Source organism: Wyeomyia smithii, chromosome 1, assembly GCF_029784165.1.
Source record: "Wyeomyia smithii strain HCP4-BCI-WySm-NY-G18 chromosome 1, ASM2978416v1, whole genome shotgun sequence".
Lineage (NCBI taxonomy): Eukaryota > Metazoa > Arthropoda > Insecta > Diptera > Culicidae > Wyeomyia > Wyeomyia smithii.
The window spans coordinates 57,078,585-57,222,763 of NC_073694.1; the positions used below are offsets into that span (position 1 = coordinate 57,078,585).

The 144,179-nt window shown below is 38.9% G+C and overlaps 3 protein-coding genes and 1 long non-coding RNA gene across 8 annotated transcripts in view; 3 read left to right on the forward strand and 1 right to left on the reverse strand.

The window, feature by feature from the left end:
* Positions 1–8,803: 8,803 nt before the first annotated feature.
* On the forward strand, positions 8,804–76,721 carry LOC129730177 (protein kibra). Of its 3 annotated transcripts, none has more exons than XM_055689303.1 (9): positions 8,804–9,388; positions 18,804–19,828; positions 70,999–71,300; positions 71,357–71,516; positions 71,576–73,446; positions 73,506–73,752; positions 73,815–73,975; positions 74,046–74,373; positions 74,437–76,721. In XM_055689303.1, the coding sequence occupies exons 2-9, from the start codon at positions 19,704–19,706 to the stop codon at positions 74,678–74,680; spliced, it is 3,438 nt and encodes a 1,145-aa protein (XP_055545278.1). In that variant the 5' UTR covers positions 8,804–9,388; positions 18,804–19,703; the 3' UTR covers positions 74,681–76,721. The 3 variants fall into 3 exon arrangements, with proteins under 3 accessions (XP_055545278.1, XP_055545296.1, XP_055545288.1); XM_055689321.1 differs by having other exon boundaries at positions 8,825–8,901; XM_055689313.1 differs by lacking the exon at positions 8,804–9,388 and adding an exon at positions 18,576–18,741.
* A 7,623-nt stretch (positions 76,722–84,344) lies between these two features.
* LOC129722091 (uncharacterized) lies at positions 84,345–125,238 on the forward strand. Of its 3 annotated transcripts, none has more exons than XM_055675335.1 (8): positions 84,345–84,486; positions 86,507–86,802; positions 89,353–89,444; positions 97,270–97,379; positions 123,160–123,751; positions 123,813–124,148; positions 124,212–124,526; positions 124,587–125,238. In XM_055675335.1, exons 2-8 carry the CDS (start codon positions 86,718–86,720, stop codon positions 124,701–124,703), a joined length of 1,647 nt encoding a protein of 548 aa, XP_055531310.1. In that variant the 5' UTR covers positions 84,345–84,486; positions 86,507–86,717; the 3' UTR covers positions 124,704–125,238. The 3 variants fall into 3 exon arrangements, with proteins under 3 accessions (XP_055531310.1, XP_055531316.1, XP_055531305.1); XM_055675341.1 differs by having other exon boundaries at positions 84,353–84,481; XM_055675330.1 differs by lacking the exon at positions 84,345–84,486 and having other exon boundaries at positions 85,575–86,802.
* LOC129722122 (uncharacterized) lies at positions 87,018–137,871 on the reverse strand. The gene is made up of 3 exons (XR_008727558.1): positions 137,716–137,871; positions 87,217–87,325; positions 87,018–87,161 (listed from the first exon to the last, which is right to left on the reverse strand). It is a non-coding gene; the product is annotated as an uncharacterized LOC129722122 (long non-coding RNA).
* The window catches only part of LOC129722083 (sodium-independent sulfate anion transporter), a 16,153-nt gene continuing 8,368 nt past the window's right edge, over positions 136,395–144,179 (forward strand). The window contains exons 1-2 of the mRNA XM_055675317.1: positions 136,395–138,022; positions 138,097–138,655. Of these exons, the coding sequence (XP_055531292.1) occupies positions 138,376–138,655 (280 nt within the window). The 5' untranslated portion in view covers positions 136,395–138,022; positions 138,097–138,375. The remainder of the gene's footprint in view (positions 138,023–138,096; positions 138,656–144,179) is intronic.

Sequence of the window (144,179 nt, forward strand, 5' to 3'; positions counted from 1 at the left end):
TGCACGCACGCTAAACGTGATCAAATAAGTCGGCGAAAAGGTTCATCACAGCGAAAACATGCCAAGGAAGCCAACATTTCTGTAACATCGATTTGAGATCATAGAAGACTTCACGCGAAGAAGCAAAAAAAGACTATCCTGTTCTCCGATGAACTGTTCAGCAACGGTGTTGTGTTCTACGGCCATAGCTATAACGTGAACACGAGGCGGCAAGCAACGGGTAGGGTCAATAATCCAAACTAGTGCTGAGGAAATCCAAGCCAAGCAAACCTTGGCGTCGAATACCTTTTCTATACACAAACATAAATTGTAGCTAGACAACGGTTGCTAGACAGATCGAAATATTGAATTTCGATGAACACATTTGTTGGTATTCATTCCTTAGTCAAAGTTCATGTTCGTTAATAGGTATCTTATCAAAGTTAATAATCATTTTTATCTTTACAGAAACGAATATGAATATCGGTGTCAGTAACTTGTACAGAATATTTGTATTATGCCGAGCTCATTCGCAATATTCAATAATGCTTATTACGTAAGTCACTTCACGGTTAAACATATTTCACTCTCACGCTCACTTCACTTTTTGAGACCTATTCCCGATTCCACCTCAAGTGAGGTGACAAAAATTACCTCCGTGAAGTGAGATTTCCAGTAAAGTGAAATTGAGAATAGGACAAGCGAGATGAGAATGTTTCCCAGCTCAAAAATTTCTAAGTCCCAGAAAGTCGATTTTTCCGTTTTTAGATAACATCAGATCTTGAAGTTTTCTGCATTTCTGTGACATTTGGCATGAAAATAATTTTTTTTGGGTAGGGTAGAGCGGGGCTATTTGGTTACGGGGTAAGTTGGTCAATGAGAATATCTTCGAATCTACGTATCACAAAAAATCGTGTGATATGGGTGATATGTAGCGGATAACCAAAGAAACTAAATGACAGAATAAAGTACAATTTTAATTAGGACGTATATTAAATTCAGGTTGGTGCCAAATTGGCCATCAATTCTACTCGGCAGTCTTGGCATACTCATCGTGTGTAACAAAGAGGCTCATATAATTTGCACAGAACACAGAAGCATGTTGAAAAAAAAAAACGGATGAGTTGATTATTTTTTTCGCACGCCGGAAGCAAATGCACACTGTGTAAAAAAGCCGAATACGCAACATCAGAAAGCTTGTATTGTGAACAGTAAGCGCATAAAGCTCTCGCAGAGAGACTTTCTCGATTGCAACTGATAAAATATAGATAGCGCACATTGTTTGCTCATTGATAAGGGCACTGTGATGAAAATTCTAGCTGGTTGAAAACTTTTCTGGCTGTTTCTACGTAGGGCTCTGCGCTATCCTCATTGTGTCATGCTCACTGAGTTTTTTCACTATCACGGTGCAGGTCTATGATAAATTCAGCCCAGACACAGTTAATTCATTCAACAGCACGCAGTTTTGGCTCGCCTACTCATATGTGTAGTTATATTCCACACTCCCTAGGCGCTAAGGTACCGGTCAAAATGGTTGTGAAATAATTCCACGCGAAACGTCGCCTATTCCGTTTTCACTTCAGTGATATGACACTCAAAATAACCCAGATTTCACGGCAGATGTCACTTTGCAACGTTTTTCTCACTTACTTGAGTCTCGTAGTAGGACTTTAATCACTTCACTCTGATTTCACTGTGAACTCTGATTTCACTGTGACTCCCGTAACAAGTACCAATATTAAATTTCTGGGATTCGATAAGCAACCGACTGACCATAGTATTTTATTCATATAATTTATTTAAATTTTATCAATTTGAGTAATAGCGTTTATTACGTTTATTCTAATAAATGATATTTCTCGTAAATAAGTTTAATCATAATCACAAACTTAATAATTGAATTCATGAACAGTTGATCATCTGCAGCGACCAGTCTATTGGTGATGACTCTTGGTTTCTTCTGTGTAATTTCATCATCTTCGAATAAGCCGTACTCATACGCTCCAAAAGAATGATTAGTACGAAAATGCTGGATGATATTCCCGACGTCTGAAACGACCTGGGAATGTTTGTATCCGCTCTCAACATCAATTTGACATCGCCATACGCTTTCCTAAAAGAAGGTTTTTAATGTTGAACATATAATAACAATAAACATACCTGCACAAAGCTTTCTAGTTTTGATAACATCGTTATCAAAAAAAATCGGTACCTCGAATTGAAATTGATTTTTTTAACTATCGGGTTTCATTTTCACGGTTGCTATTCTTGAATTGATAGGTGAACCGATCCGAATATCTTCCGTTTCGTTCTTGTTCTAGAAAAAAGCTACGTCATTTATGGATGTTCCCTAAGGTAACTCTCAAGACGCACAATAAACGCACAATGAAGGACAGTAAACGAGCATGTTTCGATAGACTATGCGACAGTGCCAATACGAGCCCATGGGGTGACGCCTACAAGATTGTAACGGCCAAGACCAGAGGTGCGTCAGCCCATGTAGAGCAATCATCAGCGATGTTTGAGTGGATCATTGAGGAACTTTTCTCACGCCACGAGCCAAATCCTTGGCCTCCGGCTGTTGTGTCGCTACAGGCAGTGAGTGACGGCAACTGCGCATAGGTCGAGGAGATGGTAAGGGTAACGGACGATGGGCTCATTGAGGTTTGTTCAGGGCGGTCATGCAGAAATGCTTAGACGATTGCCTCTTCTACAGAAACTCGTATTACTGCCGAAGGCTGGGAAACCACCAGGTGACCCATAGGCATAATAAAACCAGTCTGTCTGCTAGACACAGCAGGCAAGGTGCTTGAGAAGGTAACCTTCAACAGACTTATAAGATTCACCGAGAGTGAAACCGGTGTGTCAAGCAGCCAATTCGGCTTCCGTAAAGGTAGGTGCAAGCAATTCTCTCCGCCGTTAAGACGGCCGAGGTAGTACTCCAGCGTGAGAGAAAGTGCATTCGCTATTGCGCAATTGTCATGCTAGATCTGAAAAACGCTTTCAATAGCGTATTGTGGAATGCTATGTATGATGGTGTGTTGAAGCTAAAGCGGTGATTGTGGGCTTTGCAGACGACATAAGTCTGTAAGTCTACAGCAAGTCAATCAGCGATGTCGAGTTGATAGCCGCCATATCCATACACGTAGTTAAGAATTGGATGCACTCCAGGAAACTGGAGTTAGCGCACCCTAAGACGGAGGTCATTGTAGGCAATAACCGTAAATCGGAACAAAAGGCGTCGATTAGTACTGGCCAAGCGATCCTTTAAGCTCTTATGGTTGACGACAAGCTTACATTCAAAAGGTACGTCAATTATGCTTGTAGGAAAGCTTCTACGACTATTATCACGTATGATGTCAAATAGCTCGGCGGTATATAAAATGTTGGGTACTCCCACTTACCGTCGTAGAATGGAAAGTACCTGTGCCTGAGGGACCAACGTAACACAGGAAGTATACGTAACACCAGAAGGTCAACTTCGATGGTCAGGTGGCAGCGGAAATGGTACAACTCTACCAAAAGCAGATGGACACATCGACTCATAACGGAGATAGCTGGATGGAACGAGAGGCGTCATGGGGAAGTTAATTTCCATTCTGGCAGGCCATGGCTGTTTCAGACAGTACCTACACAGGTTTGGACACGCGGAGTCAGTCTTGTTTCTAGCAAACTCGGAAATGCTTCCAAAGGCCACAGAGTAAATAGTCGCCGGGTTCGTAGCTTCTACATTTGCTTACGGGATAACTTCATTCATGTCTTTGAAAACTTGACACACTTCCGACTTGGCTAGGAGCACTAAAATTCCCAGGAATGGTTGAAAAGCTATACCCTAAGGCGCCCTAATTCTGCGCGGCTTTTAATTCTGCGCACTTCGTATTAAACTGTTGAAAAATATCAATTAAAAGCAGATTTTAAATGAAATTTGGAAGTGATTTCCTATATATTAACTGTTAACTTCCTGCTTATGTTTACTTTCTAACTAAACGGCATCCAAATTTTGATACGAAGTGCGCAGAGTTAAGAGCCGCGCAGAATTAGGACGCCTCACGGTAATCTTTTTTTTCAGTTCAAGCTTTAGGTCAAAACCTGTGTTGACAAGTGGTCGACGAAGCATTTTCGGGTGATTTGGCTTTTCTTGCATGTTTTGCTACCCTTTTTATTGTTAATGACATACCATTCCAAAGTCAAAATAATTTCAAGAACAACAACAACAATAATATCGCACGCTTAGCCTGAGGGCTAATAGCGGTCTCGATCAACTAGATTAGTTGAGAGAATTTGTTATCGATATTGTTTTTTTGGCATATTTTGCATATGTAGGATAAGTACAACGATACACCGTGCCCCAGTGCTTAGTCGAGAAAATTTCTAGCTCGAAAAGATCCTCGACTCGATCGGAAATCGAACCCGATATCACAATCGTGTGGGAGAGCTAGCCGACTGACAGCGCTAACCACAGAGCCACGGGGACCACATTCAAGAACAAGTAATAGGAAAATGGTCAACATTAAATTATGAACCAAACGAATGACAAAATTCATTTTTCGATCAAGAAACAAGGAACAAGAAACCACAACAGCTTCTTGGTCTAAATTCTATGGTTTTAAATTGAATGATCATTTCATCCTCTTGAAGAAAAGGTTCCATGAATTTGAAACTGATCCCAACCCAAAGTCGCCGTTCTCAAAACTACATAATTCCACGAAACAGTACGGCTGGCTACGCTAACACGATGTTCGTCAGAAGTGTGGTAAATTGGAATTTGATGCCTTCTACGATTAAGCGTTCGACTTCGGAAGCAAATTTCAAGAGGGGCTGCCTCGAATTTTGGAACTCTAGACAAACATAATTATATACTATTGTTGTAAAGTTAAAGTAGTAAATAGGATTATAAATTATAAATTAGATAGTTATGTATATGTATTTAACGTTATGCAACTCGGAGGTAGTAATTTAAAAGGTTTAACCTTATACTACCAGGTGATAAATAAATTGAATTGAATTGAATTGAATTGAATTTGATATATAACTACAACTTCATACTAACAATCTGTTGATTATCTGTATTTTCGAAACCTTACGAGGTAATAAATTTGTGTTACCGTTTCTCGGCTTTCTTCAGGAATCTTTTTTTTTAAAGAAAACAGAAAGATCTCTAGGAATTTGTTTGAGATCTGGAATTCCGAATTGACAGATCAGATTAATGTTTCTTCAAAATTTTGGCATTCGTATGGGTCTAAAGAGAAACGCTTAAGTGCGAGCATTTCGAATGAATGAAAGCATTCATAAACGTTATTTTTTTACAATCCTTTCAGAGTTCTCCCTTCCCGCTTTTTGCATGGAAGTGAACTTTCAAAACACCTTATTATATTTCACGCGATGGAAGCAAGACAACAAAATCAGTTTATCAGTTAACGAAGATTGTCAAGGCATCGGTCAGTGTCAGTGAAAAAGTGTTTCGGTGTGGTTCATTTTGGTTGAGTGGACTGTTTGTTTTTCTTTTTCGCTTTGAAGTGAAGATCATTTGGTTGGATTTGTCGTCAAATTTTATTCTGTAACCGTGAACGATGCGCGCGATCTGTTTCATCTGAGTATAACAGCACGTTACTAGGACGAAAATCTAGTGTATCTGAAAGAGTGCTGCGATCATTGGAAGTGAAAAAGTAGTATTTTGCTGGGGAAAATGACTTTTATCAGCACTGCACTCTATGGAACTTCAAAATAAATAACATCACAATTGCTTCAAATTAGACGAGACATGAACAATGTCTTGTTAAGTCTGGAGAATATCTTTGTTTAAGGTCATACCAATGTAAACGTTGATACTAATCGCACCCAATTAAGTAACCGGAAAATAGTTATTTACAAAAATGCGCAAAGCTGCGAACGATACCGAAAAACATAGTACTCATTAAAGTGGAATGTGAATACTAGGGTGCCAGCCAAAATGGTCATCTCGAATTTAAAAAAAAAACCCTATACAAAATGTTCACCCGCTCGAAAAAACACCCTGTGCAAAATTTCAGCTCAATCGGACTTAAAATGGCGTGGCGCAAAGCGATTGAAGTTTGCCTTTTTTGAAAACTGGAAACTCAACCAAGGAGGGGTACGTGAAATTTCGGTTTTCCAAATTTTTTTTTGATGCCAAATTACTTAAAAATGCATGAACCGTCGAGAATTGGTGTCATCTGAAAAAAAAAAAACTCTCTGGGACTTAGTCGTTTTTTCAATTATGGATGGCGGAGTTCAAAATGATTAGAATTTATCTTTTGAAATTGATCACTAGTCTCTCGAAATAGCTTGTATAATGATATACACTGTAACTAGCATCGAATACATTATGTTTCATGAGGGTGGTTCATTTTTTCGGCATAGGGTGGTTCATAATATTGTGAAAAATGAGTATAAAATAAAAAAAAGCACTTCGGTTCGTTTGATTGGTGTGACATCTTTGACAAAGTTGTAGATAATAATTCTGTCTTTCCGAAAAAATTACAAATTACACTTAAAAATTATTTGATTATTCAATTTAAGAAGATTAAAAATTAATTTTAAAATTTTTATTTTTTTAATAAAACACAAACAAAAGATTACGAAAACAATGAAACCAGTCCGATCATTTAGAAATCAAGAAAAATAAGTTATCATTTTTTGAAAAAAAAAATTTTTTTTGAAAAAAAGAAAGATATTTTCAATTTTTTTAAAGGCTTTTTTTCGAAAGGACAAAATATTATTTACAACTTTGCCGAAGACACTATGCCGTTACGACTGTAGACATATTTTTAATTTCCAATTAAGCACTCTACGAGGAATTAAGAATATTTCTACAGTCAAAACGGTTTATTTGATTGGCAAAGCGTATCTGGCAAAGTTGTAAATAATAACTTTGTTCTTCCAAGAAAAATGTACCCTGTGAAAAAAAAATTAAATTAAAAAAAAATTATAACTTTTTTTTCTGATTTCTTCATGGCCGGTTTCGTTGTTTAGGTAAACTTTCGTAGTTTTTATACAAAAATCGGTTTTTTTAAATGGGCTGTTTTGGATAATTAACTTGTAACTTTCTCTTTTTTTTCAAAAAATTAATAATTTGTTTTTAGAGTGTATATTTTTTTTTGAAAAATAAAACTATTAACTACAACTTTGCCGAATACGTCACACAGCGCAAACGAACCGTGTTGGCTCTAAAAATATTTGTAATCATCAATACCTATCCGAAATAGCATTTTCAATAGCTTTTCAAAAATGAGTTTCAAAATATGCAACCAATAGCACAACATGGCATCTTTTGCCTATAAAAACGTTTATGCAAAGATTCAGCTAATGAGCACGTTCACGTTCTGATGATGTAAACTTGACAGAAAATATATGGTCGAACTGTCAAAACGACGCAAACCCAGAAACAACGAGTCAATTGTGTTGCGTATCTGATTGAGATCCCTGTACTCTCATTATCACTGAATAACATTGATACAGTCTTTTGTCCGATTAAATAAGCCAAAGAATTGTGTGTTCAATCAAGTGTTGGCAAAGGACATTATTGTGGTAAATAAAACGAATAAATTGTCTGGTACAACATTCGAAAGAACAAGTACAAGTGTCTTTGAGAGTAGATTTTTCAAACAAAATAAAATAAAACATATTCCATCAGTTTCCACCGTTTCATGTACTTTTAAGACACTTGCAAATATTTTTCAAATATTCGAATTCCATGTTCCTCCCGTGTGTGATTTTGCAAATGACATGAAAGCATTCAACATTTTCCGCGAGACACAATCTTAATTTTGGTTGAGATAATTTATTTTTGCACAGAGTTGTTTTTTGATATACTTTGTAAATTTGTTTTGTAATATATTGCTATTTTACATATAATTTTTCCAATTAAACATTGCCACCCTAACGACAATGATATAACAAATATTATATTTTCAGGAATTTTTCTATTGGTATTCAGTGAAAAGTGATTTTTTTTTCATTTTATACTCATTTTTACACAATATTATGAACCACCCTATGTCGAATAAATGAACCACCCTAATGAAACATAATGTATTCGATGCTAGTTATAGTGTATATCATTATACAAGCTGTTTCAAGAGACTAGTGATCAATTTTAAAAGATAATAAAATCTAAAAATTTTGAATTTTGAAAAAACGACTAAGTCCCAGAGAGCAGATTTTTGCAAAATTTTTTTCAGATGACATCAATTCTCGACGTTTCATGCAATTTTAAGTCATTTGGCATCGAAAAAAAAAATTCGAAAACCGAAATTTCACGTACCCCCCTCCCCTCCTTTGGGTGATTTTTCGGTTTTCAAAAAGGCCAAACTTCAATCGCTTTGCGCCACCCCATTTTATGTCCGATTGAGCTGAAATTTTGCGCAGGGTGTTTTTTCTAGCAGGTGAACATTTTGTATAGGGTTTTTTTTTTGAAATTTTCTGGTCACTTTTTTTCCATACGATAATTGGCGCCCTAGTGAATACCACATTCTGACCACCGAAGCCCCACTGTACCGTGCATAGTGGAAACCTCCAGCCATTCAGTGCAAACCATGGATACTATGCGAGGTGCCCTCTCACATTTCTACATCGTTGCTGGTTTACTTCATATGGCGGTGTGTCCCGCGTGGTGGTCTTGGTGACCGCGTTGTTCTTGCCTGTTTGGATGATGACTGTTTATGCGCTACCACAACCACGTCCGCCTCCTTCTCCTCCTACCTAGGCCTCCCATCACCCACTGCCAGAGTGGATCGTTCGCAGTGTCCACGGCCAGAGCAAGCAGCAGGGTTTGCGCTGGTGTGCGCCATTTCGCAGTGTCAGTTGCTCTCGGATCGCCTCTTGGGAAAGAATGTGGTGTCACTTGGTATCGCACCTCCACGGACACTTTTTTCTACAGTTTTAATCAGCTAGACAGTGCGAGTGGTAAGCAATCAGTGCGGAGTTCGAAACCATTTGCAGTCGCCAATTGCTGCTACAGTTAGTGCAATCACCATTCGATGCGCGAGAAGAAAAAAAGGTTGATTGTGGCGTGTTGGGGCTCAGTATCTCTCGGATAGGCTGTTTTTTTCGCTGTACCAAACCCCAAGGGAGGTGTAATTCGTGTGGCGCGGTTGGCGGTGACGCTGAGCGACCGCATATTTAGGTGGAAACTAGTTTTCTTTCAGTAGTAACTTTGCGAGTGAGCGAGGGCTGCCCCGTTTGCATACTTTCGAGCATCAGCCTCAGACTCCTTGTTGGGTGGAGAGTGCGAGAGGTGGACAAAGTGTTTCAGTGTTGATCCCCTTGGCGCCTTCATCGTCGTCGTCGTCGTCGTCGACAGTTGCGCTAAATACCGCAAATCAACAATCTTCAGCGTGGGGCTCCGCTTGGACCGTCGTCACGAAGGCTTCACAGTTTTCCAGTGCCATCGGTAAGTTGAGTAACCTTCGTGGGTAACATTTAACACATCGCGATATGATAGTAAAACTAGGGCATACAGAAAATTTCAAGGTGTTTTCCTGGCGCGGCATTCGACTAGCTTGAAAGTAGGAGTGAAACTGCATCAACATTTTAAACAGTCTAACTTTGGCGAACCGCAAAACGAATCGTGTGATTAGATGATTGTTTTTTTGCTTATTTCCTCGTAAAATGAGCTCCTGTTTGGTAGAGTTGCAAGCCAAACGGGAGAGAAAACCATCACCACCATCCAACAGCAATATCAGCAGCAACAGCAAAAAAAGTGGAATGTTCAACATTCTTTCGTCGCCTATATGTCAATCGAGAGAGGGGTGGGGTTCAGCATACCGCCAACGTCTCCTGCTTGCATTAACCAACCACGCTGCGAAGTGAAATACCGATAGTCGATACGGCTTGCGACGATGACGATGACGACCGCTTTGGGCTTGTACGGGCCTCAACACTGGCTGGTTATACGAACGAGCCTCTGCCCGCTGATGGAGTTGTCCTCCATCTGCAGGCACCGCAAGGCGGGCAAGAATCGGAGCCATGATGGAACGAACGAACGGTGGTCTAGTAGAGTGGCGTCGGCGGCAGACAGGGGACAAAATCTGGTCTGGTTGGAAACTTGATCGGAGCTGGTGTGCTGGCTGTGGATGGTCAGTTCGTTCGTTCGTTCGTTCGTTCGTCCGCAGTTTGCTTGTTGCGATCTGTGTAGGCACTACGGATTGGGTCCAATTGATCGTTCGCTGTTGGCGCAAAAACAAAAAAAATAAACCAACGACTCAGCGTTGAAACAAAATATAAATGCCATGAAACGTTGATTATAAAATAGCTGTAAATAATTTAAATATTTCTACATTTTTACAGTTTCTCTGCGGGACAGCAAGGTAGAGAACGGCGTGTGATAGGGTGAGTGGTTATGTTGTGTTACCGAGAATTAGAGCTTTGGGTTGCTGCGAAGCTGATCGGGGTGATATCAATATGGCTGCTCTGTAGCATTTCGCTCTGCGGTTATGAATTCAGTGCCGGGAAAATGGAATTTATCCTTTTAATATGTTACTCTTTTGCATGTAACGGTTGAAATGTCGATTGGTTTGGTTGGAAGCCGAATGATAATTTTGAGCATTTTCATGCCAAACAGTAAATCAGTTGGACATATTTATTATGAATACTTCCTTTTGAGAAAGACATTTCCAAGAATTGAAAAATCTATTTTTGAAAAAAATATGATTTAAAAAGAACACAATTTTTTCCAAAAATGCACCTTTTTGAAACAAGATTTGTTTTAAGTTTTAATTTTGAAATATTTTTATCATGGACGTTTGAGAAGAACAATATTTTGAAAAAAATTACCGTAATTTTCAAACATGGTCAAAGCATGTTTTGGATTAATAACTCAATGATTCTCGTACCTTCCTCTTGTTTCTATGAATCATCCTTATAATCTGAAAGTGTCAAAGGTTGTCGGAAGCTTCCTATGATAAAAAGAAAAGACTATTTTTTTATGTTAGAGAGATAGACAGATGATTTACTCGACAATGTTTCATAACATATAAAAATATGAAACTTATTTAAATAAACAAAATTCCTGTCTTCATTGGTTACAGAGTTATATTGTATTATATATAGATGTTGCTTCAAATTTAGTTTTTCGTACTTAACTTTTGTTAACCGCATTTTGTATGAAAACTTTTTTTTCAAGGAACCATTGAAGTACACATAAGACACGTTTTTGCCAAAGACCACACGTCTTCAGGACTTTTTTCTACAAAGTTATAGTATATTTGAGCATTTTTCATAATTTTGAGAACATATAATATAAAAGGGGTTAAGTGAACGCATGATGGTAATACTTTCTGTTAAAGCTTAACTTAAGTACTATAAACTGTTATAGATTCCATTTGTCCCGATCCACCTATATTAGATGTTACAATAGGTTTTCATATGTTGAAAAAACTTACTTTTTTATGCCAGGACTCACGAGATAGAAGGTTGATTTATTTGGAAAAAAAGTAGAACATGTGGAAATATGAAACTTTGCAAAAAAAAAAAAACAAAATTTCCAAGTTTGTTGGGTACAGTGTTATTTTATATGGAAATACTTGAAATTATTTTTTTTTTACTTAACCTTTTTAATTGCATTTTACGAAAAAACTTTTTTTAAGGAATCGTTGGGGCATACAACACACGATTTTACTATTACTTCAAGAACAGATAGGGTAAAAGGGGAAAGTTTAGACAAAACATTTTTGTAAAGCTTAGCGCAAGTACTACGAACCGTTATAGGTTTCATAAATTTATGGAAAGCATAAAATCTCATATTTTTCTAGAGTATTTTATGCTTTAAAACAAAAGCAAAACAAAAAAAACTATGAAAGTCATCACAAAACCGTAAATTAATATATGATAAACTACTATAATATATGCTCGCCGTACTCTAATGTGTAAAGTATTGTCACCGTTTTTACCCCATACGTTTTTGAAGTTATCGAAAAAAACTAAAACATGCTATAACTTCGTAAGGAAAAGCCCTGGAGATAAGTAGTCTTCGGCGAAAACGCGTGTTTTGTATGTCCCAACGGTTCTTTAAAACAAAGTTCTCTTGTCAAATGCAACTAACAAAAGTTAAGTACAGAAAACTAATTTTTAAGTAACCTCTATATAAAGTATACCCCATCAAGATAGGAATTTTGTTTGCGAAGTTTTATATTTTTACATGTTCTAAAACATTGCCAAATAAACCAGTCCTCTATCTCTTATTACAGAAGAATTTTTTTTATTAGTACCTTAGAAAGCTTTAAATAACGTTTGACATGTTGAGATTATGCGAGTCTTTCATTCATTATTCCGAAGACAACATTTAGTAAAATTGAAGCTGCTAAAGAATTGAAAGAAAAAATATGGAGGAATGATCTAGAGGGATGTTGCTTTGAAAACAAAAGCAAAACAAATAATTCATGACTCCTGTAACATATACTCTAATATGGGTGGATTGAGACGAATGGAAACTTTAACCACAGACAAACAGATGTGCCACTCGATGACGATCTAATCGACCAGAAAAATAACGATTATTTTGAAATTTTGCTAAGTGGGCAATAAAGCCGCTAGTGTCGCTATAAGCAAGAGTACAAATTCGTTACCAAAGACAAAACCCGTCAGTAATGCCACTGGTGATGATATAAGCAAGCGTGCACACCCATTATCAAAGACAAAAACCGTTTTACGAAAATATGTTAGTAGGCAATAAGCTCACGTGGTGGCGCATGAGTGTAACGTTTCGGATAAGTACGAAGATTTTCGCGGATTTTTCTCCGAAGTGGCACGTCTGTTTGTTTGTGCTATAACGGTTTTCACGCGATCATTGGTATGCTAACCATATTCCGGTGGTAGAGAAAATGTTTCGCCAACCAGAGCGTCTGTTCACCAAGATGGTGCGGCTCAAAACAGCGTCTGTTCTCCATGTTAGGCGGCTGATCGACATCCTGGTGTCAACGTGGGACTCTAAACAGTGCTGACACGATGGTCCTCCGGCGAGACAGGGGTTGGTGTAGGTCTTACAAGCCAGCCGTAAAAATCATCAGTACAGGAAGCAAACAATGTAAATGCGGACCGGAACAATCGGCATAGACCCAGACAACGAAAACGGACTAACGATTGGTAACTCGGAACTGCAAGTCCCTTGATTTTTTGGGAAGTACCCGCATTCTTTCCGACTTATCGAGGGTCCGCAAGTTTGACATTGTAGCGCTGCAGGAGGTATGTTGGAAGCGAGTATCGGTACATACGTATAAAGATGGTTATACCATCTACCAGAGCTGCGGCAACACACACGAGCTGGGCACAGCTTTTATTGTGCTGAGTGAAATGCAGAAGCGCGTGATTGGGTGGTGGCCAATCGACAACAGAATGTGCAAGTTGAGGATTAGAGGCCGTTTCCTCAATTTGAGCATAATTAACGTGCTCAGCTCTCACCTAGGAAGTAACGACGACGATAAGGATACCTTTTACGCGCAGTTGGAAAGTGCATAAGATAGCTGCCTAAAACATGACGTCAACATCGTTATCGAAGATCTTAAGCTCAGGTAGGCTATGAGGAGGAATTTAGACCGGTTATTGGGAAGTTCAGCACTCACCGGCTAACGAACGAAAACAGCCTTCGACCAATTGACTTCGCCGTCTCCAAAATCATGGCTAAACGTAGTACCTACTTTCAGCATACCCTCCCATATCGGTACACCTGGAGACCACCACAGCAGACCGAATCACAAATCGATCACGTTTTGATTGATGGAAGGCACTTCTCGGATATTTTCGACGTCCGAACCTACCGTGGCGCAAACGTCGATTCTGACCACTATCTTCTGATAATCAAAATGCGCCAAAGACTTTCGATTGTCAACAACATACGCTACAGTCGCCCGCCACGGTATGACCTGGAACGACTCAAATTCTCCGAAGTCGTTACTGATTACATGCAACGCCTTGAGGCGAGGGTGAACTCATCGAAGGTCCTCTAGTGGACTGCTGGAGTAATGCAAAAGCAGCCATTAACGCAGCGGAAGGTGTCATAGAGTTCGTCGAGAGAATCGACGCAACGGCTGGTTCGACGAGGAGTGTCAGACGAGAAGAATGCAGCGCGGGCATTGGTGCTGCAGCAAGGGACCCGTCAAAACGTGATGCGATATAAACTGAAGCGAAGACAGCTGACTCACCTGTTCCGGGACAAGAAGCTCCGCTTGGAAGAGATGGAGTGTGAGAAAATGGAGCAGCTGTGTCGTTCGCAAGAAACACGTAAGTTCTACAAGAAACTGAACGCATCCCGCGCCAGCTTTGTGCCGTGAGCCGAAATATGTCGGGATAAGGATGGAGGAATCTTAACGGATGAACGCGGTGATCAACTGGTAGAAGCAGCACTACAATGAAAACCTCAATGGGGCAGAGGCAGATGACCGAGACGGCAGGAAGAACGACTTCGTCAGCACAGAGGATGAGGCAGACATTCCGACCCCTACGATAGGTGAAGTTAAGGATGCCATCAAGCAGCTTAAGAACAACAAATCAGCTGGAAAAGATGGCATTGCAGCGGAGCTTATCAAACTGGGCTCGGATAGGTTGGCTTCTTGTCTGCACCAGCTGATAGTCAGGAACTGGGATACAGAACAGCTACCGGAGGTGTGGAAGGAGGGAGTAATATGCCCAATATACAAGAAGGGCGACAAGTTGGAATGTGAGAACTTTCGAGCGATCACGATTCTCAACGCAGTCTACAAAGTGCTCTCTCAAATCTTCTTCCGCCGTCTCTCGCCGTTAGCAGGGAGGTTTGTTGGAAGTTATTAAGCCGGTTTTGTGGGTGGGCGATCGACAACTGACCAAATCTTCACGCTGCGGCAGATCCTTCAAAAGTGTTGAAACGTGTGGTCTTTAATATGCGGGGCACGATCTTCAATAAATCCAGCCTTCATCTGCTTCGTTGACGACGTGGACCTTGTCGGAAGGACGTTTCAGGCGGTTGCTGAACAGTACACCAAACTGAAACGTGAAGCAGAAAAGGTTGGATTGAAAGTGAATACGTCAGATACAAAGTATCTGCTAGCAGGAGGAATCGAGCGCGATAGGGCTTGCATAGGCAGTAGCGTAATAATTGACGGAGACGAGTTCGAGGTGGCTGAAGAATTTGTATACCTCGGATCTTTGCTAACGTCAGACAACAACTGCAGCAGAGAAACCAGTAGACGCCTTGTAGCTGGAAGTCGTGCCTTCTATACGTTTTTAAAGTTATCGAAAAAAAAAACTAAAAAATTCTATAACTTTGTAAGGAAACTCCTGGATATGTGGGGCCTCCGCAAAAACGTGTGTTTTGTGTCCCCAAACGGTTCGTTAGAACAAAGTTTTCTTATAAAATGCTATTAGTAAAAGTTAAGTGCAACAAACTCAATTTTGAGTAACCTTTATATAAAATAATCTATGGGTCGTTCCATACGAAGTGACCATACCACTTGGACATGACCATCATGGGTTTGACTGAAAGTTGGGGTAATTATTCATCCAGGCCCTGTGGAATTCCTATTTTGTTGCAAAATAACGCATCTTTCGTTAGAAATCTCTTTTTTCTTTTTCTCACAATTCATAGAAGTAAGATAAAATATTGATAGATGATTGTAAAGAAAGTATTCCAAGGAATCCAAAAAAAATATAATTTTTGACCGGAAGTGATATCATATAAACTATTTTTGTATTTTAGAAGTAAATGTACACGTTACGGCAACTGCAGCCTCGTTCCATTTTAAAGTTGATAATTTCATCGTGTTCCTTGGAAAATTTAACGTGAAACATAATTATCACCCCGTGTCAAGTTAAGCACGAAAAAAACAAAATGAGTCAATCTCGAGCTATATAATACCTGCATTTTATATCAAACAATCATATGTATTGGAAAATGTCTGAGCAACAAAACAAATGATTTTCAAGATTTTCCTGATTGTTGATGAATCCAAAAATATTTTCCCTACTGCAAGGTGGGGGAGGTGGTTATTCCAATCGACAACAAAATTGGGTTTTTTAAGTGAACCTAGATGAATAATTCTCTCAACTTCGTATGGAACACGACAACTGGCTTGTTAGGCCAGCATCGTACTTCGAGACCAGCTGAGAGGTGCTGTGAATATGACCTTTGTTTATCACTTACTCTATTCCCTAGGAAATTTATGTATTATAAAGTTTGCTGTTTCTCGAAATAATGGAATAAGTAAATTCTCAATTTTTTCACATTTGACACCTGGATCCTTTTGCAAGTGCTGCTTGTTCGAATATTAGGAGAATGCTTCAGCTATTCCTGGCAAAAAAAGATCAACTTATTATCATATGTATGAATTTGTTAGTGTTTGAATGGTAATTGAATCTTTTTTCAGCTGAATTGCGGAAAAATACATAGAGTCCCATGGATACAACATGGTAATCTCAATAATTGTTTTGAATTTTGCACGCGTATGCGGTTGTCGTCGAAAACACGCAACAACGCAAACCTTTCAAAGGCTTTTAGCAAAAAAATTGACAAATGATAACTGTAAAAAAGATAGTTGAAAGGTGTTGACAAATGTTTGAAGTTACTCAAATTGAACTCGTAGGTTTTCAATTATTACACGCTTTTTAAGAATTATTGTTGAAAAAAAAATATACAATAATTAAAAAATTGCAACTATATGTGCAGACCAAGTTTCGTTCGGATCACAGAAGACAAGCACCTTATCTCTTGCACTATTGGAGACATTTGGACAAACAAATTGGTTAGTGCAATGTTTCAGCAAGCACATAAAATTTGCTAATTTTTGAGGTTCACAATCATTCATCAAGAACAAGTTTTTTTACCATTCAGGTACAATATTCGAGGTTTTGTCAATTTTTTCATTGATATAAAAATAGGAACAGTGGGCGGTTGGTAATTGGTTAATTATCCACGAAAAATAGACCTGGAAATTTTTCATTCTTTTTCACTGATAAGCAGAAAGTAATTATCATAACTAACATATCATGAAATTGTTCAACCTGTTATCTACCAAAGGGCATTAAAAACATTGCAATTTATCAAGTGGTTGAATATGATGACCTTTTAAAATCTGATGCAACTTCCGTTGCGGTTTCATTATAATTTTTCAAAAATTTTGAAATATCGCAAAAACCGTTCTGCTCCTACTGCTTAAAGTTTTATATTCGAATCATATAGATTGTTCTACATAGGAAATAAATTTGTTTGAATCACTGTGACGGAATAATATGGGCGGCATCAAATTCCAGTTTCTTCTCGTCATTCGAAATAGCTTCCTTATGTCCCATTTTAATCGTTTTTGCACAGTAATAACACTCTGATAGCTGTACAGCGTCTGAGTTCGTATGCGCGTGGGATTTTAAAACAGGGTTATCGCAGCTAACCTTTTTCTTACCCGCTCTCTACCTTGGCATTGATCAAATATTGCTTCTAAGCTCTGAATTTCGGTTATTATTCATATAATTTTTTTTCGCAAAAATCCTCCGCAAATCTGAAACCGTCGTATTACTATGTATGCACATAGTTATCGTCCATCGGCCACGAAGCACGCCGAAGAATTGCTTTATGGTGCACTGCAACGCTTCGCCCGCTCTGACCGCTTGACGACGACGTGCGCTACATTCCAACGTGATTTTGACATTTTTGCTGACTTGTTGGCTTTAATTTTGCACAGCATGGGTATAGGCAGAGCTCTATCGTTACGTCTCCGGGTAGTATCCCTCGCACCTCCCCCCTGTCCGGTAAAACTGCGCGAAACGGTCTGACCCACGTCGTTGACTTTTTCCTCCTGTCCTGTCCTGTCCTGCTTGCGGTTGTCGTGTCTTCATTCGCCAATACCTTCATGCTGTTACTGCTGCTGCTGCTGCTGGTCGCAAAATTCCATCAAATGAGAACTTTCCGTATAGCATTTTATTTAAATTCCAATCGTGCAACGCAACCACCCATCTGTTTGCATACAGCGGGGTGGTACACCACCGGCCAAAAGATATAAACCTTGTATGGCAAGGTGAAGCATCTTTTGGCTCCAAGTTGGCAAGCCAGTCTCCCAGGTCACACACAAAATATATTTGAGAATATGTTTGGAAAAAGTTGTATTACAGTATTACAATTCTACTTTGTAAACATCTATTGTTGTAAGCTAGTTTCTGAGATGTATCATAATCAAATCAAAGGATTTAAAAGTTTGATGAATATGAAGAGTATAGCATTTTGAAAAGAATTTCAGGATTAATTAGTAAAATATTACAGAGATTGTTGGAACCTTGGTTATTCCAGTATTTGCGTATTTTTCCTCTTAGTCGAATAAATGAACTTATTTTAACTGCGAATGCCGAACCCATCCAGAACCATCGCGCTGGCAGTGTGGCATGACTTAAGTCGCACACAGCTATCTCGGTGCACACGCTTACGGCATAGAGACAGAATGTGGCTTAGCGTAAACGCAAACAGCTAAGCGTGCTGCTGCGCGTCTTACCACCACACATAACCGGGCTGGTTGCTTGATCAGCGCATACGGGGCGAACTTTGCCTGTAAGCACACACACACACCCGAAACTCACACCATGTCGACGTTCCGTTCAAGTAGACGGAGTGAAGGAAAAAACATTGGAATTTCAATTTAATTCAATATGGCTGGCACAACGCTCGGAAATAGTTGAGCAAATGTGATAGTTTCGAAGTGTACGGTTTTCTTCGGCGTTTACGCTTTTCCAGGCCACAAACTGGAGCTCAGAATTGATCGTGAAATTGTGTTGTAGTTAGTGATAAGTCTTATTTTGGTAAATAGGAGAATTATTCATGAAAATTAATCGCCTAAAATGACTTTTTTTCTCTCCCACAGAATTGAAATACGGTAGGCACTCCAGTAGCACTGTTTACGCAAGCAGCAGTAAGGGCCTTCGTACGAGGTGTTGACTTGAAAGGGGAGAATGAGTTAAAGTGCCTGCTAGTAGTGCAGAAGAAAAAGTTACAAAGGAAGCAAGCGTGTTGTTGGAAAGAAGAAAAACCAAAGTTATTCCGCGAAATAAGAGCAACTTGAGATTGCGCACTGATCGGTGAAGAGCTGCCGAAAGAAAAGAGGATTTGCGGTTCTCGGCTTAAGCAGAGTGCGCTTGGTGTGCGGCGGGGAATATTGGAATTTCTCACATCCTGCGGGAAATGTAAACCTAGTGAAGAGATATGGAGCGCGTGTGATTCCGCCGTGGACAAAAGGAACGTCGTTTGGAGAGTGTGTGAGCGAGTAATTGGCTGAAACCAGACCGACAGATAGAAAGAGAGAAAGAGCATTCGAATCGCAGAGGAAAACCTGCAATGGGGAAGAATACCGCGGTCTACTATTTTCAACTGCAGCAGTAACTAATCGAGGTTTGGTGTTGGCATTGCCAATATTACTAGTGGAAAAATTTCGCCAAAAATCAGTGCAGATGAAAAGTTTACCTAAACCGTATAGAAAGCGCGAAGCTAAGTGTGTCCGATTGTCGCATCCAGTTTAGTGAAGGCAAAATCTTTCAAAGTGGCTTCAATCGAAGCGCCAGGGTAATGTGAAGAAAGTGGCTAATCGCAGCCTACGAAAAGAAGAAGAAGAAGAAAAATAAGAAAAGGAAGCGCGAAATAGCAAATCAAGGGAAGTGTTTGAGGGGGGACAAGGCGCCTGCAGTGGAAGTAAGAAAATAGGTTTCAGTCACTAGATTTTGTTCAACTGCGTTCGAGGGGCAACCGCACTGGAGGAGAAAGATAAATTATGCCAAAAAGCTCCAGCAATGCAGATTTACCACTCGGCTGGGAGATTAATACCGACTATGATGGAAAGGTTTATTTTATTGATCATATTAATAAGAAAACCACTTGGATCGACCCTCGTGACAAGTAAGTATGACTTGATGATCCGCAGGAACGTAGATTAGTGACGCATAGAAAAATGTGTCTTCAACATGCGTGCAAAATATTGATAAGATAGGAATTCGATAAGAGACCACCGTTTGTACCGAATTAGTGAGACTGTGGCTGCAAAAAATTATTGACCGCAGTCATCACGGCTTTACCTGAACACGAGCACGCTTTGGTTTTAACTATATTAGGAGATAACGTTGACCAAATATGCTGTTTGTTGCGCACTCGTGACGCATTGCAATCAGGTTGATGTGTTTATTTTGATGTACCGGAAAGAAAACAACATGAATTCCGATGGATAACAGTGTTGTTTTTGTTAACAAAAATCCACGGATTCACACAAATCTATAAATAATTTTTGGATTAAAATTGTTTTTTATACTGAATTTGAATTTTTTTTTCAGCTGCAGCAGTTGAACAATATATTTACATAAACCAAATACTCATGGAAATAAATTATTTTTTTGCTCTAACAAATCCTAGAAAGGATGCCAATTTCATTCATTCGTTACAACAAACCATAGCTTTTCAAACTTAAAAGTTGGTTTTAGTCTTAAGCAGGATTAATAATATTTTTGGATACCTTTTTTGACATAGGATTACGTCTTTGTTTTCTATATGATGGGATACATTCTGTAAACGTGAAAAAAACCGGCCGATTTGATTTCAAACGGCAATAACTTTTAAACCACAAGATTAATTACAGTAATCACTATGTTGTTGGATAGATAAAATGTTTGACAGTTTTGTGATACGTTAATTGTCATTATTTCTCGATGAAAATTAATGAATAGTTTCAAAGTCGAATTTCCACGATCAATTGATCAATCACATGCGAACACGCGTTGCACAGATTTTGATTAATCCTATCGAGCAGCGCTTGAGCTGGAATTGTTGATCATTCAACATTTGGTGTGGATGAGAATGTTTTCCACCTTGTATTTTGATGAAAACGAAATGCACTCATAGCAGAAACATTAACTCTGTTTGATCTACAATATCTAAAAATAATTTTTTTAATACGATATTAAGTTGATTGAATATAAAACTACACATCTTATTATGATCGAGAAATTCTACAGTTCGCTTGGTTGGCAAAGTTTTAACTTAATCCGGATTGCAACAGCAATCCACCATGCAGCAGCATTTGCATTTGCGAAATCACGCTTGGAATCACGAAATAGTGAAGCGGAATGGTACATTTCCACCTCTCACGTATGTGTGCCCGCTGCATACCGTCTTAACACTCTGACAGTAGTAAACATCGGGTTTATCTCCCGCCAGTTCGCGATTCATGCCGCTGCTGCAATGCAATCGTTTCGCTATTTTCTCCGAGCATCGAACGAAAGGCACCGTTACAATGCTGCTGCTGCCGCGGCTATACAACATTACAGTGTAGTTGCATGAAGACATTGCAGTAAACGGTTTACCAGATGATTTAAGTGTGCAAAGCATATGGTATAGCACTATACTTACTCACGACTTCAGCCTTGCAGGCATACATATATGTATATGCAGATGCGAAATAGCAAGAAAGAGCCCTTGGTCTTCAACTGTTGAAACGCTGCAGGAATATGGTCATATACGCTGCAGGTGGGTTGAGAACGCTGCTAAGCGGGGGAAGGGAGGTTGTTGAAGCTTGAATTAAAATATTTATGCACTCGCATCATTATCCGGTGCTCGTTACATCGCATGCATGCATAGTGGTGGAAGTAATATGCAAACAAATTTGAATCGATGCCAATACGGACACTCGCTTCGCTTGTCCTAACCGGTTGAATACTAGTCAACTTCAGTATAGGGTGATGTATCGTATGTGGACCAGTCTGATAATGAGAACCAATTTTCGACATGTGAGATAATTCCGTTATTTCTTGAAAAATATATTCCAGTATTAACTAATACCCGCACACAACTTCTAGTGGTGATCACAAAGTTTTAATTGCGATTCAAATAAATTTGAAAATGACTCATGTTCGAACAAAATTCTCTAGCTATATTGGTATGGTTCTTAAACAGAAAGTAGAATTATTTGCTTTCAATCATTATCATTAGTGAATCAGCGTCTTTCTTTCAAGACTTCACTGCTCAATTTTTCCTGTGTTGCTGTCATGGTAAGTTTCACACACTTTTCATGGGTTTTGAAAAAGAAGGTTGTACTTTGTTGATTATAAAACTAGATGAATATTTCCGGCGTTGTTCGGGATCACTGTTTAAAATTAGGAATCATTTCTTATATTTCACTGCCTAATCAGTTGACATAACTCACTTCAGAAATATTATGCCAACTTCCACATCTTATATTTTTATCATCCCTTTTAATACAACATCAATGTTCTTAAGAGCGGAAATATACCCACATTGGATTGTATTTGGTAATTTAAGACCGTTCTACGGAAACTGGAAATCGTTATTTCACCGACTTTCGGCTTTCGGGTACCACCCCGACTCCAGAGATACCCGTATTGGATAGTATTTAACCCTTTTAGGCTGTTTTCCATCTTGGATTTCAAAATGTCGTCCGTGGTTGAATCCCGTCTTCAGGGTATCATCCTGGTTATGGAAGCATCCATATTGGATGGAATTTGAGCAACTTATGTTGTATTTCAGAAATCGAAAGTCGCCATCTAGGATTTTATTCTGACACTGGAAATATTCCTACTGGGTGGTATTTGGATTTAAGCTGTTAAACAGGCACCCAAAGTGGATTTCAATATATTTGAAGTTAATTTTCGACCTCTGAGAATCATCCCGATCCAGATCTATTTGAGGCTGTTTTTCAGAAACCGCAGACCATCATCTTAGAATTCAAGATCATGGCTTCCGGTCCAAAAAATACCTATATTTATCTAGATTTCCAATATTTATCGAGTGTCTCTTCTGAACATCGACGAACATATAATTGTAAAAAAAATACTAAGGTTAACGTAGAATTACAACAGTCTGTCTTATGTTGAAGTGCTACTTGCAACATGTTAGAGAATACGGCCTGTTTTTGTAGGTTTTTTATTTCGAATTGTTTATTTAAATAGCATGCATAAGTGACGTAGCTTTTTTAGGTTTAGGTTAGGTAATAACGTAGCTTTATAACTGCATTGATTGCTTGTAAATAATTTTTTGACAGTTCCTTTTGGGATTTTCTTTGAGACTCGATGAAACCGAAAAAAAGAAAACTCATTATTTGTCCAGCAGTTGGAGAGGACGGGACAACAGGTACTGTGAGGCAAACGTATGTCTTAATTTTGGGGCTCTACTTTTTCCAAAAATTACATTACATTGAAAAATTTCGAAACTACGAAATGAAAATGACAACGCAATTTCATTCTCTCAAGTTGAAACTGATATTGGGGCTTATCATGGGAGTCACTCCACGGTGAAGTGACAACCGTAATAGGCACGGTGAAAGTGATTCCCATTTGATTTGCACGCGTCTTTTTTCACCGTGAGATTTTTTCACTTCGTTCTCACCGTGAAGTGACTCCCGTAATAAGCCCCATTGAGTGTCACCCGTGTCAGTTCTCAATGATAATCATGTCAGTGAAAAAAAAGATTTCAAATTATTATTTGTTCTAAGTCGATGAGAAAGATTAGCTTCAACATTCTCAAACACATAAACATCGCTAAAACAACACAGCGCGTACGAAATCGCAGTAATCAGTATAATCACTGTCAACTGATTGAAGCTGGAGGTAATTTCATTTTCAACTCGGTCGTGCTGAAATTGATATTCACAGCTTTCAATCAAATTGTATAGCTGATAGCGAAAATTCGCAGTCCTGATCACGATTTTCCGTTTTTTTTTTTGTGGGCACAGAGCTGATTTTCCAATTGCTGATTGCTGCAAGAATTAAGGAAAACCGTTGGAAACTTTTCTTGACGCTCTTGATGTTTTCCGGTTTTTGAATTTGTACCTCTATATATGTTGCCGTAAGACGTGTACTACGTCGAAAGTCTTAATTTTGCATGTTTTACGCGAATATATTTCTTCGACATCTACGAACATTTTCATTTAAAAAAACCTCCATGTCACCGCTTATATTTTTGATTTAGAACGATTCAAAATGATAACGATTACTGCCTACAACGCAGACAAGAGAAGATGTAACGGAGCAATTCCAAAAATGTCCCCCTTTATATATATTTTTTTATTGTCATTTTTTATTAGTTCGTTCTACTATGGAGAAGTAAGCAAAACAATTCTAGAAAAATTAAATTTTAAGGCCGCAACGGTTTACATATTTGGTTGGTATGATGTCTTGGGCAAGTTGTGGACAGTAATTCTGTCCATTCAGAGAAAAGCAAAACCGCAAGACAAATAAATTAAGAAAAAACATAAAATAGTTGAAGAGGGTGTTCATAAGACACAACCGCAAGGTTCACGTAGAACTACGACAGCCTGTCTATTGTCAATATATAATCAGTTTATTGGTGTTATGCGGTTAACTTCAGTGATAATTCTCTTTCAACTCTTTTTATTAATTGATTGGTAACGTTTGATTTTGGATTACCATTTACCAATGACACGGGATGATTCAGTTTTAAATTTGGAGGAATTGTTTTTCGTTAACAATCCAAATTTCAAAGGGTTTCTTCATCAGTTGTTATTATTTTTAATATTTATTTATTATGTTTTGCGATCGGAAAAGGCCAAGGTGGAAGCATGTGATAAAATTTATCACGCTTACATATCGGGCATAAAAATCTCTATTCGAAAAATCCGTACATTGTTTACTTAAGTGGTAGGTTGCAATTGTTTTATATTTTCCCGTTAATTCATAACTGTGAAATTGAATGCATAACTTCTACATTGGACCGCAGGCAGTTTGGAAACTGATTTGGTTCTTCGGCGTTTTTTGTGTGTGTGTTAAGAAAGTTAGGTAGATAATTTAATTTAAACTTTCAAAATATGTTTGCAGTGACGCACCTTTTCATTGCTTTTTAGAATTTATGTATGTAAGTGATATTTTTAATATTCATAGGTAAATTGTTGTAATTTACTATACCAAAATCAGGGCTGCTGAATATCACTTCGTTGCATTCGTATTCATTCATTATTGCCGAAGCACAACAACACGTGGCAACAGTGTATTCACTCAGCAATGGAAACAACGCCTATAGTGAACTGAACTGTTATGAGTGGCTTGTGGGCGATGAATAGTTATTAAAACGTAATATGATTACCTTCGTGTTTGATTCGTATTGGCTACGATTTACTCAAGTCATCCGAAGCGATATTGAGCGAGAATATTTACCGATGAATGTTCACCGTGAATGGTATTAACAATCGCAATGATGCTTCGGGGCGAATCCAAACGAAAAATGAAAATTGCCGAGGAAGAAGCTTATACTGCCGTGGGCTAGGATTTTAACGTAAGCGCCAAAAGCACAAAATCGCTACAGATCTAAATCGTTTGCAAATTAACAGAAGTGCTTTATTACGCAAACTGATCTGATAGAATCTGAGTAAATATGATGAAAAACATACCCCATTGCTTTAACACGTTTATTTATGTAAACGCATTGAGTTTTAATGCCAACGTCACTTCTCTTGCAAAACAACAAAACCATTTCAAAGTTTTGCACTAAAAGTGACGTTGGTACGCCTGAATAGTCCAGTTTGCCATGCGTACTGGTCGGTAGTCAGCAGCAAGGATATAAATAAAATATATATATATATATATATATATATATATATATATATATATATATATATATATATATATATATATATATATATATATATATATATATATATATATATATATATATATATATATATATATATATATATATATATATATATATATATATATATATATATATATATATATATATATATATATATATATATATATATATATATATATATATATATATATATATATATATATATATATATATATGACTATGTCCGGCGGTTTGCTTCTGATTGAATAAGTAGTATGTTCACGGCCTTAGTCATTTGCTTTGATCCGTAGCTTATCTAGTTGGCTCTTGCTAGGCCAGGACACGGAAACAGTCTCCAAGAAGATACAGGTAGAGGGTATCAAATTGTTCCGTTTAAATAAATAGAAAAGATTTTTACTTTTGAGAAAGGGTTTCTTCTTTTGATTTTTTTTTTTTTTGAGATGTTTTCAAGCGACACAGAGAAACAATCATTTGTATTTATTTAAACGTAACTTAAGAGTTAGGAAAAAATATCGACAAAAAAAACATACAAAATGGCGGACATATTAACAATTTCGTAATCATGCAATTCATAATCATTGTGAAAATCTGTTTGTCTACTATGCTATTGCTACTATGTAGCAATAGAAGTATTGAACGTTGAAATATTTTTTTCTCAACTGTGGTAAAATTAATTGTCTTCCCGGTCAGAAGAGCACAACTAAAACATTACAAAATTCTATCAACGTGAGATACAAATAACATATTTTGATACAATTTTGTATTTTTCCATATAATTTTGATTACAAAATTGAATCTGAATATATATATATATATATATATATATATATATATATATATATATATATATATATATATATATATATATATATATATATATATATATATATATATATATATATATATATATATATATATATATATATATATATATATATATATATATATATATATATATATATATATATATATATATATATATATAATAACAAAACGTGTAATGAAGTAGTTCTGAAACAAGTCTAACTAACTTTTCGTTTTTATTAAAACCTGTTGTTTCTAACAATGTTTGTTATCACACTGGGGTCTTTTTTTTGCGCGGTTGATCGTACCGCTTTTTAAAGGTTAGATTAGATGTACTTAAAGTAAACTTATTTGATACCGCGTACAAATAGTCTTCTAAATCACATAAAAATAATCCGCGTTATTGTAAAAAAATCGCGTTTAGTAAAACGCATAAAAATGAACCGCGTAAAAAAAGACCCCAGTGTATATTGAATTATATACTATCTTATTTTGTTAGAAAGCTAGTATGTTAGTAACAAATTTTAATATGTGTTTGATACTAGTAGAATCATTTCTGTTATAATTTCTGTTATTTTGACACCTAACGGGACCAAATTGAAAACACAGCCTGGAAGGTTTTTTCCGTAACAAACTAACAACTTCTGTTACATTTTTGTTTTTTCTTTCTGATCGGGTTTGCAACAAATGTAAATTTGTATAAATAACACTAAGTTGGACATCGGGCCTCGTCCTGAATGATGAGCAGAATTTTGCTCAAAACCAGTCGACGGTATAGGTAAATCTTAATTCGTTTACTTGTTAGATTTAGTAAGAGTAATAAGTGTTGGTGTCTGGTCCTTGATATCGTTCGTTGTATAAATAACTTAAGTGATTTTTCTATACACTAAAGTCGCTTTTCACGCGAGGGATACGTGTCGCGTAAAAAAACCGCGTTAAAAAAACGCCTATGAAGCAACCTTAGTTTATTTATGCACGCCAATGCAGCACACAAGATTGTTAAAATATGCCATTTTGCGTTTTTCTTAATCAACATTTATTTTCCTATGCCCAAACCTATCTTTAAGCGTATGCAAAAGATTATTTCGCTGTATCGCATTTTTCACCCCGAAAATAAAACTAAGAAAAACCACCTCCGAGCAATGAGAACACTGTGAAGAAAGCGCTATACCTTTTAAATAAAATCTGTTGGTTGCAAATTCGTTTTTTTCATCTCCAAGATAAATAAATTAACCCTCTAGTACCCAGTGCCGCCTTTATACGGTCTTCAGTTGAACCTCTAAAAAGCTTCAATCAATACTTAAAAAATGTTTATAAAGTTTCAAAGTGATTTTTTCGAAGTCCGTCTGAAAATTAATTTGGGCACTAGAGGGTTAAAGCTACAATTTAATTATTTACCGTATATTGCAAACATCGATTAAAAAATAATTTTTAAATATTTATGTAACCATATTTACCGAGTACAAGAATTATTAGTAAGCACACTAACCGTTCGGTTATTTCAAAAATTTGGTTATTCGGATTGGAATATTTTTAAAAATTCTAGATGAATGAAACAGACCTCGCAAATTAAGCAAATGATTAGTTGTATTAATTTACAACACAACTAACACGGCGCTGCCATGCATCTTCAAAAACCGAGAAAAATATGAACAATATGTTCCCCGTCGTCAATCATAATAAATTCAACTAAATTTTGTATGATTTCCAACATTAATTGTTTTCTTAAAAAACTATGCTCGCTGTTTTATTGAATCTTCACGACATAGATACAAAAATAAAAGCTTTTTTGATCCCGGCCGTATAAACAAAAAAGTTTGTCCTGTTTGTCTCGTAGTATTTGCAGCGGCGAATAAAGCCAACGCTTTAAGGGCTATTCCCACTGCTTCCGTTCCGGGACCGGGCCGTGGCTGTTCCGTGTGTCGTCCGGGCTCGTTTGAGATTGATTGCATGCGTTCTTATGAACGCATTCACACCGACGCGCCGTGCCCAGACCGGGGCAGCGTTGAGCTGCCGTCGTGCTGCCGCAGTGCGAGAGAAAAATTATCGTTGCCGACGATACTTTGTGTTGGCCGGAGAGTGCACGGAAGGCACTCGGGTGGATGCGTGTATGTTGTAGTGACATATTTCGCGCGGAGTGAGCTGCGGTATGAAAAAAAGAGAAAGACGTTCTTTCACATACACACATCAACATTTCTCAGCCAGAGCGCAGCGCAGGCACGGTTCAAGCACGGCGCAGTGTGAATGCATGAAAAGTCCCGGACGAGCCCGGTTCCGGAACGGAAGCAGTGGGAATAGCCCTTTAAGGCCGTGAACATACTAGCGCCGTAGGCTAATGTACAGCTCTAAGTAAAGCCCTACCGCAGGTTAATGTACAGCTAACCCACGGCAAGGCGAACCGTCTCCGCAGTGCAAGACGCGCCAGTATATTCTCGGCCTAACTCATACGGCCTATTGTCTCATAGCACCAGCAAATGTATGAACAAGCTCAGAAATTCTGGTAAGCTTCAGTGAACGATTCGATGCGAATGCTATTTTGTCTTCGTCCCGATTTCATTTGCCATGATGAATCTATCAATGCCACGGTGAACCGATACAAATATTTACTGAGTTGCATCGATGTGATTTTGAATCGTATCCAATCGGCAAATAATGAGAAACAGCAGGAAAAAAGAAAGACACGAATCGATCGTTTCAGTTCATCCGAACACATGTACGCGCCCGATGAAGTATGCGTTTGTGTTATATTGACATTAGTCCACAGCGAACGGTTCACGAAGTGAATGAAGATTAAACTCGGGTTATTCGCGTTGAAAGAGATTTTGAAGGCTGTTCGCACCTATGTGAACACTCATATGTAATTGTCAAAATGTGCGTGATGATAAAAGCAAAAATATTTCCTTCCTTCTTTTTCGCATGCAAAAACCATACAAATATCAGCAACACCGTCAACGCGAATGCAGGGATCAGGAGCCCTGCAAAATAAAGAAAACCGCGCCGAATGTAGTTAGTTCTAGTGATGGGAAATATCGCCCAAAACGGACATCGATAACAATCGATAATTCCGAGGCTTTTATCGATATTATCGATAAGTATCGATAATTTGAAAGCTAACGTTTGCGGTAAAAAAAAATTTTCAGATGGTGATGAAACGTTATTCGACAAATGCAATTTTACTATATAAATTTGTTAAAAACAGAGACAGAGATGGCCCAAACAGAATGGATACGTTTGCGTTGCGTTGATGTCAATGTGACAGTATATGTATGGGCTAACTGTCAAATTGCCGCAAACGCAGCCGCAACGTATCCATTGTGTTAAGGCCTTGAATGACAAATCTTACGATACTGCGAATGAAAATTCAAACAACCGGACGAGTTAAACAGTTTGTTTTGAAAAGTCATCGGGTTTTACGCCGGGAGTGCTTTCTACGGAGTATTTTCAAGCCGAAGTTCATTTTGAAGGTTGTATAATAAGGGAATTAATTGAAGCAGGCAAAATTCTGTCAATTTTTAAATGGCCAAAACTTCACGAAAAATGAATCAATTCTGACAAAACAGGTTTGATTTTACTGGAAAACTGTCCTAGTTTCCTAGTATTACTTAAGAACTGGACGTGACCAAGGGTCACTGGAAATGTTTCAGATTTCCGGAGTGTGTGCCAAAGTGCACATTTTTACAACGCTTAGAACTTTTTCTGACATTCTGTTTCACTTAGGTTTATATGTTGTCAATAAATCAGAATTTATTTCGGGTTCATTGGTAGCCAAAGATTGAAAATTCGCCAAGGAATCGTCGAGGTATGAATTTATTAAGTAAGGGTGTTGATTTTGGCGGTTTTTTCCCTGTTGGGTACTAATTTTCTTTGAGCTTGCAGCACTCTAGCAGAATTCAATCGAACATTGTGGGTGTGTAGGTCTTATTAAACCAAGCAACTTTGCAATCTTGCGTTTGGAAAGTTATCTGGATTAACATTTAAAAAGGTCAGATTATTTTCACGCGGATTTTCTCTAAAAGGTTATTTATGCAGATTTTCAAATTAACGTGATTTTTTACGCGAATTTTTGAATTAAAGCGGTTTAACAAGCGGATTTCTGAATTAACATAGTTTTTTCACGAGGCATGTATCCCCCGCGTAAGAAAACCTAACTGTATTTATACCTTTTTCTTATGAATCAATATATCTTAGTAAAAATTATCTGAACTTTCCTCCAAAAATATAAAAATATGAGTTTAAGATCCTACTCTGAAAAAAAATATAATTTTAAAAGCAAAAAAATGATTTTAGAAAATATCGGTGATCTCAGATTTTTTAAATGAAATATTTTAGATAGACAACTTAGTTGCCTAAAACGTTCTATGCGTTGCAAAAATGTACACTTTGACACACACTCTTGAAATTCGAAACATTTTCGTCGTAGGTTGGTCACACCAAGTTCCCAAGTAATACTAATATAATATTGTTTTCCAGTGAAATGAAACCGGTCATCAAAATTGATTCATTTTTCGTAAAGTTCTGGCCATTTAAAATTCGAGAGAATTTTACTTATCTCAATTATGTTGTCTACCCCCTGTATGAACCAGGATACTTTTTTGGCGCAACAATTTCGTTGATTTGGATTTTTAGTGGAACTAAAAATTGTTTGTTGGGTAACAGATACTTTAAACTTAAACAGTTCCAAGTTAAACTAAACAATTACCAGAGAATTACCAATAGACTGTCGCTATACATGTCCATCATATTATAAGACTTGGCAAGCCAAAGAAAATGCATTTTATTACAATTTCGTATCATTGCTTTTTATGAGATGGTGCAAAAAGTTTGGATATTTTTTTAAAGTTCTCCAGTACTAAGTTGTCGAATTCATCTGTTCTTAGGAAACTTAAAACTATAAATACCTTTTTAGTTACCATTATTTCTCAGAAACATAGTGACACCCGGGGCGAACCTTTACACCACCCCACAACAATGCTAAATCTTGTCGAATAACAGCAGGGTAGGTGAGGTCTCCTTCTTTTGGGTCTCCTCCAGTAACCAGCCGCACTGACTTGTGCTCACCCTTATAATATCGATAATTATCGCTAACGTCAAAAAATTAACGATAATATCGATGACCATCATTTATCGATATTATCGATAAGTATCGATAAGTTTCCCATCACTAGTTAGTTCTAGGCGTTGCTAATCTAATGTTATTAACATTTCGTGTGCTATAATTATGTGTTTCGTTTAGTAACTGAATGTTTGAATTGTGTTTGATCAAATTGTTTTTCACTTTGGATTCAGATTCATTGAATATAATTTGGTTGAAATTCATTATTTGGTTGGTGGTGAATAGGTCCGCAGTTCTTATATTTGGATCTAAGTACTGCTCCCAGTAAATGGTTCTCATATACTTGTTCAATGTTGTAGAAAATTTTACCAGTCATATAGTTCGGTGCATTTTGTCATATTATATTTGAGAAGCATATTTGTGATTGCACGTGAGCGTATAGTATGAAAAATATTGTCTAAAATTACAACACCTGATTCAAAGTTTTTTTTATCTAGGGGGTTTGTTGATAGTTGAAGTATTTATAATAATGATACCAAGTGGTTTCCTAATTTGCCTGTTGGACTACAATAAAAAACTGCTTTTGACAAAATCGTAACAAAGATAATTGAAATAGGGTATCGGATGTCTTCGGCAGTGGTCTTCTTCGGTAAATTTTCGCATAAGACTGCCGCAGAAAACCACTGCCGAAGACGTTCGACGGCGTAGGGTTTTTTTGAATGAATTTATATAAATGCTAAAGATTCTCGGTCTGTGTCGCTTTTTTATCTGAAAAGAATAAGAAAACCCATATTTTTTAAATCCACTGATTAGGAAAAAGAGAATAGAAGACTTGTGTGAAGCGATTATGATTGAAACAAGTGTTCAATATTTCCAAATATCTGCAATTTTTTGCACCTGTTCCCATTCGCTTTCAACAAGAGTATTTAATATTTTCGTTTGAGTTTAACGGAAATTCCTGAAAATGTATTTGGTTAAACTCGTCATCACAATTGTCCTCCATATTAGCAGCCGATTGTAAATTGTTAAGGTGACTTATATTTTGATGATTAATTTTGATGAAAGTGTGTACACACTTTTTCATATAATAAAGGTCTGTGGGAGCACCGTGGGCTAATATAATTCTATTCAAATACCTAACTATAACTAACTTGTTGAGAGATTTTTTGATGCAATTTGCTTGAATACAACTTAATCCTGAGAACAAAATGAAAAAAATAAATAAATTAAAATAAGTTGTTTATTTTTTTTGGTAATCTACAGAGGGAAACTGTTACGATAGACGAACTTTCTATGACTTTTATGACTAGAAATTGGTCCACTCATGATACATCACCCTATATGTAATGTTGGTATCATCACCTATGTTTATAAAAAATGCCTACCAGAGAGACAGAGAAAGGCATAGATATCGTCGTGACGATTAGCGGTGTGGCTTTGGTCGAGACAATCGCGAATAGTAAATAAAATGCCTACCAGCGGTAAACGGCGTTGGCTAGCGCTTCTCATCCGGTAGCCGATATAAAGCAGCACAACAGCGTACAATTTGTTTGCTTGATTTATTCTCTTAGTATGTGTAAGGATAATGAACATTTCTCAGGCGATTAGCGAACGATAAAAAATGGGCAGGTGATAATTCTTTCTGTCGCCGAGCGGGCAAGTGAATTGACAGGTGGCCACCTGAATGCGTCATTTAATGATTTTCCCCGCTAGTGTTGAATGTGCCTATGGGTTGATGTTATTTTTAGAAGCTTTGTCAACATGATAACATTGCGACGAGTTCAAACTCGGTTTGAGTAACTATTGCAAAATTAATCAACTCTTCAACTAGTACACTCCACCAAGGCTACCATGTATCAAATTACCTTTTCCCCCTGGGCACTCGTTTGCTGAATGTGATTCCCCGTCACTATCTCCCGCCACGCCGCCTGCTTGACACCGCCGCACTAGCTGACTGTGTCATTGATATCCGATTCGCTCGGAAACTATTCCAAACAAACGGGTCAATAACTTGAAAAGAATTTATATTTCCTTTTCTTGCATTTGCTCGTCCCGTGTGTATATTGCCAGCCACGGTACCGAAGACGGCGGCAGCCGGTATTGCTTCGGTTGACTGCGGGAAAAAAGCGAGAAGAAGCGACAAGACAGACCGACGACCGATCGAATGGTGTGTGCTCTGCGGCGGGCAAGCCGTACAAGCGAAGAACAAGCGGACGAAGAAAGCTTAAAAAAGCAAGCCGCTTTAATAAGGAGTCGTTCTGAATTTGTTGTTGCTGTGGGAAAATGTCTATTGTTTCCGAGTTTGACGTTGAGAGTTTCATGTAGATAGATTCCGTTCAAAATACGGCTGGGAATGGCGCGTTAGGGTTCTGATAGCAAGGAACGGACAGCTACGTACTACGTTTGAGTTATGTGTCAGGTTTGGCTTATGATTTATTTTACATCTTCGGTGCTAAGGTGATACCAATCAGGATTGTAATCGACATATCTAATGACTACCAGTTGAATTGAGTTTCTCTCATTTCTCGCAAATAATTTCAAAAAAATGTAGTATCGCTGCACAGAGTTTTTATCACTTTATTTTCATTGTCTTCTGGTGAGTTATAAAGTTCAAGTGTGTGAAATATTTATTTTTATGTTTAAACTAAAAGGACAAAGTCAGCAGAACCGACAGTTTATGGTATTAAGAGTTATTGTTCATTTATTGCTCATCAGACGCCATAACACCGAATTTGATGCTGATGCTTTCATATAAAGTTTGTTTTAGTAAAGTATTTTCAAATGAATATATATATTTTTTAAAATACTGTTCTGCTAGCTTTAGAAAAAGTGGTCGAAAACACGCTTTTGAACCAGCGAGCTGCTGTACAATGGCAAAATAATTCAATGCTTATTATATGCTCTTGAAAGAATACGGTTGCGATAATTATATATATTTTTTTTAATGTCCCGTAAATATAGCTTTGAATTTTGCAGAATTGCTACAAAAACAGTTCTTCATAAAGTTGCCACATTCACTCGTTTAAGTGCTGCTGTATATTAAATGATAACAGATAATTTCAAAATGGCGGCCATAAATGAAAAGTCTAACTATGGGGAATTCCTCGTAACTTCGCTTCACCCTTCACTCCAGATATATACTTAAAAAGTATTTTTATAGAACATGCAAAAACCAAAAATATATTAATCGTATAACTTTCTGGTGATTCATGTTTTTACCAAATTTCGACAGATGATAGCGAAAGTTTTTTTGCTCTATTGTGTGAAAATAAGGAAATTTCATACACTTTGCAGATAACATTTTTTTATATTTTAACTATTTTTAATTGAAAAAAAGTTTTTGAAAAGTATATTTTCTACTAGAACTTATTGGCATTCCATGCGATGAGGTAACGTTCAACTCAGGATCGCTTTTTCAAAATATCGACAGATTTGATAACTAATCTAAAGTCCGTTTTCCCGTTAACAAAAAAGAAAACTTGGGCTGACACAAATGAAACTTACTAAGGGAGTATGCATAAATGCCGTGGCTTTTTTAGGTTTTTTTACCCCCTCCCCCATCGTAGCATTGACTAGAAAATGATGTAGCTTTATAACAACCTCCTCTGTGACATTTCTTTTGCAAATTTTATTATCAAGAACATTCAGTCTATCATTTGTGTAAGTAAAGACAAGAAAGCATTAAAATGACCCTGAACAGACAAAACACTAAGAAAAATTAACAATAAGGACAAATCCAAACATTTTTCATAGTTTCATATTTGCTACGTAGCTTGACATAACCCCCCATCCTTCCCCCGGTCTCATTTCGTCACAAAACTGCAAATTCCCTTCTCCACCCTCAAATGCTACGTCATTTATGAATGTTCCCTAAGTGACTATTAATGATTAAAATATTTCTAGACACAAAACGGTTTATTTGATTGGTATAATATTCTCGGCAAAGTTGTAAATAATAATTTTGTCCTTCCAAAAAAATATACTGTTAAAAACTTCGTTAAAAAATAAAAACTTTTCAAAATAGTTTTATTACTTTTTTAATTTTTTTTCCTAAATAAAATTTTTATTTTTTACGGTGTATATTTTTTTTTAAAAAAGCGCAAATTATGACCTGCAACTTTGACACACCGATCAAATACACAGTTCTGGCGCTAAAAGTATTTGTAATCTTCAATACCATTTTAACATACAACTTTTTCAAAAATTGGTTGTGATTCAAAAAAAAATGGCGCAAAATGACAAGTTTAGCCCAAAGATACACAGTTTTAGCCAGATCAAAAATGGCAGATTTTTTTTTTTAAATTGCTCAAGAGAAGAACAACGTCGGGAATGATTATATCGAAGTACAAAAATATCAATAAATTACTTTTGTCAAATTCTAGCTCAAACGGCTGCAGTTTATGAGACCCATACAGCGAGAGATTAGAACCAAATTGAGGTGAAACATGATTGTGGATTTTTCCTCACAATTCTGAGTGTGAAAACCTGAGAAAATTAGTTTGCAAAATTCGAGGATATCGCGATCATATCCCGTTTCACCTTGAAATAGTATAAAGTAATAGTAAAGTGTAGGGCGGATGGAGCGGATGGTCGTTGGTTCGAATCTTAGTAGAATCAGGACATTAGATGTCAAAAAGGACTTTTAGTATGAGTTTATTCTCAGGCTCCCCACCACTTGCTGCTTACTTTTGCGATGAATTCTATAATACCTTTGCGTGACTTCCTCTTAACAAAAAATAAGTCCCTCTTATCAATAAAACTGGCCAGAAGGACGCACGACGAAACTTCTCCAAGGAATTATAATTGGCGATATTTGGCAGGAGGAAGGAGGTTCGGTATAGTAGATTCGATAACGTGTGAAAAGTGAGGGTAAAATCACATTATACACACAAGCACTGATAAAATAATAATAAGCATGCCACTTCTCAATAGCGGTATTGCTAAAAATAGAAGTGCGAGACACAGCAGATCTCACAATATACAGGCATATCTCACAATAGATCAACGATTCTGGTCGCAGTGAGGAAGTCCATACAGGAAAAAAAGTATAGGGTATGAAAATCAATTTAAAATTTTGACTTTTTGTGAATAGTTTAGCGATGATCATTCCGAAAATGCAAACCCCCTGGGACAGATTTTGAGTAGTTTTTTCTTCTATTTTTTTTTTGGAAATTAAAAAGTATGAAACACATGGTGATTTTTTTTTTTTATAAAAACAGGTCTGCTTTGTAATTTCAATTTAGTAAGAGTGCTGTTCATTCACGAATGCATAGCTCATATCTGATGGTCTTTTTTAAATAAGGATCTGTTAACGTTTGTCATTTGGACTCCTTCTTCTGGTGTATCAGAGAAAAGCATGTACTAGAAAAAAATAAAAAATATAATTTTTTTTTGTAAAACCTGAAAATCAGGGAATTTTATTTTTCAAGCTAACCATGCTATTGAATCTTTTTTTTTCTTACAAAGGTTTAGAAAAAAAATATATTAAAAACTCTATTTCAAGTTGTTTTTCATTTTTTTTTTTGTTTTGGCGTTAGACTACGTCTTGTCGCATCTATCGGGGTACATTTTACGGAGTAAGCTCCGGGTCCGTCTAAAAATTATTTTGGGTATAGAGGGTTTATTGTTCAGCAGTGAAAATTGGTTAAAAATTTCGAGGTCAAATTTTCATGAATAATGAACCAATCACGTGCGAGCATTGACTTCACGAGTAGACGCCAAATGCCTGCTATCACAGCAGATTGACAAACGAATTAACTGAGTTTCCCCGTCCTAATAGGTCAACTAATGTATGTTTTCATGAGCCTATTTTGATGTCTCGAAGGTAAAGCTGTTTTGTGAAGTTCTTCACAACCTCCTGTATAAGACGGTCTTCTGTTAGAATGTTATCAAAATTGATGTCTTGAAGGAAAACATGCTAGTACTACAGGCAACAGTACCGCACCGAGTCATGTTGAGTAGAGCGCTGGTCACTCGTCATTCAAAAGGCCGTTACAAATTTTATTTTCATTTTATGTCACGAAAAAAAAGCTCAAACCGTTATGTTCATTTCATTGGTTTTCTGACAGCATAAATGCTTAATTTAGCAACAAACAAGTCAGGTGACAGCGAGAGTGTCGTCTAAAGGCAAGCAAAGTAAATAATAATAATAATAAAGTGTTATTTTTCAACATTTATTTGAGTGCAAGTTACAAACGTCATAACTTGCACACAAACTTTGATCAAAGATATTTCTTTTTTTTTCGTCTCGGTGTTATTTATTTTTTGACCCCTCCCCCCTCTGCTAACTTTGATAACCTTGGACATAAAAAGTATTCGAAATTTGTATCAGCCTTATTGCAGTAAAACTCGATTTTCAGTTGTGTGAAGCCTGTGGAAACTACGACTCCTTGGAAAAGTCAAGCAAAAAATGTCTGTAGGGGGATTAGGGGCATAATGAGCACACGGGGCAAAACGGGCACCCCTCTGTTATGCGAAACTGCGCATTTTCTAATACAACATGGTATGTCGAACTCTTCCGTAGTTACTACAGTATCTCTCTATGTAGAACAAAAGTGGTTTGTCTGTTTAAAATATGGAAATATATTGAAAAAATCAACTTGGTTCCCGGATGTTGGAAAAATTATCATTATAGCGCATTACAAAATAAGCTTCTACGGTCGTTTAAAAAGCTCAATCAAGTATGTAGACACATCAATATGACGTACGAGTCGTACCCCAAATTTCACCATCATTGAAGTTTTGATTCTAAGCTATAATTAGTATTAAAATCTCATGTTAACTTTAACTAATTCGATAGGGGCCAAATGGTCACCTTTAGGTGGGGTGAAATGAGCACACCTTGTCACATAAACTTACCTAAAATTCATCTTAGTAGACTTGTGAGTTTGTCTGTTTCCATAGTCAGTGTTTGTTTACAGTGATGATGCGAACATATATTAGAAAACCTTCGAGACCGAATCGGTCAGAAAAAGGGACTGCAGGCAGAATTGGCCACCATAAGACGCGAAGGGACATTCACGAAACAAGCCGCCAAGTATCACGGCATCCCGCGACAAACGTTGGGCCATTAGTTGTACTTCTACACAGTTTCAAGATATGTTCTATAAGAGTGCTCATTATACCCCGTGGGTGCTCATTCTGCCCCAGTGGGGTGCTAATTGTGCCCCACACATCGACTGATTGCTAGTTTTTGATGCAAGAATCTAATTTGTGTTTTTCACCGTTATACGATAAACTTTTCAATTTGTTAATAGTGTACCTTTAATTATAGATAGTTAATGCAAGTTTTGCACTGCAGACAGCTTAAAATTTTTGTCGTTTTCCATGCTTAAATCAGCTACCAAGTTAGGATGCTCATTATGCCCCTATTCCCCCTAATTGAGGAAAATGCATGGGTTTTACACAATCCCTGACACTGAGCCGAACAAATTCTTTTACTTTTCGAAAAAAAATTTTTTTTGCACGAGGGATTTCTTGTACTTGCTTGTGTATTATACGACTAAAATGTTACGACGGTTTTAAAGTTTGAGAAAATAAAATGTATCATGCCTGTAAGATTTGAAAATGTATAGAAACATTGTTTACTTATAAGAAATATAAATTAAATATTCATGTATAATATCAGTTAGAAAATATATTTCTTGTTGAAAATTAATAGAAATGATTTGTTTTCTGCTCATTTATTGTTTTTTCTTCTTTGTTGTTTTTTTTTGTTACATTTCGAAATTAAAAGATTTTTTTTTAACTTGTCCATATGGAGCGTTCGAAACCTTTTCAGAGTAAAATTCCTATAATAGATCAGTCTTTAGTGATGGACAATATAAAACCTCATCGTTCAACTTGGCTTTTGTGGAAATAGAATTGATTCTCTGTTTTGGTGCACTGGGTGAAATTCTTGGTGCTCATTTAAAAACTACCGCAAGCACAATATCGAAAAGTAAGAATGGAATTCATTCAAGTGCTGTAGAAAATATGATAAAGGAAGAATTTACGGGAAACACGAGAGCAAACGTGCGTAAGTATTGGACAAATGGCCTTATTCTGTCAAGATTCGAACCTACGACTATGGGCTTTAAAGTGCACGTATAGTAGTAAGCAGTTTCTATAATATAGTCTTTTTTCGAGTTCTTCGGACAGTAGGGAAAAGTCTCGAGCCTACTTTGTTTGTTTAATTCATTTTAATAGTAAAACATGAATGCCTTCTAACAAAACTTGTCATTTCATGACAAACAAATAATTCAATGTTTACAGGGGATACTCCGGTGCGCTTTGCTTTACTCTGACTGCCATGATAAATGTGAAATTGGTTTGTGAAATCAAACACGCACACACGTAAAAACTCTTGCACACATGATCTTACAATTAGCGAACGTGTAAATACTTACAAATTCGCAGAATAGCTTGTGTACGATTCGTATACGGCCCGGCACATATTTCACCGTTTGTCCGATCGTCCGATGCTGATCTATACAAGCGGAGTGAGCTCGGGGTACACCGGCACTGTTGTCTGTGCTCATATACATTATTTATTACTTATTCACATGGAGATACATTTCCCGGTATTAACGTACACAAACCATAGGTGTGCATTCCATTCGCGCTAGTGGAGCGAGGGTAAAGGTTCGTTGGTTATTTTTTTTACATATTGCATTTTTTTGCCGCATGAACGTGCGAAGGCATGTAAAGTGCAATTTAGTTACGTAACAGTTGAACGTTCCATTCGTTTTGGCGTTCGTTTTATTTGACTGCAAATATTTCCACATAAGCAGAGTAATTTCTAATAATTCCGTCATTAAATAGTTAATTTCACTGCCTATGCAGACTTGATTGGAGATTTTTGCTTCGAGCTGGGCTGTTGTTACACATTGCAAAGAATCACAGTGAGTCACGGCTACCTCGAGAGCCCAAAAATGTCAATGAAAAACCGGAAGGATTTCGTCCCACCTTATTTTACAACCGAGAGACAATCGTGCAGTGTAATCGCATCAAACTTGTTCAGTAATATTCCAATGCGTGTGCGAAACCACACGAGTGTCGACCAAATGGATCCACTATGAGGCAACTATCCACAAATGGATATGAAAGTACAATCAACTTTGTTCTTTGTCAATTGTAGCAGAACCAGAATGTGAAGAGATATTACAGTCCGGATTGGCTGGTTGCCTTGGATGGGTCGCAAAATTTTCGAATCAACATCTTTTAGCAATATTTCTCACCAGTCTTTGATTGTGGAATACGTAAATATTCCGTGTTGCTAATCGGTCCAACGAACAGCGACAGAGAACTTAATTAAGTCTTCCAACAAAAATGGACGATTCCAATGGGACTTTTAATCAGCACACCTCCACCTTAACGGCAGGCTCCCGCTGGCCGGTCGTAAATGCGAACAAATTTTTAAAACCCACTACCTACTCTTGGTTGTGTTCCCTTTTGCATTTTCTTTGCTATTGGAAATGCGCGCGGGTCACTGACAGTTTAATGAAAGCAAGAATTGATACAAAGTGAATCATTTCCTCTTTCCTCACTTCGTCGTGTGCAGCGTAGAGGTTCGCCGTTGTCGTATATATTCAGTTCAATGGAAATGATAAAAACATTCCAACTGTGCTTTTTCTTCGTAGAAGAGAAAGGAAGAGAGAGAGGGGAGAGAAAAATAAGAATGGTGTGAATTTTCTGTTTTCTTGTACTTATGTCTTTGTCTACGGAAGGCATCCATCAGCTTACTCCGCCGCTGAATTGCATGGGAAGCTGATTTAATGCTGAAGGAAATTGAATTTTAAGCATAAATATAAAAAGAGGAGCGGCGCTCGGTTGACACCTGCTCTGAACAGGCGAAACCGTTAGCTTTTTTCAATGGTTCTTTGAACCGTGCAATATATTAAACATTTATTCGACACAAATAGGTTCATTTTGTTGGCTAAATCGCTAAATTTATCAAGCAATGCTGAACACCCATTGTAAGCCCAATTTAAACGAAGATTAATGATGAGGCGAGTCCAAATTTATCTGCGATAATGAAGAGACGGCTCTATTGTGGACTTCAGAACCTAAACCTTCGCAAAATTAGGATAATCTCAAAACAGCTCTTTCAGCCATATATTCTGTTTGACAGATTTCTATGTTAAATTAAAGTTAAAAGCAAAAATCAAAACTGTTAGTAAATTTGACGAGACTTCCTAGTAGTGAATAATGACAAACAGAAGTAAAAATTATACGTTCTATTTAATATTTCAAGCGACTTAAACATTTTCAAACCCTGATACAAACGAATTCAGGCTGCTATACATGAAATACAACTCAATGAGATCAAATAAATTAATCAAACATAAATTAGACATCAAGTGCAAAAAGTTGAAAAATGTTTCCAAAATTCTTGAGCCTTCCTGTGATTGTTATGCACTGCTGGTGATTAGTTATAGTTAGTGGAAACTGGTATTAATCATTATTCGTAAAATTAAAATTACTTTTCCACAAAAATATATGGCATTGATTTATAGATTTTCCCAAGCAGAAAATTTGGTAATTTTATTTTTTACTCCAAATGGCATGTTAATTCAATTTTTATAAGGGGACTGTTGTTTTCGACATGAATTAATTTGAATGGTGTAAGATTTGTCAGTTTGGTATCGTGAATATTATACTGTTCACATATTCACTGTCGCTGAAAGCATCCGATTGAATTCATATACAGTGTTGGGAATAAAAAAAGTGAACAGTATTGTGCACCATAAAGTTCTATTTGTTAAATAAAAAACTCTGGGATTTCAACACTTTTTTAATTAAACTTATGTTATGTAATGTAAAACCCATCTGGAAGTTTTTTTTGAAATTAAATTTTCAATGTATGTCATTGCAATTCATCTCTGTTTCAAGCTTTAGGGATTTAACCAAAGAAAAAAAAAAAAGAAACAGTCCTGAAAACATATTATTCCATATGAATCGAAGCTCGTGGAGGAGATATTTCAATATTTAGCAGATTCTCCATGATCCTCAATTACTGCCATGAATCGTTTGGGCATACTTTCAACTAGGTTGTGCAACATTTGAATGAGAAATCGTATCCCACGCCTTGGATACCCTGCCAATAACTATTCAAATTAGTCCGTGAATCGAGAGGATTTTTATCATCCAGTATTGTCCAACGATACACAATATGGTTAAGATCTGGAAACTGGGATGGCCACTCGAGTATTTTAATCTTCTTGGACTGGAAACAGCGCTAAAAAACTGTCCACGTGGCATGTGGATGGCCCCCAACTCCGTTGCAAGACAAACAGCCCCACACAAACGTTGCCCCTCCCCCGTGTTCGACTGTCGCTTGAGTAAATCTAGATTGCGGACCCTCTGACTTCAATGATGGGCGTGGCCAGCAGTGATGACTATCAGGCCTACTTCATCTTTAGATTAGAACAAATGTTACTCCCAAACATTGTTCTTCGTACAATCTGAGTTGAGGTGGTAGGCATCAGTCTGCAATCTACGAAATATACCGTGCTTACGCTACGCTTGCAGACCCTCTGACTTCATTCAATGCGTTCGATGACGTCTCTTGGTATTTCTCCGCTCAAACCTACGTTCATCAGTTCAAACATTTTTTTGCCAAAGGTAACTAGGACGAGTACCATACTTCTTCGCGAACTCCAGGCGCTTTTTGATGTTGACTTTTCTTAGTAGAGGTTTTTCTTCCTGAAGTAGCTGTAGTCTAGCTTCACGAAGGCGGTTGCTAACAGTTCTGCTGGAAATGTCAAGTTTCAACTCTTCTTTGATTGTTCGGCAAGACTTATCGAAGCAATCGGCGTATAATTCGATCTGTGTGAATTGTTGTTTTACGAGGCCTTCGACTTCCAGTTTTCCGTTCTACAGTTTCCGCCATATTAAACTTATTCATGATTTTTGAAATCGCTCCAATAGATATATCATATCTTTCAGCTATATTACGGTAGTGACATTTCTTTTCACGTCCGAAACAGTCAGTTTTCGAATTTCCGCAGATTTTTTATCCATGTCCTAGACATTAAATATATATTCTTATTTAGATGTTTGATATGTTTACCTCTTCTAAGATTTTACACGATATCAAATACAATAAACGACAAAAAAAATGACAAATTCGGTGGAAAAATACAAAGATATTCACTTCACGCTACTTTTTATTTTCGAGTTGTAAATCTACAGAGCTTCACACAAGCTTCACCATTACTTAGGTATGTGTGATAACGTTGCATATTTCTAGATAAACATTTCATGAGGTTCTATCTGCTGTCATCGTTGGTAATGGTTCAGCTTTAGTAACTCTTCCAAGCGTAGCAATCAACTTGTGCAAATAACGTGTCATAAAATATGTTTAATAAGTTGTGGTAATTGAATGAAAGTGATCGATCAAAAAATCGATCAAAGCAGATAGGACCTTTTTGAAATATTACTCTAGATTTGTGTTTGTTCCGACAAGGTAATCTGAATAATTACGTAGGTTGATCAAATTAGATTTATTGTTGTATAGATTCGATTTATTATCACTGTTATTAAGAAAAAAGCAGTTAAAAGAATATCTCCTCAGGTAGTTAAAATTGCCGATACTTTTCAGGGTAACTAGCGAGGCATGGTAAAGAAGAGTAGTAGAGTCCAAAAATGGCCGTGTAGAGGGGAAAGTGAAAGTATAAAAATCCGTCAATTCCCGATCAAACGATTATAACAAACGGGTAACACAAATATATCTGCACTTAATAGAATTAACAAAGTCTATAATATTCTTGTTATGCCAGAATGATAAAAAGTACAGAATAATAACAAATTCTGTTCTCATACACTTGAATGTATATATTGTACATTCTAATTAATTCTGATCTTTTTCTGCAAAAAATCTTACAAAACGTGCTATAGTTTGTAATAATCAGTAAGTAATTTTGGCAGGAATTTTGATATTTTAACTTTTAACGAGACCAAGTTTAGAACACAAGTTGATACAAAACGTTCGTAACAAAATATCGAGATTTGTTATAATCCTGATATTTTTGACTGATCGGGTTACCAGGGTGATAAAGTAACCTTTCCGTTGTAGTTGTTAGAGATGCAGAGGTTAACTCAGTCTCTGGTAATAACGATTTTCGGTAACGTTTGTTCTTTTGTGATGAGCAACCACGATTGTAACACTTCTTTGTTTCCTTCCCTAATCGACCGTAAGGACGTAGCCGGCGCCGTTATCAAACTATAGAAAGCGGAAGCTATTGAATTGTTGTACATTGCAGATGGTACGGTGGTTCTTTGCGCAACTCCACCAGCTCAGATCCATCACGGAGGAGCAACGACGTAATGTGCAGTCATACAAGCTCAAGCTCAATATATCACTTTATTCAGTTTGATTTTCTCGGAATTTATCGTTCAATCAATTATCGTTCTTTTTGTTTTCGCCTATTTACGTCGGACTATTGCCAATCACCGGCACCCGGGAAGGTGTTAAATTTTGGATACCATAACATAAAGCACCAAGCGAGCGTGGTAAAATGCCATTTCACTGAATACTCAATAAATGAAAATTGCATTGCATTGCAAAGTTTTACCCAACTACTGAATTTACATTGACTGCTTAGTTTCATTGGAAATTTTTGCGTATTGCTTGTTAAAAGTATTTAATGCAGAAGCTTAATGCTTCAACTGAATAAACTCGTGTTGAACAAAATTGTTTGCTGGAGGTGCCTGAAGTTTAACAAAATCATCATATATTTATCCAATGCTTCTAAAACTCAAATGATAGTTTTTCCCCATAAGACTAGGGCTTCTTTCCTCAAGCCAAACAATAATCACGTTGTCAAGATGAATGGGGTTATTTAAAGGTGGTCTGACAAGGTTAAGTACTTGGGACTAATTTACGATAAAAAACTTATTTTCAAAGAGCACATTGAGAGTTAAGCCAACAGGAATTCTAAACTTAGTAAACAAGTGCATCAAATATACGAGATGTCTATATCCTCTCATTAACAGGTATTCTAAACTTAGTTTAAAGAACAAACTTTTGATTTACAAACAACTTTTTAGACCAGCAATGCTTTATGCTGTACCGATCTGGTCAAGTTGCTGTTCAACAAGGAAGAAAACGCTCCAAAGGATTCAGAATAAAATTCTGAAAATGATTTTGAAGCGTCCTCCTTGGTTTGGTACACTAGAATTACATAGACTTACTGGTGTTGAACCAGTAGAAGCTATGTCAAATCAAATTATTAACAATTTTCGACAAAAATCGTTGCAATCCTCAATTGCTACTATAAGCTCTCTTTTTAGCCAATAAGTTAGCAATTAAGTTAGTTGTAAGTTTACTTCCCCCTTTTTGACAAGTAGGTTTAAATCCCTACGAACGATAAGTCCTAATTGCGAAAGCAAACAAATCCAAACAAATAAAATTACAAATTTCTAACAGTGTTGAGAAGTCACCATTTGTGATTGGACACACATACTCATTACTTACTAATATTTATCATAAATACTTAAGCTACCACCAAATACCCCCCCCCCCTTAAAAAAAATCATATATTTATAATATTAATATTAATATTTTCTAAAAGTAAACCTTCCTGATTTACTACCAGGATGCACAACGTAATTATTCTATGATAACACAAGCATTTCAATAAAAGGAAAAATTCTTCGTATCATATGCAGTCGAAAAGCTTAAATAATTGACTTTCCCGCTTGCAAATGAGATGCTTCTGAATCTCGATTGATAATTTTCCCTCATAAGCCTAAAGCTTCTTTCTTTAAACCAAACAATAATCACGTAATCAGGATGAATTGGGTTTTGTTGTCCGTGAAACTGGAAGTACAAAACCAGCAGAACATATAGTTATTAGCTTAAAAATTTAGTGCTCATTCGATGCTCATTCCTTTGAAAAATGCTCTGTTCTGCTTGTTTATTTCAAGCCAAATAATAGCTCTGAAACGGTCGAAATAATTTAATGCTTACTAAACTGTTGGTCAAAGTAGTTTATTGCTCTTGAAAAAAAACTGTTTTTCGTGATAATTTTGCTGATTTTTTAAAATACTTGATAATAAATATTTTAGACTGGCCCAAAATGGCATTACGTCTGGTTAATGCCGATTCAATGCCGAAATGTTAAAAAAATAGCTTTTTCGTAAATTTGAAAAACATAATTTACACTTGGGACCCTGCACTGTTCTGAAAATATCTGGATTGTAGTTTAAACCCTGGAGAATCCATTGGAAATTTTGAGACATAAAATTGTATTGAAATTCGAAGTGCTAGAATTTTTTTTTAAGAAAAAAAAACCTGTCTTTTTTTCAAAAATTTAACTTGTGCGGCCTCTAAACAGCATTTCCCAGAGTTGCCGCCATAGTAAAGATTGTTTCCGACTCAGCTTTACAGATATCATGCAATTTTGGGCCAACCTAAAAAATATATTATCGATTTTTTTTTAAACAACAAAATTAGCAGAAAAACACTCCATCAAAGAAGCCTTAGATGCAATACTTTACCTTCTTCCAGTTCATCAAGTGGTTCAACTACAAGCGTAAAAAGCGCTCTGAGGCTAAATTGGCAGACTAATCTAAAAGAAGGAGATCTAAGAATACTGAAAGATTTTCAAGTAAATAATCTAATAAAAAGCAACGAGGTTAGGGTGGAGAAGAAATCAAACTTCAAAATTATCCTACAGAATACAATAAACAGAACAGAAAAGTTGGGTACAAGGAGGACCCAGAATTAGTGACAGCCCACTTTGCTTTTGCACAGACGGTTCTAAAATGAACGATTCCGTTGGAGCGGAATCAACAGGGAACTGAATTAATATTTGTTTCCTCATGGGACATTGGCCAACAGTATTCCAGGCGGAAATATACGCGATAATAGAATACGCGAATACGTGTCTGTAAAGAAATTACCGACACGCAAATATCTGCATTCTCTGCGATAGTCGGGCAACTTGAGGCCCAGAATTCTCCTTTTTGCCAGTCTAAACAGCTGGCTAAGAAAAACCAGGTTAATTCATACTGAGTGTTTGGTCATTGTGGAATTGAAGGAAATGAGAAAACTGACTTACTAGCCAGACAAGAGTCATCTACTAACTTTGTTGGTCCAGAATCTTTTTGTGGAGTCTCACCGAGCGCTTTGAAAGCTGAACTCGGTGAGTGGGCGAAAGCAACCATCCAAGAAAACTGGGATATCACAATTGGGTTACGACCAGTGCTTATAAGAGTCCTTTTCCCCAGCAAAATTCTTCGAAAATTACAGCCAATCATTTTCAATTTTCACTCCCAATTATCGCAGCACTCTTTCAGATACACTAGATTTTCGTCCTAGTAACGTGCTGTTATACTCAGATGAAATAGATCGCGCGCATCGTTCACGGTTACGGAATAAAATTTGACGACAAATTTAACCAAATGATCTTCACTTCAAAGCGAAAAAGAAAAACAAACAGTGCACTCAACCAAAATAACCCTTACCGAAACACTTTTTCACTGACACTGACCGATGCCTTGACAATCTTCGGTAACTGATAAACTGATTTTGTTGTCTTGCTTCCATCGCATGAAATATAATGAGGTGTTTTGACAGTTCACTTCCATGCAAAAAGCGGGAAGGGAGAACTCTGAAAGGATTGCAAAAAAATAACGTTATGGATGCTTTTTTTCACTTTCACTCAAGAGTGTCAACAAATATCAATATCGTTCTTCTTAGACAAAATAATGAAGACCTGAGGACATTCACTGGTCTAATCATAGGGCACTGTCCGAGCAAGTATCATCTCAAGAGAAGCTAGGTAAACTTGACAATGATAAATGTCGCCCCTGTGGCGTCGAAAGCGAAACATTCTTCTCTGCGAATGCCGAATATTGATACGACGCAGATTGCGTACACGTAGGAACCTGCCGATATTTGGAGGAAAAGTCCCGGTGAAGTAACAAACTTTATATGGAGTGCGTTGCTTTACTGGAATAAATGTGCAACATAGTAAGGACATCAACTCGCCAAGTAGTGAGGCATACCACAATAGATCAAATAATAGTCGCATTGGTTTGATCTCCTACGAAGAAAAATAAAATTAATAATATTCAATTCTTTTTAATCTATAAAATTATCATAAAAATCAGTTTTTTAAGAACATTTATTGAGTTTGAGCTTGTCGACCGCACATTTCTTAGTTGCTCCTCCGTGATCGATCGATTGATAACGGCGCCGGCCACGTCCTGACGAACGTTAGAATTAGAAAGGATGCAGCAGAGGCGACGCGTGACCAAGTGGGCCACCTGTTCAATCGACATTTGCAACATTAAAACAACAGTATTGCGATAACAGATTTTAAAAGTTTTATTTATCAAAATTTATTTATATAACAAAGGAATCCTTCGGTTTACTTTTAACGCAAACTTGTCGATAATATCGTCGTAAAATAATGGCGTCAGCATCATCTCATGGAGTAAATCTTTCTCCACAGCCATCATCATAATACCAAATAATCGATTCTGGCCCGATTTAGATCGCAAATAATTTTTGATCCGTCGGAGAACCGAAAACGTTCGTTCGACGGACGCCGTTGTATTAGGCAATGTCAGTATCATTCTGGCCAGCCGAAGCGTTTCGGAGAAAGTTTGATGCAGGTTTTGTCCAAGGATAAACGAAATTAAATACAATATATTTTTGCCTCTGAACTCTTCGCGCGAGTAAAGAACGGTCAGCTCATTATACAGCTTCGCTTCATCGAATTTAGAATGGTACGAAATAAGCATTTTCAAATTCTTTGTAGGGAATGTGACATTGAATTCGGCAAATTTTTCGTGATTCAACAAAATGATGAATTTGTATTCATCTAGTTCTTTGAATCGTTTAGACATCTCGTCAATAATTTTGTCAATGATAAAGTCATATATGGGACGATAATTGATACCGTTGCTATCAGTGACCGTTTCGCCAGAAACATCAATTGCATCATTAAGCGTTCTGTAGAAATGATGCTTTGCTTTGAGCTCTTCGATAGAAGCGAGGCAAGCCTTGACGTTACGTAAACACTCTACTACGTCCAATTCTTTTGTTTGCAAAATTTGATACAGAACATCTGTATGTGCAAAAATATTAGCAAAAAGTTTGAGCAAGAATACGGTATTGAATTCAAGCATGAATGCGTGAAGACCTCTGGCTGTAGTACAAGTTTCAGCATCAAAGACACTGTCGCCAAGATAAATCTCACCTAAACATTCATTAATCGCTGCATAATTCGAATCAATTATTTTGATCATACGCGAATTATACGACCATTAGGTCTTGCAAACATTTGGTATGTTGGTCTCCATTAATTGCTTTAATGTCTCGCTGCGTTTAGGTGACTGCGAGAAAAATGCCGCGAGTGATGAGATCGTGTTGAAAAACCTTGCTGATTTCTTGTTATTTGTGCACGAGTGAAGTAGCACCAAATTAAGCACATGTGCGCGGCAGTGGATATATCCAGCTTTTGGAAACCGTTGCTTCACCAATCTTTGCACTCCAGATTTGTCCCCGGACATTACAGCAGCTCCATCATAGCTCTGAGCTACAACTTTGTCACCATCAAGACCAAAATACGCTGCTATTTCATCAACGTGTCCGGCCAACGCAGCGGCGGTTTTGTCACTGCTAACGTCTGCCAATCTAACGAGCCTTTCAACTGGTGTTCCTAAAATTTTAATGAACAAAAAAATGTTTGAGCCTCGTTGAATTAAAAAAAAATCAACTATTTGTTAACATATTTGCACATATATTTTATGAATATTTCTTACCATCGGGCCGTAAGTAGCGCAGAGTACAAGATAGTTGCGATAACCGAGCCGAATCTGTTGATTCATCCATCATAATGGACACGAACTCAGCATCAAGAACTTCTCTTTTAATTGTTTAAAGCATGTAGCTTTCAATGCATTCTATAAGCTCGTTCTGAAAGCCTCCCGACGTTCCGCTGAAAACTTTATTATTTATAAAGTCCTGGAATGCTGGATCCCTGGCGGCGATCAACGTGCAGAGGTCTTTATAATTTCCTCTGTTCGTGGAATCAGAACATTCATAATGTCCGCGAAAGGCGAGACCGTGAGTGCCAAGGAAACAGGTGATCTCAATTAAAGTTCGCATACCCTTCCGGTTTTTCGTTACTTCTTCGTTATGCTTATTGCGGGCGATCTGCCGGCTATGGTCAAGTGCTTCGTCTATCCTCATTTGCCCGAACATCGATAAGGCAAGTGAATTGTTTATGTGATCTTTAGAGCTCGAATGCGTTTTAATTGACGCAGAAAGGTGATTCAGATCACTTTATCCTTCCTTGCTCCAAACATTTTTTTCATTGGCGCTACGGAAAAGCAAACATGGCCAGCAGAAAAGTTTATTTAATTTCGCCGATCCACACAGCCATTGCTGGTCATACGATGACACATTAGAGTTGCGGGACATAATTTTCCCCTTCAACTTATACGTGGATTTTAATTGTTCCATAGGTGGACGAGGAACCGGATGTCCAATAACTTTAATTTTTTCTTCCATGGTTCTGGCGGCAAACGGGCGCTTTAGCATTTGCTCAATAATGCAATGATCCATAACGTTGTCCATCTGGAAATCCACGCAAACAATCTCCAGTAAGTATATGGTAGTTTGTGATGATTAATTGAAATATATCTCGCGTAATTTTTCAAAGCGACCTATCTTACAATGAGAGACTCTCTTTGTTTACTTTCTCTTCAAATCAATAATTATGTTATTTTTTCCATATTTCATAACACTCAATGCATAGTAAGCAAGACAGTATTACTATCTCTCGATTAGGGGAAGAAAGCTTAGAAAATATATATAATGACGACGTAATTAACGAAACAAAGTGAGAGAGGAGATAATCTGTCATTGTTACTTAGGTCCCTTTGAAAAATTACGCGAGATATGATGAAGTAATTAAGCTTTACTCACCACGTATCGTTCCTTAAACGAGATTGAAATTTCACACAAGAAAGCAACAGAAATTTGAAAGATGGAGCAATGGTAGTCTTAGCCGTCACAAACAAATCAAAAGCAACCGTAACGTGAGCAGTCAAACATGTACTATACCATTCTAGTTACCATACTATGGTTCAAGTTATTGAATGAACAACATCGAGAAAAATGGCTTGAATCGAAACCACACATCAAGGAAAAAACACCACTACATCTACAATAACCATGAATGAATTTGTTCGATTTTTCATTTGTATCGCACTCAGCGCTGCGCGACACTTTTTTTCTCACGTGAAGAATAATTTCATCAATGAGGAAATACATGAAAACCCTTCGCTGCACTCTCGGCTTTGCATCGACCTGACGCTCGCTTGAGCGTTGAGAGCTGTGTACTCTCGCGGCCTCTCTCAAATTTCAATGAACGAACATCAAAGAATGGTTGGCGTGGGGGTCGGCGTCGGCGGTATCGTTTCCATCGGCTTGGTTCAACATAATTTTTGAACCGCAAATGTCATTTTTACGCAAGGCTGCGCATTAGTAGTGGTGCATGCTTTATGTACATAACTGGCTGCGTACGCTATAGTACTTGAAAATGCAGAGAAGTGTTTGAATGAATGCTAGTTCAGATAAATGATTTGAACAAACGGTAGTCATTACTGCTTATCTCATTGTGTTGTGTTGTATTACGGGTGAGCTGTGTTGCGGGTGGGTTGAGTAGTGTAGAGTGAGTTTAGCCAGGTTATATTCTTCACGGTGGAGAAATAAAGAGAAATTGAAATTGGTGGAAATAAATTGAAAATTAAAAAAATGTTCGAATGTTCGAAATAACATTAAGGTTACAAGAAAACTTAATGATGTCAGATCCATGCTACAAATGAGAAATAATTCGAGTAATTGTTCTGAAATTGTCTACCTGTCCTATGAACAGGTTGAACAGGTGGACGAGACGCCTCTGGGATGCAGTAAGGAAGAAAGTGTAATAGTCTTTGTTGTCGGAGACCGAGTTTACATCTGCATCTCCACGGCTGCGACGGAAAGAAAGGGTTGTGTCCCTGTGGTAAGTGACGGAATCGAACAATGTTATTTGCGAAGTTAACTCAAACGCACTTTGGCAGACGCGGTTCATTGAAAGGTATCCGATCAGAAAGACAAATAAAAAATGTAACAGAAGTTGTTATGGGAAAAATCTTTCAGGTTGTGTTTTCAATGTGATCCCGTTAGGTGTTAAAATAACAGAAATTATGACAGAAATGATTCTACTAGTATCAAACCCATATAAAAATTTAACTTTATTTCAGGATTTGTTGTTAAAACTCATTCAAATTCAATTTTGCTATCAAAATCATGTGGAAAAATACAAAATTGTAACAGATGTATGTTATTTGTATCTTGTTTTAATAATCGAGTATCCATTGTAATCAGATTATTTGCGGTATCTTTCGACTAAATAAACGAAACCTATTCTGATTTGTGATACATACATAAAACAACACGCGAGCAATTTTCGGGTAAATGTTAGACCGAGAACGAGTTTATCTTTACATTTCCACAACTGCGGCGCAATAGAAGTTTTGTTCTACGTTTACCTACGTAAACGAACATTGAGTATTTTTCTTGTCAAACATCGCGATCCTATGCGATTTAACGGCTCGTTGAACGGTCATGGTGAGACATAAATAAATAGCATTTTTAAAGAAATGACGGAGCATTACATTCGGTGATATGACATTTAATGAGCGTTAAGTGAGCATAAATTTTCATGCTAGTAACTTTTTATTCTGCTGACTTTGTACTTCCCGCTTTAGGGACATGTTATTTTCAATGCTTAATTTATTGCTGAAAAAATGTATTAGAAACCTAGAATCACCGCTAAATTGGGTTTTTCAATCTTTTCTGAGACTGAGACATCGATTTCCCAGTAGTTGTGATGTTTCCGGTATTTAAGAAAGGTGATAAGCGGAACGTTGAGAATTATCGTGGGATCTCATGTTTGTGTGACTGCTCTAAAGTTTTTGAAGCCATTATCCATCATCATCTCATGTTTAACGTGGAAAATTATATTTCTACTGCGCAACACGGGTTTTACCCCGGTAGATCTGTTTCAACCAATTTACTGAAGTTCACCTCTTTCTGCCTTTGCGGTATGAACCGGAGCCTTTAGATCGATGCTGTTTATACGGACATAAAATCTGCTTTTGATCGTGTGGATCATGGGCTACTCGACAAGCTTGGAGTTGCAACTGGATTGGTGGAATGGCTAGATTCCTGCCTACGAAATCGTAAGATCGCTGTGAAGCTGGGAAAGTCGCAGTCGACTTGGTTCAGTAACAGTTCCGGTGTTCCCCAGGGTAGCATACTTGGACCGCTACTCTTTTCGCTGTTCATTAATGATTTTACAAAAGTTTTACCATCTGGCACACGATTTCTGTACGCGGATGATATTAAAAATTTTAAACTCATCGAATCTCTTGAAGATTGACATAGGCTTCAACCGCTGATTGACTTGTTTAGTGACTGGTGCCATCGTAATTACATGTTGCTAAGCATTCCTAAGTGTACTATGATTAGTTTCCAGCGCAAAAAGCAACCTGTGTTGTTCAGCTATCGCATTGCTGGCTCATGTTTACAACGTAGCGACACTGTCTCCGATTTGGGTGTTTTGTTGGATACTCAATTAACATTTAGGCAACATTTCTCGATGATAATCTCCAAAGCTAATCGCCAGCTTGGTCTAATATTTAAAATTGGCCAAGAGTTTACTGACTACGGTAGCTTGCGAACTCTCTACTGTTCCTTGGTGCGCTCAATTTTGGAAACTGCGTGCGTTGTATGGGACCCGCACTATGATTTATGGATCCAAAGAATTGAACGAGTTCAAAAACTTTTCGTTAGAAAGATATGTCGTACATTGCCATGGAGAGATCCTGATCATCTACCACCTGTGTCAGCAAAATGTTGATTTTGCCCCAATTCCCCTACAATACAAAAATTGATTATCTGCTGACATTTTACGTAGATCAGACCTACCATTCGATTTCTGAGACTTTTTTACTCAATATATACATAATTTGACTACCACTTTTAGATAATAGCGCATGACCATTAATGCTTAGACATACTCGATATTATTTTGCTTTGTGAAATATACTGAAACTATGCCAAAACCGGTTTCGTAGTATCACCGTTTTGAGCTCAATTTTTGTCAGATTTAAGATCTGTTTTTTTCAAAAAATGGGTAAAAAGATGCTGATATGTGGACAAACTCTTAGAATTTTGATATTTGGTCTTAAAACAAAATGGCGTTAAATGGCTTAAGTTGAAATATGTTCAAACCCGGGGAAATTTAGTTTTGCGTAAAAATACACAAAAAATTATATATAGAAGCCAAGGCAGAAAAAAGGTCAATTTTCGTTGCACTGTGTTATAATTTAGTCGATTATAAACCAGGGCCATCCGACGAACAGGTTCATGCTGGCCATAGTTCGTGCAGTGTGCGTTTGTCTGCAGTAATCGGTGACGGCGTTGTGGACGAAGAGAGCATTGCAGCTGAAGCATTGTCAAGATAGCAGGGCAGTCATAGCAACCAGTGAGGCCAGTATGTCCTTACGACGCTCTTCAAGGGGTTTTATCCCAACCAGCAGGCAAAGACTTTCGTATGGCGGCAAATTATCAGGGTTCCTTCATGGCAATCTGCGACAAATCCTTCGGATAAAGAGCTTTTGAATGCACTCGATTCGCTGTATCCAAAAATCATAGTACGGGTCCCAAGCAACGCAGGCAGTTTCTAAAATTGAGCGTACCATAGAGCAGTAGAGTGTGCGCAAAGTACAAGGATAGTGGAGCTTCTTTCCAATCCTAAATATTAAACCAAGTTGACGATTGCCTATGTTGATGATTGCAGAATAATGCTGCCTAAATTTTGTGTTGACGAGTATTCACGTGAAGAAAGTCCAAAAACCTTCGAAGACGCTAAATTGGAGAAATTACTGGATGAAAATCCATGCCAAACGCAGGAACAGCTTGCTTCGGTACCCGCCTAGCCATTTCCTCATTTCCTACCATGTTGCAAACAATTATTATTGCAAACTTCTGCTAGTGTTCAGAAGCTACTGTCTGTAATTGGCCGTACAAAATACTTGAGTTACAAACAAAAAAAACTAATTTAGATATTTTTGAAGGTTATAAGTTTCAATATGGCAAAAAAACTTAGAAGAGCATTCGAATGACCAGGAAATATAACTTGGGTAGTTTAATGCATCAATCTCATAGTCTAATTACTGTATCAGGTTCATAATCACGTTAATCTACTTTTGTTCGAACTGTTAGATATTTATTTGATATTGACCAGCTCATCGTCACTGTTGATCTTGAGACCGTCACCTAGACTTTATTATGGAATCTGTGTCACAGTTCGGATTCAAAAGAAAAACAAAACGCAAACAATAGCCAATTACAACGCAAGTAGTTTTTCGAACGCGTTTTGAGCGTTATGACCATCGATCGAGCGAGTGAGAGTCAATTTCAGTATATCGACAGACGGTGAGATATAGAGAAAAAAAAAACGCGAGATAAAGAAAGGCTGAAAACGAAGGATAGTAATCAAGCAACAAGGTACACACAGAGCAAGCAAAAAGATGCTGTGGTATGCCAAGGTCATTAGCAAATATATTTTGACTGACGCGGGTTCTCTTTCGCGTCTGTTGTTTGTATTGCGCGAACGGATCGTCGCCGTTTTTTTTCGAACGCGGCGCGGAAACACGCAGTGTCGAGAGGGCGAGCCGCCATGTACGTATCGTACAGATATGCCTTTATTGTAAACATCGCAACCGGCTTCTCGCACGCGCATTCCAATCCCTCTACTGGTGTGTGTGCGCGAGCTGGAGCTCGAAATGCTGCTGGATCTCTGCCCCGGAAGGAATACGCGGTATCAATTATTATAAATCGGCTTCACGAGAATTCCCAAGCTGCTGCTGCTGAAAGCGTTTGCTCGGGTGTTCCGGTGCTGACTGGCACGTTCCAATTCAGCATTCTAGCATTTTTTTTTTGCGAATATCCGCGAAATAAATAATGCCTCAGCTGGCGCGGAAATGTGTAAACATTGCCGCAAGGGGAAACAATTTCGCGGAAAAGAATCTGCTCTCTGTCGGTCGATAAATTGGAGCGTAATTGGGGTGAAGAAGGTGGCCGGCTAGGGAAGTGACACATATATGGGTTTCAACCAAGGAGATTGTGGTGTGTTATACACTAACGTTACAGTGTTTGGCTAACAGTGCTATTCAGCAACATTTCTAATTCGTATACAGCTTCTTACCAACCTTTACAAGAGGTTCTATCGTAGGAATGAAAACCTCAAAGAAGTGTAGGGACAAGCATGATCAATTTCTGAGACATGAACATTACACTGGTCGACAAAAGCAAAAAAAAAGAAGTCCCCTCAACTTGGAAAAATAGAAAGATTATAATTTTTTAATCATTCCAGTGAATCCAGGTACCCATAGCAAATATAAAATTGCGTCAAAAGGTCGCATTGTAATTTCTCCCCAAGTTCGTCGCTTCTACGTTTGCTTACGATAAGAGTCATTTAAGCCTCTGAAGAAGTTATCTTTGCTGGGGCACCAAAATTCACGAGAATGGTTCAAAAGCTACATTCTTTAATTTTTTCAAGTTTGGCCTCTAAAGCAAAACCTGTGATTCTGTGTTGATTCTATGTTATAGCAAATTTCAGTCACTTGTCATATGCTATATAAAAAGCCTACCCTCAGATCAGATTACCAAGGTTGCGAAGGTGTTCTAAAATTAAAATTAATTTTAAAATTAAATTCCTTGACTTTCCATGAGTTATAACATTAACTTCCATGATATTTTCTAGCATTGAGAGCAAAAAAGCGTAAGGTATATAAACGCTACTCTGAAATTCCGCTCAAATAAGTATTGAATCGGATATGAAACCAAAAAGTAGAGGCCAGTTTATCATACACCAACTGTGATTACCATGGTCGCAGTTAAAAAAACCCTACCTAATGAGTAAAATTAAAATAAAAAAACTAATTCGAATAGTTTCGCTGTAAATATTGCCAGTGTCATACTTTCTGCCTACATAAATTTGAACAAATTTTCTTCATAAATATGATGGCACTGACCCGAATGTTACCGAAGTGCACCAAAGTTGAGTATCTGTTCCCTAAAGTAATATCACATGAGGTTCAGTACCTCGAGTGTAGGGTCAACTAAATGGCAAATGAAGTGGTTTTAATATTGGACCGTTGAATCACTACTCAAGCTCTGATTCACGGGCCAGGGCAGCCCAAGACTGGAAACCTGGTACAATTTTATCGAACAAACGAGACATTATGGTTCTTACCGTTTCATCGCTCCTCTCTGCACCGTAACAAGATTTTACAGTGAAGACAGTACGTGTCTCTTCTGTTGCTTTTCAACATCGGAGCAAATTAGATCGCAACCGCTACATAACTAATCGCTACTAATTTATTGCATCCTGCGCAATGGCAAACATTTATTGTCCGTTGATGACCATTTATTAGCGTGGACTATCTCTCGGTTCAAGGAGTACGGAACCTAGTCTATTGTTACGATAGAGTGATGGAGCAACGTTCGAAGTAAAAAAAAACGGACAATTTACTTTCTAGTACCTACTATCAATTGTTTTGCACATTTCATTACCCAGTTTGGTAACATATGATACTCTTCTTTTTGTCACGAAAGTCAACCAAGGAAGTAGTTGCTCCGGTACTCGCTGTTATCAGCGATGTTGATGATTCGATTTGACGTCACTGTCAATAGCGTAGAAAAAAATACAACTTATCTTTCGTTATATGCACTTGAGCCAGTCGAGCTGGCGCACGATTATATGCATTGTCTCACGTAGGACCCGCATTTCTCGTTCCGCTCAAGTTGGTGGAATTGACGCCTCGAGTGCGCAAATCACTTCTCGTTCGGTAAGAGATTGTGGGATTTATTAGTAATCCTCGCTTACTCTACTACTAACTGCACCGGTACTTAGCGGTTTGATAATGGGTAGGTTTTTTGTCCGATACTTGAAGATTATTACTGCCATTACTGTCTTTATTTCGCAACAATCAATCAAGTTACGCTGATTGACAGCGTATTTGGTATTTTTAACTTTTTATTACATGTTTGGACAGAATGCGGAAAATTGTGGGTTTTTTTTGCTATGAATCGCCTAGCGTGAACTGCGTGGTGCGAGTGACAGCAAGCGGTGGTGGCGGCTGCGGAGGCGTTGCATGGGCCGTGCAAACTCTATCTTTATCGCGCACGGAGATAACGGCGTGTTTATAGAGTGATAAGGTTGGAATGTGAAGATTGTTTATTCAGTTCAGAGTTCCTTTTCTAATTCACAAACACGCGATGTTTGCGATGTCGGGCCGGCTCATGATTTAAGGCAAAGGCAAGACTTGTTTCGTAACCGCGAGCGTAGTTTTACCTATAAGCTTTGGTAAGAAGTTACATTTTTTTGGCCTAGTTTGACTTAATCCATATAAAATAATGCATTTGCATTTGGACATAGTGCGAATGCGGTTGAAAATAAGACCTACAAACTGTTGTCAAAATTTAAGCAACATTTTCTCTTCCCACTGTAGAATTTAAAAGCTGGCCTATTTCTAGGAGGATTGAATTATTGCTCCACAGGGTAAAGCCAAACAAATAGTTCTAACTTTTACTGTGTTGTTTATCACTGAATCCGCTAACCAACAAAAGGCAGTCATGAGGCAAACCGACCGCTGCACTTCCATGTTTTGTATTCGGATTGCCGAAACTGGTGTGTGTGACTGAGCTGTCAGAATGCTCTATGACTTTGGCTGAATAAACTAGCTTATCGCTATGGAAACTTCCATTCCATTCGAAAAATGGTACTCGTAAACGTTAATCATAAACGTAAATCGAATAAAAATCAGATCGATTTTACATTCTTACTTCAATTTTTTATTCGTTTTGCTAGAAAACTATCCAAGAATTCGCATTTTAAGACAGACAGTAATTCATAATCGCAAAAAAAAGTCTCTCTACATAATTGCCCTGTTGACAATATAATGATTAATTTAGTTGATAGAATTGTAGAAGCAAAACAGAAATTAGAGAAAGCTTGGAATCCGCGCTAGAAGTTAAACAGGAAAAAAATTATTACTGTATTTAATTGAAATCGAGGTTAAAAATTGAAATAAAAAATCTAAAGTTGAAGTATACCGAAGATTACATTTTCACTTTTATCCGACTGAGAATATAGTTTAAAAGTTACTCCTTGTTGAAATGTTGTTGAGATTTGCAAGAAAATATTTTCTTTCATAAAGAATATTTGCTAATTAAAATCGGAAATTTCGTTTGGAAGATATGACAATTCTACTAAATATTTCGTGCGAAATCGGTTAAATTAGTTGTTCTGGAGAGCTTACTCACTTTTTACTTTTGCGGCTACAGATTGATTATCGATCCAGTGGCGAATCCAGAATATGTCGCCATGTCACTTAGTCTATCCTCTAGTCGCCTCTAATACCTATTACGCGGGCATCCTCATCGACAGCACATATTCAACGAGGGCGGGCTCTACCCCGGGGTTGTCGGTCTCAATTGGGATTCCTGCTAAATATAGTCTTTACTGGTCATTCCTCCGATATTCTGACTACATGCCCAATCCGCTGAAGCATACAGAAGACTATTTCCACCGATTTCATGGTTCATGCGTTTGTCGCCAAGGATTGAACGGTAAATTCTACGTTCAAAAATACCAAGAGAACTCCGATCAGCCTCTTTCACGCTTTAAGGCCATAGAGGGTTACTGAGAGAATCAGTTTTTATAGTTTAATAGTTTTGTACGGGTTTGCAACCTGCGGGACGTCCGTAGGCCTTATTCGTTGTCGCTTTACGCCTCTTAATCTTACGACTAACCTTGGTGGTTGCGCGTCATTAATATACCCAGGTAGATAATTTCGTCGACTACTTCAAATAATTTCCCATCTATCACCACCGCAGCACCGAAATCTGACGGACTACCACTCTCTCTACCAGCCACGACGCACATCGTTTTGACAGAGTATATGACAAACCCTATTCTCGCAGCTTCACTCTTAAAAGGCCCAAAGGCTTCCTCCACAGCTCTACGGTTAATACCAATGATGTTAATATCATCCGCAAAACCTAGGAGCATGAGAAACTTCGTAATGATAGTGCCACTTTCTTGCACGCCAGCCCCTCAGCTTTCTTCATCTTTTCCATGAATGTTGAATCCACAGTTTGTCTCTATATTCATCCTGCTCCTTTCGACGCTTCTGTCTTCCCCGCCGCTTAAAATGTTGTTTCTAACCCCTGGCCACTTTTGATATATCGGTAATCAGGTTCTTCCCCCCTTCGTTGAGCATGACAGGGCCTGACACGTTTCGGCTGGTTCCTTTAATCTTTTCGTTGAAGCTCGTCGCATCGTGGACGATTCTTCTAGCGATAGAGTTTCTTTCGAGCGGGTCTAGCTGCTCGATATCTCCCTACGCTCTGACGTGTTTTATCCGTAGCCAAAATGTGGCCTCTGGTGCGGTTCAGCATCGAACCACTCATTGCAGTTGGCAGTTGTGGATATATCTCCACTGTTAGTTCAGGTCTCCTTGAGCTCACTTACCAATTTCTGCGAATACTGTGCTGCTACTCTTCTAGGTGATAAACAAGGGATGTTCAATCGTATTTTTCTCGTTCTAAATTTCGATACATTGGAAAACTCAGCGTGAATCTTGCAAAACAAGCGATAGTGATTCGAGTTAACGTTTTGTCCTCTGAACGACCTTACTTCTGTAACGTCTGAAAAGTGCCGACCATCGATCAGAACATGGTAGATCTGAGAGCAGGCCATCCTATTTGGGTGCATCCAGGAAACAATGCAATATCGCACGCTAACCTGGGGGGCTATTGCGGTCTCGATCAACTAGATTATTTGAAAGAATTTGTTATCGATATTGTTTTCGGCACATTTTGGATGTTGTAGGATAAGTATAACGCTACACCGTGTCCCAGTGCTGAGTCGAGAAAATTTCCAGCTTGAAAAGATCCCCGACCTGATCGGGAATCGAACCGACACCACAACCTTAAAAAAGAGGGACCACTGGGTGCATCCAAGAGTGATTTCGAATATTTCGGAGTGCAAAATAAGTTTTACAAGGAGAGACTTTTTCTACAAATTACGGGGCGGAAGAAGTCTTCTAGCTCGAATTACGCATTTGCATCTTCAATAACGATCTTGAAGTCGTGTCTTGGGCATTCCTTGTACGTCCTTTCAAGGAGATAGAACTCCCCCTTCTCGTCATCATACCATTGCACAATGGTCCAGAAGCCAAATTTAGGGGAAAATTTAGGTCTAGAGCTCTATAGCAACATTTTAGAGAAAAACTTTCTTCTACAAAGTTGTTACATATGATAAAGCGCTTATTAAAAAATTACCAAAAATTAGGGTGACCAACATTTTCGATGCAATCTAACTTTTTTATCTTTGTAGATAGAAGAAAACTTGTTGTACAATGTTATAGCTCCATTAATTTTAAGTAACTTTGTAAAAAAAATTTCTCTATCTTTGAAAACAACCGATTTATATTTAAAAATCACATTTTGCGTTCTAACTTTTTTATTTAAAATTTCATCTCAAAACTGTCTTTGAACGACTTCTAGAGATTTTTGAGAGAAACAATTTGCAATGCTGACATCGTAAATATCTCAATTTTACTCAAAGTTATTAATATTTTTCATCTAAAAATATGCGTTTTTCATTTGTATGTCATTCTTTTTGAGGCAAACATAAAAAATATCTCTTGGTCTCATTTTGAAGGGCATACTTGATTTCATAAATGGAGAAATTTTTTAAAATATATTAATTTTTAAATTAAAGTAAATTCAATTTAAAAACAAGACGAAAATTTCAATAATTTCATACATCATGCATATAAAAGCACCTAGATTTATTCTTTGGCATTTTACTTGGTTGGTCTTCGACGTATTCTCACCTTCAATCCCAACACATACATGCTTTTCAGTTGGGTTTACTGTTGAGCAACCGGCCTGGACACCTGGTCCTTTCAGATGAACTCTGGCTGGATTTATTGATTTATTTATTGTGCCCCGCATGTTCAAGGCCGCACGCGCACGTCAAGATGCAGGAACACAGGAACAGGAGGCCTTGTCTTCGGCCTCCTTGCGTGTTTCAAACGGGCTTGGTATCGGGTGCGGTGATATCTTCGCAAAGCACTACTGTATATCCTCCTAATCAGTCTTGTTAGTTTCGCAGGGAAGTCAGTTCATTAACTTTCTCCATAAGTTCTCTACACGGTCGATAGTCGTATCGTAATATACATCGAACACAGTCGAGTTTTCAGAGTCGTTTTCAAAGATAAAGAAAAACTTTTTTTCACAAAGTTACTTATAATACCAAAGTTTTTTTCTATCTACAAAGATAAAAAAGTTAGATACATCATTGCATCGAAAATGTTGGTCACCCCAATTTTTGATAATGTTTCAATAAGCGCTTTATCATATGTAACCGCTGCATACACATTGATTAGGCTGTAATTGAAGAATTTACCTAGAATTGTCATAACGCTTCATACTTACTTACTTACTTCAGCAACCTAGAGCCGTGGTGGCTCGTGCCGCATCAAAAATATTCCTCCACTCTTCTCGATCCTGGGCTACTCGCCGCTAATTTCCTAGACGTCTCGACATTTTCAGGTCCGCTTCAATCTGGTCAAGCCATCTAGCACGTTGAAGAGAACCTACCATACCGTCGTCCGGCATCCTCGCGACCTACGTCCATTGCAGCCTTCCGACCTTTGTCAGATGCACTATGGAGATCTCTCCAAGTAGTGCCTGCAGCTCGCTTTCGGTTTGTACTTCGCCAAAATTGTTCACAACACTTTCGTTCAAATACGGCCAGTGCGCGTATGTTCTTCGTGTCTATAGAATACTACAGATCTAATAAGGGTTTTGTACATCGTCAGTTTCGTGCGGCGCCGTATGCTCCTGGAGCGAAGCGTACGGCGAAAGCCAAGAGAAGCCCGATTTCCAGCTACAACATTTCGTTGGACTGACTTGTTTTATTGTATGCAAACTCATCTACCACTTCTAGTTCATCGTCGTCCATGATCACCGTCGAAAAATACGAAACCCTTTGAAAGCGGAGCCCACGGAGAAGACTTTGTAGGCGGCGTTGATCAATTTTATGCCACGGTAGATGCTGCATTGTAGCCGATCACCCTTTTTGAAGATGGGGCAACTCCTGCCATCTATTCCTCGGTTAGTTTCTCTTCCTCCCAAATTCTGGATATTACGCAGTAAAGTGCCGGTAGTCTGTTCTTATCTGCAGCTCGATTGTTTTTTAGTGACTCAATTTCCCGTTTGATCTTCAGGATATCAGGAACTGGGAAACTGTTATCGCTTATAGGCACTACTAGGTTAACGTCCCTTCTGCCTTCTTGTGTTGCTCTGTTATGGAGGTGCTCTTCGAGAAACTGTTTCCACCTATCGACCACCTCGCGCTTGCTTGTAATCACACATATCTGGACTCGGTGTGTCACCCTTACGGAATTGGTTTACATTGTTGTAAAACTTGCGCGAAAAAGTCACTCTAGCTCTCCACGATCTCTGTTCTTTGGCTGGAGTTTCTTTCTCCTCAGAACCGGGTCAACTCATTTCAAGCTCGTCAAAATTTGGCTGCGTTCTCTCGTTGCGATGCTTAGATAGCTTTTACAAGCTAGTTTTTTTCCTCTGCATCGCTTGCTGGTTTTCCCCCAGTCCTCCAGTCGTTATATCGGCTCTACGGTACCTTAGTGCCGCTCCGATGGTCTCCGTGGAAGGTAGTGGTAGTTTGTGGCAGCCTGCGGGTTGTGCAACTGCCGGATGTTTGGCCGAGGAGGCCGGTTTTGTCGTGTGTGAAATGCCGTAGACAGTTTTGAGCACATGTACATGTACATGCACATGTACTGCTACTAGGTGGTGGTCTGAATCTATATCTGCACCCCGAAGGTAGCGTATGTTCTTATGTTCGAGAAAAACCGGCCATCAATGAGAACGTGGTCAATATGAGTTGTTGTTCTGTTGTCAGGTGATCTACCGATGGCTTTGTGGATATCTTTGTGTGGAAAAAAGTGCTCAGGCCTCAGGAAGCTGCGAAGTTGTTGCATCGTAGACCCTTGTTGTTCGTGTCGGTGTGTAGGCTGTGAGGCCCTATCGCCGGTCTGCTACCAACCTAGGCGTTCATATCCTCGGTAACTAACGCAAGCAGCTGTCGTAAGTTGGCTCCAGTTGCACGTAGAACGATTCCTTCTCTTCGCCAGGTCTACCTTCGTGCGGGCAGTGCACGTTGATGATGCTGTAAATGAAGAAACGAATTTCAATCCTCAACAAACACATCCTCTCGTTGATCGACTTCCAGTTGATCACGCGATCGTGCATTCTGCCCAGCACACAAAAACCCGTTTCCAGCTCGTTGGTTGCTCCACCGCTATGGTACCACGAACTCTCCACACCTTCACGTCTCCTGCAGAGCCAGGATGCCGAACTTGCGGGGTTCTGACTGCTCAAGCAGCACTTTGTCTACACCGACAAAATTTAGCGACTGGCAGTTCCAGGTACCGAGTATTCGTAGTCCGTTTTTCGTTGCCTAAGTTTGTTCCGAATGTTTCGAGTTATATTTTCCTAATTGTTTGTAGTGTAATTGTTTAGGCAGGTTGCCTTACTAGGGTCACGCTACCGAGTCTCGCTATTGGGCCATCTTGGGTATAGCGTTCGAGACAACACGTTTCCTAATTCAGTTGCCCGGGCAGACGCTGTTGTGAGCTGCTCCTGACCTGAGAAACACACGCTCAGAAGGGTTGGGATTTCCTCCAAGAAGGGAAGCGGGCCTAATTTATGCAGGCCCGAATTTAAGGGGGGGGGGGGGGCAAATGCCCCGGGACACCCGATTCGAGCCCCCCCCCAGTCCTGGGCAGACGTGAAGCCAGAGTGAAGACTTTTTTTTGCTCGTCACCTTCCAGCACGTTACCTATAAATGCTTTAAGAAAAGAGGGCCTCACAAAAAAAATCTGCCCCGGCCACCCCGGAACCCAAATTCGGCCCTGCCTGCATGTACACAAGGTACTGACAGTGCATGTACACAAGGCGGACAGTGCACGCAGCCCATTGTGACGTTTTCTGTAGGTCGGGTAATTTTCAATCCCAGTAACGGAGTGAAAAACATAAAATTTTTGCAACATAGCATAGCGACTTTAACAAACAGTTTTGTTTATTATGATCCGCGCATGCGCATGACGAAATTAAAATAACAAAACGCCCATTGTTTGTTGAAGTTGCTACGCTATTTATATTTATATTTATTGAATTAATTTCAACCAACTCAAGGTCTTAATGAAATAAGTTGCTACGCTACGTTATGAAGTTGTGATATTTTCTACTCCGTTACTGCGATTGAAAATTCCCTGACTCACAGAAAACGTCAATGGGGGCTGCGTGCACTGTCCGCCATTACCGCTCGTAGAAAGCTGGACAGGTTTTTGGATTACTTAGTATTTTCTCCCGTCGTGTTTTTATGTAAACTAAGTTAAAATTTCGAAGCTATCAGATCAGGAGTCAATTTTTTTTTTTATCGAACATTCTCACCCAAATAATCAGTTCAGGTTCTATTTTCAAAGTTTTACTGCTAGAAGCTGAACTTTTTTTTTTTTTTATTTTTTTTTTTTAAGCGAGGATTTGTTAGTAGCTTAAGTATTTATGATAAATATTAGTAAATAATGAGTATGTGTGTCCAATCACAAATGGTGACTTCTCAACACTGTTAGAAATTTGTAATTTTAATTGTTAGGATTTGTTTGCTTTCGCAATTAGGACTTATCATTCGTAGGGATTTAAACCTACTTGTCAGAAAAGGGGAAGTAAACTTACAACTAACTTAATTGCTAACTTATTGGCTATAAAGAGAGCTTATCGTAGCAATTGAGGATTGCAACGATTTTTGTCGAAAATTGTTAATAATTTTATTTGACATAGCTTCTAATGGTTCAACACCAGTAAGTCTATGTAATTCGAGTGTACCAAACCAAGGAGGACGCTTCAAAATCATTTTCAGAATTCTATTCTGAATCCTTTGGAGCGTTTTCTTCCTTGTTGAACAGCAACTTGACCAGATCGGTACAGCATAAAGCATTGCTGGTCTAAAAATTTGTTTGTAAATCAAAAGTTTGTTCTTTAAACAAAGTTTAGAATTCCTGTTAATAAGAGGATATAAACATCTCGTATATTTGATGCACTTGGCTTGTATACTCTCAATGTGCTCTTTGAAAATAAGTTTTTTATCATAAATTAGTCCCAAGTACTTAACCTTGTCGGACCAACTTAAAATAACCCCATTCATCTTGACAACGTGTTTATTGTTTGGCTTGAGGAAAGAAGCCCTAGGCTTATGCGGAAAAATTATCATTTGAGTTTTAGAAGCATTGGGAGAGATTTTCCACTTTTGCAAGTAGGAAGAAAAAATATCTAAACTTTTCTGCAGTCGACTGCATATGACACGAAGGTTTTTTCCTTTTACGGAAATGCTTGTGTCATCGCAGAACAATGACTTTGTGCATCCTGGAGGCAAATCAGGAAGATCTGAAGTGAATATGTTTAACAGGACTGGACCCAAGACTGAACCTTGAGGTACACCTGCTCTGACAGGAAATCTATCAGATTTTGAATTCTGATAGACAGCCTGCAGAGTTCAATCAGTAAGATAATTTTTTAAAATTTTGATTAGGAAAATTGGAAAATTAAACGTTTGCAATTTCGCAATCAAACCTTTATGCCAAACACTGTCGAATGCTTTTTCTATGTCTAAAAGAGCAGCTCCAGTGGAATAACCTTCAGATTTGTTAGCCCGTATCATATTAGTAACTCTGAGCAATTGATGAGTTGTGGAATGCCCATGGCGAAATCCAAACTGTTCATTTGCAAAAATTGAATTTTCGTTGATGTGTGACATCATTCTGTTAAGAATAATTCTCTCAAACAGTTTACTAATTGAAGAAAGCAAACTGATTGGTCGATAACTTGAAACTTCAGCTGGGTTCTTATCCGGTTTTAAAATGGGAGTAATTTTTGCATTTTTCCATAATTTGGGAAAATATGCAATTTTGAAGCAGCAATCGAAAATTTTCACTAAAAATTCCATTGTGCTCTCAGGGAGATGTTTGATTAGTATATTAAAGATTCCATCGTCACCAGGTGCTTTCATATTTTTGAAATTTTTGATAATTGATTTAATCTCATTCAAGTTAGTTTCAATTATTTCTGCAGGTAAAAAATTCTGGGAAGAAATTAAATCAAATTGACGTGTGACTTCATTTTCAATTGGACTCACAAAGTTCAAATTTGAGTTATGAACACTCTCAAACTGCTGAGCAAGTCTTTGAGCCTTTTGTTCATTGGATACAAGAAAACGTTCACCATCTTTTAAAACTGGAATAGGCTTTGAAGGTTTCTTAAGAATCTTCGACAGCTTCCAAAATGGTTTTGAATATGGTTTCAATTTTTCAACTTTAGTCTCAAAATTTTGATTTCTCAGAAGAGTAAATCTATGTTTAATCTCTTTCTGTAAATCTTTATAAATAGTTTTAAAAACAGGGTCACGAGAACGTTGATATTGACGTCTGCGGACATTTTTCAAACGAATTAGAAGTTGAAGATTTTCGTCAATTATTGATGAATCAAATTTCACTTGAGCCTTTGGAACAGAATAATTCCTGGCATCAACAATTGCACATTTTAATGCTTCCAAAGCGGAATCAATATTCACTTCGTTTTGCAAATCAAGCTCATTATTGAAATTTCTCTCAATATAATTTTTGTATCTTTCCCAATTAGCTTTGTTATAATTAAAAACAGAGCTCATAGGGTTTAAAACTGATTCATGTGATAAAGAAAAAGTTATTGGAAGATGGTCAGAATCAAAGTCAGCATGTGTGATCAAATCACTACATACATGACTTTGATCTGTTAGCACCAAATCAATTGTTGAAGGGTTTCTTACAGAAGAAAAGAATGTAGGACTATTCGGAGACAAAATAGAATAGTATCCTGAAGAACAATCATTGAATAAAATTTTGCCATTGGAATTACTTTGAGAATTATTCCATGAACGATGTTGAGCGTTAAAATCGCCGATTATGAAAAATTTCGAACGATTTCTGGTGAGTTTTTGTAAATCACCTTTAAAATAATTTTTGTGCTCGCGTGTGCATTGAAATGGTAAATATGCTGCGGCAATAAATAAAATCCCAAGTTCAGTTTGAACTTCAATTCCCAAAGTTTCAATAACTTTCGTCTCAAGATGGGGAAGAGCACGATGTTTGATTCGGCGATGAATAACAATTGCAACTCCACCGCAGGAACCCTGAATCCTATCATATCTATGAACCACGTAATTGGGATCATATTTTAATTTAATGTTAGGTTTCAAAAATGTTTCAGTAATAATTGCAATATGCACATTATTTACTGTTAAAAAATTAAAAAGCTCATTCTCATTGGCCTTCAATGAGCGAGCATTCCAATTTAATATTTTAATTGTTTTATTTAAAATCATTGCTAAATTTTAAATTAGAAACAATTTTAATAGTAAAATTTGTGCCTATTTGAATGGCTTCAAACATTGATTTTGCCTGCAACATGGCGTTCATAAGATCGAACATTGCCTGTTGCAAAACAGAAAGTTTACCTGCCGTAATAGGCCCCAGGCAGTTGACATTAGAAAAAATATTTTCGGCAGCAATATTAGCTGGAGTAATAGGTGTACAATTATTTTCTAGCGTGTTTTGCTTACCCATATTAACGGTCATTTTCGAACTACCAATACTAGGCGGTATAATGTTCGAACTACCTGTAACCTGTGCATAAGTTAAACGGGTATGCAAAGGAGTAGGTAAACTATGCGTCACTGGTACGCTTGGAGAATTTTGTTTTGAAGTTGGTTTTAATTGAGAAATTGAATTTTGTTTACCTTGCCTTGCCTTAACAATTGCTAAACGGACTGGGCATTGATAAAAATTTGACATATGGTTGCCGTTACAATTCGCACAGCGAAAATTTTTACTCTCTTTCACAGGACATGTGTCCTTTTTGTGAGAAGAGTCTCCACAATTTAGACATTTTTGGTCCATGTTACAGAATTTGGAACCATGGCCATAACGTTGGCAAGTACGGCATTGGGTGATATGCTTTTCACCTCCGCCATACTTCCTATAAATTTCCCACTTTACACGCACATTATACAATGCATGTGCTTTTTCAAAAAATTTTAAGTTGTTAACCTCATTGCGGTTAAAATGAATTAAATAATTAACAAGGGAAATTCCAGTTCTCTGACTGTTTTCGCCTCGTGATTTTTGTTTCATTAGAATTACTTGGGTAGGGGCTATGCCAAGTAATTCTGTTAAAGTAAGTTTGATCTCATCAACGGTTTGATCGTTGGTGAGACCTTTCAAGACAACCTTGAACGGCTTGGCGTTCTTGGTGTCATATGTAAAAAATTTGTACATCTTGTCAGTTAAATACTGAACAAGACGATCACGACCCTTTACTGAGTCGGCTAATAAGCGGCATTCACCTCTGCGGCCTATTTGATAGGTAACTTTAACGTCAGAAACAAACGTTGAAAGTTCCTTTTTGAATATATTAAATTCAGAAGAAATAGTTACCACAATAGGTGGAACTTTCTCCTTTTTTAAAGATTTTCTAGAAGCTGAACTGCGAAACTTTGACAGTCATGTACGATTTTCATTGCAAGTTTTTGACATATAGTTTATCTTGGTTAAAAATGAACAAAACCTGACTTTTTATTTATATGCGATATAATTTGACAATTTCATGGCCAAGTAATAAAACCCTTTAGACTTTAGTCTTTTGCGTAGCGCCCAAACCACTCGTCGAGACACTTCCCGCCACAGCGCGGTCAAAAAGTAACCCAAGGCAAACGAAAAATTGATCGCTTCCGCTGTCACCCTTAACGGTCACCTAATCTGAGTAACGATCGAGTTTACCGAGCGCGGACTATGCAGAAAATTTCAAGCAAAACGAGGAATTTATATCGTCCTCTAAATAAAACCGAGATTGTTTACCAACCGGCCAAAAGGCGCGCCGTGACTCACACGCGGCGTGTGGTGTAAGTTTCTGCCGGTCCGTGAAAATGGACGTGAATGTTTCTGCTGGCTGCTCTATAGGTGGCATGCCGACCGACCAACCGACGGACCGATGCTGCTAAGTCTGTCGTGTCATTATTTTGCTCTATGCTACCAGCGGATAGAGCGAACGTAAAAAAAAATATTTGCTTTAGGGTTCGGGGAAATATTTTGCATACCATGAATTTCTCGGTGAAAGAGTTGCCGGTTGGAATTTTTTCGTACCACGTCAGCGATTTGATACATTCCTTCGCTTTTAGATTTGATTGCGCAGAACAAAAAAAGGATGTAGGATAGTCATTCATTTACACCACATATTGATTGCTAGTCGTTGATTCCGGTGGGAGATTGATTAGGATTAATCCCGTGGGTCAAGCAAGCAATTATTCTGCGGTAGCCATAAAATCTTATGGTTTTTTCTGTTTGTTTCATCCACCAGACTCACCAAGCCTGAAACGTTCGCCGACTGTATCGGAAATGAGCTGCCTTTCGGTTGGGAGGAGAGCTACGACCCTCAGATCGGAACGTACTATATCAACCATAACTCGCAAACGACCCAGCTCGAGGATCCCCGGTTGGAATGGAAAAGTAAGCAGGAGGAGATGTTACGCGAGTATCTCTGCTCCGCACAGGTCACACTGGAGGCAAAGAAGGAGATCTTCAATGTGAAAACACAACGGCTGCACCTAGCCCAGGAGGAGTACAACCACCTGAACACGCTGGCCGCCAGTAGGACTAGCTGTAAGCAATGAAGTTTTTTTTTTAGAAAGATCAACTAATCAACCAATTTGTTTCAGTATGTTCTTCCACAAGCTCATGTAGTACAAAGTTCGATCCTGAACTACTGCGAGCGGACCTCGCATTAGCCAAGGAGCGCGTGTTCCGGCTTAAGAAGGAACTATCTCGGATACAAAAGGAAATGAATAATACTCAGAAGGGCGTCGATACACTGTCAAGGTAATTTGAAAACCATCCTTAAAAAACCAAAACAGTTAAATAATTTTTTTCCATTCCAGTGTCGAGCAAAAGTTGAATTCTCACATAAACGGCTGCTACAACATAACGGAGGCCCAGGCCATACTGGAAGAGGTGAAGAAGATCCAGAAGTCGCTTATCACCGGCGAAAAGGAGAAGAAGGAACTGATGAAGAGTCTGGCGCAGGTGAAGGACGATCTTACGAGACTCCAGCTGCGGCAGGAGAGTCCGGATGCTTCGACATTCAACCTGGCGCAGGACCGCGTATGTGCGGCATCGCAGACAGACCTATCGTCGGAGAACTTCCCCATGGGAGCACGAGAGATGGCCAAAATGCGCCAAAGGTACGACGAGTGGCGAAAGCGGGTTAAGGAGATCCAGGAAAAGCTTGCGGCACTAGAGGAAAAAATAAGACCCGGAGAGGTTGAATCCGACCAGGACCGGTTGCTGCTGTTCCAGGAGAAGAAACAACTACTGCTAGAGTACCGAAGTATTACGCCCAAATCTCGTTCTGAAACGGAGATGATACGAATACAAACGGTGTGCAAACAGCTGGAGGAAGATTTGAACATGGCCTACGAGGAATCGAATCAGTGCATAGCGAACCGGTTGAAGCTGCACGAAGAGAAGCAGGCGTTGCTGCAGAAATTACTGGAAGCCCTTAAAGAATTCACTCATCTCGAGAATCAGCTGAAATCTCTGTCTGCAAGTACCCTCTCGATTAGTAGCAGTTCCAGCTTAGGATCGCTTTCAACTGCGAGCAGTAAGGGATCGCTAAGTGGACTTAGTTTCACTGATATCTATGGTGACCCACTGTCTACGGAACCTCAAATTGACATGGTAGACATAAATCGGCGGGTACAACGATTGTTCCATCCCAGTTCGGATGTTTTGTTATCACCACGAAGCAGTCTGTCGATGGAAACACCTCCTGCCTCTCCGATGAAGTTGGAATGGAACGGTGGTGAAATGCAGTACAAGAACCCCGGCCTGTATAATGCTCCTGCTCCAAGCTACGGTGGCACCGAATACAACCTAGATAAGCAGAGGTTGGATGAACAGTTACAAGAGCTGAAAATTCGCCAGCTGGGGATAGTTCCACTTTCTCCGATTTATGAGAAGCCATCTTATTTGGATATTCCCCCAGCGGTTATACTCAGTCGATCTTCTTCCACGTCCAATACTCGATCCGTATCCACAACGGTCAGCGATGAATCGGTCGCCGGAGACTCTGGGGTATTTGAAGCATCGCGTGCGTTACTTACTAACAAAGAATGCGCTCAGATCCAAATTGGTATTCGGTACGCCGTGACTGACAGCACCTTGTGTATAACGATAGAAAAGGGTCGCAACTTTACAGCACTGAGTCTACCCGATGGCTGCCAGTTGTTCATCCGTGCAATTCTTCTCCCCGGAACGGCAACTCCGTTTATCCGTACTAACGCTGTCACTGATTTCGTGAAGCCAGTGTTCAAAACAATGCTGGTTTCGCAGCTACCGCTGGAGAAGGTTTACACGAAATCTTTGCACGTGAAGGTGATGATTCTCGTGGGGCAGCGTGAAGATTGGGTCGGAAGTACTCAGATTAGTCTAGCGGAGTTTAATCCGGCGGATTCGATTAGCAAGTGGTATAACATTATTAGCCGAAAATCGATGAACGAATCGGAATCGCTCGAAGGTTGCGCCGGTCCAAGCGGAATCAAGGAGGAATCGTCGGACGAGTCAACCATTATCTCGTCACAAACGTCGACACTGACGCGTAATCAAGGCCAGGAAGAGCTGCAGGCGGTACTGGAGATGGTCTACGATGAACTGGCGAACGAGGAAGATGTCGACGACGAAGACGATGATGATGAGGAGGACGAGGAAGCTGATGACGAAGATGGAATCGACGACAAAGCTGGAAATCAAGGTAGATTAGACTAGGTTTTAAATGTTGAGAGTGTGTCTAACTGATTTCTGTTCTTCTAGATGCGACGCAACTAATGTTAGAGGAATATATGAATAGCGTGAAAGGGACGATCGCTACCGAAGAAGAAGAGGCGGCTGCGATAGCTATTGAAAAGGCAGATAAGGAAACCAACACCGAGTGTGCTTTCCTGCCGGAGAAAGGACGCCGTCGGTTGAACGATGTTGCTCGTAACAGTAACAGCACCATCGAGGAGAATTCCGTGCTGGATGATCGACTTGTGAAACGATCGCAAACATTCTCACCAAGGTAGGTCAACACGGTTTCATAAGCCGAAATAAGAGTGTAAAACATTTCGTTTATTTCAACAGTGCCGTCGCCAGCAAGTCTCGCTACATTTGTCGCTTAAATCGAAGCGATTCCGATTCAGCCATGCACTTCAATAATCCAGTAACGCCGCATCCCTTCAAGCGAGGAGCTGTCGAACGTAGATCATTGCGGTACCACAACCGGGCACCCAAAGTTTATCACAGTAAGTCCCCGAAACCCTGTTCTTTGTCCGTGCAAGCAATTCTGAAACGCCGACAAACTTTTCGTTACAGAAATGCATCCCGCTGTTCCGCGAACTAGTCTGGATCTGGAACTGGACCTGAAGGCTCAGCAAAGCAAGCTGGAAACCCTAACGGATGAGATCAGCCGATTGCGAGATCTTAAGAAACGGTTGGAAGTCGCGAGGGACAACAATGATGTTAAGGTAGCCGCATGGGCACTAGAAAACGAGGACTTCCTGAAGCTAATCAAGAACGCCGGCAGTGCCACGACACCGGAGGAAAAACATATGGCCAAACTGTTGCATAAAACTTCCAAGGAAATTTATAAACTGAGAAAAACGAAGGCAGGCAAAGGAAAACTGGATCAGATTTCTTTCAAGTAAGTTTGATTTTGTTTAGTTGGATGCGGAGATGTTTGAATTTCGTTGTGATCATTTTGCAGGGAAAAGATGGCCTTCTTCACCCGTCGAGGAGTGTCCGTACCGGAGCTACCGGCTGACATTCTACAGCAGGAAGACAGCGAGGAGCTGGGCTCTTCTAGCTCGTGCAATTCTCCGGTTAAGTGTGACGAAAGCAAAGTACGCGACCCGTCAGAGCCATCATGTTCCAAAGCCGGTCCATCGGGCAGTCAGCAGTTGGAGTATTCCTACAACGACGTTGATCGGACGTACGGTGTAGAGGTGTGAGGCACTGCTACCGGCACCCACCGTCGGAAAAACAAACAAACAAACATGACAATCATTTTGTGTACAGGTAACAAACTAGTAGACTACGCTCGGAATCGGAAAAATATGTATGTTGAGAGATAGAGAGGTATTTATTTGTTTAGAATATTCTAGAAGCCAACTCTGCGCTTTGTTCTGCGAACCAAAGCTCTACGTGCATTTACTTTATAAGAATTTAGCGAAGCTGTTTTTAGAAGCAGAAAAGGAGGAATCAGTTTTGTATATAGGTGTTAGGTAGTTTCGGGTTTTCGGCGTCTGGTGTCCGCCTCGTACGCGGCCAAGGTTGCTTGCAATTTGAAGCCAGTGAAAATGTCGGGGTGAATTGTTTTTGAATGACCAATAGGGCGGTGTATTAGTTTGGATTCTTTGCAGGGGACGAATGCGCAAAAACGGGAAAAATTGATTAGCGAATGGTTGAGACGAGAAGCTGTTGCTAGTAGAGTCAAGCTAATGTGCAATAAATATATATGTATATATATTTTTAACAACCGAAAAGCTACTAAAATTCTAATCTTCGATGTCGAGTAAATTGTGCTTCCAGCGGCATGTTTGCTACCTCTGCCAGAGCGTCGCGTGCACTCTGGGAAAGGTGTTTAAAAAGTGTTCACTGACATGCCTGAAAAGAGCTTTTCGTGAACGGTGTTGGTGAACAGTGAATGCCATCCACTGTTGGAAATCGAGTTTATCTACGGTATTTCATGCGCCATTATCGTTCGTGGAATGCTGGATAACCTTACCTTTAGGAATGCCAAAATTGGCTGCAACCAGCTACCTTATTTTTCCGTGGAGAGCTGAATACTTCTATCAAAATTAAGCACGTTGACTGCAATCTCAACGCTGTAATATTGAAAAAAATACTTAATTTAAGTCAAAAAATCAAATCTATAATCATTGACCTCTGACACTTGTAGCATTCACTGGTGACCGCCAGGGAGCCAATTACCACTGCCTTCAGTCGTAATACAGCTATACCAACCTAGCATTTCGCGGGGCAAGCGCATTCTCTTGCTCCGATTGATTGAGATGTTCGATTACAAACAGAATCGAATTTTGTAATGACGCGCGAACCATCTTTGCCATCGAGAAATGATGTATGTTCTCCTATATGGATCTAGGCTTATTCAGCTGCGTTACAGGTTAAGTTTAGATTAACAACGCAGCTGGGAATGATAGTACACTGTTTAGCGAGCTGGAAGTATTTAAATGATTTTAATCGATTTTTATTTATTGTTTAGAAGTAACTGTATAAAATGTGCCTTATGTAACAAACTACAAATCGATTTACTGAAGGTTATTTAAAAGCTAAATCACTATTGAAAATGGGGGAAAAACAGAGTCAAAAAACACGCTAAGTGCCCAATCTAACAATTATAGGTAAGGGAGTTAACTTTTTTAACGATACATGATAGGTCGCTGCAAGTTTCACACTAACAGATAGTAACAACGCAACCGCTTCCGGTAGTGTAGTATCTAGTAGGAATATCTCAATACCATGGACAGAATTTGGGTAATTAGCAGTCCAAGCTTTTTTACGTTATAGTAGGATAGATAGATAGCCTGAACTTGTTCGAACCTCTCTACACAGAGAACTGCATAAAGTTATATAATATGGTATTTTAATGTGAAACACTAGCTTTCAAATGGGGCAAACAATGTCGACTGGCCGTTGGTCGATGAATCGTTCCGAGTGTAATATATAGGGTAACACAGCGTTGGCTCGGGGTCTGAAGCCGGAGGACGACTAGGTAGAAACTATAATGATAGCCACAATGAAGGAAGGTAGAGTGAAACCAAGATAATTGCCAAGATTTGAGAATAATGACGAAAATACGAAACACAAGTCGGATGTGAACAGAGAGAAAGAGAGATATAGAATTTTAGGCTTGGTCAGAATCGTTCTGAATATAAAATTTGTTATTTAATTTTTATACATGTAGCTATCAGGATATATTTACATAGATTTTATAGCGTCTAATAAAAGAGAAAAGATCTGAAATGCGTACGGCGGTGTATGTTGTTGGATCCGAAATTTCATATCTTACAGTAATCGATAGGGAAAATCATCTATGCAACCATCCAAACACAGAAAATTGTAATTCGATTATTCGAACTATTTTACTATTGAAAATTGTCTTGTTAAAACGCAGATTTCGACCTCTGATTGGTCGCTTGATGCTTGCTTTCCCTAACACGGTCGGCTTGCTTTCCCTAACATTTTTTGTGCTTTTCCAGAGACGCGACTCAAACCTACGACAACTGGCTTGTTAGGCCAGCATCGTACTTCGAGACCAGGTGGGAGGCTCTCCATCCAGCTTTCCATCACGATCAAAAAAATTTCGCGTTCTGTATTTGAAACATATTCGTTTCTTGTTTGGAAATTGAAGTGTTCGTGTAAATCTATTTAAACAAATGATAAGTTTGAATGAGAAAGGCTGGGTCTTACCGCTAGGTGGATTAATTTGGTTTTTTTTATCTTGATTTTCAAGTGAAAGACATCTTTCCCGGATTCTATATTTTATACGATTTTTTATGGTGTTTTGTAATGAGATTGTACCAACTTATGGTATAATTTCTAGTTTTATCGTTTTTAGTGTTTGAAGATGATTTTCTTTCGAAATTTACAAGTGCAAGTTATTGTGGCACCGAATCCAGCTTTCCACGAGCGGTAATGGCGGACAGTGCACGCAGCCCATTTTGACGTTTTCTGTAGGTCGGGTGATTTTCAATCAACCTCAACCTGTTTTTCTCAAGCGAGAACTTTAAAAATGAAATATCATTTTAGATTAGATTATTTATAGTAGGATTTTATTTAATATTTCACTTTCTTTTCACAACTTTTCAACCCCGTGTTCAATTATTATAAAGTTCATCAGTTAACCCATAACTAGCCCGTTCGTCTGATATCAGTATTGTTCAAATCAGCTGTGTAGTTTCTGAGATAATGAAGCTTCGTGATTTTCACATTTTGATACATTACAGACGAAATTACAGTCCGATTACAATAAAATTCAAAAAGGTTTTATGGGGCAACTAGATATTTTATTTGAGAAAAATTTTATGAAAATCGGTCCAGCCATCTCTGAGAAAATCGAGTGAGATTAAAAAGTTGCACATACAAACACATACAGAAAATGCTCAGTTCGTCGAACTGAGTCGAGTGATATATGCCATTCGGCCCTTTGGAGTAGCGTTGCACCAAATAATGGGAAATGGGAAAAAGTTTTTTTTGTGTGGAAAGTATCGAATTTTCAGTTTAAAGAATAATGGTTTGAACTTCAGCTTGTCAAGGGCGATCCATTTCATTTCAAGAATAATTTGGTTTTAAATTTTTCTCACCTTATCATCATGTTTCGTTGAGTATGAGCCGAGCAGACGGCCGAATATTGTACAGAACATGATGATTAAATGAGAAAAATTAAAAACCAAATTACTCTTGAATTAAAGTGAATTACCCCTGACAAGCTCGCTTTCAAATCATTGTTCTGTAAACTGAAAATTCGGTACTTTTCACTAAAAAACTTTTTCCCAGCCCTATTATTCGGTGCAACTCTACTTTGGAGCACTTCCATAACTTCGGGTTTGCCAGTGATTGCTATACCTTTCTAGGAGAAAGGCAAAAACAAAACAACCCGATCAGAAAGACAAAACAAAAATGTAACAGAGGCTGTTGATTTGTTATGTGAAAAACCTTTCAGATTGTGTTTTAGTTTTGATCCCGTTAGGTGTTAAAATAACAGAAATCATAACAAAAAATATTCTACTAATATCAAACCCATATCAAACTTTGTTACTAACGTATCAGCTTTCTTAGCAGCGTCAGTTAGATAGCACATTGAACAATATAATAACAACCATTGTTATAAACAACAGGTTTTGATTGAAACGCAAAAATTGTTAGATTTGTTTCAGAACAACTTCATTTAAGGATTTGTTATTATAACTCATTTACATTAAATTTTGTTATCAAAAGCAAATGGGAAAATACAAAATCGTATCAAAATATGTTATTTGTATCTCCCGTTGATAGAATTTTGTAATTTTTAAGTTATGCTCTTCTGATTGGGAATTATCAAGGAAAATCAGTGAATTATCAAGGAAAATCAGTGATTGAATCAACGAATGGAAAAGAATTTAGTTCATAAATCTGTGTTAAAAGTAGAGGTTGTGTATGGGACACGACCGCAAGATTTACGTAGAATAACGACAGCCTGTCTTATGTCAATGTATTTCTTGCAATAGCTAAGGGACTAGACTGGTTCGATGGTTAATCAATTCGATGGAATGTGGGATGTCTTGAAGAAGTATCACGAATGGTCATCATGCTTGTCTTTTCTCCTCAGTAAACCTCTAGAGTGCAGAAGAACATCTTGCACTGCGGAGACAACTACCGTCACACTAAAGAGTAAATCAATACGCTCATGCTAGAAGAGAGCGACAAACGGTTTTTTTCTGTTGAGCTACCTGAACGCACTCTCTCTCTTGCGAGACAATGAACTATGCTGTACTTTCTCACACGTGTGAACTTCACGCACAATAATTACACTGCAGAGCTATCTGCGGTGCGTTTCACAGTTGGTTTCTTGAGCATGGCAGAAGAGGAAAAGAGATTGTGAGAAAAAAAAAATAGACTGCGTTGCTCGTGCCGCTCGTGCCGGTCGAATTTACTCTGGTGGAATTCGTTCGTAGCTTCATGAGAACTACATTTTTCCTGGTAGGTTTTTTTCACCTTCCGGACTACTCGCCAGTGGACACTGTTGTGCACTTCTGCGTTTCCTCTGTAGAGTGATTCACCCCTCTTGTTTCTATCAGATGTGGGGTGAGCTGAAAGTGTGTTTGTCTCTCTGTAAGTTGGTTGAGACACTTTAGAGTGAGAAAGAAGCAGTGTGGTGAAAGCATTTGCTACACGCAGGCACATACTAGAAGGGAAGTGCGCGGTGAATTTTTTCTCCTCTCCTTTCACATACTGAGGAAAATGACAAGCATGATGGTCATCACTGTCCAGCAAAATTCATGATGTACGTTAGCTGGTATCGCAGCTTATGCCGGAAGGTAGAAAAATGGTTACCACCTGAAAACGATGACAGAGCTCCGGTTCCGGATTACAGCGCTAGGCGAAAAGGTGAAAAATTGATGCTTTCTAGTCTACCTTCATCGTACGATGGAACTTGAGAGTCTAACTGTTGATTTTGTGAAAGGGAAGCTGTTGGATGAAGGTCGGCGGCGTGACGGAACGTCTGCTGAGGCGAATAGTGCTTTTGCGACGTCTTATTTTAGTGAAGGGCAGAAGGAAATTTTTAATTAGAAACCAAAAGTATACCATTACTGTAAGGTTAATGTACAAACTTAACTAGAGCTGCACATTGAGGCACGGCAGGGCGAATCGGTTTGCGCCGCTATTCGCGTCCACTATAACCAGAGCACAAGAAGAAAGGGCATTTTCGGCCAAGAGTTGAAAAGTGTTCAAGGGGAACGAAGTGGTCTTAGTCGGTTAACGGGAGGGTGGCCTGTACCATTTAAAGCAGTTTTCAGCTGAGCCCTGCTGGCTATCAAGATGCAAGGTGGCTCGTGTGAGCATCTGTGACATCGTCGCTCGGGTCACCGGGAGTCGAAGGCTGTAATGAAAATAGTGCGTGAGACTCTGGGTCATGACTTGAAGGTTGGTAAGTACAATGTGAAATCATAGTTAGGGCTATGCTGTGAGGGGGAGATTAGCCGAAACTCGTTTCTCAAGGCTTCAAAGAATCGAGGAAGAGAAGTTGGTGACCTTGTGCACAGTGATTTAGGAGGTCCAATGGAAGTGGTGATTCTTGTGGAATTACAGTCGCTATTCGGTTATTTATTCGCTCAAGCATAAGTCGGATGCGGAAGAAAAGATCCGTAAATACTGCAATTTGATGAAGAATCAGTTTGGACGTTGCACTCCAGGACGATAGGGGAGACGGCCGCACAAGCCGCGCTCCAGATGTCCGGGTCGTCACACATCCGTCGGACTAGATTGTCCGGAGTAGTGCAAGGCTTACTCACAGCCATCATGTCGCTCCTCACTCTTACGAAACGGGGGCATGCGAAGAAGACATGGTCAGCAGTCTCCTCTGCCTTCACGCACTCGGGACACATGGAGGACCCCGCGTGTCCGAACCTGTGCAGATATTGCCTGAAGCATCCATGGCCTGACAGAATATGTGTCAGATGGAAGTTCACTTCGCCATGGCGCCTCCCGACCCAACCGGATATCTCCGGAATAAGTCGGTGCGTCCATCTGTTCTTTGTGGAGTTAGACCATTCCCGCTGCCAGTGGAGCATCAAGAATTACTATGTCCTCCTTGATGGCGATGCTGATAGGCATCATGCCGGACAAGACACAAATTGCATCGTATGACACCGTACGATACGCACTCGCAACTCTCAGGCTCATAAGCCTGAAGGTACTTTCCAGTTTACCGCGGTAACTGTTAGTAACTAGCGCTCTGGACCACACTGACTTACCTTACCTGAGTATGGACGAAGTCTTCGCTTGCTGCCATAGACCGCTGAGCTATTGGACATCATACGAGATAGTGCTGCAATAGCCGATGGGCCACAGACATTTTCGACTTGACTCGCGAACGTGAGCTTATCGTCAACCAGAACCCCCAAGAGCTTCAAAGATCGCTTTGAGGTGATGGTGCTGTCTCCGGCTCTGACCACCGCCCGTTGCTCCGATTTACGGTTGTTCACAACCGTGATCTCCGTCTTATGATGCGCTAGCACAAGTTGTCTGGAGCGCTTCCAGTCCTCGACCTTGCGTATACGATGCGCGGCCGTCAACTCAACCTCCTCGATCGACTCACCGTAAACCTCTAGCGTTATGTCGTCTGCAAAGCCGACGATCATAACCCCTACAGGGAACTTGAGTTTAAACACCCCATCATACATGACATTCTACAACGCCGGACCCAGGATAGAACCTTGCGGAACTCCTGTGGTGATTAGGACGCTCTTCTGACCCTACTCCGTGTTCTTCATGTCAAGCGTGACGATTGCGCAATAGCGTATTCCCCTTCTCTTGCGCTGGAGTGCTACCTCCGCCGTCTTGGTGACGCAGGAGATAGCATCCAGCGTGGATCTGCCCATCCGGAAGCCGAACTGGTTACTTGTCAGACCGTGTACACCCTCCGTGTACCTTACCAGTCTGTTGAGGATAATGCTCTCAAGCACCTTGCCCGCAGTGTTCAGCAGGCAGATGGGCCTATAAGCCGATAAGTCAACTGGCGGTTTCCTAGCCTGCGGCAGTAGACCAGCCTATGCCGCTTCCACCTGTCCAGAAAGAGACAGTCATCCAGGCACCTCTGCATGACTGCCCGGAACAGCCCGGGGGCCGTTTTTATCGTCAGCCTGATTGCCAGGTTAGGGATACCATCTGGTCCCGGTGCCTTACTCACCTTTAGGGATTTGGCGATCACGATGAGTTCCTCAATTGTAATCTTTGCTTCCTCCTCAACCTCGACACGGCTGTAGCCGCTCACGATTTGGATATTCGGCAGGTTGGTCGACCATCCCTCATCTATGTCTGAGATACTGGAACGTCGGACGTGAGACTCGACCGCCGGATGCCAAGGGCTTGGCTAAGCTGTTTAGTGTGAAAGAAGTCCCGTAACTGACCCTCACGCGACAGGAGGAGTTTTTGATGCTAGTAAGATTCGGGAGAGTTGGACAATGAATTCCAATGGACATTCCAGAGCAGAGCAATTCCGAGGCAAGCTCCGAAGCGGGTTCCGCGGTGGATAGTGATGAAGAAAATTTGGATTCGATCATATATGGTAGTTTTTCCTGTGATGTGTCTCCGTTTCAAGGTTTTCCGTTGGACGCGACATTCAGCTAGTGAATTTACCGGCAGAAACTGCCTGTCGGTTGCCGCTGGGTTTTCAAGCTGAAACGCAACGCAGCTGGGGGCGCAGGGATTCTCCTAGAAATAAGTCGAAGCCTACGACGAAGTTTTCGCACCGGTTACCACTCATACAACACTTCCATTGCTGTTAGCAATGACGAGCAAGATAGAAATGAAGCTTAAGCGCTTTGACGTGAAAACAGCCTACTTGCATGGACTACTTGACCAAAAGTTAATAAAAGGCAAGGTGAACATGGTGTGTCGCTTGTGGAGAAGTATTTACGGACTGAAACAGTCTGCTTGGTGCTGGATCAAGCGACTGGACGCAGTTCTTCAAAGCATGGGAGATGGGACTCAAGCAAAGCACGGCGGATTCCGCCGTGGGGGCTTTCGAACGGAAGGTGGTGGACACAGCCCGCTAAAAATGGTTCGCGAAAACGATACGACTGAAAAGAGGGGACGAGGCACGCAGCGAGCAAGGTGGCTCGATCAAGTGGTAAACGACCTGCGGAGCCTCCGCAGACAACATGGCTGGCAAGCTGCAGCCATGGACCGAATGAAATGGAAACGACTTCTTCGAACAGCTTTGGTAACGTAAGGTGAGGTATTCGGTCATTTTAGGCTGTTTTCCAAAAATCGAAAGACATCATCTTGGATTTCACAAAAGCGTCTGGGGTCGAATATCGGCCACTGGATATTATCCTGGTTCCGAAAACACTCATTATGGGTTTTCATATCTGATTGGATGAAACCTGCGTACAAAACAATCCGTTGAAAATTGACTCAGTTATAATTATTGGAAATTGCACTCCTAACCCAAAATGTTACTGTACAAAAAGTAATTCTTCCTCGAAACCGTATAAAATCTGAATATTGCCTAAGAATAACTCAAAGATTCCGAATACCGTGTTAAAATCGACTAAGCAGCATTAGAAACATAAAAAACCTTTCTTTTGCAAAGTTTTTGTTTATAATCTGTAATATCAATATTTCGTATCGTTTTGGTTGAAAAGTGATGACAGTTTCTCAAGCCTGAATTACACTCTTTGACCAATGGTCGAATATTTGACCTTTCGACATAATGGTCAAATTTATTTTACATCATGATTATTATTTGCCTGTGTTTGCCACATTTAAAAATTGGAGAGTGACAAACAATTATCTCTGACCATTTTTTTTTGTCAAAAAGTGACAAATATTTGACGCAACAGCCTTCAGAAAATGCAGCTCTTTCAGATTAACTGATGTAGTTTGTAGTTTGTCGTTTTTACGTTCTGTTTATTTAAAAAAAATCAATTTTTGAACACACTTTAACAACTTGATCTTCTGAGAGATGTTTCGTTGTACTTAAGTTTTATCAAAGTGCTTTCAGAAGATGATTTTCGCTTTTTAAAAGTCTGCGGGTTTCGGAGGGATCTGTGCAACTTTGAAAAAAGTTCTTTGATTTGGAATTCGTCGTATATTTATGTTCGTTTTTCATTTTTAAATTATATCAATGAGCATTTACACGGAAATGTTCAAGAGACGATTCAAAACGGAAAATGCTGCCTATCTGGTGCTATCTCATCACATGTCAACTGGCTGCATGCGTACAAAAAACACGCAGCGAAGCGAACGAGAGAAGCAGTGTTCATTGCCATAAATCGAGCAGTTCATCTGGCCAGGGTTTTGATTTCGAGCTACCTGAGAAATGTCAAAAAAACATGAAACAGCAAAAGTAGAACAGACGGAAACCTAGACGAAAACAAAACAGAAACGGTTATATATGGCTTATATTTATAAATACGATACGTTCCAGACATTTCATTCCAGAGGCACCTGTTTCTACAGTTGTTAAGTGTGGTGTTTTGCTTCATCGATTATAAGAAACAAATAAGTGCAAATTTTGGTGTTATGTACGGTGGGATTCTGCTAAAGTGCTATCAAAAAAGTGTTAGGTTCGACTGATTTTTGTGTTACGCGTTTTGATATATAACTCTAAGCGGTGACCAATTTGAGTGTAGCTATGAGTCAGCAAATTCTAGATCGGTATGATGCAACGTAATAATTATATGTAGGAAATTGAATTAGAAATTTTACACGATAAAATTGTGAACTTAAGAAAACGTACGTTTAAGGTTCTTACTTGGATATGTGATGATTTCATCACTATTATCATGTCCGACACACGGCACTCAATACACGCCGCTAGAGCATTTATTTAACATATTTCTATTCGACAACTTTTAAACAATTATTAGCTTCAACAAAATAGAAGCTATGCAATAGTTAACATTGAGTACCATAAGAACATGGAAGTATCTGTGCCCTCGAAAGCTCCTTAAATTTCTTAGTGAGCATTTTTACAGATGCTTGGGTTAGATTTTTTTCTACACAATGAAAAAAGGCCGCAGTCACTGAAGTTTTAAAACCTGTAAAGAATCCAGTTGAAGCATTCAGTTATTGAGCATTTGGTTCACTCTCATTTTTTAGCTATTTAAAAGAAATAATTCTTATGTGCGACAATAAGTAAGGAAAAATCTTAATCTGTGGTGTAATTACTGAAAATTTAAAATATTGCATTTTGGCCTTTTAGATTGACCACTATCATATTCGAACAAGGAAAGTTTTCATGGTTTTATTTTCAACTCAAAAAAATCAATTACGCGGTCCCATAAAAATTTGGAACGCATCCCCCCTGTAAAATAAGACCTTAGGGTACTCTGTCACACAGTTCCATGGGGAAATCTTAATGCTTTATTTGGCAATGAAGCTATATTGTTAACCACCTCTTGTAAGCAGCGATACAAAAATAACTTAAGAATTGCGAAATATTGCAACCAAGAACATAACGCTTAGACTGGTTCAGTTGATGCAGAGAAAGTTTACACATTTGTTTTTTTTTTTTTTTTAATTGTACCTATTTAAATACATCTAAATGTGATGAACTTATGCTGTGAATGTATTTTAGGCTTCTGTCGGAAAGAAATTAAAAGCAACAGATATAAGCGAAAGCTTACAATTAATTTAATTTGTTTGTCCCTCTCAATAAAAATTATGCTGGCGAATATTTCCAAACGAATGCCAGCTTTCCACCATTAGCAGAACTAGCTACTTAATGATGAGATATACTATTACAATAATCTCAAAGAGAGACACTTTTGTTGGAATTTGCATGTTTTACTCTAATGATAATGCACAGAAAAGACGCTTAAACCGTTTAGACCATAGTTTAAATTTCCACACCGATGTGCCAGACATTCTTTAACGACCGCAAACAGCGAAGCATAAGGTTTTCTTACCAGTAGCGGCAGCAGTACAGTTGCAGAGCGGTGCACTATAATCGAACTGGCGCCGGCAGCATTCGTTCCGTGGGCTATAAAAACTGCAAGACGCATGCGGTGTGGCAACCGAAGCGCAAAACAATTTTCTCGTGAATTTCTGCCGGTATCGCGAGTTGATTTCCTTCGGCCAGGGTATCGTTCACTCTGGTAGCCATGACCTAACATCAGCGGCTAAACATGTAATTAGCTTAGAGTGGAAGTTGGCCCATCACTCCGTGTTGGAACTGCGAAATTCGTTAGCAATTTTCTCACATAAAATTTTCGTGGATGTGCGCGCAGGTGTGACGAATATTTCCCTCCTTTCGGGACGTCTCACCGGTTGAGAAAGTTCAGTAGCCGTTCGTCCGTGCGCCAGAGGGATGATAAATGTCGGGCAGTGTTGAGAAATGTATATACTATCTTCGTCGTCGCGACCGCGCCAGTACGTGAAACAAAAAATCAGTCTTACAACTCGGGAGAATACGTGTACTCCAAACCGGCAACGAAAATCAGTCGAACCATTGGAACGCACCCAAACAGATTAGGTTGGGTAACCTCAACTGATGTAAAAAGTGAAGTGAAGTTACTGATAGTGAACGGTTTTTTTTTGGATCACAGTGAGCTGATAAAAATAGCATATTTCGAATATTGTTGCTCGCGACGACGTAAACAAAGCTAACATATCCAAGATAGTGGCTCGTTGAATGTGATTGTATTATTAGCAAAGTTTAGTGACATAATTGAGTAAAATTTTAAAGTGTGATAAGTTGGCGAACCGCAACCAGTTTTTTTTCAAATAGTTGAGTGAAAAAATAGCAGCATTATAACGATGGATGAGGGCGGTAGTGACGTCGTGTTGTATATTTACGACTTGACCCAGGGCATGGCAGCGATGATGTCCCAAATGATGCTCGGTGAGTATTGAGTCTAAAATTGTGTGAATGAATCAGGTTTTTGTTTGGTCGCCGATTGATTGATGACACAAGTAATGATTTATTACTTTTAAAATATTTCGAAATATATTAATGCAAAGGACGATGAAATCAACAGCAAATCACTTTATTTTCTGTTGTTGAACATAACTTTTTTGATATGCTTATGTTTGAGACACGGTATGTCGGTCAGTTGGATAATTATATAAATTTGCAATAAATTCTAGGGACTCCTTTTTATTTTAGATTTTTATTTTATTTTATTTTAGATTTTTAATTTAATAACAAAATGATCCGAGAGATGTTCCCTGTTACTGTATCGATGCAATCGATTTCAGGATCTGTAAACGAGTCGTTTTATTGTTATTTTAACTTAAAACATTCAATAAAACTTACGCTCAAATAAATTTCCGATCTCTGGATAAATGAGCTGCTTGCACCGTTCGCCATTGTCACTATTTTTGTTTCGCTTTATGGTTTTGACGTTTGTCAATTGGAATTGCAGCTGTAATTCAATTGATTTAAACAGTAGTGATAATACAAGAGATATTCATTATAATATGATGGTGATTTCCATTAACCAGTTTTCAACGCAAAATCATTTCATTGAAAAGTGTTTATCATCGAGAAATCAACACTAAATCACTTCAACTTGCAGTGTGATGTGACGAATTGAGTAAAGTGCAAAAACACTTGAAGTAATCGTGACACTTTTTTATAGTGTACATTCATACGTTGGGTAGCAGAAATGTGGCATTTGTGATGTGCCTATAAATAGCCAAACTAGATTTGGTGGGATCAAATCTCGCATAATCGCTGTTTATTTATCCTTTTACTTCTTTTGACTATCCGATCTGACGACTACGTTGGTTTTGATGCATAATTTTGTTTTTGTGGTCAAAGTCGAGTGAAACCTTTTTATGTTTCAAGGTTTCAGTTCCATCAAGACAAAATGTTCTCGGATGTCGTGTCCTAGATGAAATACCGGAAGATGCCAGACCGGTGAAAATGCTTGACCCAACCCCGAGTCTGTTCTTAATAAGGACTCTAATAAAACATATTCATTCATAAGACAACAAAGACGAAGTAATAAACCGAACATTTCCACTATTTTGATATTTTATATCGTTTTCTTGCTTCTCATATCAATAAATATGATGCAATTGTTTTTTTTTTCTTCAAATTAAACCTAGAATTTTCTATCAGAACAAGTAAAACGTATTTTATTGGCGAGTGTTTCTATTCGCCCCATTGCGGGGTGAATAGAAACATGCAACATTTTTTTCAATAAAACAATGAATTACTTATTTTATCAAAATGGACGTTACACCCTTAAAGGGAGGCAAGACCCATGTTTTAAAACTTTTATATTCATTATATACTTTATAGTATTTTTTGTACATTGCAAGATATATCGCAGACTGTTTCTATTCGCCCCGTTTTACGGTATGATAAATCTGTATGAGTATTTTTTAAGTATTCATTGAAGATTTATAGTGATTTTTCTGAAGGGGGGCACTAAAGAGTTAAGATTTGCTTGAGATAAAATAAATAAGAATGTATTACTTAAGTTTAATAAGCGCAATGATCTATTATACCGTGCATGTTTGTTATGCTTGAAGCGCAATTTCATTTATTTTCTAGTCCAGTCAGTCAGTCAGATCTGAAAAATCTTGACAAAACGTGAAAAAGAATGCTTGGTGATTGTAACATGTGTAGAAGATTTGGTTTGCGAATGGAGTGAAGAAGAGGAACTAGATATGGATGATTTTCCAGGAATCAGCACTGATGCAGTTACTGCTTCGGCTTTCTCTGTCGTTGATATACGACACCATCAACAGAATCCTTGCGTTAATGATGAAACATTTTTTCCAGTTATCTTTTATAACCTTTTTTCTCTATTAAAATTGTTCTAATTTAAAAAAAATATGTTTTTCAAACATTTTGTAAATTTACAGTCAATTATAACCAAAGAAGAGGAGAGGATTAAAAAATGAGGAATGGGGGGGCTCTAGGAAATTGTGAAAGTTTTTGACAAGGGGGATGAGAGTCAGTTTTTCCAAATTTTCCGTGTCGCCATGTCACCATTAATGGATGGATTAAAGAACTGCCAAAAGAAACCTGGTAAGTTTTCCCAAGACGGGATTCGAACCTATAATCGGTTCATTGGACACCAAAGTAACACTTTTCTCTGTTCAGCTGCTACTCTGTAGTACAAACACTGTTGTTCCTCGCCCTTAGTATGGGGTGCGTTCTTTATTACAAGAAGTGATAACTAGATTAGCTATGAAGAATATAAATTTATCAAATTAAACGTTATTTTTTTTTAATTAAAATATTGTTTTATATTTTCATTCACGTTTGGTTTTTCCTGATCATAAACGTCATCAAACACGGTTTATAAACAGTGCCATCAGCACTATTGCAACAAACGAACATTCAATCGACGATCACATCCGTCATAGTTGTTTCTCCCCCCGATCCTCTCCGAAAATCTCTCGCCCACTGATTGCGTATTTATTGTCTTTCCAGGACGTCACATCGAAGGAATTTGGCACACGGCGGTTGTTGTTTTCGGGCGCGAGTATTTCTTCGGCTCCCACGGCATCACCAGTTGTGAACCGGTGAGTATGTTTTCTGCCTTCTTTCCCGGTTCAGCTTATCTCGCAACGTAATGCAAAATAAAATTTCCCGCCCTTCCACCATGGGTGGGCGTTCCACGTGCTTGGCACACACCATGAAGCACAGCGATTTTAATAGGTAAACAAACACGATCTACAGCGGAGGTAGAATAGTGAGTGGGTAATGGGCTGACCAGTGGGATAAAATTTGGGAAAAACGAAAATAGCGTCGTCTGCTGAATTTATTTATGAGGATATCTAAGAGAATAACAACTCTATTCGTAACTGATGATGGATTAAAAGATTTCTCCCTCTATCTATATTATACTCGACAACTATATTCGATAAAAGGCGATACTATTTACCTGTCCGATCGTCCTGCTCTAAACGTATATCAAATCCATTAGCCTGGAATTGGCAACCGGCATATCGTACTGTTTCCCGTTTATTCCAGACGGTGCATCCATTTGAAACGAACCGTCACATTCAAATTTTCCACGAGAAGCATTTTGGCAAACGAAGCGCGCTATACTTCACATCTCGTTGGAATTTATTACCAAAACGCCCACGTACCTTTACCTTTTTCACCACACGGATCGTTCATTTATTCTCGGGGCGAAAATTCTGCCCCGAACGTGAAACAAGTTAATTTGAAACGCAATTTTTACCTGCAAGTTGACAAACAGATTCCAAAGTGTAAAATAGTAGCCTGTCATGGGTTATAAATGTCATCTCGTCTGCATGCGCCTTTATCCGTTCGCTAGATCGCAAAAAGCGCATCGGTGGCTGTTTTTAATAGTATGTTATTTTAAGGAAATTTTCTCTTATGGTAGACTGCAGGCTGACGATGTAGGTAATAATTATCTGCGAGCTAAGCACGTCTAAGTGACGTGTTTCTTATAAGTGGAAATCTGGCTGTGATGCTTCGCTGTCTATCAACTTGGTCGAACTTTGTCTGCACAGCTGCGAAAAAAACATTGTTTTAAAATGGGCTAAGCAGAAACAATTTATCGTTAGCAGCGCATGCGTTACTGCCAAATGTTACGCATGAGTTTCGCTCCGAGAGTAATTCGCCTGCTGGAAGCTTGCCATCAGCATTATTTGACACATCTTTTGGGTCGTCCGTTTGTGATTCGGTTTGGGAATAATCGTTGTTCTGAGAAAATGTACTCGCATCTTCAGCCAACTGATTAATGTTGCTTTAAAATGATTTGATGCCATTTGGCATTTTAAGTCTGTGATTATGAATCAGGAGATCTAATCGACAGAAAAAGACGGTCTAAATCGAGTGTGTAAGGTTGTTACTAGTCAAAACCAGAGCGCAGCTAGTTATATCAACTGCATTAACTCTGCGGGATCAAAATAAGCTTAAGTTGATTAAGCAATTTCAAGTATTGCCAAACATAACTCGAATCAAAAATTTAGAAAGAAAACAATAAACATACACAGATTTTTGCCAGGGACTTCGTTCTCTAAATTTTGTTAAATTTCAGTAAGTTTCAGTAAGTGTTGTTATAACCATTTGAAATTTTAGTCATTTTTTTTTTGAAATAAGTTTTGAGAACCATTGCAATTAATTTTATGATGGAATTTCGGGACTTCGTTGCTTTGTTTTTTTTTCTCAAAAAATGTTTCTATATTTAGTAGGTACAGCTCGTGATTCATGCAACAGCGCTACACTCCATTTTCTAATTTTCTACCGACTATTGACCACGAAATAGCGGCGTAGAAAATCCCAGCTTCCTTCTACGTCCACGTTTTATGTCCCTAGAGTGCCACCGGAGATGTCAGCATTCTGTAGAGCGCGAATTTCGTGCGGACCTGTTCACTGCCGCAATCTGCCTCTTCACCTCGCGGTTCAGCTCCTCATCACACGTTAAGAGTGTACCAAGATAAACAAATTCATCACCCACTCCGAAAGTATCTCTATTAATCACTACCACAGCACCAACGCTCGTAGTACTACCACGCTCTTCGCCAGCCACCATGTACTTCGTTCTGGAAGTGTTTCTGGTAAGCCCAAAAATCGCAGCTTTTGTTCTGAGAGTCGTAGAGGCCTCCACAGCTCACCGATCAGCACTGGGAATGTCGATGTTGTCCGCGAAGCCTAGAAGCTTAAAAGACTTCGTAATGATGGTGCCACAACTCGTTGCGTTTCACTGAATCGTTTGCCGCCTTAAAGTCTATAAACAGATGATGTGTCTGCAACTTATGTTCTCGAAACTTGTCGAGAATCTGTCCCAAGTTGAACATCTGGTCTGTTGAAGCTCGCCCCGCTCTGAAACCGTATTGGTATTCGTCAACAAAGACTTCCTCTGTAACAGCATCAGTGTATGGAACAAGATACATGAGAGAATTTTGTATGCGTTATCGAGGAGGGTTATGCCTCGATAGTTGCTACAGTCGAGTATATATCTCTTCTTATAGACAGAGCGTTTGAGTCCTTCCAACCAAGGTTGCATATTTAATTTTAGAGAGCTTTTTCGCTATGTGCCGATAACTCTCTCCACGAGTACAATTTTGAAAAACTATTTATGACAAACTCCCCTCCCCTCCCCAGCTGGTCTCGAGGTACGATGCTGGCCTAACAAGCCAGTCGTCGTAGGTTCGAGTCTTGACTCGGGAGAGACTGTTAGTGTCTGTAGGATCGTAGCGCTAGCCCCTCTCAGAAGGAGAAGGAGGGAGGGGGGGTCAAAATCGTCAAAAATCTGTCCACGTGGAATGTGGATGGCAGTAGTAAGTTTATCGAATAGTGCAATGCGCTAACTATTATATCTGAAAAGTAAGAGCCCATATTCTGTACAAATATTCAGTCAATATTCGCAGTATATTGGCTGAATATTCCATGGGTTTTTACATTTTGGGCATAAGAGTTGGAGCACTGCTTTCTTCGATGAGCTTGTAGCATTACTTAAAGACTTCAAATTTGTCATACATCGTGTTCAAAATTGTACTTGTGGAGCGAATTATCGGCACGCGGCCAATTGAATGGAATAAACAGTACAAAATTAAACATGCTACCTTGCTTCCAACAAGTCCGAAGATAGTTTCTTCTCTGACCATACCCTCAGAATAACCTGGTGAATTGCACTATACCGCTGCAATGCTTCTTTAGATCAATATTTTCTTGTAAAATGCAACTAACAAATGTTAAGCATAAAAAAACTAAATATTTTGTAACTTTCATGTGCAATACTCTGTACTCAAATATGGATGGATTGGGACAAATTGAACCTGCAACTTTGTATAGTACTTGAGTTGAACTTTGAGGAAAAGTATTGACATCATGGTTTCACCCGCCCTGTTTTTATCGTATACATTCTCAAAGTTATCGACAAAAGTTAGTTTATTTTTTATTTTTAATACAGTGCACTTTTCATAACTTTTGATAATTTGAGATAATGCGAGTCATTCATACAAACAATTGTTCCAAAGACACCATTAAGTTAGGATGAAATAGAAAGGCGCTTTGTACTTCCACTTTTTGCCTTTTTGGACCACTGTGCGCTGTTCGCTCCCGACTTTGAAAAGTTCGACTGTTAAGCCGTTCTTCCAGGTGGCTTTGTGGTTTTCAGCTCTCCGCAAGCCGTTTTCAGCTCTCCGCAAGCCGTTTTCAGCTCGTTCAGTGCTGGCGAATCCACAGCTTATCCATCCTTTCCATTTACTCTCCTGTATTCCACCTTCCTCATCGTCCAACACCACTTCGAAGTGTTATTTCTAACGCCTGACCACATGCACTTCTCAGGTTCCTCTCTCTCGATCTTTTCATGTGACACGAATTAGTTCCTCATTCCGTTAATCGTTTAACAGAAGATCCTCGTGTCGTGTCTAGTGAATCAATCCTTCGTTTCTGTGAAGACGCGATTCTTCACGTTTCTTATGGCGGTTAAGTCTCTTTCAGCTTCAGCTCTAGATTCACGATAAAAGGAATCGTTTCCGCGATACAGACAGAATCAGTGTGACTCGCACATGGAAAACTTTCCCAATAATCTCTATTCTAAGTCTGTAAGTTCTGTAGACTGAAAGGTTTCGAATCCACATCAATTCTCATTACATAGTCATCATTCAAAACTGTTATTCCCATAGGCAGCGGACAGTCTTGAGGATTTTTTTCACAGGATTCCTTATCGCCGCAATTCTAATGTAAGGAACCCTAAAGAATCTATGCGAAGCTTAAGTGTTCGTCTTCCCGGACGCTCGGTTTTTTACGTCCGTCATTTCTAGACACTCAGTATTAAACCACGTGGTTCTCGCTACCTTGCCTTTTACCTCTAGCGCTGTTTCACTGATCGTTTCCACTGCGTTCAGGTCCACTTCAACAGGTTCATCGATCCGTCCATCAACTTTCCAAGTGTACTCTGCAGCAAGGCTGGTAACTTTTGGATGCTTAGACGTAACTCCTCCGACGTTCTTGATTTAAATACGGTAAACTACCGGTCATGAATTTTGTCTACTACGAAACGAGACTACGGACCCCTTAAAAGATCGCACATCCATAACGTTTTTTCAAGGTGGCGGAGAAATCTGTTAGCAGACACCTGAGAGGATAGCTCAGGAAATGGAGTTGAATTTAACCGAACTCACTCAACCCTTCCCGTCTCCAGAAACGACGATGAGGTATCTGAAGACTGACAGTCAGCTACCCCTGGCGTGTTGGTGGTTGACCCGCCACTCGTTGCTCCAGGACTATCCAAGAAGCGGTTACACAGACCAGACTTCAGATGGTTTTTGCACATCTGCCGAATTAGTTTGTCCGGAATAGTGTCTGGCCCGCTCACTACCACCATCTCGCTCCTCACACGTCAGCTGTCTCCTCCACATCCACACACTCGGGACACACTGGGACCCCGCGTGCCCTAAGCTATGTAGATGCTACTGGAAGCCATCTGATTTTCGAGAATAACCTTTTGGTACCTCGTATGCTCCTTAAATCACGTTGATCAAAGCACTCTACAACCTCCATAATGGCGATGCTGTTCATGATCATGCCAGAGACACTGATTGCATCGTAAAATACAGAGTCGCAACGCCCAGACACATGAACCTTCAGGTACTTTTCAATTCACCACAATAACTGCTAGTACCTAGCTCACTAAGTATTAACGATACTACGCTGGCAAGAAGTCTCCGCTTGCTACCGTACACCGCTGAGCTGTTCGACATCATTCGAGATAGGGCTGCAATAACCTGACCTGCCCGCCTATCACTCTGATTTACGATTATTTACGACCGTGACCTTCGTTTTATAATGCGCTAACAGTTCTCGACCTCTCCGATCGTCTCGTCGTAGACTTCCAGCGTTATGTCAGAGAACTTTAGCTTCAACACTCCGTCGTGGAGTCCTAGTTGGTGCTATTGAACGCATCCTTCACGCCAAGCGTGTTGATTGTGCAACAGCGTGTGTCCCTTTTCTTGCGCCGGACTACCAGATTTGGGATTCCATCCAGTTTAGGTGCCTTTCTCACCTTCAAAGAGTTCGCGATCACAATGAGTACCTTATTCGTAATCCTTATCTGCTCCTCAACCTCGAAACGGCTCTGAAGAAGCCAACAAACGTTTGGTTCTGGTCATAACGATCCTGTAGGCGTTACCCTGCAGATTCGTATTAACACCTACTTAAACAAGCCCTCTTGCCCGTCTTCACCGCACTCATTAGCGCTATCTTGTAGACTCAAATACTACATGACACTCTATCCTAAGTAGCTTGGTAAGCGCGCGTTGCATCCTTCGTCTTGAACGGAGGTCCGCTATCGCGTCTGCCCACTAGTAAACCAGCGGCTTTTCATTCGTAGCTTGGCGGGTCCTGAGCATGGTGCCGTCGCATGCTCGCGATAGTGTGACAGCTGATTGGTCAGCACTCGGGCGGAGCCAACTGCGCTCTATTTCTGCCAAATTACTTTTGGTCCCAACGTTGGCCAGATCTAGGTTGAGACAAGATCGGACCCCTCTGGATTATACAGCGACTTTCCCACTCAACATTCCAAGCGTTAAAGTCATTCACTACCGCCAACGGAATTAGGCCCGTCAATTCCATGGTTACGAGGTCGAATCTTTCGATAAATCAACGTGACGGAGCTTTTTTTTCCGTGTTGGGTATTTTCGTCACTGCTGAGCCGCGTGGCAGTGGTTTAGGTTCAATTGTTTCACCGTTACGCCTGTGGCTTAGTACTTGATTCACCGGCTGGGCACCTCAGGCCTCCCCTAGAATGCTTGGTAGGTAGGAGCAGGGCTACAAAATTCCGACACTGCAAACGAAAATGACAAAAACCGCATTTTCGCTGTCTCAAGTTGTAATGACCTTCAGTGTCAGCGGTGTCAATCTTCAATAAATATCCGGTCATTTAAAGAAATGAGATGTTTGATTCAATATCGATGCACTATATAAGCATCTATATTCTCAACCGCATAAACATCGCTAAAGCAACACAGTGTGTGCGAAATCACAAAAATGCTGCTAGCCAACAATCACTGTCAACTGATTGGAGCTAAAAGCCTCTTTCATTGTCAGCTTGTTCATTGAAACTTGTAATTCAAAGATCTCAATTTCAACTGAAAGTTCCTTTCGACGACGGCCTCTTCGGGATCTGTCAGCAAGCGAACCGTAAGTATTATGCTTTTGCACAATTTTACAGACTGCTCCCCGGCTTATTCCAAATTTCTAGGCAATCTTCCGCTGCGAAATGATCGTGATCTACTAGATTTTGGACTTGCATGCTGATTTTTTTCCCACCCATTTTATTTTGATGAAAACTCTTTGTACAAACAACAAAAATCGACTTTTATGTGCCAATGTGAACAACACTTTTTTGATATCGCGTCAACTGAACCACTGAGTGATTGTAAATAATATCGCACAGCCCTAGCTGTCATAACATGTGAAAACGACGAGTTACTCAAAGGTTTCCAATGATTTCCATATAATTTTTTGGGAGTGGGCTTTTATTTTTGTCAACGCATTTTTGCACACATTCAAGAAGTCATGTAACGGAGTAAACAAAATCCAACAAAAATGACAAAACTCGTTAATTATCTAAAAAAGTAATAAATAACAAACAATTGTGTGGAATGACGGCTGCAGATTTTTATATAAACGTCCAGAGTCGAGAAATGTTTCTAAATACTCAAGGTGGGCTTTTATTTATGCCTATCACTGTAGGTTTTATCTTTTTTGAAAACAAAACGTGTCAATGTCGTTTGCACGCGTATCATCATTCATCCGCCTTTGTTACAAATATGCACCATAAAAATCTACGCAGCTAATTTTGGCTACAATAAAAACTCTTTGACACTCAACTTAGCTAAAATGATGATATCAGAGGAACAACAAGTTCAGAGTGCAGTTCAGTGTTCTCACCAACACCAAGTGAGCAAAATTTTCACACTTACCACAACGATGTGGTAGGGAAAAAAATCAGCCTATCACACCGAGAAAACTACCCGAGCTGAGCTGTGGGTGTCTGCGAGTATATTTTCCGCGCTGGCTGAGAGAAAACGGTAACGACGGCACGACAGAAATCGCACGATCGTCTGCTCAGTAGTCTCGCGCTCGTACCATCCTTAACGACTGACCCGTTCCCCGTTCCGAAGGGGATACCTTTGGTGGAAAAACGTGCCCAAAAGGGAAATAAAAGTTTGCCTAACTCGCTCGGTGACCGGTGACCGGTACAAGTTTTGTAGTTCTTCTAGTAATAGTGCAAACTGCGACTAGCTGTAGTGGACAGGTGAATAAACTGCGTCGATAATTCCTGGCTGAGTTTTGATTTGTCGTATGTGAGAAGACCTTTGGGTAATGAAGAATTTTATTTCTTTCCGTTTGATTGCGTTGCAGGGAAATACCGTGCTTGGACAGCCCCTGAAGAAGGAAGTGATCGGACAGACCTTCATACCGTTGCCTGTGTTCACGGATTACGTCCGAGGACTAGCGGAAAGTACCTTCAGGTGAGTGCACTGACCCAAATCAGCTTTAGTTTTTCTCCTTCTTCCAATCCGTCCGTGTGAGTGATTGATGGCGATTCTTTAACCTAATTTAGCGTATGTTCAAAAACACACCGCAGGCGCGCAAGAGTGTAAATGACGTACGGGGCGAGAATTTCTCCGCATTTACCGGTGCGCGCGGTTTAAAAATAAACGCGCAATCCCATATAATGGAGACGCGCCGTACATTTTGTCGCAGCAGCACTACTCGCCCAAAGCCGTAGAGCATTTTCCGTGGATTCTTTGTTAATGTTGTTGCTGCCACAGCGGGAGCACAGCGGTTTTTCTGCTTCCTTGAAGAGCGCGAATGGGAGATTTTCTGGCTCGACGGACTAAAAATAACGCGCCGATGACAGAGACAAACCGGCAGGTTTTTTTTTCTTTTTTCTTGTGTCTTGATTTTTCTTCGCTAAATTGTGCGAAGGCGTTTTCGTTATGCAGTTTTGGCTGCATGCTTGCTGTCACGTTGATGATGATCTAGTCGACGGTAACCAGCGGATGCAGAAAATATGGCCCACAGGTTCATGCCGGAAGAGATCATTTCTATTTTGTAGACAGTGAGCTGTTTTTAATTGCGTCGATTTAGAGTAAATAAATGCTGGTTGCTTTTTCTATTCGATGGTAATATGGTAACAAACAGTGGCTGAAGTTGACGCAAATTCCTGTATTATCGTGAGTAGTGAAATCATTAGGTGGAAATACCGAGGCAGAATTTGTTTAGTGTGTAAACATTTTTTACAGGTAAACATTTTACCTCAGTAGCTTTTAGCGTGAATTAATTGCTAAAGTAAAATTATTTTCTAATGGAGTAGAAACATTTGGCTTTTGGTACTAGCAATAAAAGCTTTGTTCAAGATAGCATTTGAGATTGCTCAAGTTATCTTTATAGAATCACCATTTTTAAACATTTGGAACCCGAGTTTTTCCAGTTGACTATGTCGATCGATTTCTTTGTGGTTCTAACAAAGAAACAGATTCAACACATATCTTGACAAGTAGGTTTACAATTTTCCTACAATTATACTCTCTTCACTGCGGAAGCAATTACAATCTTTTAATGAAATAAAATTTAAACTATATGTAATAGTGTTGACAAAAAGATTCAACCCATATTTTACGTGAATAAATGTTCGAATTTTTCAGTTTTAACGTACAGTGTAGTGCTTGCATTTCCGATCACATTTTATCCAAGCTTTTGTCATTGATGTCGACTCTCTGTTTATGTTTTGTTGTTGTTGTTTACATATCACAGACCATTACCTTCTAGGTTGACTGCAAGCGCTGCGAAATCAGTCTTAATTTTTCCAATCTTTGGTGATCGGACAAAACAAAACTTGCTGTTTCCAGAACTCCATGAGTTATTGTTGCCTCTGTTGATTTCACTAAAATGATTATTATTATTTCCAATTAGGGCAGATGCTACCGAGGTACGATGCTGGCCTTACAAGCCGGTCGTCGTAGGTTAGAATGTTGGCTCGGAAGAGACTGTTAGTGTCAGAAGATTCATAGCGCTAGCCCCGCAATTGCCCTGTACACTAAACAGACGGCTGCGAAGTCTGTGTATAAATAAACAGAAGGTCAAGTTCCGAATCGGAATGTAGCATCAAGGCTTTGCTTTTTGATTGTCGATTCTTCATTGAAGAATTTTTGTAGGTTTCCTTTCATATTTTCCCCTGCCCCCATGCTACTCCATTCAATAGTGTTTTCCTGGATCTGCGATCGGAGTTGTTCGTGCTACCAAGCCGTTCGTCCTACCCATTGAATCACTTCGAATATTGAAAACACGTTTAGTGTTAAATTATCGATCTGTTTCAGACTGATTCGAATAATAGAAATGCTATGACCTAGTAATCCAATAATTTGGAAAATTGGCCAGATAATTACTCTTCTTCATCTAATTGTTTTAACGATGAAGAGAAAGGAAGATTTTACCAAACTTGTGATTCTTGTGTCCTGTGTGAGCTGTATACTCGGACAGTTTCCAGATAATATTCGGGATTTCAATAAAGTTTCCGTTTTTTTTCGGGAATTAACGTGTTCTATCTATTATTTTCAACGATAACTAAAAGTTATCTGTAATTCATTCCAATCTTGTGCATAAAGTTTTCTTCGTATTTATTGGGTAATATTGGATGCCTTGAATCATTATTATCAATATCAGAAGCTCCAACAGGCCTGTAATTAAGGGGGGCGGTTTGCAAAGGGGGCAAATGTCCCAAGTCTTCTGACACGAGGGGCCCCCTAGTACTGGGACAACGTGAAGACAGAGTGGAGAGTCTCCACTGGAGACCCAGCGAAGCGTTGAGTCATTTCAAAACTTTAAATATTCTTACCTCTAAATTTTTTTAAGAGAAGAGGGCCCCACGAAAATATTTGCCCCGGTCCCCCCAGCTTTCAGCCAGAATTGAGTACTCGCATTTTGTTAGACTATTGTGATGTTTTTATCTATTCTTATGAGTATTATTCACCCAAGCCAGCAAAAACATACAGGTTTACGTAGATTTAAGTTTTTTTAGTGGTTGCTTGCTAATATTTTTCTAGAGTGTACCTTCTTTAATTGAGAAGACTAATATTTAGTTGTTTCTATAAATATACAGCAATTCCATGTAAAAATTTCTATCTAATTTGTTTTTGCTCCGATCATATTCAAAATCGTTATAGTTGTTCTTTATCGAAAAATTCTAGAAACGTATTTTTTGGTTTTTATAGTGACATTCTCTTCTGGGGTTACCCCAAAATTCAATTTTTTTTTCAAAATTTTCAATTTTAAAATATTTAACTTTCGAGACGTTTAATCGATTCTGAAGTTTTTGGCATCAAATTGAAGATATTTCATAGACATTTTGAAAAAAGTGAATAAATAAATAAAACTGTGCTATGTATAACAATAACTATGCGAGAAATATTACACAAGTTGTTTTTGAAAATTTGACATGCAGGAGACCCTATTGTTTGATTTGTTCTTGATTCCTCAAGAAATTTTATATAAAATATCAAATTTTAATGCAGTTATGGTTTTGTTTTATTTCGGAAATAGATTTTTTTATACATTAATATTCACCATAACCACCATGCGTCTCCACTGAAAAAACTACTGCAATGTAAAAATATCAAACGATTATGTGCCCTGTGTCTTGAACCTTACAAAACGGCAAAATACGATTTGTGTCAGTATTTTTTTTAATAAAGACTCCAACAGCTGCGAGGCTGCACAAAATTCTTTCAAATGGTCTTGGCAATTTTGAAAAATAGGATGGCAGTTTTACTGTTGATTCCTCTGAATCTCTGGAAGTAATAATGAGAACTCATTTTCCAGGCTTAATACCTGTTGAAGTACAGGGCTCAGATGAGGCAGGTCGTTTATAGTCAACAGTCAACTTGAAGCCTGTGAAATCTTCACGCCTGCTAATGTTACCCATTCTAAGTTCTTTTTAATGATTTTTTTTCTTCATCTATAATTTATTTGACACGGCACAAATACAATTTAATGTTTAACGGCGCCAATTATATCTGGTAGCTTACTTTCTAAAGTATCTAAATAACTAAAAGCAAATTTTTTATCCTCGCTGCCGACTACGAGCCGAAACTAAATCTAACTTAGAGCTAGAATGTTTTGCATTAAAAGCACTGATTTGTTGTTTGATGGTTTTCCATCGCCATAGGTAAGCAGCATATTGAATATGTTCCGCTGCTGGGCCAAGATATTACGGACTGGCATATTGGGTTGTCCCCTCGGGACCTGAGAGTATCGTGGGGGTCTAGTTGCTGTTTCCGGATCCGGGGTCTTAACGTGTTCTTGTCGTTTGGTTGGATGTAGGCGGAAGGGAATAGGATTAAACTGGGGCGTGGATGGATTTCAGGAAAACGTATATAAGGGACATGTAGGATAGGTCACGGCTCGCCAAGACATCACGAACAGGAACAGCCGGCTGCCTACTTTCGGCCTGCAGGGAAGCTATTAATTTAGACCTGGCGTCACGGTGTACAGGGCATGGCCAAACCACATGCTCTATGTCGTGATAACCCTCACCACAGGCACAGATACCACTTTCCCCGAGCCCAACACGACGGAGATGCGCGTCAAATCTATAGTGATTGGACATAAGCCGGGACATCACGCAAATGAAATCCCGACCTACATCCAACCCCTTGAACCACGGGTTCGTCGATACTTTGGGGATTATGGAATGTAACCACCTTCCCAATTCCCCTCTGGTCCAAGCATTTTGCCAACTGATGATCGTATTCTGACGTACAAGTGCGAAAAATTCATTAAAAGCAATTGGTCTTTCATAAATATCACCGTTTGTTGCGCCCACCTTAGCCAAAGAGTCCGCTTTCTCATTGCCCGGTATCGAGCAGTGAGAAGGGACCCACGCTGAGGTAATCTGAAACGATTTTTCGGATAAAGCACTCAGATGTTCCCGTATTTTCCCCAGGAAATACGGAGAGTGCTCAACATCTTTCATCGATCGGAGAGCCTCAATGGAACTGAGACTGTCCGTAAAGATGAAATAATGGTCCGTGGGCATTTTTTCGATAATCCCTAGGGTGTACTGAATTGCAGCCAATTCTGCGACGTAAACAGAAGCAGGATTATCGAGCTTATGGGAGACGGTTAAATTGTTATTGAAAATACCGAAGCCAGTGGACCCATCAAGAAGTGATCCGTCAGTGTAGAACATATTGTTGCAGTTGATGTTTCGATATTTATTGGAAAAAATTTTGGGGATCTGCTGCACGCGTAAATGATCCGGGATTCCACGAGTTTCTCCTATCATGGATGTATCGAAAAACACAGTAGAATCAGAAGTATTTGATAAGTCGACACGATTTGGAATATTCGAAGAAGGGTTAATATTATGGGACATGTGATTGAAATACAATGTCATAAAACGGGTTTGAGAATTAAGTTCGATTAACCTTTCAAAATTTTCAATCACCGGACGGTTCAAGACCTCACATTTGATAAGAATGCGAGAAGACAGGCTCCAGAAGCGGTTTTTGAATGGTAGTACTCCAGCTAAGACCTCCAAACTCATCGTATGGGTCGACTGCATGCAACCCAAGGCGATACGCAAACAACGATATTGTATTCGCTCCAGTTTGATCAAATGTGTGTTTGCTGCGGAGCGGAAGCAGAAACACCCGTACTCAATAACAGACAATATCGTTGTTTGGTAAAGCCTTATAAGGTCTCCTGGGTGGGCTCCCCACCATTGTCCGGTTATTGTACGAAGAAAATTCACTCTTTGTTGACATTTTTTCATCAGATACCTCACGTGACAACCCCAGGTGCCTTTAGAGTCGAACCAGATACCAAGACATTTGTGTACCAAAACCTGAGAAATCGTTTTACCCATTAATTGTGTTTGAAGCTGAGCAGGTTCATGCTTCCTAGAAAAAACTACTATCTCAGTCTTCTCCGGAGAGAATTCGATACCTAGCTGTAAAGCCCAAGCAGACAAATTGTCCAAGGTATCTTGCAATGGTCCTTGCAAATCGGCAGCTTTGGCTCCTGTAACAGAGATTACACTGTCGTCTGCAAGTTGTCTTATCGTGCATGAATTTGCCAGACATTCGTCGATGTCATTTACATAAAAGTTGCAAAGAAGGGGGCTTAAACATGAGCCCTGGGGAAGACCCATGTAGCTAATGCGAAAAGTTGCGAAATCGCCGTGCGTAAAATGCATGTGCTTTTCGGACAACAAATTGTGCAAAAAATTGTTCAAAATTGGAGAAAATCCTTGTCGGTGAAGTTTACCCGAAAGAATGTCAATAGAAACGGAATCAAAAGCCCCCTTAATGTCCAAGAACGCAGACGCCATTTGTTCTTTGCGAGCATACGCCAGCTGAATATCTGTTGAAAGCAGCGCAAGACAATCATTCGTCCCTTTGGCACGGCGGAAACCAAATTGAGTATCCGATAGTAGGCCATTTGATTCGACCCAATGGTCTAAACGACGGAGTATCATTTTTTCCATCAATTTCCGGATACAGGATAGCATTGCAATCGGCCTATAAGAGTTGTGATCAGAAGCTGGTTTCCCTGGTTTTTGGATGGCGATCACCTTCACTTGCCTCCAATCCTGCGGTACAATGTTTTGCTCCAGGAACTTATTGAACAAGTTCAACAAGCGCCTCTTGGCATTGCCGGGTAGATTCTTCAACAAGTTGAATTTGATTCTATCTAACCCAGGCGCGTTATTGTTACAGGACAGGAGGTCAACTGAAAATTCTGCCATCGTTAAAGGTGATTCCATCGCGTCGTGGCCCGGAGACGCATCACGAACAATATTTTGCTCAGGAACAGAGTCCGGACATACTTTCCTGGCAAAATCAAATATCCACCTACTTGAAGAATCTTCGCTTTCGTTGACCGTTACGCGATTCCGCATTCTTCGGGCTGTGTTCCAAAGAGTGCTCATCGATGTCTCCCTCGACGTCTCCCTCGACGTCTCGTTCACGAACCGACGCCAATATCCGCGTTTCTTTGCTTTAGCCAAGCTTTTAAGCTTGGTATCAAGCTCCGAATACCGTAAATAGTCGCCAGGTATACCTCCCTTCTGGTAGGCCAAAAACGCGTCGGATCTTTGCGTGTAGACATCGGAGCACTCTTGGTCCCACCACGGAGTTCTTTAATCGTTACGCCGGGATATTTCTTCGTTTGGGCTTGCAACGCGGCATCGAGAATCAAGCCCGCGAGGAGGTTGTATTCTTCAAGTGGTGGATGATGTTGAATCGAATCGACCGCTTTTGAAATCATTTCCTCGTATAACTTCCAATCGACATTCCGTGTGAGGTCATACGGAATGTCAACTGGTCGCATGCGAGTTGACCCGTTATTAATTGAAATAAGAATAGGCAAATGGTCGCTACCGTGAGGATCGAGGATTACCTTCCATGTGCAATCCAACCGTAGCGACGTCGAACATAAGGATAGATCCAAAGCGCTTAGGCGCGCTGGAGGTTTCGGGATACGTGTCATTTCGCCGTTGTTTAAAATAGTCATGTCGAAGTCATCGCAAAGGTTATAGATTAAAGAGGAGCGGTTATAATTGTAAGGGGAACCCCAAGCCACGCCATTAGTGTTGAAGTCTCCCAAAATCAAACGTGGCGAGGGAAGAAGTTCTATTAAATCAAAGAGCAGCCGTTGCCCAACCTGTGCTCTGGGAGGAATTTATATTGAGGCAATACAAAGCTCTTTACCTTGTATTGTCATTTGAAATGCGACAACTTCGATGCCTGGAATCGAGGGGAGGTTAATACGATAGAAAGAATAGCACTTTTTAATCCCTAAAAGTACTCCTCCATATGGGGTGTCTCGATCAAGGCGAATAATATTAAAATCATGGAAGTTGAGATCAATATTTGAAGTAAGCCAAGTTTCACAAAGGGAAAATGCATCGCATTTGTTTTTATTTATCAAAACTTTAAACGAATCAATTTTTGGTAAAATACTTCTACAATTCCACTGTAAGACAGAGATAGAATCCTTCATATACGCAGTTGAATTAGGCATCGAAGGGTACAATCGCTGCAAGGAGGGGCCATTGGGCAGTCAACTGCTTCAAAAATGATCTAACTGTTGGGAGAAATGCTGTAAGAAAAATTTTAATTGGATCGGGTACATTGAAAGTTTCAAAAATCCAGTCCACAATGTCAGAAAATTTCACTAATCCAGAGTTTGTTTCATCAACTGGATGTGCAAAAGGAACAACTGGGGCTTTAGATGTTCCTGGCAGTGCTGGGAACTCCTTCTGGGACTTTAAATTTGCAAGCCCAGTAGGAGTTTGCTTCGGTTTTTCCGCAGCACTGTTTGGTTTGCTTGTAACTTTCATTTCACTTTGAGAAATCTTAGGACCTTTTCTGGGAAGTTTAGGAGAGGAAATATTTTTCCTCTTTCTAGACTCCCCAGGATTGGCGTAAGATGTTCCCGCTGGTGAATCGTCAGAATCGGTTTCCTCAGAGGACAACAGATCATAAGGGTTTGATGTAATGGGAGAAGTGGTAACGGTCTTCTTCAGCATCTCAGCGTAAGAACGCTTCGAACGCTCTTTGAGAGACCTCTTTATTTTATCCCTGCGCTGCATGTACACCGCACATGTCGAGAGCTCATGCTGACTCTCCCCACAGTGAATGCATTTTTCAGCATTTTTACTGCAGGAATCATCCGCATGATTCTCCCCACACTTGCCACAACGTGCCTTATTGCAGCAGTAGGCGGCGGTGTGGCCTAACTGCTTACAATTCAGGCAGTTCATGACGCGAGGCACATATAATCGCACAGGGAGACGAACCCGGTGGATCGAGACGTGGCTTGGTAGCGCTGACCCGGCGAACGTAACTCGGAACGAGTCTGACGGGGTGTATACTGTTTTGCCACCGATGATCGATGCTGACCGCAATTGCTTGCAGTCGAGCACCTTTACATCGGGACAGGTTTTGTTTTTAAAGCACCCTTTGGCACTTGCCAGTATACACTCGACGGACAGACTCGAATCGGTTATGACACCGTCGATCTCCACGTCTCGTGCGGGTATGTAAACGCGATACTCGCGTGTGAAGAGCTCAGAGCAAGCTATATCGTTGGCCTCTTTCAGGTTACTGACCACGACACGGAGCTTGTTAGGTCGGACCTTGGAAATTTCGGTCACGCTCTTGTACTGCTTCGTCAGGTCTTTAGAAATTTGCAAGAGGTTCAACTGTTTCGATTTCGGTCCCGCCTTTGGCCGAAAATAGACAGTATAGCTGCCCTGGGTTCCGTCTGGGTAAAGCCTGGGGCGAGGGGGGACTGAAGAATGAACAGGGGAGGGGGTAACAGAAGGGTAAGGGTCAGAGGGGTTCGGGGATGGTGGCGCGGGAGGCGAGGGATCTACATCCATCCCGCTAAGTCTAGCGCACTAGCGCCGACAAGAGCACGTACCTTTTTACTTCTCCCTTCCAGTAAGGTTGGTTGTCCGATCGTTCGAAGTTGCAGCCGTTACAGCCAGCAGCACCAATACAGCAGCACCAAACAGCCACCAGCAGCGAGCCAGGTGTGAGATCACTCCACACAGCGATACAACTCACTGTCAACTGATGGCTTCTTCTTTTTCCTCTTTTGTGTCTCATCCACTGCTGTAGCACAATTCAGCCAGCAGCCAAATCGGCTTACGCACCAGCTGGTAGTCACGATGCGAAACAGTTGCACAAAGGCGCGACCTTGAACCCGGATTTATTTCACTCGACCAGGCAAACAATGCCAACACTTGTTCACACGTCTTTTGTTTTATATTCTATCGGAGCGATCACCGATCACACGTCCGATACTGATGCGTGTTCGGCACAGAATGCTTTTTAATGATGAATAAAACAAATTTTTACACGCAAAAGTTGGACTGTGCGTAACCACATCAATATTGCATCTTTCCAGAGCATCTTTTGTACTGTTTCGGAACCAGTACAACGAATGTGTGTTGTTCATAACGCATTTGGTGCTCTAGCGAATGTTCAATGTATTGGGCGGCTCAAAATCAAAACACTTTTGAAGTATTAACCGGTGCTAGTATTGCCATAATGATTTGTACTGGTATTGGTAATATTTTTCAGAACGCTGCTATCGTTAAAGCAGTAATCAATACTGATGATCTTGGTATTGACTAGGGTTATGCAAAAATGAACTGATTGATTCACTATCATGAATCCGGTCATTCAAAAACATCATCGAATCAATAACAATTAAAAAGACATTGGATTTGTTTAAAACATTTTGCATTTAACGACGACTCTGGTTTTATTCATATGCACTCGGTTCCACGTCACTGGCACCAGCGTCAGTAAATTTTGTTGCAACGAGGCTCGCTATTGGCTGTTTCGGTTGCTGACGGTGATTAGAGATGCACGAGCCTTTGATACGCACCGACTTGCGAAAGTAACAAGCGGATTTTTGAGCGCCACAAAACTGATCGTTTGCCCAAAACCGAAGTCTACCGAAACACCACGATTTTGTGTGTATTATACATATTCTGATTTCGATCTTAGTCAATGTATTCATTACGCAACTGTTGCGTTATTCTTTTGACACATTTGTTGCGAAAAGCCAGAGCATTTAATGTGCGTTTTGAGAGGACACATCGGTTGATGTAAGTTTGAACTTTTGCGTGTACCTACATTAATTGAGTAGCAATAAAAAAAACCTTCCAAAGCTGATGGAAAGGATGGAATCTTGTCAGCATAACTACAACTGGGAAAAGAATATCTTATTTCCCAGTTGACTGAGCTCTTCCGAGCCAGTGTTACCTTGAGTTACATATTAAAAGCCTGGAGACAGGTTCGAGTTGTCCTGAAATGTGGGAAAAAGATACAAAACGACTCCCAAAGTCTTTAGACCTTCAAGTTTTTCCTCTGTTCTTTCAAAGACTGTGGGCGAAAAATTTGGACGACCTTATCAAGTCAACGAAACATGGTTAAGCTCAATACGTGCCTCAATTGAAGTAAAGGGTATTATTGAATGAACAATGGCGATCCTCCAAGATTGAAAAATCTCTGCTGATCATGGAGTTGCGAAGCTTAATATCAGGTCGATAAAGAGATGTCCTCAAGAAGGAGTTCTTTCGGCCTTGTGGTGGTCCATAATTGTAGACGAACTTCTTAAAAGGCTAGCAGAGCTATGGTATGAGGTGATTGGCTACGCAGACGATGAACCATAATAGTTCGCGGGAAGTTTGATGACACAATTTCTAATCGGTTACAAACTGCGCTCAAGCTAACTTTGAAGTGGTGTAGAGAAGAGGGTGTAAATGCAAAACCTTCTAAAGCTGTTATACATCGTAAAGCAAAGCCTTGGTGCTACATTCCGATTCAGAATTTGACCTTCTGTTTGTTATGCACAGACTTCGCAGCCAACTGTGTAGGGCGTCAATCATAAATTATGTAATGATTTTTTTCGAAACTTTCGACCCCCCCTCCCAAGCAGCACGCATTGTTGCAATGAAGCAAATGCAACTCTCAATGCAGCATTCAAAGATTGTAATAAATCGCATCCGTTACTTTTATTCGACTTGCAAATAACCGAAAAAGCGCAGGAGGTGGAGCCTATATGCAACTAACAGTGCTATGTGAACCATCATCTGCATCTATAGCCGCTGCAATATAGGAAGAAAAGAGAGGAGAAATAAAGTTAAGTTTGTTTACCTTTACTGTCATTACTCTTCGGTGATGGTGTCGCGAAGTTTAATATAACTACATACATTATAAAAAAACCTCAAATATATCGAACTTTTTCTCTACTTACGCTTCTGATAGGTATGTTATTCTACCTGCGATTAAAAATTTACCGTGCAAAAAATGTTTTTACTTCGTAATTATTCACGCGCCTTTTATAAAGTGTTGTAAAAGAAATTTTATGATTCAAACTCGCCAAATTATGAACAATGTTTTGGGAAACGATAGTTCAGAAAACCTTGCTCAGTGGATTTGCAGTGTTAATCATGCGGAATATGGAATAACAAAACCATATTTCCAACAATAATCATTTATCATTCGTTTATATTAGAGATGGCTGTTTACTGTGTGGTAATTTTAGCAAATATATGGTTCAACAAGATGTTGCTATACATTTTCATCACTAGTTTGCTTTCCTTAAAAGAAAACGTTTGTGAAACAACAATATGCAACATCATGTGACATCAAGTTTATTTAAAAGCATCATGAAATATGCAGTTGGAAATAGATTGCAGAAAACTATTGAGCAATTTCTAGTTTTCAGTTACGAGAATGATACACGTAAATAGCAAAATGTTGCTCAATTCTTTTATATTTCTTCAGAGTAACCGAAAAAGTTTCTTGCACCGTTAAAAAAGTTTTAAAACAACAAATATTGAGTAGTCTCATTTGAAAACATGTTGCAAGTGCTGCTTGGGCTCCCCCCATAATAAGGCTTAGTAAGATTTTGCTTTACCCCCCTCCCCCCATGAATCTTACGTAAGATTTTTTCTTCAAGGAAAAAAATATTTTCGAAGATGAAACATTTGTTTAACATAAAGCGTATTCCTAGAGGATAAAAACAAAACAAGTTAATTCAGTTAATTGTTAATTCTTTTTTCGCCACGAACAGTCATCGGGCGCGGACGCGTTTTCATTTCGCTCCGCAATTAACTTGTATTTTTATTTTTTTACACCTTGACGGCGTCGCGAGTGCACGTAAGCAACAATTTATTTTTTTTATAAACAATCTTTGACCGTCGCGCTACCGCGTGTATCTAACCTTTTCTCGACAATTCGTACTCGCCGCGTAACAATTTTTAATCAGTGCTATGGAAAAGTGTGGCATAACCAACTGTACTTCGACCGACAACCGTTTCCTGTGGAAATGCGAAGGAATATGCAAAAGGCACTTCCACGCTGCCTGCGTAGGAACCCGTAGAAACCAAGAAGAACTACTGCGTTCATTTATGCTGCCCTTATGCATGGAATGCCAGGAACAATTAATGGACCAACTCCAACTGAAGAAGCTCATCCAGCACCAGGAAATTTTAACAGAAAGTATTGAATCACAAATCAAATCAAATCATTTAATAATCAGTCAACTTCCTAAACTGACTGTACGCACGACACACTGGACAGTATCAATACACTGCTTTCTGAATTGAAGACGGAAATTAAAAAAGTAAATATCAACACAAACAATGCGTCGGCAAAAACCATAAATCGCATTTCGACGCTGTTCGGCGAACTTGGCCATGACTCCATATCAGACATATCGGACATTAGCAAAGAAAATCGCACACAAAGAACATACAACAGTACCTGGAAAAAGCATTTACTAATATTGAATCAAAAATTGACAATATGGAACACCAATTAGAAGCTATACAAAATAAGAAAACAAACTGCAGTACAACGGCGCAGGAACTAATCAATGAATTAAAAGCGCTCAAAGAATCGAATTCACTCCAGCCAAAAACAGACAATCATCCCAGTCTGGCTGAAGAACTTCGCCTTTCATTGCCACTTTCAGAATCGGACTCAGAAGAACACCGTACTCCGAATTTCACATCAGGCTGGCGCCTAATTGGCAATAAAAAGTATGGAAACGCGACTGGACTGAATATGACGCCAGACAGCGTAAAAGACGCATGCAGGAAAAGCGAGCAGAAAAGGCCGCTCGTAAACGTATGCAGCAACGCAAACGTCAGCAGGAAAACTCAAACCCTATCAGCATAAGTAACAACACCTATAAACACGGAATAAACCATTTCGCCTGCAACTCAAAGAAAACTCAAATTGCTGAAATGCCAAAACAACCACTACCCTCGGACAAAGACCTCCTGGCAGCTGCACGCGTTCAATTTGCTGGGCCGCCGAATTCAGACATAACATCAAAATTTATAAATTTCCAAAAAGGCGAAACTATCAACCCATATCGGACAGAAAAAAATGCAACTAACAATGAAAATTCTGCACCGGCTCCTGCCAGCAACGCCAGCATACAATCAGCACCGCAAGACAGCCAATTTGAACTTGACCCCATGCGTCCACCAATCGTCCGACTTACGCAGCAATCATCGAATGGCGAAGAGCGCTTTTTGAAGGCTAGACTCCGCGACCCAAAAGTAATGCATATTACACGCCTATATCTCGCATACATGAAGGACCAACCATCATCTGTATGCGTAGAAGGAATGACACCAACCAGTATAAGAATGCTTCTCGCATCCGAAGGACTGCCGACATCTCCAAAACAACTCCAACGCGTCTTTATTGAAGTTCATCAGGAATATGGACTCACGCCAGCCGAAGCAGTAGCCGACCTTCAATCATATCGTCTTTTTTATCAAATGAACGCACGCACCGTCTTCAACAACTTCGCGAAAGTGTAAATAAATTTAGTACAAATTTTCGCAAGTAAGGACGCCCTCTTCTGAGGCAGAACCATTATATTTTAACATAAGTAATAACTTGACTAACACTTCTTCGCTTCCTCGACAGGATGCGACTGAAATTCTTATCTATTGTCAGAATTTCAATCGCATGAAAAGCCCAAGCAAAATGAAAGAAATTCAACAAAATCTATTGTCGTCATCTTTTAAAATAATTTTAGGAACTGAAAGTAGCTGGGACGAAAGCGTAAGAAGCGAAGAAGTATTTGGAAACAATTATAATGTATTCCGGCACGATCGGAATTTGTCTACCAGTCAAAAACAGTCAGGCGGTGGAGTCCTCATTGCCATTAATGTAGACTTTACTTCTGAAGAAATAATATCCGACAAATATAAAGAATTTGAACACGTATGGGCCAAAGCATTTATTGCTGGCGAAGAACATATCTTCTGTTCCGTGTACTTTCCACCGGAACATGCTCATAAACATTCGTATGAATTATTTTTCAAAACTCTAGAATCTATTATGTCTAACATGAAACCAGAAGTAAAACTGCATGTCTATGGCGACTTCAACCAACGTAATGCAGACTTTATTGTATACATTGAAAATGAGTCTATCTTACTCCCAGTCGTAGGCGAAAACGAAACACTGCAGTATCTTTTTGGCAAATCCTCAGAACTCGGTCTATATCAAATCAATCATGTCAAAAACAAACAAAATGCTTATTTAGACCTTTTATTCACAAACTGCACTGAAGACTTCTGTGTAGATGCATCATTGACTCCCATCTGGAAAAATGAAGCATTCCACACAGCAATTGAATATTCAATAGTAATGAATAACACTTCGTACCCCAGCGACTGCGAGTACGAGGATGTACCGGAATACCACAAAACTGACTTCGAACAAGTCAAACGTAGACTTCGCATAATAAATTGGCGTAGTATAATTTGTAAAGAAGGAAATGTCAACGAAGAAGTAACAAAATTTTATGAAATAATTAATCAAATTATATCAGAAAATGTACCTCTAAAAAAAAAGAAGACGAACGAACACCAACAAATATCCAGTGTGGTTTAATCCACAATTGAAGAACCTAAAAAATAGAAAACAAAAAGCTTAGCTTAGTTCTTAGCTTAGTTCTGACTGCACATATCAATGGTTGCTACTCCGTGATGGGTCCGAGCCACTCAAGATGCACAATGAATCAACTGAAAGAACGACTGGGAGTGGTAGTTCCTTCTCACTGTGCATCATTCAACGACCCGATTTTTTGTAGACCAATAACGGCGCCGGCCACGTCCTTACAGTCAGGTGGGGATATCTTCGGTTTCGTGCAACACCGGCACAACTCAAAATTTTTCCATGTTGCAGTCAAATGATACCAAATATGATTAACTGTTATTTCACAAAGACTTGTGTCAAAATCCACAAAAAAAAACTGAGTTATGAGTCGATGTGTCTTTGAAAGTTTTAAACTTGCTCATAGATTTCTTGGAGACGACAAAGGTAATTTAAAACGCCAACTTTTCAATCCCGTTTCTCTTGGAACTCTGAACTTTGAGATATGCCAGTACCGCACGAAGCCTTCAATAAGGAAGGAATGTTAGAATGTAGTCTTTGCTTTGTTAGAGACCGAGTATACCTCTGCATCCCTACAAAGACCACGGAAGAAGGTTTTTGTTAGTGGGGTGGGTTTTTGATCAGGATGATCACTTTGATAAGTGATACGACCATGATTTAATTGGGTTAATGTAACAATATAGATATGATCATATGCATATAATGTGAGATTAATGAAGTTGAATTCTAAAATACAATAAGAAGTAATATGGCGTGTAAATAAGATCTCGGTTGGCTGCCTTGCATAGCTGAAATATCCAATTGTTTAACGCAGAAAACGCAAAAGAAATATTAAAAGAGATTCGATAAACGTATGATAATGATCCGTCATGTTGTGCTAAAATAGAATAGATGAACTTATATTAGACTAATTCATGACAATTCTATAGTAGTTATTGTGCTGCTTTCGGAGGCTGAAAACATTAATTGAAATAAATTATTAAAACAACCTTGCATCGCAACTATTCACAGTATAAAGTCATCTAAACATTGTAGATATGATCATGTATAATGTGAGATTCTTAAAAATGAATATATAAAATACAACAAGAGGCATGTGAAGAAAATCTCGGTTGACTGCCTTCCATAGCTGAAATTTTCAAACTTTTAAAGTGGAAAACGCAAAAAATAATTAAAACTGATTCGAAAAACATGAAAAGTGTCCGTTATATTGTGTTCCCAAAAAGAGTGATGGACTTTTTAGACTATTTCACGACATATCAATAGTTGTTGTTGTGCTCCTTTCAGTGGCTGAGTACATGAATTGAAATAGGTTATTACAAAAACACTGCCGCGCTTGCACAGACGTCTCGCTCATCTCCACGACCATTCATCGCGTAAAATCATCTAAACAAATCATCCACAGGTTCACGCATCCATCACAACCACGAACGCTATCGGCAAAAAGTGGAAAAATTGAATTACCGTGATGCGACGATTCACAGTTTGAGCGAAACAGAAAAGACCTTTCACGGCTATAGACTATTTTACGAGACGTTTCAGAACTCAATTCATGAATAATATTTTCACAGAAAACATGGAACAGCAAATACCGTCTATCCTACTCTAGCAGTTCGTAAAATGGTAAAATGAAATTGCCAATAATATGAGTGAAAAATATGCAGGTCGCAACTTTTTCATGTACACCTCTCGCTTTTCCATTCGCTAACAGACGGCGCTGCGAGCGTACTTTATTCGTCGGTGATTTTTGTGCGTCTCGAATAACCGCCTCGAAAACAAACGACTTATTCTCGAAATAAAATGTTACTTAGCTTGCTTAGAATGTCCTGGTGACTCCTTTTTCCACTGTTCCGGTAACCAGCAGAACTTTATTTGTAAAATTCACTTAATATACTAATATTATTTGGGGGGAAACAGCTTAAATTAGCTAAATTTCACGTAGAGATAAAACACGCACAACACTCACCGGCCTTGTTGCCAGTCCTCCGACAATATTGTACTCCCTAAAAAATAGAAAACAAAAAGCACATAAAATATACAAAAAAGACAACAATAGCGAAAATCTTCAAAATTACCAAGAAATTTGCTGTCAACTTGACGCAGCCATTAAAATTGCACATGAAGAACATTATCGTAAAATCGAACATCAAATCAAGTCTTGCCCTAAGAACTTCTTTAATTACGTAAAAACCAAACTAAAAAGTAACAACTTTCCATCACGAATGCATCTTGACAGTAATGTAGGACAAACTTGTAATGAAATATGTAGTCTTTTTGCCACTTTTTTTCAAGAAATTTACACCACATATGAAGAAACAGATCGCGACCGCGAATACTTCTCGTATTTTCCTGAATTTTCGAATTCTTTATCTGTCAATCAAATATCTGAATTCGAAATTCAAAACGCACTCAAAAATTTAGACGCTACGAAAGGTCCTGGACCTGACAGAATAGCTCCAATTTTTCTCAAAAACTTGGCAGAAGAACTATCTACACCCTTAAAACACCTTTTTAACATGTCCCTGAAGAATGGAATTTTCCCAGAACTCTGGAAAACTTTATATTTAGTGCCAATTTTCAAATCTGGCGCTAAATTTGACATTCGTTATTATCGTGGAATTGCCATTATTTCATGCATTCCAAAATTATTTGAATCAATAATTAATGAAAAAATCTTTCAACAAGTAAAACACCAAATTACAACTCAACAGCACGGCTTTTACAAAGGCCGATCAACTACCACAAATCTTTTGGAATTCATAACTTTCACTCTGACTGTAATGGACAACGGTAACCACGTAGAAGCTCTTTATACGGACTTTAGCAAGGCATTTGACAAAATCGACATACCATTATTGCTCTTCAAGCTCGAAAAATACGGAACTGAAACAAAATTTTTGGAATGGCTGCAGTCATACTTAACAAAACGAACACAAATAGTCCGCTTTCAAAATTCCTTTTCAAACCCAATAGAAGTAACTTCTGGGGTTCCTCAAGGTTCCCACTTGGGCCCTCTTCTTTTTATACTATACGTAAATGACATTTCCTTCCTTCTTAAGTCAATGCATGTGCTTGTATATGCTGATGACATGAAGCTCTTTATAGAAATAACCAATGCAGAAGACTTCGAAATATTCCAGAATGAAATTTATGTATTCTACACTTGGTGCAACAAAAGCCTATTACAGCTCAACATTAAAAAATGTAATTCAATAGCCTTTAGCAGAAAAACAGTAACACCACCTACAAACATTTTCTTAGGAAACCAACCAGTAGAAAAATGCAAAATCGTAAGGGACCTAGGCGTAATCTTAGACTCCAAACTTACATTCATAGAACATTATAATACAATTATCAACAAAGCAAATAGTATGCTGGGCTTTATAAAACGCTTCGGCCACAATTTTCAAGACCCATATACAATCAAACTATTATATATAACATACGTCCGACCAATTCTGAAATACTGTAGCATTGTATGGAATCCCTATATTGCCACACATGAAGAACGCATTGAATCTGTCCAAAAACAATTTCTTTTGTACGCGCTTCGTAAGCTAAATTGGACATTATTTCCCTTACCATCATATAAAGCACGCTGCATGCTTATAGAAATACAAGCACTTAAAGAACGCCGCGATCTTTCAATGCTTTATTTTATCAATGACATTATTTCTCAACGCGTGCAATCTACTCAATTATTATCACAACTAAATTTGTATGCACCCAGTCGTCAATTAAGAAATCGTAAAATATTTTCGAAAAACTCTCACAGAACAAACTACTCAAAAAACAGCCCAATAAATCGCATGATGCGTCACTATAATCAGCACTGCGAAAATATCGACATCACCATGGGCAGAAATCAAATAAAAAAACGACTAACTACTGGAAATAATGTATAGAATATAAGAAAACATTGTATTATTATAACTGTAGTCTACATTTGCTTGACGAAATAAATAAATAAAACAAAATAAAACAAAATAAAACATTGGAATGCTTGATCAAAAATATACAATTCATTCTCTGACAACAAAACGATGGGATATATAGCGCTAAACTTTAGCCTACCTACACGTCCCCCCTTGCCGAATGTTTTATTAAAGAATATGTTTGTCATGCAACACTACCTACTTGTTTATAGAGGTGGGCAATCCGCTCACGAACTGATCTAAAGAGCTGGTTCTTCAAAGTGAGTGAGTGATCTATCGCTCTTTTTTAAAGAGCGGTGACTCACCCCTTCCTTCAAGCAAAAAGCTGAAGCTGATTATGTTGATCAGACACCGCAAGCGACAGTCATATGAATGTTTTACACCCCAAGCGCAAAGCGGCGTGCAACACTGCAATAGAACTCCCAGAAAATAGCTGCCGCCTACTGCCTGTATAACCATCCACCAGCCGCGGGAATAAAAAATGAAATCTTCTTACCACAGTTCACACACAGCAGACAGCATACGGGCTGGCTAACGCCGGGACGCACACGAAAAGTGGAACGAAAAGAGCGAAAGAACTGGTTCACTGATCTTTTGAATCTATGCAGACAATCCGCTCGTGAACTGATCAGAAAATCAGTTCTTTAAAAGATCGAAATCTTCTGATCGCGAGCGGATTGCCTGCGAGCTGAACAAAAGAGCCATCGGAAGAACCAGTTCTTTTGAGAGCGAAAGATTTCGCTCTTTCAAAGAACTGAGTCTTTTGGATTGCCAGAAGATCAGTGAATCAGTTCTTTCGTTCTTTTCGTTTCACATTCGTGTGCGTACTCGGCGTTAGCCAACCCGTGTACCTGTGTATGGACTGTTGCAAGTTGTTTTTTTTTTGCATGCTCTTGCGTGCGACTAGCTGGTGGCTGGGTGCTGAGAAATGCAGGTTATGTATATCAGGGCAGACGTTTGGTGGCAGCTTGTTTCTGGGAGCTCTATTGTAGTTTTGCGCGCGACCTTGCGCTTGGCTAATCGGGTGTAAGGCTTTCACATGGCTTTCGCTTGCGGTGTCGGATAATAGCTACACTGATAAAAACCATAAATTATGTAGGAACGAAAAGAGCGAGTGAGCTGTTAAAAAGAACTAGTTCATCTTAGTGAGCGGAACCGCTCTGATCCGCTCACTATAGTGAACCATTTTTCCCACCTCTACTTGTTTACTAATAATAGCTGTTTGTAAAGTGCGCAACCAATAACTACTGGGTTACCTATAATATCTGTTTTCGTATATAAATACGATTGCACTACTCCAGATGTGTTAGTAACAGTTTGCATTTGTAAAGATGAATAAAGTGAAAATAGAATACACCAAGCCCACTTGCTGTAAACCCTTTCCTGATCATCATATTGAACAGTCAAGCTCATTTTCATACGTCTTTATCAATTTGTGATTCGTGTAGTTATTGGAATGATAGTCAAGCCACCATTGATCCCTTCGTTGTTTACTATTCAGAATCTAGAACACTTAAGAATATCAGCTTCATCATAATATCGGAAGTACTCAATCATGATACTGTTGCAGTTCAGGTGTTCATTGCCAAATTAATAAGTTTTTTGAAAACAACAATAGAGTTGAAAAAAGCGATATTAATGTCTGATGGAGCTGCCTCACAATATAAAAATAGAAAAAACTTTGCAAGTCTTTGCAAGTTCAAAACAAAATATAACGTCGATGCAGAGTGGCATTTTTTTGCGACTTCTCATGTTAAAGGCCCATGCGATGCAATTGGTGGCATATTAAAACGATAGACAAGAAATGCAAGATTAGCTGAAGAACATGAACATCCCATTACAAGCGCAAAAGAATTGTATGATTGTAATAAAAATTCATCAAAAATGTCATTTAGTTGGGTATCATATGAAGAATATGAACAAGGAGTAACAGAATGGAGCAATATTTTCAAAAAATGTATAATGATAGCTGCCACACAAAAGTATTACTCTTTTGTTCCGACTTCAGAAAATAAGATACAAACGAAGCTGTTTTCAAAAGATGACGAATCATTTACTTATGATGTATATAAAATATAAGGTGAAACTAGTTCTGTAAAGTATCTATGTCTTAAAAAAATATGTTCCTGAGATAATAAAACTCGAAAATAAATATTTCATTCTTATATATATTTATATCGCTTAGAACAGAGATATATATATATTATATATATTTATATCGCTTGAGAACCGTTCGCCCAATCGTTTTGTTGTCAAAGAATGAATTGTATATTTTTGATCAAGCATTCCAATGAACGTATGGTTTTTGCTAGAGAACTATGGACAATTTAAGAAAAACGTGTATTTTCCTAAATAATTATAATTTTTCGAGCTTAAATTAGAAATAACTCGAAAACCAATGCCTTTAGAATGTTTACTACCAAAAGCTTTTTAATTCAAAATGATTCTCTGCATCTTTTGAAATCATCATAATAAAAATATTTTGAAAAATGTTTGAATTAGAATTTTCATAAAAAAATTAATCTACCATAAAAAAAATATTTTTTATTTCTCCATCCTTGACTTTTTTTTTAAAATTGCGTATTAACGTCAAGTTTCTTTAAAAAAAAATAAAAAAAAATTCAACTCTTTTTTTTTTAAATTGAAATTTAATGTTTATTTTTAATTTTTTTTGGTCAAAATAATTTTTTTTGTACAGTGTATATTTGTTTTATAGTGCATTTTTAATTCCCTACAACTCATACTCAGACAGTTTTTCTATACAACCAACGGTTTCTGGGCTACAATGCTTCAAATAAAACCTATGCCTAAAGGCATACGCCCTTTTAGAATGTAACTTACGGGTGTAAAAAATCTCTCCATCTGTGAAAAATGCTCAGTTTGCTAAGCCAAATACGTGTGCAAAGTTTCATTCAAATCAAAAATGGTCGATTAAATTTTCGCGTATTTCCAGGCGATTTGAAATGATTCTGCTCTAAAACAACCCACTCTAGAGTTCAAATTCAGCTTGCAGAAGAAGTTAATTATCTCGGTGATACTTTGATTTGGAATGCCCATCTGGACAAGGCTATAATTGAGGGTACAAATGCCCTATGGGGTTGTAGCAAAGCCGTGGGAAAAACTTGTGGACTACGACCCAATACTGCCTATATGGTAGCCTAAAATAAACAAGGTGACCGCTCAAGTGAAGCTTGGTAAACTGCAGAGGCTTGTCTGTATATCAATAACTTGGGCAATGAAAAGTACACCAAGTCGTTTACGGTCAACAACTAGGGCAGAAGCACCGGTTTTGGCCATAGCACCAGTTTTGGCCATGATGAAATAAAATTGATAATTGTGAAGAACTATTTGGAATTACTCCTATTTCGAAGTCTCCTTTCGAAACTGCTGATGTTATTCGACAAATACATTACTTACTTAGCAAACAAATATGCGTATTTTACTTTTAATAAAGGAACTAATTATACTCTCCCAGATTTACTGTACAGTCTAACGTTTAGGTAATTTGCAAGCTATTTTTGATAGAGCATAATCTTGTTTCAGTTTGTACATTTCTATAGCAAATTTTGTTACCAGCATCAGGCACAACTTATTACAGCACATGGATAAAAAAATAGGCTGTCTGGTATAATTTTTCTCTGCAATATCAATAATAACAGAAGCTTCCGAAAACGATCAATGATCCATTGTTGGTCACATATAAAAGCAATTCCATAATTCATAATCCTGATATTGGCCACATGTAAACAAACCCATGGTAACGTATTAACATTGATGCAAAACATGAAAAGTACGAAGTTTTTCGGGCTGTCATAAGATATCGCATGAGATTCGTGAAAACACAAAACTGGTTTTGGATAAGAAAGATTGTATTACTACAGCACCGCTATTTGATATAATATATCAGTTCTCTATTTGTTCAGATTATTTACAAAATTGTAACTTCGGTTGTATCTACCGAAACTAACGCTTCGGACTTTTAACTATAGTTGGTAAATAATACGAATAAGTTGTCTATGTGAAAAAAGCAAAGAGCGGAAGCTTATTAATAAAGATAAATGACCGAAGAAAAATTAACGTAGATCAATGATGTGATGTCAGTGTTATTAAATATCCTACTCAATTTAAATAAAATTCTAGCTCTAGCTCTAGCAAAGTACTTGCACTGCTAGCTATGTGTAAATATAATATTATTATTTAGTTTGATTAATAGATATACTGGCCTTATAGTTAGTTAAATAACGAGGATTTTCTGCTGATAAAATATATCTACATACATCTACAAGTCAAATTATAAAATAAATTCGTGTGGACTCAACTTTTTCGCGAATTTGCCAAAATAGGAGCCCCGAGTGGCCAATTAAGAAATGCTATGGCCAAAATAAGAGCCTAGAGAAGTTTTTTGGTTGGAAAATATATAAACAAAATAACATAGTTTTACTATTTAAACCCAATGTAAGTGAAAAATACAGGCGAGTTCATCCGATTTCCACGTTGAACTGATTCAATTACATATTTTCCGAAGGAAGCAGGCCAAATATCTTTCATTAATAACATACTATGGCCAAAACCGGTGCTTTTACCCTACCTATAAGAATGCCTGCGAAATCTTCACGCCTGCTAGGGTTGAATGGGCTTTAAGTTCTTTTCAACCTTACAAGTTTTTTGGAAAGGACAGAATCTTTCTTAGATGCTTCACTTATACTTGTTTGTGAAGAAGCTGGTTGCAAAAAGTGCTCTGAAATTTAAACGTTAAACAATATTTTAGATGGTGATGTAATAGGATATTTAAGGATTCTTAAGGGATTCAAACTAAACCCCGATGGTACGCAATGAAGACAAACTATGACATTTTATTCAAAGTAGTTAAATCAAGCCGCAACGAACGGGAGTCAGGAGGTGAGGAAGAAGAAGACATTTGTCAGTATTAGTAGCGAAAAATAGGCAAAAACCACGTGCTTTTGGGCTATGACGTAGATCGTTAAAAATAGGCAGGCTTTTTCAAAAGTTCTTGAAAAATGTACCGAACATTGGTTTTTGGGTATTGTTTTTGACTTCTACGTCATCAATGTTGACAAAAAAGGACCGTTTAAATGAATTGCCTTACCTGTCTACAGTCAATTTAGTCAGGAGCGCCGAGTCTGCGTGAGTTCAGTTGTGTTTTACACTGAGGGATCAAAAATGGGTGAAAATACTGGAGCCGGGGTGTTTGGCCCTAAAATCAACCGAGCTATACCAATGGAATGGAACACAGCTCAACAGGTTTTCAAGTAGAAATCCATGCCATTATTTAATGTATGAATATTTGTTTAACAAGGAAATACAAAGTTTCAAAGATCTGCGTATTTGCTGACGGTCAGGCAGCTTTAAATGCACTCAAAGCTTTTACATGTAAATCGAGGCTAGTGTGAGAATGCATTCTTTCTTTGAGACAGTTGAGGAACGAAGTCACTCTATACTGTGTGCCCGGCTATTGTGACATTGAAGGAAATAGAAAAGCCAAAAGCCTACCATTTTGGAGAGTCCCTGATTGTGCTCTAAGGACTGAATTTAGAATCTGGGAAATGTCCATAGTAGAATCAAGCTGGAACGCTATCGATACATTCAGACAAGGAAAAAAATAATCAAACCGAGTGCAGGAAAAGCCCGGATCTTACTTAATCTAAGTAAAAAAGATCTTCGCGTCTGTTGACCGGTTACTGCCCTGGTAGGGAACTGGAAATGCTGAACATATACTCTGCAATTGGGGAGCATTGTTCAATCAAAGCAAGTCAATATTCGGAAAAGGGCTACTAGAGCCCCCTGAAGTTTGGCGTTGTGATCCAAATTTTTTTATTCTATAATGTTTCAAATTTTTGTTAAATCCAGATGACACCGTCTTCTCGACATTGTTGGTGTTTCTAACACTCTTTTTTGGGTGATCCCACCGCTGTCACCATGGCTTGAATCAAATTGCGAAAATTCCACTGGCGACGCTTCAAATAGTTCAAACCGTCAACTTGAACGTTTGATTTGAGGTCTCTAGAGATTAACATTTACGTCACCATACATTAATTGACCTTAAACTAAGTAAGTGATAGTAGGTTTGAGACACTTTGGTATTCCGTCAACGAAGACTACCTACGAACTTCTTCCAAACCCGATTGCTGGCGACAGCAAAAAATCCTTCACGAATTATTTTTTATTTATTATGGACAAATTTATTCCCTTTTTCACTTTCATAGTAACTTTTTTTCTGTATTCCCTAACTGACTATCAGTTCAGGACTTAGCACTTAGAAAAAATCAAGTTCCAACGTTTGACAAAGATGTGCTAATCTTTTGGCTACATCACGTATTGGTGCTGAGCTTTTGCGATTTAACGTTCTTCGTTCTGTCGGTTTCCGGACATGTTTGACTACGTTTTGGAAGATCCTCAAAAGAGTTCTCCTTCCCAACTTGCGGAGAGCAGTCTGCCGGCTTTTCCAGAATTTTTCTATTTATTGAGAACGGTGCACCCTAACTTTTCTAAATCACGATTTTCATCCCGGAAAAGAATGTTTAAATAGCAGCAGGAGTAACACTTGCTTCACAGTTTTCTCGCTTAATAGTTGTCTGACACTTCTTTCGGTCAAATTCGAACTGAAGAACCAATGGTCTTTGTGTGAAGAGAGGTCTTTATTCCTTGAGTACGAACTTTTGTTCCGAAGTGGGCTACTGTTCGTGGCCACTAAATATCTCTTCACTTCGCGGTGGTGCTAGAGTATAAATTACTGTAATTCGGAACGCCTAACTTTATCGTACGCTGTTTTGAGTTGTTTGAACGGGTGATCGAGGATAATCCTCTTACTTACTACTGGTTTTACCCTTTTTTCTTCTCAGAGGCTCGAAATACAACCTAAAAAACCACAACTGCAACACCTTCAGCGAGGACCTGTGCCAGTTCCTGTGTGGAATCGGAATTCCCAAGTACATACTTGATCTGCCCCAGGAACTACTGTCGACACAGTTGGGTCAAACTCTGCTGCCGCTGATCGAAAGGCTCGGCTCGGGCGGAGATCCAACCGGTAACTTTCAGTACGAATCGGATTTTATTGGCGGCGGTGCTGGTGGCAATCGAGCCCCAAGCCCCGGACTCGAGCAGCTAAACAGCCAGATAGAACAGGCCCGACAGCAGTCACAAGAGCTGAACGAGCGGCGAAACAAAATTCGCGACAAGATCGATAAAACCAGCAAGAAAAAGGAGAAGAAATCCAAACGAGAATCGAAGAACTCGACGGACGGTGATCAGAACTCGAACGGAATGTCGGAGGGTGAAGCAGAATCCCAGAATGGCATCAACGGTGTCAATGGATCGATCCCGCCTGAAATGCTCCCGTCGGAGAAGGCACTGAAGGAGGAAGAAGCGGAACGATTGGCAGAGGAGGAGCGCAAGAAGAACCGCGAACAACCGATTATTTTCAAGGAAGTTGACGTAAGCAGACGATGGTGAAACAAGTTTAAAATAAAAGGCTTACTTTAAATTTTGATTACAGCCAAAATTGGAGTTGGAATGTTTGGTGAATCTGGTTGATGGAAAACTGTCCGAGGAAGAGCAAGTCGCAGTGGATGAGCTTCACCAATATCTACTGCTGGGCGAAGGTGCCTGGGCACTCGGGGATGGATTTCTGGTATTCGTTGGACGCATGTTCCGTGACAGCTCGCTTTCTACTGAAGTTCGGGTGCATTTACTCCGTGCCTTAGCGAATGCTGCTTTAAAAGACGACATCATCCTTCTATTGCACCAGGACAGACGGGAACACGTGCTGATGAACTTTGCTCAAGACATTGATAAACATCCACCAGAAGAACAGCAGGCTATCGCTCTTTTTGTGAGTATTTACTTACTGTAGCTTATGCGCCAGAAATTTTAATTGCAAACTTTTACTGATTAGATGTGCAACCTTTTCGAGAACGACAACGCGTCCGAGTGGCTGCTGTACATTTCAGAGTGGTCCTATAACAACCAAACCACTTCGAATATCCGCGCTACAACCAAGGTGGCTGTGCACTGCTTACTGGCCGCCTGTCCCAGACTGAAGGACATCGGCACTGCGCTGGTCCATAACTTAGCAAGTAAGGAAGTCAAAACCGTTGTATTCGACGATGTTGCCGTTGAAATTTCAATGGCCCTGCTGCAGTTCTTCAATTCGGAACCAACCGAGGAACACCTCTACCGAACCATGAAAGCGTTGGCTAAATTCGCTCTAGTAAATAATTTACCCCATGTTAATAAGATGTAAACTATAGATTCTGTTTATCATCTGCAGGTATCCCCGGATGTTCCCCAATTTATTCAGATGATCGGACCCCACCCGAAAACTCTGCGGGGCAAGAGCGAGCGCATCAACGACCTGATTGATCAGATTTCCAAAAAGGTTCGCTAAACATCGTCCAAGGTAAACTTACCACAAACTTACACCGTTTGCTCGTATGTATAACTATGCATGTACAAAGCCGTACTGAACCAAATAGAAACCAGGATATCGGAGCCGTATGACCCGTACTCGTATCCCGCAGCAGCAGGTTGGAAAGAACATCGTTGGCATTTTCTTTGCAATTACCTTTCGAACCGTAAAATTCTGTCGTAACTCTTCCGAAGGAACTAACTATAACAACTAGCACAACAGTAGGGGATTCATTTAGGTCAAGGGTTTACGGAGTGGCTGTAAACAGTGGCGTTTAATGTACCTCTTTGGATTATTTGTTTTTAGCATTTTCATTAAACTCCATTGTTTACATTGCACCTTCTTATGCCGTTATGAAAAGTTTCTCATGAATATTTTTCCCCTCCTCTTCCTTTTGATATCTTTTGCTAAATAAATATAGACAGACATGTTTTTAAGAGCAATGGTTTTGATTTAACTTTAATTTAAAGTAATACATTAAACATATGAATAATATATTGACAACAAGTTGTTTTATATTGTTTTATATTTGAAAGAAAAAACGATACAATTGCAACATGTGCTTTGAAAACATGACTAGGTTAGGTGGTTGTATAATGATAGGGTTTTAGAAAAAAAAACGCCCGCAATAAAAACTTTAATAGCTATCAAAATAATACCGTAATATTATAATACAAACATGTTCAAAAGAATCTAGACTAGGGAGTATATTTCAATAAATTAGTTAGTACATTCGTATTCGTATCGAATCTTAAAATGTTTGGGCCTAGAAGTTTTTCAGTAAATTGCCCATTGAACTCACAATGGTGAATTCCCGGTTTCGCCCAGTTATTTTGTGCAATTTTTGAGTAATTTTGTTGCTAGTCGGAAAAATTTGAGCGAATTTTCAAATGAAAAATCATTAGATATTTATGTGCTACCTTAATTTTTTCTGATACCCATAGTGGACAAAAAGATAACGATTGTGTTTTTTCGCAAAAAATGCGCTAATCTTACGAGCATAACTCGGGAACAACCCTCCAAAAAATAACAATGAATGTATTCACTGAAATCTTCATAGGAATAGTTTTATAAACATTTCTTTCGAATTGTATTTTACTATAGAAAATACTACGATTTTTTGTTCTGATCATGTTTTTTCAAGTTGCTTAGGATCTTTATTTTTGTCGGATGTATGTCTTATGAGTTATGATTTAAGTTGTTCCACATAATAATGAAAGAATCTATGCTGCCAATTCCTTTATTACGATTCAATGCGCTTCCTAATATTTCTAGACATTCATTTGTTCAATTCCGTTTTTTTTTGCTTCAGTAGCTAGAAAACAGTGACATCGAATACCTGAAGCAATCGCTTGAATTCTATCATAGTGGTCTTGCTCTTTAGCCGTTCCGTATTCTGAAACCGCTTCCGTAGTTTAACGGTGGGGGAAAATTTCAGCATTGGTAACTCCGAGTCAAGATGTTTCTGGATTTCGTTGGAGTTTTGAATACGTTTACCGACAATTGATGCGAAGAAGCCCATTAAAATTAAGAACCTAATGAGGAAGCAGTTCAATAGACCAGCGGTTCTCAACCTTTTTTTGTTCGCGTACCCCTTGGTGATATTTTTCATATCGATTGTATCCCCTGGCTTGAATGTTTTCACAGAGTGAGAGAGAGTAGTGGTAGATCATGTTGTGGTAGTCTTTATGAGGTTTCAAATTGAACTATGGTTTGTTTGATTGCTACAGTCATGTTTTAAGAGCAAGATTGAAAAACAAATGACGTATTTTAAAGAAAAATTGATATGTCCGCCATTACTGATTTTACTTTCGCGTACCCCCTGAAGGCTTTCGAGTACCCCTAGGGGTACGCGTACCACAGGTTGAGAACCGCTGCAATAGACCAAAGTTTAATAGGCTGTTACAAAAATGAATTGTTTGTTGGGTTCGTCATTGCACTGGAGAATAACTGTAAGGAAAAGCTGAGCTTGGAGGTCGTTGAGTAACGTGTAATCGGGGAAGATTTAAAGAGGTCCAAATGTCACGAGAACTCCTGCGAGGTGAAGGCTGCGATATTTTCCGGTGAAAAGAAGCGCAAGGTGAAGAAGTTTTAAGGCAACTGCTATAACTGTGGCAAGCAAGGCCACTTTAAGAAGGAGAACCATCCGCCCCTAAATCCTTGAGCTGGGTCTCGCTCCTCATTTTATTCAAGACTCCAGAGTACTCAGACCCGTCCATCTTGAGTATGAGGGCGTCCTCCCAGCTCTTCGTCCTCTTGACCTTTTGCGGAAGTTTCGTCGCCGCTTTGTTTTGGTGCTTTTTACCCTGTTGGCGCGCTTTTCCTACCACGGTAACCCATGGCACAGTGGGGAATCGCTGGCCATCAGCCAAAAAAATTTTTTTTCCTAGCTGTTTCATAATATTTTTTCTTTATTGCTATACCATTCAAATGTCTAAATCCAAAATTTGGGCGATATCATGAAAACTGAAATTTTTATGACTTTTCAAAGCTTGGCATACTGACGATTTTTGACATTTTTTTGAAAAAAAGTACATTACTTTGAAACGCTCTGCAGCTTCAACGACAGTTTGGATTTTTTTGACGTCAAAGGAAAAGTTGTTGTAAATATTGTGCAAAATAAACCCCTTTCATTAGATACTGTGAAATTTGGTCACAGTAGGCCTGACACTAAAAAAATGGAAAATAACGTGATTTTTTTGTAGAAAAGTGGCTTAAAAGTTTAGTCGCTATTACGACGTCCGACTCAAGTCCGTCTTCTACGCCACCAGTTAGCATAATTGGGATTCTAATCTCTTGTCGCAGTGATGAGCCTACACATAAAAAAGCTCTCTCCTCTTTATGCCAATATTGTTTGTTTTGTGTATGCATGCATTTTGACAAAAACTTCACGGTAAACCATATAGAAAGCGGAAATCTTCCGGTTTCGGCAGAATGGCCACTTAATCGGGAAAACGGGAAATGCGGGAAAAAGTCGGGAATTGAATTACATCGGGAAAAATGCGGGAAAAAGTCGGGAATTTTTTTATTTGATCGGGATTCTGTTACCAAGATTTTTTCAAAGTATTGTGTATGATGCAATTACAAATGATGGAGAAGTTGGGAGTGCAGGACTGCAAGTTGGTCCCTTGAAAGTCACATTTTTCTTCCTCAGTCAATTTTTTAACCAAAAAGTCATCAAACTTACTTGTTTTGACCTGCTGACCAGCTGATTACTCATATCAGTCCTGCTTTTCAAATGAAATAAATGTTGACCACAAATGTCTTAGAATAGCATAAAACTTCGAAATCTGTTGTTATCTAAAAAAATTGAATGGCCTCTGTGTGACTTCTCAAGATGGTAAAGCGAATTGAAACCGGGGTCGAAAACCGGAGTTTGGGAATGGAAGTTACCTGTTTATCGAGAAAACGTTTTTAGTGAGAGAATCAATCATAAATTCTCATATGTACAATAGAAACTGTTTCATTTTCTAAGAGCAATGCAGAATAAGTTTCTCTGTACAATCTTACTAACATCACTAGTTATTAGTAGTTATTTGAATAAACAAATTGAGGATAAAATAAGTGGCACACAGTTCTGATTCTCCACTTTTTCAAATAGTCTTTTATTTCAGCTAGTCTTTTTGAAAATATATTTGGCGAACTCTAGCAAAACTAGCTACCATTTCCGCTTAAAAACTCAATGCTGGTGGAATTTTGGGTTAGGGACGAACTTGCTATGCGGAGCAGTTAATTTAAAAAACATTACAAACTTGCCCCAGAATAGAGCAAACATTATTTTGGAATTTTTTGAAAAACTAATTTTTTTACATATTTCAAATTCGTATTTTTCTGTAAATTACACAATTTGACTGTAAAAAAAAACTATTTTTGATGTAAATACAATCAGAAATGTTCTTAGAAAACAGCGTAATCGTTTGCGAGGTTTTTCAAGAAAACATTTTATTTATTTTATTTGTTACTGCATACGACTTTTTACATGCTTTTTGTTTTGCAACTGATCTTAGGGTACGATGCTGGTCTAACTAGTCAGTCGTCGTAGGTTCGTGTCTCGGTTGGAGAGAGACTGTTATTGTCTGCAGGATCGTAGCGCTAGCCCTGCAATCGCCCCGTGCACTAAACAGCTGGCTGCTAAATCTGTGGCCAATAAACAAAAATACTTTGAATATTCTAAAAGCCAAAATAATTAGGTTGATCGGTGTAATGTTTCCGGCAAAGCTGTAGATGGTAGTTCTATTTAAAAAATTGATTGAGATCTCAAAAAGCTAAGTTGCCAAATGTTACAACGTTGATTATTTGAACACGGAAGAAGTTAAAATTTCTGAAGATTTTTTTCGAAACCAGAACGATTTGTTTGATTGGTGCGGTGTTTTCGGCAAAATTCTTGGCAGTAGTTGAGTATTAAAAATATTCAAAATTAAACATTTCAAAGAGCTGATTTTTGAAAAATATTATATTTTTATAAGCTGCATAATGTAAACTGTACATTGATGATCATGGAGAAATAAAAACTAAAAATTCGTAAGAAAAAATCCTAATAAAAAGGATTTGGGAAAATTTCAAGAAACATTTTTTTCTTGAAGTTTAAAAGAAATTAAAAATAAATTTGTTTTCTTTTCAACGGTTTCTGCAAAACATGTTCGTGCAGTAAAAGACTTTTAATTTGAAAAATAATAATTTAAGATCTTTTGTCTGTTTTTTTTTAAATTTCGAAATCACCTATTTTGAAATGTTAGTCCCCAATATCATTTTTGACGTAGAATACGTCTTACGGCAACATATACAGGGACCCAACTTTAATACAGGGATCCAATTTCAAAACCGAAAACATCGAGAGCGTCACGAAAATTGTCCAATTTCAAACTTTTTAAACTCAGTCAGTTTCCAACCGATTTCTGTCATTTTTGCAGCAACCGATTGGAAAATCATTTGAGCACCCGTTCAAATGCAGCAAATTTTAATCCGATTGTTTAAACTATTGTACTATCGAAAATTGTTGAACATTGTTGAATTACAAATGTCGACTTTTGATTGGTCGCTTGCTGCCTTTCCCTAAAAAGGACGACAGAATGGAGTACTTAGTTAGCCGGGAATGCACTCTTTGGACTATATAAGAGCTTGTTTCTCCTCAAGCTAATCAGTTTACTAGCAGCAGGCAGTAGCAGCAGACATCAACACCGATGGCAGTAGGCGAAGGCAGCGTGGATCAGCAGCGGGCAACAGCGGCGGTGGTAGTGGTTAGCTGCAGTTCCTACCTCTTTCAGTTCGGCTTCCCTTCGATCTGAGTTGGACCCCACCAGCGGTAACTCAATTCAGATGTCGTTGGGTTAATACAACCCGAAATTGAAACAGACTCGCCCCGCCAGGTGGTTTGAGGAGCCACCATCATTCAGCGTATGTATATATAGGGCATGTGCTTTATCTAGATAAACATTTTAAAAGTTCCTATCTGCTTTTATCGTTTTTCCGGAGCGTCTTTTTGTTTTGGTAATGGTTCAGCTTTAGTAAATTTCCCGAGCGTGGTTTCCGTTCAGAAGGCTAGGCTGATCCCTCCACTATCAACTCGTGCGAATAACGTGGCATGAAAAGTGTTTAGTAAGTTGTGGTGATGAATGAAAGTGATCGATCAAAAAGTCGATCAAAGCAGATAGGACCTTTTGAAATGTTTCTCTAGATATAGCGTGTGTGGCTAGCGTGCGTGGTTTACTATGTATAGTGTGTGTCTTGCTAGATAGCGTGTGTGGCTTGCTATATAGCGTGCGTGGCTAGCTGTATAGCGTGTGTGTATGTTTTTAGCGTGTATGCATGTCTGTAGCGCGTGTGTGCATGTTTATAGCGTATGTGGCACGCTATATAGGTGCGTGGTTTGCTATATAGCGTGTGCATGTCTATAGCGTGTGTGGCTTGCTATATAGAGTGTGTGGCTAGTAGTATAGCGATCAAAATTTTTATATATAACTGCAAATAAATTATCTCATGTTGAATTCAATTATCACTGTAAATCATTCAGAACGGAATAAAAAATTTGCCATGTTGAGAAAAATTATTCAGTTGTAAATAAATGGCATTAACCAACACAATTAACCTTTTTTGACTTCAACTAAGCCTCAAAGTTCATCTGAAGAATTTTTGAGCTAGTGAGCCTGAATCACAAAATTTTTCGCTCAAGTCTTACTATTTGCAGCAATCAATTGTAAAATTATCTACGCTATCGTAAAATGCAGAAAATTGTTATTTGAACTGTTATACTATAGATGGGAAATGCACTATTTGCCCTAGTTTATAGCCTCTTCGTAGCCACTGCCTAAATTAAGATATCTTTGTGCAACTTGATACGAAAGACAGCCTCAAAACAATTCAATTTCATTCTTGTTTTGGATACGACAGCAAGTGAAACCGCATAGCTGCACATAGCTTCTGCTGTTGTTCATTGTCGTTACCGGTGTCGGCTATAGAGGTAAACGTCATCTGGAGAAGAGAAACCATTTAATTAATTAACCCCAATTGAGTGTATTCCCAAACTTATTCCAAAGCATACATTGACATAAGACAGGCTGTCGTATTCTACGTTAACTCCGCGGTCGTGTCTTATGAACAACCTCTTCAACTTTTTTTTATTAGCTTGACCATTTTGAGTGCTGAATGCAAACAAGTTGAAGATGTTGGCAGATGTCCAGAGAGATGCAACTTTGATGGACTGGCGAATCAAAATGCTGAAAAAGTTGTGAATTCACTTTCGAAAAGTTTTGAATCTATGTAACGCGTGACAAATGAAATACAGTTAAATCGCAGTGTTTTTCCTGAACGTAAAATAACATTATCTTTAATTTGAGAAAAAAAAACGCAAATCCATCCAAATCCAACTTTTTTTTTTACTTTTAGGTTAAGTAGTTTTTTGTTCACCCTTAACTTCCCATGACTTTTTCCGATGATTTGAACAACGGAAAAAAATTGTACGCAAAGTGTTTTGTTTGTTGTGGTTCCCCTAACGGTGTCATATTTTAAAAAGACGGTATCATATTTTAAGGAGACAGACAGCACAAAATAGCTAACTCGATTATTGATTGCTTAATGGAAGGTTTGCAAATTTGAGAAAATCGCAAAAATTATATTTACCCTGTGGAAAGGCAATAGATGCATTTTATGTAACTAATCAACTGTTTGTGTAGAATGTCCCTAGCAAATTCGGTAAAACTGATGCGCTCTTACTTCCAATTTAAGGTTCAACCGTCGATAGAACATAACCTAATTACCGTTTTTGACAATCGGGAATTTCTTGCAATCATGCGGGTAAAAGTCGGGAAAAATGCGGGAACTCGAAAATGTAAAATGAGTGGCCACCCTGCGGTTTCGGCTGTGCATTGTTTCCTGCAAACCTCAACAACAATCCGCCAGGAAGTAGTAGTGAACAGCAAAGGACTTTTTCCTTTTTGTTAAAATCATAGTTCAAGCCTAATGGTTTAGTTATCAATCAAGAAATGTATCAGAACGAATGCTTGAACAAAATTTTGATTTCACTTCTTCAACAACACCATGCCTATGAAAAGTATGTGTTTTGGCCAGATAAAACATCATCACATTACGTCAATAACACAAACGTTCCTGAACAACCACTTGACTCAATTTGTACCCAAAATACGCATCCCAACAAATCAACCTCAGGTCGTCCAATCGAAGATTTGTTTGGTATTTTAAGTTCTTTTGGTGCAAAAATAACTGGAGATCATCGAATTGCAAACAGTTGATTGGTAAAATCAAGAGATGCATTCGAAAAGTCAACGTGAGGCCGTACAACGTTCTTGTTCCGGCATCATAAGAAAGCGTCGTTCCGCTGGCCGCAGCCCGTAATAACGGTGCCCCCCTTCACGCCTGTATTGAGGGCTAGTTTAAAAACAACAAAACCACACCAGCTCAGGGCACAAAAACCATCGACCTGAGCGATTCATCTATGTCCGGTATTATTGCAGTGCCTCCAAAACCTAAGTCCTGGGTATTGGGCTGGTTTGCATCCACTTGCAACTTGCGATGATTTATCAAACTTTGTTACGAACGGATCAGCTTTCTAACGAAATAAGATAGCATATAGAACAGTATAATAACAACCATTGTTAGAATCAACAGCTTTTGATAGAGAAAAAAAAGTTAGACTTGTTTCAGAACAACTTCATTACAGGATTTGTCTTTATAACTCATTCAGATTCAATTTTGTTATCAAAAGCAAATGGGAAAATACAAAATCGTATCAAAATATGTTATTTGTAACTCCCGCTGATAGAAATTTGTAATTTTTCAGCTATGCTCTTCTGATCGGGGTACATGTTGTCCACGTCGATCTCTGAGGCCTAGTCCAGGTGTACCCTTATCTTGTGACGCCCATAACTCGGAAGATCAACCACCAGGGGGTGCTGGGGGCCTACGTGCCCCCAGGCCAGTTAAGTTATATTTTAATTCTGATTCGCAAAGAAGTAATGACATTTCTATCTCCCATAGCTCACCCCTGCCTCAGGAAAACTCTTCGATTCTGTTCTACTACCAAAATGTTCGTAGTTTAAGGACAAAACTGGAAGAATTTATGCTGAACGTTTCCGACTGTTTGTACGACTGCGTCATCCTGACTGAAACAAATCGTGACGACGGCATCCGCTCATCACAACTATTCGGAAACAACTACAAAGTCTATCGTTCAGATCGAAGCCGTCTCAACAGTGAGAAAGATTCTGGTGGTGGGGTTCTAATTGCAGTGAAGCGAAGTTTTACGTCATCTGTGCTTACGTCATCTGTGCTACATGCTATGCATGACAACCTAGAGCAGATTTGGGTGAAGATCAAGGCATGTGGTTCGGTTATTGTCGTTGGGGCCTTCTACTTTCCCCCAAATCTCAGGAATAAGGTCGATGTCATGGATCGACATATAGCGTGTGTTGAATCAACTCAATTTCTCCACGTGATGATTTGTTGGGTTTTGGTGATTTCAATCTTCCCGGCCTAAAGAGGAAAAGACATCCGTGTTCTAATCACATGTACACCGATGCTCTCCAATTCAGGCAATGCGCACCTGTTGGACGGAATGTCACTTCTAAACATGCATAAAATCAATCACATACTAAACAATCGAAAGCTTTCATTGTATAAATGATGCTGTGGGATATTTCACCGAGATAGTATCGCGTATCGTAGCAGACTGTGTCCCAGCAGTGCAGCCACGACGGACATCAGCTTGGAGTAAAGCAGAACATAAGAGGCTGAAACATCGTTGTTCACGGACTTTTCGAGTGTATCGGAACAGTCGTTGTGAGCTTACCCATTCGAGATTTACTCTGGCCAGTCGTCTATATAGAAAACTTAATAAGAAGTTGTACAAACGCTACCTCAAACGTGTGAAACGAAATATCTGGACAAATCCGAAGGGCTTCTGGAACTACATAAAATCTCTACGGAAGGAAGATGGTCTTCCGGCGACTGTATTTTTGGATGACGAAGAAGGAACAACGAATAATAGCAAATGTTCTTTGTTCAAAAAGCATTTTGGTGGTGTATTCTGCAGCGAAATCACGACTGCTGAAGACATTGCAACTGCTTTGGAGGACGTTCCAGTCAACAGATTCGATGCTTTCGCTCCTGGCCACAGGAACTACTCCTGTGGTTTCGTTGAAAAGTTGCTGCGAATCTCTGGAAGCTCCTCTTGCCTTTCTGTTTAGCTTGTCATTGGCATCCTCCACTTTCCCAAGCATCTGGAAGTCTTTTTACATCATGTTTCCTGTCTTCAAAAAAGGCGACAAACTAAACGTAAAAAACAACAGGGGTATTACCTCTCTGTGTGCATGCTCGAAGGTTTTGGAGCTTTTTCCCAGGCAGATCGGTATCGACTAATTTATTGGAATTCTCGTCACATTGCCTGCGTACATTAGATCAACGCCTGCAAATTTTGTTGGAGAAGCTGAGACGTTCAGGTGCTTTGGATCGATTTATTGCATGGTTTAGCACGTATCTTTGTGAAAGACGGATGGCTGTAAAACTTGAAGCAGCGCAGTCAGAATGGCTTTGTAATTGGTCAGGTGTCCCGCAAGGTAGCACATTAGGACCATTTTTATTCTTCTTGTTCATCAACGACGTCACATTTCTGTTGCCACGTGGATGCCAACTTTTTTATGCCGATGATCTTGAAATTCACCTGGTCATTGAATCGATTGATGACTGCATTACACTGCAGAGCTTGCTAAATATTTTCGCCGTTTGGTGTCGCAGGAACAGACTTACGCTTAGTATTGAAAAATGCAATGTTATCAGCTTCTATTGTATAACATCACCAATATTGCTTCAGTATACGATTGATGGGATAACTCTTGAACGCTCTGATGGTTGTATTAAAGGCTTGGGAGTTTTGTTGGACACAGAATTAACCTTCAATCAGCATTATTCATCCATCATCAATAAGGCCAACAAGCAATTGGGAATGATTTCCAAAATTGGGAAAAGCTTCAACGATACTTGTACACGGCGCTCACTCTACTGTTCATTAGTTCGTCCGATTTTGGAAGCTGCCTGCGTAATATGGGACCCGCATTACGACGTGTGGACTGATCGCATCGAACGTATTCAGAAATTGTTTGTTCGTCGTGCGCTTCGCAATTTACCTTAGAGAGATCCGGATAATCTTCCACCGTACGAGAATCGATGTGCTCTGATAGGTCTGTAAACTCTTGAACAACGACGAAAGTGCTTGAAAGCAACCATTGCTTTCAAAATTTTGACATCAATTTATGACACACCGGCATTGCTAGCTCAGCTGCTGCCCATAATTCAAAAATTGGCTAATATGCCATAGGCATCAATTCGAGAAAAACGCATTTCAAAGTTTTTTGTCGGTACAAAATGTTTTGACTGTCTATGTCAACTTTTTATTGAGTATATCACCCTTCATACAAGCTGGAACCTTGCCGTTGAATTGAATCAGAGAAATCTTCAGGAAAATTCCACCCGCCAAGTATTTTTCACGCAGTATCCGTTTTTTTCAATTATTAACGAAAGGTTAGTTGACAAACCGGTGTGCAATTTGGCTAATATCCATACGATGTGAATTATAGCGTGCTCGTTGGTGATAAAAATGGCTTTAAAATCAATAAAACAATATGGAAGCCCGAGTGAGGACGAAAAGGACGACGAGACAATTGTCTCGTGCAATAATATAAAAATCATATATTGAATCAGTTTTTCTTTAAGTTCATAAACCTTTTTTTGACAGCAGAAGAAAAAAATTCAATTTTTTCAGCTGTCACCCGTTACTTGTGGCTTTTGCGAAGAGTCGACTGCTCAGTGTCCAACCCTCATCAACCCTAGACGATCTTCTGCTGCTGGTCCGGGACTGTCGGATACTGTTAGCCGCCAGCATCCGTCTATTACAGCGGTTTTCAACCCTAGAGTACGCATTCCTCTAGGGATACTCAAAAGCATTCAGGGAGTACGCGAAAGAATAACCAGTAATGGAGGACAAAGCAAGTATTTTTTACAATACTTCATTTGTTTTCCAATAATGCACTTAAAACATAACTGTAGCAATCAAACAAACCATAGTTCAATTTAAAACCTGAGCTAGATTACCACAACCCGATCTACCACTACTCTCTCCCACTCTGCGGGAACATTCCAAGCCAGGGGTACAATCGATTTGGAAAACATCGCCAATGGGTATGCGGACAAAAAAAGGTTGAGAACCGCTGGTCTATGCGGAAGTTACGGTAATTTCGTCCCAACAGGACGCTTAAGCAAAACCTAGTGGCTAAAACACGCCTCGCAAAATTTTTTTTTTATTTGATCCGATTGACAGGCGCGTGCTTAATATTGATGATAATATTTTTAGAGCCAAAATGGTTTGTTTGATTGATATAGTGTCTTTCCCGAAGTTGTAGATAATGATTTTATCCTTCTAAAAAATATACGCCAATTTTTTTTTTAAATTAGTATTTTGGGATGGTTAAGTAGTGGGGCAAATTGAAATACCGAAAACATCGAGAGATTCCATCCAATATGGGTATTTTTTAGAACCGAGATGATATACAAAAGTAGGAAATCGACTCCATATGTAATTTTGAATCCTGAGATGATGACCTGGAAAACAGCATAAAATGGAATCGAAATGATGCCCAGAAATCCGCAATCAACTCCAGACGCCATTTTTACACCCAAGATGGTGACTTCTAGTTCATGGGAAACAACATTAAAGGACCAAACACTACATATGTATTATGGTCTTTCCGAAATTGAGGGTATGACTGCTTTACGTCAGGTTTTCGGAAAATAAACTCAAGATGATGCCCAGAACTTGACTCCAGACGCCGTGTCGAAGTTTAAGAAAGTGACTTCTGGATCCTGGAAAACAGCCCAAAATGACAAGATCTAAATATTTCCGGATTGATAAAATATGCATTGGCCGGAAACCAACTCCAGACGTTATTTCGAATTCCAAGATGGTGACTTGTGGTTTCCGGAAAAGAGTTTAAAATGGATATACACCATCAAATATGCGTATTTCCGGAACCAGAACAAATTTGCTTTATCAAACTCAATTATCTGTCTTAGGTTTTTTGTCACCATCCGAAAAAGTCCATTTTTTTAATGCAAACATATACTACTGTGTCTCATCACCGACCAAAAAAAAAAAAAAAACAAGTATAAATACCTGTATTAACATAAGATTTCTTCAAGAGGATCGAAAATCTAATGAATTGAATGAATCTAATGTTTTGTTCATGTAAACGAGTCAACGCTTAATTTAAGATAAGTAAGATTCACTTAAACACCTACTGGTTAGCTCCTAAATTCAAAAAGCTTTTGCCACATCTTTAAGACATTTTTTTTAAACTAAACGATTGAAAACAAAGTACATCGAGAAGGTCCTATGTTTGATCTAAGAATCACTCCGCATCACTTAACCCAAATATTTTTTTCCCAAATAGCCAACACATGCGAGTAAACATTATACTCATAATCTAACCTTCAAGTTTGTCTCAATGCAATCTTCATGCAGTTCTAAAAAAAGATAACAATGATGCCACCATATCTGCTATCTGTTCAGCCATAGTCGGGTGCTAACTAAGCCGTCGTCAGTTGATATCGGGCGGACGATTCTGAATCACTGAGTACGCACTGACCTCACTGATAAATCTGGAATTGCTCGAAATATTCAGACGAGCATACAGGCAGAAGCTGCATGAAAGGTCTCTCGTATGTTTGATTCAATTAGCGCCAGTCACCGGAACTTTACTCACGAGCGTGGTCGCTGCAAGTGATTAGCCGCGAAGGTACACATAATAGAAGCCATCACTATCTCACTGGGTAAATACGACAGATGACATGATTTTTTCGAAATTTACAGCATCCATCTCGGGTACACGGAAAGAACAAGAATTAGGATTATATGATTTTTTTTGACGACTTCACGGCAAGATATCAGCGATGAATGTATGTCGCTGTCGTATCAGTTTAATTTTCTATGTTTAATTTTTACCGTGCGCATCATTTAAAACAATGTAATCTAACTGAAGGAATACTGACAGGAGATGGATAGATGGATGGCTGAAATTAGTAGCGGGAGCACTTCTGTACTAGTTGTTCGTTTCGGCAACGTTTTCGAAAAGTTTCGACTAGACTCATTATGAGCGACCCGGCGGAAGAATTGAAGGAACTTAGGACCGTTCCAAAGGTTGCTCGGGAACCGTCGTCGTCGTTCGCGTTTTGCAATGGTCCCTGCATTCGCAAACAGTTACGCCGTAGATTGCATATTGTCAACTGGATTACCTCATACGATAAAGAGGATTTGATATCGGATTTTATCGCTGGCATAACGCTGGGTCTGACGATCATACCGCAGAGTATCGCCTACGCAGCGATCGCTGGATTGCCCTCTCAATATGGCCTTTATGCGGCTTTCATGGGTGAGTTGATGTTTTTTTTTTGAGTGAGTGTATAAATTATAATTCATCAAAAGTCATTTTTTCCATTATCAAAATTTGCTCAGGTTCGAAGCTTTCTTTTAGTCCCAGCTGGGTAGGTTAAACAAGTTCTCTTGAAACATGATTTGAAAATGCTGAGTCATTTTCGTACATTAGTGTAGATGTAAATTGGGAAGAAGGAAAGTTTACACGGATTTTATTTTCCCCCACACAACATTAACGAAACATTTAAATTGGTTCGTAGTACGACAAAAACCACCAAAAATGTACGATAAATAAACATTCAATTTACGGGATTCACAGTACTCTATTACCAAAAAATGATTAGCATGCGCGTAACACCATATAGCTATAGGATAAATGGCTCCAATTTTAACCTTCTCAGTCGATCAGAGGACATCTTTCGAAAAGAATCGATCGAAGTTGAATCTTATACCCTAGGCACAAATACACCCAAGCAATTCGAGATCACCACGTGCGAATCATAGTTTGGCACTGTCTCGCGATAATTCCATTCCAAGCAATCTGCCTGATCCATTGTTCACCGCGGGCTAGCAAAAATCCCCAGGTGATACTCGTAGGTGCTCTTGGCGATCAACGCGCAGTTTCGCCCGTAGTTCGGACTGGAGTAATCAAGTCCCGTTAAGCATCATGGTTGTCGAAATTTCCGAGCTCCGGAAGCGATTAACGCAAAGTGTCAAAGTAAAATGCAATCCGGGTGTGGTGCAAACCGAAATTCGCCGAAGAATCAGTATACTCAACTGGATCGGAAGCTACGGTCGGGATGATTTACTGTCGGATTTCATCGCCGGTGTCACGCTGGGACTGACCATTATTCCACAAAGTCTAGCCTACGCTCCACTAGCGGGATTGCCCTCGCACTACGGGTTGTACGCGGCGTATATTGGTAAATATTCACTTGTCCTAACGGCACTGAGTGTGTCAATAAGTTCACTTTAGGAATCTTCGATGAGCTGGTTTCGATTTCAAGTTTTGTTGTTTGGCAGTGATAACAGTAAGAGCAAAGAAGTGTGATTTATGGCTCAAGGTTTCAGTTGAGTGATTCACAACTGTACTTATGTGCAACAAGCAAAAAAAAATTAGCAGCATATGGAAACAAGTTGACATTTTGTGAATAATTGAATAAATTCCTTGGAAGCGAGGTGTTATTTTGGAAGTGTGAAAGTGTATTTGGGTTTCCAGCTCAAATACAATAAAATTTTCATAGAAAACCATTGAAGCGTCACATAATTTATTAACAATGTAATTAATGTTGTTCAAAAAAGTGAAACTTTTTCTATTTCTTCATATTAGGCCGTTACAAATTCTATTTTCATTTTATGTCACCAGCCCCTTCAAAAATGTAGAAAATTGGAAGGGGAGAAAAAAAAAGTTCAATCCGTTTTGATAATATTATTAGTTTTTCGGCAGCGTATAAATCCAGTGACAGTGAGTGTGTCGTCAAAAGGCAAGCCATATAATCAATAATAAAAATAAATTGTTACTTTTCAACATTCATTTGAAGACAAGTTCGTAACTTGCATACAAAATTTTATTAAAGATATTTTTTTTTCTTCTCGGTGTTATTTATTCTTCACCACCCGCTTGACTAATTTTTATAGCTTTGGACATAAAAAGTATTTAAAATTTGTATCAGCCTTAAGTTCAAAACAAATTCTCTATCCATCCAACCATTTCCACTGGCAGTGCTGGTCATACCACAGAATTTTTCATTTGTGTAAGCCGTCAACTACCTTGAGAAATGAAAAAAAGTTCTTCTCCAGGACCAGTAGTCACTCTGTGGGCAGCTTTTTATTTTTCGTCAACTACTTCAATGCGACATGGATCCAAACAAGAGCAAGTTTTGTTAATATAATAAATTCTCTCGAGAAGGACAGTGAGAATAACGTCTCGGAGCAATTCAAAGTACTGCGAGACCACAAAGAGATCAGCGACTCGTCTTCTATATTGTCGTTTGAAGTTGAGGAAATACTCATCTCCTGAAATGTTATTCATAAACGGTGTCCGGGTTCTGTACTACCCCCTAATATCCTTTTTACCTAAACCATAACCCCACTTTTCCATTGTCTTTTGGATATTGGATGCCATTTTAAACTTCCTTTCAAAAGGAATAGCTGTTGTGCTTCCTCTATATAGTTACTTTATTACCCACTAAACTCGTTGACTCGCCGGAACAATGTTGGTTTTGGTATACCGTCATAAGATGCCGACTCCGCTAGTGGCATTATTTCTCCAGTACGGCATTCACCGCTTTGTCAATCGCTTCATTGGAATATGTAGAAATCGAATATGTAGAATTCATAATGTTCCGAAATCGTAATTTCGGAACATTATGAATTCTAGAGTACAATGCACAATTCCGATGAGCAATTCTCGCTGAAACCAGGCCACTAGGTGCACAAGGAATTTGATATAAATGCACATATTAGCTAGGAATAGAGAAAAAATGATTATGCCATTTTTGTTTGGCTGAATTTGTTGACCCCTCGGTCACCAGAGGGTGAAATAGTTACTTGAAAAGTGGAAATTTTAACAATTCTTGATATCTTTTTTTGAGCCATATCTCTGAAATCCGATATGGAACCTACTACAAGTAGCACTTTTATGTAAAGTGGAATGATAGGGCTTTCCTTTGAATTAATCAGAATTTTGGCTGCCATCTTGAATTTGGCCGCCATCCTGGAATATATCAGAAAAATGCTATTATGGCCGTGTTTGCAACTACCAATTCCCAATCTGAGACCAGCATTGGGAAGCTGAGAAAAAATGCTATAAAATGAAAAAAAAAAAATTAGGTGAACATCAGTGTTAACCTACCAATTGAACCAATTTTTCGAACGAAGTTTTAAAATAATCAATGCATTTCGCGCAATCGCAAATATGTGCATTTATGTAAAATTCGAAAGACCTTGTACACCTAGTGGCCTGGTTTCAGCGAAAATTGCTGCGATGTAGAAACCATCAATTCGAATCTTCGTTTCAACTTGCTTCTTTTTGCGTTTTCATCTACCCCGAGAAGTGAAACAATAAGGGACAAGCTGAAATACTCCAAAGTGGCTGTTTTCAGATTCACTAAACTAAATCAACACACAATACTCAACTGACGTATAGTTTTGCATTAACAATCGATGAAATAGTAGGAGGTTGTATCCAAGACACGCACACTATTAACAATATTAAATAAAAACTTAGTGAAAAAGTCAAGAAAATTTTAGTCCTTTTTAGTCAGTTCCGGAATGATGCATCTGGATTTTATATCAAATAAGAGCTCTTTAGGTGGCATCCATAAATTACGTAAAGCTTATAGGGGGGAGAGGGGGTATTCTTGAGCTTTACAATTTGTTACACAGGGGAGAGGGAGAGGCGAATTCAGCGTTACCTAAAGAAAAATCCCTGGAGAGACTCCAGAAACGAGCCTTTTTATCAAGGCAATCCTTCTGCAGCGTTACGTAATGTTTATGGAGGGTAGGTGTTGGCGTTACGCTTCGTTACATATGGGGAGGTGGGGGCCCAAAAGTCGGGTTATTGCGTTACGTAGTTTATGTAAGTCGTTGTTTTATGAAATGCTAACTTCGGGTTCTGGACCTTTTCCTGCAGAAAAAAAAACACCCCGAAAATCGCCAAGTGTTTTCCAAGAAAAATTTTTTTTTGTCATGTAAATCTATTTGTCACTTTTGTCATCTTGCCCTTAAGTTTTAAATACTAACTTAAGGGCAAGATGATAAAAGTGACAAATAGAACAGATTGATGATCTAAATTTTAAGTAAATCTATCAAGCGAGTTATTGCAGTTTTGGTGATTTTGACGGCATTTTTCGAAAAAAAAATTCTTCAAGGAACATTTTACCCCAAATGACTTATCTTCTAATAAGTAGGTAGTTCTTTTAAGGTAGAATGATTATCCAAATTTTCAACAAAATCTATTAAGTCTAGCAGGAAATATAGTGTTTTTAGTGATTTTGACAGTATTTCGAAAAAAAAACCTAGGCTCGTTTTACCCCATTTGGCACACTTGGCTTATACATGACATTAAAGCTCTAGAGTTGCTCTACAAAACGCTATACTCCGATATTTTTTCTAGCGATGTTGAAAAGAGTCCGTTTTACCCCACTGAATCTCAATGAAAAAATTTGAAATTTTGCAAGACTTCCTACCTTGAATAGACAAACAAACGCTGAAAATCACAGCTCAATCGGAGAAAATCAAAACAACGTCCCTCAGAGAAGTGGTTGCGATTCTCGCAAACTCGCTCTCAACATTAAGTGTGAATATGAGGAGCTTCGTAGTCGCTTTGACAAGCGAAACGTTCGGACAATGCCACAAAAGATCACAATTATTGGTCGCAGTGGTCTATTGTACGAGAATAAGTCAACACTTCAAAGCAAGCCTTCGTCACGGTGTTATCAATCCTCCTACTTCTCACATGCTAAGCGAGCGCTCTACCATCTGAGGTACACCCACGACGACAAAGAGTTTTATTACTGCTAAATTAAATTTGCTGCTACCGGCAAGTGATTTTATAAGCCGAAAGCAAATTCGGAAAGCCAGCAACTCGCTGCTGCTATTGCCACACCCCCTACGCTACTGCTAATATAGGACCGTGCGTTTGTCCTATCATTTACCAAAAAAATATAAATAGTTTGACCAGAAGCTTTTATAGCCTAAACAGTGTTTTTCCGAATGAATACCAGTTTTTCGACCTTTTGAGAGAAAGCCAGAAAGAAATCAGAGGACGTAATTTTCGTTTCAATAAAGCTTGACAATAATACAATAGTTCGCACAATCAAACAACAATGTTCGGCATTTGGGTGGATACGTGTATAATTTTTCAATCGATTGCCTCAAGAATCACCTTTCCTAGTCGTTTTGAAAGACCGGAGCATGCCCTCCATAAACGTCCAAAAATTTTTTTACTGGGCAAAGTTCTGGCGAGTTAAACGAATCTGCCTCCTTCGGCACAACATCGTTGGCTTCGTACCACTTCATCAGCGGCTTCGCGTAATGGCATAAAGCCAGATCTGGCCAAAGTAGTAAGACCGGAAGACGGGCAGCCGGCGCTTTTGGAGGCATTCTTCTTTATATATTTGGCCGTTGATGATACCGGTCATTATATACGGCTTTTTGAATTTTCAATACTCACAAATCGCCTGCCACCCCAAGTATTTCTTGCCAAATTATCGACATTCTTCTTCCAGAACAAACAGATTGGACTTGCAGACGAGCAACTCCGAGATTTTATATACGGCTGCACAAACCACTCGCGGCACAACTTCCCGGCGCGGAATTTGACCTTCTTGGCCACATCCCGAATCGAAGAGCCCGCTGCTAGGTCTGATTATACTTTCTTACCAATAAGACTAAAGCCGTGTTGGCTCGTGCTGTTTCGAGAAGTTGTTGCCATGTTGATCAGTTTTGGGCAGTGTAGTCGTCCGGCATCCTTACGACGTGACCGGCCCACCGCAACCTATTGACTTTCGTCAGGTGTG

Coding starts and splice junctions, on each gene's coding strand:
- LOC129730177 (XM_055689303.1), top strand. CDS start 19,704: ATGCCAAAAAGCTCCAGCAATGCAGATTTACCACTCGGCTGGGAGATT. Junction 19,829..70,998: donor TGGATCGACCCTCGTGACAA/GTAAGTATGACT, acceptor TTCATCCACCAG/ACTCACCAAGCCTGAAACGT. Junction 71,301..71,356: donor GGCCGCCAGTAGGACTAGCT/GTAAGCAATGAA, acceptor AATTTGTTTCAG/TATGTTCTTCCACAAGCTCA.
- LOC129722091 (XM_055675335.1), top strand. CDS start 86,718: ATGGATGAGGGCGGTAGTGACGTCGTGTTGTATATTTACGACTTGACC. Junction 89,445..97,269: donor GCATCACCAGTTGTGAACCG/GTGAGTATGTTT, acceptor ATTGCGTTGCAG/GGAAATACCGTGCTTGGACA. Junction 123,752..123,812: donor TTATTTTCAAGGAAGTTGAC/GTAAGCAGACGA, acceptor TTTTGATTACAG/CCAAAATTGGAGTTGGAATG.